General features: G+C 42.0%; 1 protein-coding gene and 1 long non-coding RNA gene across 2 annotated transcripts; both read right to left on the bottom strand.

Moving 5' to 3' along the window:
• Positions 1-557: 557 nt before the first annotated feature.
• On the bottom strand, positions 558-47,212 carry LOC126149904 (uncharacterized). Its single transcript, XR_007531166.1, has 3 exons — positions 47,135-47,212; positions 8,866-8,923; positions 558-1,423 (listed from the first exon to the last, which is right to left on the bottom strand). It is a non-coding gene; the product is annotated as an uncharacterized LOC126149904 (long non-coding RNA).
• A 334-nt stretch (positions 47,213-47,546) lies between these two features.
• On the bottom strand, positions 47,547-96,063 carry LOC126161256 (proline-rich protein 36-like). Its single transcript, XM_049916996.1, has 2 exons — positions 90,917-96,063; positions 47,547-47,649 (listed from the first exon to the last, which is right to left on the bottom strand). The coding sequence occupies exons 1-2, from the start codon at positions 96,061-96,063 to the stop codon at positions 47,547-47,549; spliced, it is 5,250 nt and encodes a 1,749-aa protein (XP_049772953.1).
• Positions 96,064-121,896: the final 25,833 nt, after the last annotated feature.

Below are 121,896 nucleotides of genomic sequence, written 5' to 3'. Positions count from 1 at the left end.
ACTACAACTAGGCAAAAGCTGCACTCACACAAAAGTCATACTTGCTCAGTTTTATGGCAAGACATGTTTTGGTAAACATATCAGATAAAGTAGGATCAGGGATGAGCAAACATATTTTTCCTCAAAGTGAATGGAATTAAAATTATAGAGGTACCTGTAATAAATTATTAAGGCAGAAAGTAAGAAAGCCACATTAATAACAACATTGAATAAGGTGAGAGCAGGTTGTGATGCCAAAGTGAGAAACTTTACTTAATATGTGGAAAACTTTTTAGAGAAATAAAAATAGAAGGTACAGTTAGATGCATTACAATTTAAGAACTGAGTGGTAAGGTACAATATTTATAAGCTTTTTCCAATCCATGATGGTGTAATGCAGCAAACACTGGTAACAGTATCTGTTTTTTCATATTTATAAGCATTGATAGTACAAAACCTTAATTGTTTAATAAATAATGACAATTAAGAGGCATCTGTTTATAATAATTATTATACAGCATAAAGAAGAGAATTAACTGGTATTACCAATGAAGATTTCTAATTTAAGACAAGTGCTATAAGAACTTCAATAAGGTACATGAGGGAGAACCTTAGTTCACTTCCTTAGATTATTGCCCAGTATCACATGATCATTCATTCAAAATTTCTCTTCTTACATGAGAGGTCTCTTAGAAATATGCACATGAAACTGATAACTAGGTCAACAGAAATGGAGCAACTGCTGAAACTGGATGAATAACGAAGAAAATGATGGGTTATTAGAGTGACAGAGAAACACAGCTAAAAATGAATTGAAGTCAACTCAACATATGTACAACATATTTTGAGTGCATCTTTCACTCACTCACTTTTATGTGTGTAAAAGTTATTCACACTTGTAATCTATGCTTTGTACATGAAATTCATAAATAACTAAGAAGGAAAGCAGTGATGACTGCATGCAAAAATAGTTACAGTCAGACTAGATACATAATTTATCAATATTGTCAGTTCGTTCTTTTCAACCACTCAGAAGCAAAACCTCATACAAGTGGATTGGAGGAGCTGTGATGAGGCTTGACAACAGAAGACTATGATGTTTCAGTCTGATTTCTGTTATTCTGTGCATTATTCCTATTACATATAGCTGCTCAATGGCAGCATATTATTTCTTTAGGGTACTATAAATTCCTGTTGTTCTTGGTATTTATTTCCTGTTGACACAATTTTTGAAAGAATAAATTCCATTGTCCATCTGAACATCAAAAAACCTGTTCATTATCTGCTGAGCTTTCAGGCAGCAGAATTACCACTGATGATTTTGCTTGTTCACTTCCTAGCACCCATGCTGGCACAGTATTGAAGTGTTTTTTTATGGGTCTGTTCCTAAGACGTAGCAGTTGTAGCACTTCCGGTCTTACATAAATCTCAGCATTTGACACACCTGTAAGATAAGTAAATTTTAATAATGCATTTGAGCATGTAATGTAGCAGATCAGTCAATTAAACAAGTAGAGAACATTTTAACTTTGTCAGAGAGCATATTAACTAGATTTTATACAAAAAAGAATTTGGAGTTCATTGCTGCTGTGGCTTGAATGTCGATACCTGTATATCAGACTACACTGACTATTTGAAACTAGATATTGAAACATAGCAAAGTTGAACTTTTAGCAAAGTATGCTGTTGAGAAAAGTGGTCATGTCTGTTGGGCCATGGGTGTGATGTCGAAGTGCACCCAGAGTTTCTGTAAACTATTGTTGATTTGAACATGTTACAGTCAGTTTGTAAAGCATGTGAAGACAATAGATGAGTATCAGACAATGAAAATATAACACCAATGCACGCTACAGGGTAAAGAATCAATACTTTACAAAGCTCCCAATCAGGAGATTAATTGGGTAAAAAGTTCATGTAAAAATCTCCTCTTAATTAATTAAAATGCAATGAATAATATTAGTTCTGATTGTGAATGTGATATATGAACCCCACAAAAGGAGACCTATCAGATAACATAGTTACTAATTAAAACTCAGAGAGACCAAATCACACTAGTTAAATAGCTCTGAGCATATTCAGTACCAAACAATGATTAAGATGATAGTATATGATAAATAATAACTATAGCCCACATATTTATGATGTACATCACTGTTATGGGATACTGTTCCTGGCAAAGTACTAATGGTTTTTGAACTGGATGAATTTTAGCATGATTCTTATTGTTGTAACTGTGACCGGGATAGTCGCGGGGTAGCAATGACAGAAAGCGCGGCGGGACCCGCGGAGAGGTCCGCGAACAACAACACAACGGGAGAGGATGCACACGACCAATGAAGGACAGAACAAATACAACAAGATCGAACAACAGAGTCACAAGGAAACAAACATGTTCACTCGTACACAGAACAAGGAAGTAAACTGTCTAATGTGAGGCGAGGTGTCAACGAACGTATGCGTGATTAGACTGGCTGGCTGAGCGAGAGGCAGGCGCTTAAGTACGCTATCGGGGGTGCCGCTATTGGCCGCTGGAACCACATGTTCTGCTGTGGAGCCCTCATATGAAAAGCAGGCCAGGAGGTGCGTGCCGCCACAGCTTATGGCATGATGGTGCAGAGACCTCTATGGGTCTTCGACGTCCATGACATCTAGCGCGGATTCAAATTCCGCAGTGTGCGGTACCAGACTTATATCATCCCGAAAAGCTGATTAGAAAATACAGTGGTCTCACATGGCACACAGTTGTTATCTGTTTGATTATTATGTTATTTGATACACTGAATTTATACATGTCATTTGAATGCACATTTTAATAATTAATCAGCACCACAGTGCACACACACATTATACGATTATAAATCATCAATTATAGTAGAATTTTTTAAATTTATACCTGTAATGTGAATAATAACATTGGAATGTTTAAGAGGAAGGTGGTCTTAGGTACACAAGAAGAGTTGCTAGAAGCCCCTTAGATGGTTCTGGCCAGGCTTTTGGATGTAAGGGAAATGTTGAAGCAATCCCAGATCACCAAATAAATTTCCAGCCAGGAGATATAAACATCCCTTCCCCCATTTCAAAATATATCTTGATAACAACTTAATGAAATTGCTACAGAGAACTTAGTAATTTAGTTCCATGTTCCGCGGATCATTTACACAATAATTCTTAATAGTATGGGATGAGTCATTTTACATTTACGCTGCAAATTAATTTGTAAATATGGAAACATGCTGAACATTTTTAAGTTCTTTTATTTTTATTTATTTATTTTTTAATTGTTTATTGCTTATACAGATGTGAGTTAGTAATTCTTACCAAACACCTTTTACACATTACGGTAACAGAATGTCTTCTATAGAATAAAAGGAGTTGTCAAGGAGAAACTTCTTCAGTTTGCTTTCAAATTTTACTTTGCTGTTTGTCAGACATTTTATATCACTTGGTAATTTCTCAAAAATTTTAGTTGTGCACTGTGCACCCCTTTTGTGCTAAAGACAACATTAATGTTGAGTATGTGATAGTAATTTTTTCTTTTATTATTGCAGTTATTTACATCATGATTCCTTTTGAACTGCAGTGGATTATTTACAACAAACTTAATGAGGGGATAAATATACTGTGAAGCAATAGTCAGGACACCCTACACCTTAAACAGATTTCTACAAATATGTCAGCTTACTGATTTGTCTTTCCCCAAAATTTGCAATGATTCTGAGTGCAAATATGGCTGAACTAAGTTGTTTTTGGAGACCCAAAAGTGCTTTTTCCAGTTTAAATTCACATCAGTGTGGGCACCTAACAATTTTGAATTTTCCACCCTGACTATTATTTTCTCACCATGAGTTACATTTATTGGTGCAGTATCCCTAGATATGCAGAACTGAATACGTTGTGTTTTTTTTTTTTTTTAAATGGAGGGTGAGACCATTTGCAGAAAACCAGCCAATGATGTGTTTAAGAAGCTTGTTTACCATTTCTTCTGTTGCTGCATGTATACTAGGATTGAGTACAATACTAGAGTCATCTGCAAATAGAACTAATTCTGCTTGTTGTACAATAGATGGAAGATAATTTAAATATATGAGGAACAGTAGTGGATGTAAGACTGAGCCTTGGGAAATTTAGTTTTCTACATCTTTCACTCCTGATCTGTCTATTTTTTGCCTTCACCCTCTCACATCTATCATAAACAATGCACTTAGCTTTTTGCTCTTATTAACTCATGTATGATGTTCTAGCAGTAATCTCTGTCTTGTATATTACCCTGTCTTCCACCTTTCAGCTCTCAGGTTTTCAGATCTCGTGCAGTATAGTACCCAACAATCAGTCTTTCCTTCTCATCCCATCCAGCAAGTCTCCACTTACCTCGGGTTCTGGTTGACTTTTCCAAACTCTACCCCTTTCCTATACCTCACAAGTCCTCTTCCTTCACTCCTTCTCCTTACCTTTCAACACTTCTTTCAGAAGAAGGGGCCAATTGCTGCAAAAGCTTGCATACTTATTTACGTGTGTTGCTGCCACTTGGTGAGTACATTTTTTTTTATCTGCCCAATTACATTATATGAGAATATTGTGATTCACACAGTCAAATGCCTTAGATAGGCCACAGAAAATACCAAATGGCACTAGTTTGTTATTTAATTCTTGTAATATTTGGTGATTGAAATTGTAAATGCCATTCTCAGAAGAGCAATTCTTCTGAAATATAAACTGTGATTTGCAGAGGATATCATAATTGCTGAGGTGAGATGCTATTCTAGAATTCATCACCTTCCCAAAAGATTTGGAAAATGATGTCAGTAGTGAAACAATTCAGTAGTTATTGACATTTGTTCTAACACCTTTCTTAAAGAGGGTTTTAACAAGGGCATATTCAGTCTCTCTGGAAAGATGCCATGAGATAGTGATGCATTACAGATTTTAGATAAGACACAGCTTATTATATGGGAACAGATCTTTAGTTCTCTACTGGGAACACCATCAAATCTAGATGAGCTTTAATTTTTAGATGATATATATTGTTTTTAATTTCAGAAGGAGAAGTTTGTGTTATATTCATATGACTGAATTTTGTGAAAGTTGCTTTTTCAACGTGGTGCTGCGATTTTTCTCTTGTACTGTTGGTCCCTATACTTTCTGCTATATTTAAGAAATGATTATTAAATATATTTGGTACCTGTGACTCATCATTATAGCCTTTCCATTCACCTCAATAGTGATGTTATCCTGTTCTGTTGCTGGTTGCCCCATTTCTCGTTTCACTATATTCTATATAGCGTTGCATCTGTTGTTGGAATCATTGGTTTCTGACGTTTTACAGATGTTCCTTGATTTGTAATAAGTTTTCTTAGTAATTTTGAGACTTTTTTGTAGTGTGCAATTACTACAGGATCTCTTCTTGTTTTCACCAATATATATACTCCTCTTTTCCTTTCACGAGATATTTTAATCCCTCTAATGATCCATGTGATCCATGGTGCTCTACATGACTGTTTAACATCCTCTCTGATTGGCTTATGCAGAAAGCTATTTTCAAATAATAATATAAATTTATCATGGAGTAGATTAAATTTTATTTTGAAATTTGATTAATTATAAATTTTATTCCAGGTTATCTCTTTAAACTATTCTTGAAAATATTTGCCCTGGAGTAATTAATTATTCTGATTTCCACTGAGGAGTACCTATACTGTAAGGCACTGTCTTATTTATCCTGACTGACTTTGCTTTGTGATCAGTGAGAACATTTGTTACTGGGTTATCAATTATTTTCTTGATTTGAGTGTCACCAAAGAAAATATAATCAGTTAGGGTTCTTCTGTCTTTATTCACGTGTACTGGAAAATTAATTACTGAGATCAAATTGTAGAATCCAAATAAGGTTTCCACATCATTTTTCCTGTGAAAATCCCTTAATAAATCTACACTGATGTCGCCACCGACTATTAGTGCTTGCTACTGCCTAACTGACAGTGTAGCAAGGAATGGAGACTCCTCATAAACAGTTCACAAATTTCTAGTGGGGAGCTATATACAATTACAGTTAAAAGTGATCTATTTTCCAGTATTAATTCACAAGCACACATCTCGGCATGCTGGTCACACAGAATCTAGTTGTGTCAATGTTTTTGAAGTTGTGTTCTGTATAAATATATTTAACTTTCAACAGAGAAATAACAGTGCCAACTGGTGGCAAATATTTGTTTAATACATTTACCTAGGTTTTGACACTTCTAAGGATGTCTGCATCAGACTGAAAATTTAAAAGCCATAAAGTTACTTTGCAAGAAGGCAATAATCAAAGTTTAGGGCAGATATGCTCAACTAAAAAATTAAAAATTGAAAACATTCCAGCCTTTGGTATGTACACCTGTGTATGCGTGTGTGTGTCATACACTTATATTTTGTTCATTAGGCGGCAGTGTGGAACTGTATTGAACACCTTCTGGAAGTCAAGGAACACAGCATCTCCCTGGCTTTCATATGAGTGTTGTTTTTGGAACCCATGTTGATGTCTACAGAGGAAATGTTTGATCTATAAAAATGTCACAATGTGTGAGCATAAAACATGTTCCAAAGTTCTACAATAGATCAATGTCAAAGATATAGGCCTATGATTTTGTTCATCTGTTCAATGACCCTTCTTGAAACTGGGAATGACTTGAGCTTTTTCCAATCATTAGCAATGCTTCACAGCTCTGGAGACCTATGGTTCACTTCTGCTAGGAGTGTACGAATGAACTGGTATCCAACCAGGTCCAGTGGCCTTTCCTCTCCTAAGTGATTTCAACTGCTTTTCTATTCCTTGGTCACTTGTTATGATAACTATCATTTGCCATCCATGCAATGATTTAAAGGAGGAACTACCTTGTGATCTTCCTCCGTGAAATAGTTTTGTAGAAAGACTTTTAGTATTTCAGCCTTTTCTGTGGCATCCCCTGTTTCAATGTCATTATGGTCACTAACATGGTTGTCCAAGCATGGTGAGTCTTTTCCAGCTCTCACAATTTTACACAACAGGTATCTGAATAAACCATGTTGTATGATGCTCTTCAAATCTGTCCACTGATGCAGAACACTGTCAGTGCTGGAAATGAAATTTTTGTGTTTGCCTGCCAGGCAATCTGGAATTTGTCTCTTGTCACCCTTGTTAAACAGAAAGATCTTCATAACTTTCTTTGTATTCCTATTTACAGCCATATTCAGTGAAACTGTAATGGCCTTATGATCACTGATTCCCTGTTCTGTGCTGATTCAAAAAGTTCATGTTTTTTGTCACCAGATTTTATCTTCATGAGTTGGTTCTCCAATTAACTTTTCATTATAATTTTTGGGTAACATACTTAGAGAAATTTCAAATGATTCTCTGTCACTACTACCAATCCTAATCACTTGAGTCTCCACATGATCAGGAAAATTACATGAAATGTTTTCCAAGTTTCCTCTCAGGTGTTCCAACATTGCTGCTGCTGCTGCTGAGGCAGGGAGCCTATAAAAGCATCCAGGGACCATGTTTGATTTGTGTTTAACACTTATTTCACTCAAAGTTTTTCACATTCTGAATCAGTATTCATCTCACTAGATATTATTATATTTTTTATTGCTATTAACACACTTTTACCACCAGCATTCAATCTATTTTTATGATATACATTCCAGTTGGAGTCAAGATTTCATTGCTGTTGACATGCAGTTTCAGCCAGCTATTTGTCACTAGTATTTTGTGGGTATTTTTCACTATTTATAAATGAGACTAGTTCTGGGACCTTTCCATAGATGCTCTTGCTATTAGTGAATACAGTATTAACATTTTGTTTCTCCAATCTTCTATGATGAAATCTCTTCTGTGTGCACTCAGAATGTGTCTTATCAGGTGTGTAGAGGGATTTCTCTATCCTAAGAAATCCACATGTGATCGCTGCACTTACTCCACTACCCTGGTAGCTGCTTCCTGCATGTAGTGCACACACCTGACCTAGTGGGCTATACATTTCTCCACCCAATAGCAGAGGTCAAGAAATCCACATCCACGATGATCAAGGAATTGTCTGAGCCTCTCTTTTAAGCCAGCCTATTACCTCCAAACCAGAGGACCATGGTCATTTGTGGGAGTGATGCTGCATTATGTTAGCACTGTTTTCACTCTGTGAGAATGACGTGCTTTCTTCACCAAATCAGCCTGCTGCCTGTAGGAACTAAGGATGGTCTGTGAATCCAGGCAGCAGACATCAGTCATGCTGACATGAGCAATGATTTGCAGCCAAGTGCACCCAGTGTGCTCAGTTGCTGCTGGCAGAGCCTCCTCCACATCTCAGACAAGACACAAGACCCCCATGGCAAACAGAGTGGACACTATCCTTTTCCAACCTTCTCTGGCAATAAAATTGCCCATGCCATGGGATCCTGCAGAGCACACAGATCAGGTCAAACTGTCTTCGCTGTGTGCGTACCATGAAGTGTGTAACATTTTAGGCCATGTATCATATATTGCTACACTGAATTAAGTAGTGTATTTAATAGTACAACACTGTTTACCTCATGTTGGGTACTACAATAGAAGTTTGCAAGATTAAATACTGGCAAATAACACCCATAAAAATCATCACTACAACTGCACACAGTGTCATCACAGTTTTTTCAAGGTAAGAAAGAAACTCACAAAGAAAACAAAGGAACAAAAATGCAGTTGCAGGAACAGATACAAATGTTAACTAGACTTAGTGAAAGACAGAGTAACAATCATGAACAGCATATATCTAAATTTATATTAATGTCTTAGGAAGACATTTAGCAACTGCTTCAGACACAAAATGTTTAAGACATTTGAACTTAATTGTTCAGGTTGTTGATCTGAAAAGGAAGAGTATGATACATATCACATACCTTCCCCTGATGAAGTGGAAGTAGTGTCCTCTGGATCCTTTTCCCTCCAGTTTAACTCCTGTAAAATACATGTGACTTAAACGAACAGTTAGCAAATGTATATTCTAAATGCATTGACACTTGTGAAACTGACAGCACTCACAATTTATGGGACTATATAAATAATATTATTGACACAGCATATAATAATATTATTTACACAGTATATGGTGTATAAGAATAATGACTATCTGTGTACAGCCAACTACCTCTCTATGTGATGTGTGCATAAAAGGAGGAAATATATTTGTTGGTTAATCCTAGAATACATACTCTCATAATTTTAAGAGTGGACTTGTGTCCTTCACCTGGGCAACATTGGCAACATTTTGAGGCTTATTACATATGTTTATTAATTAACTTTAACTTAGTTTATGATTTGTCACAAAAGAAAGATGAGAGCATTGACTTTGGACCTAGAGTTGCATCAAAAAAGCCTATAAACATGTATACATACCCATGCACCCAGGGCCTAACAAAAAATTTCCTTGATCCTCATCCTTCATATCAAACCTTGAGTCTCTATGGAAACTTCACTTCAGGCACTGGAATGATGAAAGACATACATTATTTTTGTACCTCCTCCATAATGTTGCCATTCTCTGACTTATCTGTATTATTTATTAATAATGATCATGTGATTCATCTTCCTGCCAATACCTGGAGGAATGTTTCTGTGGAACTTTATTTTATTTCTCTCTACAGTCATTTGTGATTGGTAAACATGTGCCTCCTCTTTTACTAAATCCTGGGATGGTAACCTTCATGAAATGGAAACAAGTACTTGCCCTTGGCAACCTTCATGAAATGGAAACAAGTACTTGCCCTTGGTGGCTGAACTTCCCAGAATGGGGGACTCCCGACCTACAATGCCATATGCTCATTTCCATTTCCGGTTGGCAGTATCACATATTAGCAGAAGAACAGAACTTTCACACTGTTCTTAAAATTGTGCCATTTGATTGACCCTGTGGCCTGCTGGGTAGAATCTTCTCTAAGTCTTCTCTGTTCAGAAAGAAGAGGGCAACAGATACTTGTGTTTTTTCCAACTGTAATTGGGTTAACATCTCATGCTTTATAGTGTGTGTGGGCAACTGGTCAGTCTGCCACTCTCTCCATAGAGGACTGATGCTGAGGGTTGTGACAAGTTCAGGGAAAAAAAGATTGTGAGTGGAGAGTCTGCTGAGAGGAGCTTGTGAGTATCGATGCTCTACTGAAATGTGGAGATGTAGTTCTAGGTTAACTTGGATTTTATGAGTTAGGATCTGTTTAAACCTGTGGCACCTTCAGGCATAGGGAATGACTATGTTTATATTAAAATAACTTCTTGCATGTGAAATTTGTTACATCAAGTGAAGCATGGTGTCAAAAATTCAGTTTATTAGAGGGCCTTGTATCTGTTTGTGTAGATGCTCCATGTAGTCATCATTGGACTTGTACCAATCCTCCCCATTTAAAATCACTAAATTCAATTTCATGTGTGTAGCATTAATTTATTTTATCACAATCATGATGGCGAGTGAGTATTGTATTTCTCACCATGTGCAGAGTAGCATGTGGTCTTCAACAAATGTTATTTAGTTGGTAGCCATTTTGCCACTAAACGAATCCTTGCAAAGTTTTACTGTCAGTGGTAGTTGCAGTTTCCCACTCTCATGCTTCACTGCTGATCTGACAACCCAAAGGTAGTGTATGATACAGAAACCTATCCTTAAATAGATTATAAACCTTATATTTCAATGAGGATTACCAGTGCTGATCGTCATACAAATTTGCTTAATTTCCCCACCTCATATACACGGTGAAAAGTATTTAAACTGACAAACTTTGGGAGGCTGTAGGGGACATCAAAACAAATATTTTTCTCTAATGTAATTTTTTCCTGTGAGGATTATTTAAACCAGTGGAAGCTGTATTATGCTCTTCAGTTGCTAGAGGCCATATTACGATCTTCAGTTGTTAGAAGGCGTATTATGCCCTTCAGTTGTAGGCAACTGCTGTCCACCAGTGTAGCAGTGCATTGTCTGTGTTTACTAATGGAGCGATACACCTGGTGTGAGTACACTGATATGGTTGGTGCATACTATGTAACGCACCACAACGGACGAGCTGCACAGCGGGTTTATCAACAACAATATCCTATGAACCTTTGCTGCTGTGTACCAATGTCTGCATGAGACCGGGTCATTTAGCAGATTACATGGACAGGGACGCTGTTGCATGGTAAGAATGCTGCAATTTGAGGAAGATGTCTCGCAGCATATGGAGTGGGATCCTTCAATCAGGATTCGTGGAATTGCACGTAGCATGGGGATGAATCAGATGAATGTAAGAACAGTCCTTCGAGAGCAAGTGTTATGTCCATTTCACTTGTAGCATGTCCACAACCTGGAACCAGTTGATTATCCACTCAGAGCACAATTTTTGCAGTGGTAACTGGAACAGTTTGAAATGCATCCTACATTTCTATCCTCTGTGTTGTTTACCGGTGAAGCAACGTTCGGGTGTGATGGTGTCTTCAACATGCACAATTCGCATGTTTGGAGTGAGGATAACCCACATGCCACAGTTACTAGCGCTCATCAAGTGCGGTTCTTCATTTATGCATGGGTCGGTGTTGTTGGGGACTGTTTAATTGGGCTGTACCTGCTACCTAGGCCATTAAATGGCAGGCACTATTACAATTTTCTCGCCAGAGCATTGCCAGGATTGCTGGAAGACATCACGCTCCCTACAAGACAATGCATGTGGTTCCAACATGACTGGGTGCCAGCACATTTCAGTCATCGTGTGTGTTGATTCCTGGACCAGCAGTTCCCAGAAAAGTGGACTGGCAGAGTTGGTCCCGTACCATGGCCTGCTCGATCCCCAGATATGTCCCCTCTGGACTTTTTTGTGAGGGGAGAGAAGTGCAACATTGTTTACGTATCTCCTGTTGCATCAGAAGAGGATCTGGTTGCCTGGATAGTAGCAGCTGCAGGAGCAATTCAGGATACTCCTGGGGTTTTTGCCTGTGTCAGACAGAGCATGATCCAACGGTGTAACCTTCGTTTACGTATCAGTGGCGGCATTTTTGAAAATCTACTGTAACTGAAATTGGGTTGTATTAATGTATTGTGTCTTGGTCATAAAAAAATGGAAAAGTGTTTGTTGTTTTAATTAATTTTCCGCCAGAGAAATCTTCCTCTACCGGTTTAAATACTCCTCATAGGAGAAAATGACATTAGGGAAAAATATCTGTTTTGATGTCCCCTAAAACCTCCCAGAGTTTGTTGGTTTAAATACTTTTCACCCTGTATAAGTATGGGACTATAGCTATTACAACTTGACAATGAGTAGTGCTGATAATGTCCTGTTCAGTGCTAAACAATGTCACTAAATAATTGGGTTCTTGAATGCTAAATCTCTAGACCATTAAGCTTATTCAGAATCCTATTCCTTTATACACCGAGGTGATAAAAGTCAACAGGACATTTCCTAATATCGTGTCAGACCTCATTTTGCCCAGTGTAGTGCAGCTGCTCGACATGGCATGGACTTAACAATTTGCTGGAACCAGAGGGGCCGTGGGGTTCTAGGCGCTGCAGTCTGGAACCGAGCGACCGCTACGGTTGCAGGTTCGAATCCTGGATGTGTGTGATTTCCTTAGGTTAGTTAGGTTTAATTAGTTCTAAGTTATAAGCAACTAATGACCTCAGAAGTTAAGTCGCATAGCGCTCAGAGCCTTTTTTTTTCCCCAATTAGGGATGGCTATAGAGACAACATGACTAAGTATTCCTACAGGGAACTTCCAGCAAATTGAAACTTCCTGGCAGATTAAAACTGTGTGCCCGACCGAGACTCGAACTCGGGACCTTTGCCTTTCGCGGGCAAGTGCTCTACCATCTGAGCTACCGAAGCACGACTCACGCCCGGTACTCACAGCTTTACTTCTGCCAGTATCTTGTCTCCTACCTTCCAAACTTTACAGAAGTTCTCCTGCGAACCTTGCAGCTAGCACTCCTGAAAGAAAGGATATAGCGGAGACATGGCTTAGCCACAGCCTGGGGGATGTTTCCAGAATGAGATTTTCACTCTGCAGCGGAGTGTGCACTGATATGAAACTTCCTGGTAGATTAAAACGGTGTGCCCGAACGAGACTCGAACTCAGGACCTTTGCCTTTCGCGGGCAAGTGCTCTACCATCTGAGCTACCGAAGCATGACTCACGCCTGGTACTCACAGTTTTACTTCTGCCAGTATCTCGTCTCCTACCTTCCAAACTTTACAGAAGCTCTCCTGCGAACCTTGCAGAACTAGCACTCCTGAAAGAAAGGATATAGCGGAGACATGGCTTAGCCACAGCCTGGGGGATGTTTCATATCAGCGCACACTCCACGGCAGAGTGAAAATCTCATTCTGGAAACATCCCCCAGGCTGTGGTTAAGCCATGTCTCCACTATATCCTTTCTTTGAGGAGTGCTAGTTCTGCAAGGTTCGCAGGAGAGCTTCTGTAAAGTTTGGAAGGTAGGAGACGAGATACTGGCAGAAGCAAAGCTGTGAATATCGGGTGTGAGTCATGCTTCGGTAGCTCAGATGGTAGAGCACTTGCCCGCGAAAGGCAAAGGTCCCGAGTTCGAGTCTCGGTCGGGCACACAGTTTTAATCTGCCAGGAAGTTTCAATTTGCTGGAAGTTCCCTGTAGGAATACTTAGCCATGTTGTCTCTATAGCCATCCCACAAAAAAAAAAAAAAAAAAAAAAAAAAAAAAAAAAAAAAAAAAAAAAAAAAAAAAAAAAAAAAAAGAAGGACATCACACACATCCATGCCCAAGGCAGGATTCGAACCTGCGACTGTAGCGGTCGCTCGGTTCCAGACTGCAGCGCCTAGAACCGCACAGCCCCTCTGGCCGGCTAATTGCAAAAGTGTTCCTGGTGCACTATTTGTGCATAAACTGACCTCTCCATTATGTCCCATAAATGTTAGTGGGATCCATGTCAGGCGATATGTGTGGCCTAATAATTCGCTCAAATTGTCTAGAATGTTCTCCAAAAGCTGGCTGGTGTGGCCGAGAGGTTCTAGGTGCTTCAGTCTGGAACCGCGCAACTACTACGGTCACGGGTTCGAATCCTGCCTTGGGCATGGATGTGTGTGATGTCCTTAGGTTATCTAGGTTTAAGTAGTTCTAAGTTATAGGGGACTGATGACCTCCGAGTTCAGTCCCATGGTGATCAGAGCCATTTGAACCATTTTTTGTTCTCCAAGCAAGTCGTGAACAACTTTGGCCCAGTGACATGGCGCAGTGTCATCCATAAAAATTCCGTCATTGTTTAGGAACATGACGTCCATGAATGACTGCAAATGGCCTCCAAGCATCCGAACATAACCATTTCCTGTCAATGATCGGTTCAGTTGGACCATAAGACTCAGTCCATTCCATGTAAACACAGCCCCCATCAACATGCAAGCACAATAGCTTGTATAGTGCCTTGTTGACAACATGGGTCCATGCCTTCATCAGGTATGCACCACTCTCAAACCCTACCATCAGCTCTTACCAAGTGAAATCGAGGGTTTTCTGACCAGGCTATGTTTATTCCGTCATCTAGGTTCCAACCGATGTGGTCCCGGGTGCTGCAGGAGTAGTCATGCTGTATGTGAAGACACTCGCATCTGTCGTTTGCTGGTGTAGCCCATTAATGCCATCAAAGCATACTAGTGTCGAGTTTGTATTTGTTCTTGGGCACTATGAACGACCTCATTTGGACTCTTCTGCCAAGAGAGTTAATTTGGAGCTGGAACGGCTGCTTATGTCGGGTGCAGGGTCACACATTGGTGTGGTTCCTGTTGATTCTCTCAGTAGGTGGGATTATACTAGGCATGACCTTCACCTCAACAGGAAGGGGAAGGGTAAATTGGCTGAGGAAATAGCAGGAAAGTTAAAGGGGGGAGGCACTGTCATGAGTGGTAAAATACCAGTGGTTATAGGGTTCAGAAAAGACTTTTTTTTTAGGGTAGGGAGGACAGAAAGAAAGCAAATTTTAAGAGAGGTTAGCACTGAGACAAATCTGCAGTTTGAGAAAGAAATAAAAAAATATAATTCCAGCTTATTACATCAGCATAAACAGCTATTGGTTAAGAAATTTCAACAGTCAGCAGATACTTTAACTCTGCCCAATTTTAACTTAGTCAATGTGAAATGTCAGCTATCTTTATTGCATCAAAAGATTCGAGGACTGAGAAATAAAATTAATGAATTAACTATCTGCATAGATTAATTAGAGTCTTCAAACCCAGCTGACATAATCTGCCTCTCTGAACATCATGTGACCACTGGTATAGAACTATTAAGTCTTACGGGGTTTAGGTTAGCATCTCACTTTTGGAGATCAGAAATGGAGAAAGGAGGAGTTGCCACATTCATTAGGAACTGTCATAAATTTAAGAACATAGACATTCATAAAGTTGGCCTAGAACAGCATATGGAAGCATGTGCAACAGAATTAGAATTTCACAAAAAATCCTTCATAATATTAAGTGTATATCGAGCACCTGCAGGTAACTTTAATCTGTCTGTAAACCACCTTGAAGCTGTACTGGCCCATTTAACAACCAAAAACAAAGAAATAGTGGTTGCTGGTGATTTCAATGTAGATTTTCTTAAAGACTCTCCCAATAAGAACTTATTAGAGTTAGTAACACTATCATTCAACTTAATTCCAATTGTAAAGTTCCCCACTAGGGTAGCCACTTGCTCACAAACAGCCATTGATAAAATCTTTATAGAAAAGTCCAATGAACAAAATTATATTACAAAACCAATAGTCAATGGCCTCTCAGACCATGACATGCAGTTCCTTCTGTGAAGTGTTAATAGTGAACAGGATATAAAATCTGTTAAATCTGAGCTCAAGAGGGTAATCAGTAAGCCAAAAATTGATTATTTTAGGACACTCCTCAGAGACATTCACTGGACTGATGTTTACAGTGCTCATGGCATGAATGAAAAATATAACACTTTTGCTAATAAAATGCTCACCTTATTCGAACACTGTTTTCCCCCAAAACTTACCAAGGTTAGAGCAAAGTCTACAAAGAAGCCATGGATTACTCGAGAAATAGGAGTATCTTGTAAAACAAAAAGAAAACTGTATCTGTCAATCCGAAACAGTTCCAATGTTGATGCTATAGCACATTATGTGAATAACAAAATGAAGACAATATGGGATATAGTGGAGGAGGAGACTGGTAGATGCAGACACGAAGAGGAACAAATAGCATTAAGAGTAAATGATATATTGGTGACAGATGTGTATAGTGTTGCAGAACTTTTTAATAAACATTTTGTAACTGTTACTGAAAAGATGGGGTTGTCAGGTTCGGTAGATGCTGCTATGGAATACCTCAGACCAGACATTTCAAGTAACTTCCATAATATGAATTTGACCCTCACTACCCCAACAGAAATAATGTCCATCATAAAATCTTTAAAATCAAAAACATCTAGTTGGTAAGATGAAATATCAACAAAGCTAATTAAAGAATGTGATTCTGAGCTAAGTAACATATTAACCTATCTGTGTAACCAGTCATTTATCAATGGAATATTTCCTGAATGGCTGAAATATGCTGAAGTTAAGTCACCGTTTAGGAAGGAAGATAAAGAAATAGCATCAAATTTTCGTCAAATTTCACTGTTGCCAGCATTCTCAAAAATTTTCGAAAAAGTAATGTACAGGTGGCTTTATAACCATCTTATCTCAAATAACATATTGTCAAAGTCACAGTTTGGATTTCTAAAAGGTTCTGATATAGAGAAGGCTATCTACACTTACAGTGAAAATGTGCTTATTTCATTAAACAAAAAGTTACAGGCTACTGGTATATTTTGTGATCTGTCAAAGGCATATGACTGTGTAAATCACAATATCCTTTTAAGTAAATTAGAATATTATAGTGTAACAGGAAATGCTGCAAAATGGTTCAAATCTTATATATCTGGCAGGAAACAAAGGGTGTTATTAGGAAAGAGACATGTATCAAGCTATTAGGCATCATCCAACTGGGAACTAATTACATTTGGGATCCCACAAGTTTCCATTTTAGGGCCCTTACTTTTTCTTGTGTATATCAATGACCTTTCATCAGTAACATTACCAGATGCCAAGTTCGTTTCGTTTGCCGATGATACAAACATTGCAATAAATAGCAAATCAAGCATAGTCTTAGAAAGATCAGCTAATAAAATATTTGTGGACATTAATCACTGGTTCCTAGCCAATTCTTTGTCACTAAACGTTGAAAAAACACACTACATGCAGTTCAGAACTTGTAAGGGGTGTCCCATGAGTATATGTCTAGCATACGATGACAAGAAGATAGAAGAAGTGGACAGTGTTAAATTCTTGGGATTACAGCTTAATAAATTCAACTGGGAGGAACACACCACAGAACTGCTGAAGCATCTTAACAAATCTATGTTTGCAATGCGAATTTTGTCAGACATAGGGGATATAAAAATGAAAAAGCTGGCATACTATGCTTACTTTCATTCCATAATGTCATATGGGATTATTTTTTGGGGTGATTCATCAAGCCAAGCTAAAGTTTTCCAGGCACAAAAACGTGCAGTAAGAGTTATATGTGGTGTGAGCTCAAGAACATCCTGCAGAAGCCTGTTTAGGGAACTAGGTATAGTAACTACTGCTTCCCAATATATTTATTCCATAATGAATACCAACAGCTCAATTCATGGAATCAGTACTAGAAATAAGAATAATCTTCACAAGGATTTAAAGACACTTAGTTTTGTACAAAAAGGTGTGCATTATTCAGGAACACACATGTTCAATAACTTGCCAGCAGCCATAAAAAGCTTAACAATCAATGAAATTCAGTTTAAGAGAAGCCTAAAAGATTTATTGGTGGCCAACTCCTTCTACTCCATTGATGAATTTTTCAGTAAAAACAACTGATATATATATTTGACTCCTTACCCTCTCCCTTAAAACCCACATCCTTTCGTCTTTCCCTCTCCTTCCCTCTTTCCTGATGAGGCAACAGTTTGTTGCGAAAGCTTGAATTTTGTGTGTATGTTTGTGTTCGTTTGTGTGTCTGTCGACCTGCCAGCACTTTCATTTGGTAAGTCACATCATCTTTGTTTTTAGGTATATTTTTCCTTCGTGGAATGTTTCCTTCTATTATAACTATATATATATATATATATATATATATATATATATAAAATCTAACTTCTGCACCATTTCAATGCAGTAATGTGTTCATTGTAAATAAGTATTATAGTAGTTGTATTACATGTTTATTACCTTATAAATAAATAAAAAACATTTTTATTTTAAATTCAGTGCATTAGTATATGTAAAATGACTCTTTCATATAGCGTTCATTAAAAAATGACAATTACTCCAATTGGGACCTGTGGTATGGTACATTAGCTTATTTGTTTTAGTTGTAAATATTTGTCATGTATTGTTGTTTTTCTGACGTGTTCCACACCCTGGAGGACCTCCTCACTACGGATCAATTGGAATGAAGTAAATCTAATGTAATCTAATCTAATCCACTTTCGCCGCACTCTCGTGACATACACGTTCCTCGTACGTCCACTATTGATTTGTGCATTTATTTCAAGCAGCGTTGACTGTTAGCACTGAAACTCTACGCAAACGCCACTGCATGGTGAGTGGTAATGCCCGAAATTTGGTATTCTCGGCACACTTTTGCCATTGTGGGTCTCAGAATACTGAAATCCCTAACGATTTCCGAAATGGAATGTCCCGTGCGTCTAGCTCCAACTACCATTCCGGGTTCATAGTCTGTTAATTTCCGTCTTCCGGCCATAATCACGTCGGAAACCTTTTCGCTTGATTTACCTGAGTACAAATGACATCTCCGCCAATGCACTGCCGTTTTATGCCTTCTGCACGCGATGCTACCGCCCTCTGTGTTCGTGCATATCTCTATCCCGTGACTTTAGTCACCACAATGTATACCAAACATGTTTAAAAATTGTCTTGCGAAGAATGCACGCTGAAGTAACTTCGTTACAACGTGAATTCCGGATTGTTTATTTTGTTTGGTTCAGTCGATTAAAATCATAGGGTATAATGTTTCTCAATCATTTCAGAATCCAGTACTACCCTGCATGCATAGTGAACGAGCATTCATAAAATTTTATGTGTACAGACTGAAGCTGCTGCGAAAATTTGTACCCAGGTCAGGAATTGAACCCGGGTCTCCTGCTTACTAGGTAGGTGCGTTAGGCACTAAGTCGCCTTGGCACAGCGATTCACACAGCTGCACGGTTTACCCTGACATGCCTCTCTCCTCGATCCAAATTCTCACTGCTTGTCCGCAGCTCGTTGTCGTGCGGTAGCGTTCACGCTTCCCGTTCCTGGGTTCGATTCCCGACGGGGTCAGGGATTTTCTCTGCCTCGTGATGACTGGGTGTTGTGTGATGTCCTTAGGATAGTTGGGTTTAAGTAGTTCTAAGTTCTAGGGACTCATGACCATAGATGTTAAGTCCCATAGTGCTCAGAGCCATTTGAACCATTTTTTTCTCACTGCTGCTACTTTAAACTCCCCCTTACACACGAACAGAATTGCGGAGGCCCTCCATGTTCTGGAATAGAACCTCAGCACCGAACGTAAATGGGGGATCCGGCCCGAAACCCAGAAGCAGGTACTTATACAAACGAAATGACACAGTTTGAGAGACTTAACAGGTCTCATACAGATATGATTTTACGTATACAGACTGAAGTGGTGAGTGAATATTTGTACCATCGCTGGGAATCGCATCTGGGTCTCCCACTTACTAGGTAGCCGCCTTAGTGCACTGGTGGAGGAGTAAGACATGCGAAGGTAATCCGTGCAGTTGTGTGAACCGCTGTGCCATGGTGGTTTAGTGGCTAACACAACTTCCTAGCAACCAAGAGATCCAGTTTCGACTTCCGGCCTTGGTACAAATTTTCGCTCGCCACTTCAGTCTATATACATAATATCACATCTGCATGAGACCAGTAAAGTCTGTGAAACTAGGTCATTTGATTTGTAAGTATAAAATGTCGGACCACGTTACATTTTTGGTCCCAGGAAGCCAGAGTAAATTCCTTAAAGTAGAAAGTTAAGATCCCCCAGTTCACGCGGTTGGCTCGCAGCATAGGGTAGTACCCTGTGCTTAATCTCAGAGTTAAGTATTGCTGCGCTTAATCCGAAATTTGACTTAAGCATTACAGTGCATCTGCATCTACGTATATGCAATGCAAATCGCTGCGAAGTGCCTGACAGTGGGTACTTAGAATGGTACCACATGTTAGGGTTTCATCCCGTTCCATTCACGTATGGAGCGTGGGAAGAATGATTGTTTAAATGCCTCTGTAATTAATCTAATCTTATCCTCATGATCCCTATGCGAGTGATACATATGGGGTTGTATCATATTCCTAGAGTCAACATTCAGAGCCAGTTCTTGGAACTTTTTAAGTAGGTTTTGTCGGGATGCTTAACATCTATCTTCAAGAGTGCCGTTTCAGCATATATGTGTCACTCTCACGTACAAACAGACCTGGGGCCATTCGTGTCACCTTTCTATGTTTGCGTTCATTGTCTTCTGTTAGTCCTATTTGGTATGCATGCCACACACTCGAGCAATAATCCAAAATGGGGATCAAGTGATTTGTAATGAATCTCCATTGTATGCTGACTGCATTTCCTTTGTATTCCGCCAATGCACCAAAGTCTGCCACCTACCGTACCTACGACCGAACCTATTTGATCAATCCACCTTACATCCCTACTAATTGTTACACACAGTTGTTTGTTGGAGTCAAATGTTTCCGAAGCTAACGCTTTTACGTTTATGGAGATTTAAAACAAGTTGTTAAAATTGTAATCACTTTGACTAACAAGGCTCCTAGCACACACCTCTGGGGCACGTCTGAAGTTACTTTCACTTCCGTCGATGACTTTCCATCCAAGATACCATGGTGTGCTTGCAGGTACACATCCGAGTTCTTTTTTCCATTTTATGCACATTATTTCGGCGACCAGCCGAGTGCTTACGAAAACGTGCTGTGAGTTTTTCTGTTATGTGCATCTGATGGTTGGACTCCCGTCAGAGTGGCTGGAGTCTAGGCAGCGAGTGCACATAACAGCAAAATTCGCGATACCTGAAGATGACGACTAGGTAGGTCGTCGAAATATTGTACGTAAAATGGAAACAGCAACTCGGCTATGTATCCAGAACCACACTTGTAATTAATCACTCCGAGAAAGCCAGAAATCACATAACAAGCTGCGTCCTCCCCACCAAGAAATCTTCAATCCTGTCACAAATTTTGTTTAATTCGGTACTCCACATAATAGTATTTTTTTAATAATCGTTGTTCTAATGGCGTGATCCTACTGGAAATGGCTCGCTCTTCCTCTGGTCTGAAAACCGGTACGTCCAGCCACTTATACGGGGCACAGAGTTTGGTGTTAAATCTAAACCAAAAGGATGTTTAAACATGGTGTTTTATTGTTACAGTAGCTGAAAAACAGGCATGGCCAGGATATTCATTTTCCAATTATCTTTTAGCAACGAAAACAAAAAATTAACTGTGTTTTTAGTGTAATATCAAAAAAATTCATTTCCCCGTATTTGTGAAAACACCTTTGAAATTACGAAACAGTCGTAGAAGGAAATATGCATAACGTAGAAATGTATAAGCACAGTATCCAAATTAGACAGTTTCCGCCCAAAGGGCGTAGCTGCTTCGCATCTCTGTGACTACTGTTTTCGCCTGCAGCTGTTTGCGCTTCGCACCTAGCTGCCAAATGTGCAGCCAGGTGCCAGGGATTTCCTTAAGTTGACTCGACTCTGGGAATGTCTTCGCAGTAAAGAATAAATGTATTAAAACTTTACCGATGATGCCGCAGTTTTTCACGCATCTCAGAGTTTATGATGTCATATCTCCTAAACTATGTGTGGTACCACGATATAATGTTGGAGGTGGATTTAGCGGCATATGTGGATACTGTCTGCGAAATTTATTGCGAATAGATTTTGTAGCACAGGAGCAATAAATTTAAACATCATGCGTGATGCGGCATTTTTCACGCATCTCATTGTTTATGATGTCATGTCTATTGAACTATAGTCGTCAGGGGGATCTTACCTCCACAGCGATTGTTGACCAATGATTTAGGAGAAGATGTGGAACATACATACATACATCCATTTCTATAATATGTACGAATGCTAGCCTGCATTGAATGGATAACCGGGAACAAATGAAATTGGGACTCTCAAGTGATTTCTGGGAGTGTTAGTTGCCATAAAAAAGTGCTGACTTCATATTATTTAGTGATACACTGGAAACCGCTCGTCACAATGGAACGAAGATTGACATACAGTGTGTAGTGGGTAATAGACTCTGCCTCCAGTTGTGACTGTTGATCGTTATCGCCATATGATAACACAGTTTTTGTGACCACAATTGCAAGAACTGAATGTGGAACGCATGTAGTTCCACCAGGAGAGGGAAAGCACGCCACACTACCGTTGAACATCAAGGTTGCTGAGAATAAGATTCCCTGCTCGTCTCATCTCTCGCAATGGCATTCAGAACTGGCCACCGAGTTTGACACCATGTCAGATCTCGTGTTTATATGATCAATCCACGAATCATCTCTCCACCCAAGGCAGAAATTAGACGCGTCATTGGTCAAATTCAAGCGAAACTTTGCTCTAGTATAGTCGAAAATTTTGTGGATGTCTGCAGACGAAGCGGGGTGAAACACTTTTGCCTGTTTCATGTTTAATCTCAGTCTTTGTGTTTCGTATTGACTGTTGACATAATAATACTAGTGGTTTTCAGGTAAAGTATATGTTATATTATTAAATTAAATATTGCATTTTTTATGGGACACCCTGTACATAATATGTAACACTTAATATATGTGAATAAAAAGTTATCATTAACAGGGAAATACTGCTGCAAAATCCATTATGTACATTAAAAGGCCTAACAAAATTGGTAGTGTCCAATATTTTCCGTTGATAACTATAAAATGGACACTTATTTTATTTTTAAATTTTGTGGTAAGTCGGAGAACACATTTTATGACCTTTTCCAAATAAGAGTCTTTTCATCATAAGGAATGTCAGTCTTTTGCGGATCCTGAAATTTTTATTTATTTGACCATAAATTCTACAACTGGACGACTACAGTGAATTACTTCTTGAAAGAAGTTGATAAGATTTCAAAGTGGTGCAATGACTGGCAACTTGGTTTAAATGTCCAGAAACATACAATTGTAGGCTTCACGAAAAGAAAAAAAAAACCATGGTATCATATGACTACAATATCAGTGATTTGGAATAAGAAATCTATGACAGATATCTGTGTGTAATACTCTGTAGATATGAAATGAGATAAACATACACGCTCAGTCGCAGGTAAAGCAAATGGGAGACTTCGGATCACTGCTAGGCTAGTGGGACATTGCTTCCAGTCTGCAAAAGATATTGTCTACAAAACACTCCGGCAATCCATTCTAGAATTTGCTCCAGTGTGTAGGACCCATTCAAAATAGGACTGTAGGGGATACTGAACGTACACAAAGAACAGAATCACGAACTGTTACAGGTTTGTGTGACCCAGGCGATAGCGCCACGAAACTGCTGAAAAACCTGAGGCTATTCTGTGAAAGCTTATTAAGCGTTTCAAGGAGCAGTCTAAGAAAGTACTACAGCTATCTACGCACCATTCCTGCAACCTTTGGTGACCCGCAGGCATCATTCACATACACTCTAACGCACACACGCCACACACACACACACACACACACACACACACACACACACACACACACACATACAGAGAGAGAGAGAGAGAGAACTACTAAGGAAACACCCGAATGGGACGAAAATCTGTAGGTGTGGCGTTCACGTACGAGTAGAGACAAACAGATGATTACAACTTGTAAGAGGTATGCGATGTATGCGCTGCCTGCAACAGGCAAGACTTAGGAGAGTCTCTGACCAGAGAGCACTATGTAGTCTTCAGTAGCCTGCGTGAGTCGGCAGTAGTATGCAGTAGTCTGCGTGAGTCGGCAGTAGTCGGCGGTAGTCGGCGCGTGTCGGCAGTCTGCTCTGGTCGGGACTCTGGACGATGAGTATTATTGTAGAAGGTAAAGAAGCAGCCTTGCGCATATCTAGTATTGTATGTTAACTGTCGTCAATTTCTTTTAAAAAATGCCCCAATAATAATTTTTATAATATAAAGTATTTTTTTTTTAAAAAGCATTCGTTTCGATTTAAAGATTTTATCCAATGAATAATTAATTCCTTTCACGAGTCACAAAGCATAGGCCAGCATTGCACGGAGCTGTGCCGAAATTTTTTTAGGTAAGAGCAGATATATTCGCAGTTTTTATTGAGGTAAGAATTTTTGCTTTTTTTTCATTCAGAATACAGGGCCGAGGCGCAGCGCTGCTGTCGTCATAAAATTTACCAGGTTACTGAATTTTTTTTTATTATTTTGGTGTTTAGGAATTTTTCTGTTTCGAACTTAACGTTAAATGAGAAAAAAATTTTGTGGGAACATTAAATGTGAATGCATTTCTGCACAGAGATTATAAATGGGAGCCAGTTTTGTTCAGAAGTTACAATATTAAAAAAATCATTTAATTATTATATTTTTGTCTGGAGGTTACACTTGGTTCATGGTTCATTTTTGTTCTTAAATATATTTGTGGGGAGGTTACACTTGGCGACATCCGGCCAGGATCGTATTTCTTTGTGAATCTTCTGATAAGTAGTCATATATCTGCTCTTATTTACTTAAATGAAATTTGCATCTGGCGCAACGCATTTACTAATTTGTCACTTTTTCTTTCACAGATCATCGGCAATTTGTTGCTCTTTGTTGTAATTGTGTTTGTTGCATTTTGCATTGCCCTTGTTTCATTTGTGCTTAATTTTGATTTGTGAAAAATGCCGCGAAAAACTAACAGTACATCGGGATGTGCAATGAGTGAAATAGCCGACTCGAATAATTTGACCGATAATATTTGCGACACTCAGTGTAATGATGACAATCCTCCATTTACAGACAATCAGTGCGTACCGACCACTAGTAATGATTTTGATCCTAGTGATGAACAAACAAATTCAATTGTGTCCTCTGTTAATTTAACGACAATTGATGACGCGGGACGTTCTGTTACAATGAACGCTGCCCAGCTTGACACATCCGGTTTGCAAAATTTACGTAATGAACAGACAAATTTTTCTAACGAAAATGAACAATGTACTCAAAGTACGTCAGATTTATTTGATTCCGATTTAGCGACGAATAGTGCACATCCGATGGGCAATCCTTTTTGTGAATCACAGAATAACCAAATGGTTACAGAAAACGTGACAAATGCAGATACACCATTACACAGTACAGAGAATAGAGCCGATGATTTTGGCTGGGATAAAGTTATGGCATTATTACAACAACTCAATAAAAAATAGACAATGAGTACAAACAACTTGATGAAAAACTCAAACGAATTCACGAATCGTACAAACAACGTAATGAAAATCTCGGACACTGGAATGAAAAACTAAACAATGATTTCAAACAAATTAATGAAAAACAAGACAACCTTAATGAAAATTCCAAACAGTTGAATGAAAAACACGACAACCATATTAAACAACTTAATGAATCGTGCAAACAACTCAAAGAAAAATACGATGACAATCCCTCAAATACAGACAATCAGTGCGTACCGAACACTAGTAATGATTCTAATGCTAATGAGGAACAAACAAATTCAATTGTGTCCTCTGTTAATTTAACGACAATTGATGACGCGGCACGTTCTGTTACAATGAATGCTGCCCAGTTTGACACACCCGGTTTGCAAAATTTACGTAACGAACAGATAAATGTTTTTAACGAAAATGAACAGTGTAGTCAGAATACGTCAGATTTATTTGATTCCGGTGTAGTGAATAACAGTGCACATCCAAGTGGCGAAGCTTTTCAAGAATCAGAGAATGACCAACTGGTTACACAAAACGCAACAAAAGCAGATACACCATCTAACAGCACAGAGAATAGAGTAGGTAATTTTGGCACGGATCGAGTTGTGGCATTATTGGTAAATGAAAAACAAGATAACCTTAATGAATCGAACAAACCATTTAATGAAAAACTTGACAACAATTCCAAACAGTTGAATGAAATAATAGACAACCATTTCAAACAACTTAGTGAAATGCTCAAACAGTGGTATGAAAAATCAAACAATAATTCCAAACTGTCGAATGAAAAACACGACAACCTTAACGAACAGAACAAACAACTTAGTGAACAGATTACAGCCGTTACCGTGCAACGTCATGATACTAAAGAACAATTACGTGAGGATACTAAGACTTACGCTAGGAACAATAGTGGAGAAGTTAGATCTGTTGCACAAGAATTAAATAATACACATGTAGCCACAACAGAATCACTTAGAGATGAAATTAATGCAGTCACTGAACAATGTTCAGAAAACGCAACACAGATACGCGAGGAGTTTAAATTAATGTCACCAGAAGTTTCACACACTCTGGATACGGAAGTCGATAAGAAATGTGAACAACAGAACAGCCAAATTGAGGAACGTTTTAAAGTGATAGAAATGAAAAATGTTTCAGTCACTAACACGTCACAGCATGCGGCACATTCCAAACTTTTGTCACACTCACACAGCCAGTGTAACTTAGGTAATTTACAGAGACTACGTGACTTAGAATACGAAGTGACACAGACAAACAGATTCTTATGCAATCCTGAACCTGTTCACACATTCAGAGACGATAACGTTGATTATAAGCAATTTTTATCCGTAAAAAATTTAAGGTATTTAAAAATGACAGAACGCAGGTACACGCTTTGAACTGGATACGACAATTTATTTTTGTACTTTCACCGCCATTGCCTGTAATGCAGAAACTAGAATTGGACTGGATACAACAATTTGCTTTTGAATTTTCACCGGCATTGCCTGTAACTCAGAAGCTAACGTTTATTTGCAGCGCGTAATAGACCCCCGGGGATTCATTACGCTTTAATGAATATGTGCCGTAGCGTGCACAGGGCCCCGAGCTGTAGTAGTGTTGTTTCATCTTTAGTTTTCTGCACTGCTGCCTTCTCTTCTACTATCCTTTATATCAATTAAAACAGCTCTTCAACTATCGATCTATCTAGGATTAAGAATGAGTAAAGAAAACACGATATGACGAGTCTTACCTGAAAGTGACAGTTTTTATTAGACACTCCCGAAATGACAAGAACTACCAGCGTAACTTTAACGACAAACAAAATTTTAATCATCAGTATGTACAAAATTTTCAGCAGTTTCAAACACATTTTGGTAACAATAGAGGTTTTTCTCCACAACAGCAACAAAACCAACCGGTTAGCATACCTAACCAACAATGTAATGTACAAGGTCAACCAAGCTTTAATGTTTCGCCGCCTGCACGTATAGCATCAGCTCCAACAAATAGTAATGCATAGCAACAAGGGAATCAGTACGTACAGAAAACACATCATTTCAATTCCTATCGCAATGCACCATATAGAAATGACTAACATGACAGACGTCAAAGTAATGAGCACAATTTTCAGCGTACGTTTAATAACAGTCGGTCTTACCAACAGCAAAATCATCCGCAACAACATATTATCATGAATGAACCAGACAGTAGATATCATCCCGAACGTAATACGCCAGGAAGAAATAACAGAACAGTACAAATAGTTGAAATGCCACAGCATCCTTCCGAAAATAATAGCACGTCAGATAGAATTTGACTAGATACAGTACAGGTTGCATCTTACAGTAACGGAAGCAATACTTCAGATACACAGAATCTTGTTCACGAAAATGTTATTTGAAACATGCCTTGTTGAATGCACCACTTTTATCACACCCAGATCTTACTAGAAATTTTTCCATTGCCACCGACAGTTCTAGCACCGCTTTGGGCGTACACATTTTTCAGGAAATTGAAGAGGATGGTTGTACAGTAATTGGAAACATAGCCTTTGCGAGTCGGATTCTGTCGCCTGCTGAACGCAATTATTCTGTTACAGAGCTTGAAACATTGTGTGTTGTATGGGCATTTACGAGATTTCAGCATTTCCTTTATGGAAGACATACGACCGTTTGCACAGACCATAGAGCGATACAGTTTTTACTTTCCGCTAAATTTACACACGACAGATTGAGCAGATGGAAACTTTATTTACAGGAATTTGGTTTTACAATTGTTCGCATTTCCGGTGCACAGAATGTTGTGGCGGACGCGCTGTCCTGTTCTCTCGGCAACGATCAGCAGGACATCGCAACCAACTTCTGTAAAGCAAATTTCAGCGTCATGTACATTCAGCAAGTTGCATTTGAGAATTTCATTTCGTCGTCATTACAAGACATAGCACAAGAGCAGAGTAAAGACAACGTATGGAAAGAAATTAAACACCTTTGGCAAGATAGGAATAACGTTACCATTAGAAACCATTACACTGTATGCAATGACATTCTGTTTCGACGCTCTCACCCTGGCAGCAACAATTGGTTATTATGCATTCCTGACGAGCTTGTTAACAAATTAATCTGGTATACTCATTTAAGTTACGCACATTACGGAGCCAGAAAATGTTTTCTTATACTGAGACAGAACTGTTATTTTACCAACATGGAGAAACGTATTCGACGAGTTTTAGCGTCATGTAAAATCTGCCAGAAAGCTAAGTCAGATACGACTTCACATATTCCTCCATTACATCCCATTGTACCTGTTAAATTGAGACATATGGCCGCTGTAGACATTTTTGGTCCGATTCCCAGAACTAATAGAGGTTTTTGCTACATCTTCGTCGCTGTTGAACTCACTTCAAAATTTGTTACCTTCACTCCGTTACGCAAAGCTACTGCTAAAACTGTTTCGAAAGCATTTGTAAAACACTTTCTATTTCATGTAGGGCATGTATTGAAAGTAATTTCCGACAATGGATCACAGTTTCGATCTGCTATATGGACACGTATGTTACGAGCTAGAAACATTTCTCCGATCTATATATCCACGTACCATGCTTCTTCGAACTCTTGTGAACGATTAATGAAAGAAATTGGTAAACTGTGTAGAATATACTGCCATAAAAAACATATTGATTGGGACACACACATACTGTCATTCCAAGATGTAATTAATTCCATACCAAATGAATCTACTATGCTATCTCCGACTGTTATACTGAAAAATGTTGAACCACCTAACAAAATTAAAGAATTAGTAACCTTTCCTACATCTCGTCGACTACGACACCATGAAATAATTGACATTGCGCTGAACAACATCAAACGTGCAGCAGAGCGCCGGAGAAGACAGCAAAAACAGGTTTGTACACGCCGTGACTTTCACATTGGACGGAAGATATTAGTACGCACACATTATTTATCTAATAGAGGAAAAAGTAGATGTAGTAAATTTGAGCTTCTATACACAGGTCCATATCGAATTCGCAGCATTCCTCACCCCAATGTAGTACACGTCGAAACTTTGAGAACCAGAAAAAACAAATGCAATCACCATATCTTCAACATCAAACAATTTATTGAATGAACATACTTTATGATTTATCACACTGTGATGACATTTCGTGATTTTTTTAATGACCACTTATGCAATTATATTTATGTGACTACTTACTGATGATTATCGTATATTTTTTCTTGGCAAGTGCCTGGCAAGGTAAGATTAGCAGGTCGCTTTTCTTGTCGTTACACATCAGACCGTGCACATTTTCCATTTTTCATGTATGTATGATTGTTTACTGTTTTGTTTGTATGCACTATGAAATATTTAAGATATAACAAACACCAGTTGACTTTGACATTTTGCCTTATGATATCTCAACGTCGTGACTATTTTACATTTTTTTTTTGCTGCTACATTGTGATACTCTGTGTACATTTTTGCATATGAACACTGTCTATGTTTTTGACATATTACGTTTCCTGTCATGCTATGCTGTATGCTCAATTATATTACTAGAAACCAGCTTTTATTTAATGGGTATATGATTTAAATGCAAGACATTAATCATTGCTCATCATTTTCAGAAAGAAATAACGTGTAAAATAAATTAAACAGAAATGGGAATTTCACCTTCGGAATGAACGAAAGAAGATGCAATACCTCGTCACGAAGAGTAAATGGATCAGAATTAACAAGCATTAACAAGAATATACTATACACATGGTATGATAGCAGTCTTAACTAATTTTTTCTTTCAGAATACGAGGCGATTGATGCAGGCTGTCAGACAGAACTACACATCTTAGTTTTAGTGATGAAATATGCTAGAAATAAGGAACTCTATACTATGAATAGTTGTATAATGAATAATGAAGTGACTTTTTTGCAGATGATAATGAATGATGATGAATAGTGATGCAGAATATGCTAATATGGATAATGAAGTTTTTCTTTACAGGTGATGATAATAATGGAGTTATGTTGATATGGATAATGAAGTTTTTCTTTGCAGGTGATGATAGTAATGATAATGAAGTTTTTCTTTGCAGATGAAAATAATGATGAAGTTTATATATTTACTGTTAGTTAAGAAATGCTATGTAGTTACTTAAGTATTTATTGCAGTTCGTTTTGACAGTATGTCTTATGTCGCATGGTATGATGACTGAAGGTTTTGGAAAGAACAGCTAGAGAACATATATATTTAATACACATTTCATTACCTGTTAATTCGAAGTTCACTACTTTTCAGCATAATATGTGTTTCTTCTTTCAGCTTAATAATCCATTTTGTATTTTTTGCAGGAGAAATTATTCATGAAATTAATGTGCTATAAGCAGTTGGTCATTAAACCTGTGTCTTTCATGAATGTGATCACATATACTCTATTTGTTTCATAACCTTGCTACAGCTGACTCATGACGAATGACGTTACACATCTTCATTTGCAGCAGTAAGTCAAATGCAAATATTGTTATGCCCCCAGCAATTAATTATCGATTCCAACGCAATGCATTGCTAGCACAAAGAAATGTATTACCAGTCCCAAATAATGCTACCAATTAAAAGAGTTATGAGTAATACTGAATGATGTTTTCTAATCACAGACTTTGAGTAATAGTTACAGAGTGTTACATTTTAATTATGTCTTATGTCACTTGAATGATGAGTTCTGAGTAATAGTGAATGATATTTTGTAATAATGCATACATGCTCTACACTCATTAGCTCCTGTTTTGACTGATGACTTCTGATGATTTGTAACTGGCCAATGAGTGCCAATAATTATTTTTAAATATGTCATATGTTACTTGAATGATGAAAAACGTTTTGTAATATTCAATACTTGCTGACCAATGAATGCCACTGTTTCTTATATTTTTAAATTTATATTATATCACTTTCATGCTATATATATGAATACCAGTAGCTTGATGCTACACTCATTAGCTCCTGTTTTGACTGATGACTTCTGATGATTTGTAACTGGCCAATGAGTGCCAATAATTATTTTTAAATATGTCATATGTTACTTGAATGATGAAAAATGTTTTGTAATATTCAATACTTGCTGACCAATGAATGCCACTGTTTCTTATATTTTTAAATTTATATTATATCACTTTCATGCTATATATATGAATACCAGTAGCTTGATGCTACACTCATTAGCTCCTGTTTTGACTGATGACTTCTGATGATTTGTAACTGGCCAATAAGTGCCAATAATTATTTTAAATATGTCATATGTCACTTGAATGATGAAAAATATTTTGTAATATTCAATACTTGCTGGCCAATGAATGCCACTGTTTCTTATATTTTAAATTTATATTATGTCACTCACATGCTATATATATGAATACCAGTAGCTTGATGCTACACTCATTAGCTCCTGTTTTGACTGATGACTTCTGATGATTTGTAACTGGCCACTGAGTGCCAATAATTCTTTTTAAATATGTCATATGTCACTTGAATGATGAAAACTGTTTTGTAATACTCAATACTTGCTGGCCAACGAATGCCACTGTTTCTTATATTTTAAATTTGTATTATGTCATTTTTATGCTATATATGAATACTAGTAGCTTGATGCTACACTCATTAGCTCCTGTTTTGAATGATGACTTCTGATGGTTTGTAACTGGTCAATGAGTGCCAATGTTCTCTGTAAATAGATAACTTATGAACATTCTTCTGTAATACTTTATACATGGTACTGAAATGTTCAGTAACTGGGTGATGAGTGCCTCCAATTAATCAAATCAGTTGACAGACTAGTAATTATCAATGATGACTGGCATAAGACTTAATGTCCTTCACCTTCTGATCTAATTACCAGAAATTACTCTAATATCCGTTTGTCCTGTCTATCCTCATGCTCATGGAGCACTATATTTGGTTTTTGCACTAATTCTACGTTGGTGTACCTTACAAGAACGTGGTGTTGACACGACACGCTGTCCACCACCTTGAGCGATGGAGATGTTATTATGGTCCCACTGTTTGGTCTACCTAATGTACTACCAAAATGATAACATGGAATATTACTATGACATTTCAGTGTCTTGGCTACACTGATTAATACTTCAGGGAAATGAACTTCAGATTGTCTCACTTGGTGTTGTGCTTCTGTAGAAAGATATGGACTTTCAGTGCTGCAGCGTGCAACCTAATGTGCTACAACCATGATGCAATCCTTCCCTTTCCTATCCTAGTTCTTGTAAAATAGTAAAAAAAACTACAGTGTGTGTGCACTTACGTAATTTGTTAATATGATTTGTATCCATTGAGTATACATTTTGTGATTTGCTGATATATTCTGAACTACAGTGCATGTGCACTTTATGTCATTCGTTAATATGATTTGTACTCATTGCCTATACATTTTTTGATTTCCTGATATGTTCTGTACTACAGTGCGTGTGCACTTTTGCCATTTGTTAATATGTTTTGTACTCATTGTGTATACATTTTGTCATTGCTTGATACGTTCTGTACTCAGTGCATGTGCACTATACTTTATTTCATGTTCTGCACTTATATATATGTATATATTCTGTGATTGTAAACTTAGTTACGTAAGAAAAATTTGTTGCTCATGGCAAGTCCAATTGACTCACCTTCGCTGCCAAATTTTTGCCCCCCCCCCCCCCCCCCCCCAGTGGAGGGTTATGTAAAAGGTATGCGATGTATGCGCTGCCTGCAACAGGCAAGACTTAGGAGAGTCTCTGACCAGAGAGCAGTATGTAGTCTTCAGTAGTCTGCGTGAGTCGGCAGTAGTATGCAGTAGTCTGCGTGAGTCGGCAGTAGTCAGCGGTAGCTGGCGCGTGTCGGCAGTCTGCTCTGGTCGGGACTCTGGACAATGAGTATTATTGTAGAAGGTAAAGAAGCAGCTTTGCGCATATCTAGTAATGTATGTTAACTGTCATCTATTTCTTTTAAAAATGCCCCAATAATAATTATTATGATATGAAGTGATTTTTTTTAAAAAAAGCATTCATTTCAATTTAAAGATTTTATCCAATGAATAATTAATTCCTTTCACGAGTCACAAAGCATAGGCCAGCATTGCACGGAGCTGTGCCGAAATTTTTTTAGGTAAGAGCAGATATATTCGCAGTTTTTATTGAGGTAAGAATTTTTGTTTTTTTTCATTCAGAATACAGGGCCGAGGCGCAGCGCCGCTGTCGTCATAAAATTTACCACGTTACTGAATTTTTTTTATTATTTTGGTGTTTAGGAATTTTTCTGTTTCGAACTTAACGTTAAATGAGAAAAGAATTTTGTGGGAACATTAAATGTGAATGCATTTCTGCACAGGGATTATAAATAGGAGCCAATTTTGTTCAGAGGATACAATATTAAAAAAATCAGTTAATTATTTTTGTGAGAAGGTTACACTTGGTTTATGGTTCATGTTTATTTTTAAACATTTTTGTGGGGAGGTTACAAACTTCAGAAAAACTGCATAATTTATTGATGATAAAGAACTTCACAAATTGAGCAAATCAATAACGCTTTGGTCCACTTCTTGTCCTTATGCAAGCAATTATTCGGGTTGGTATTGATTGACAGAGTTGCTGGATATCCCTCTAAGAAATATAGTGTCCAATTCTGCCCAACGCGCGCGTTAGATCGTCAAAATCCCATTCTGGTTGAAGGCCGATGCTCATAATGCTCCAAACGTTCTCAACTGGAGGGAGATCCAGCAACCTCGCTGGGCAAGTGCGGGTTGGCACTATCTTGCTGAAATGTAAACCCAGGATGGCTTGACATGGAGCGCAACAAAACAGGATGTAGGATATTGTCAACGTACCGCTGTGCTGTAAGGGTGCCAGGGATGACAACCAAAGGGGTCCTGCTACTATGAAATAAATGGCATCCCAGACCATCACGCCTGGCTATCGGGCCATATGGTGGGTGACAGTCAGGTTGGTATCCACCACTGTCCGGGGCGTCTCCAGACATGTCTTCGCTGATCACCAGATCTTATCAGTGAGGACAATTCTGCTCCAGTGATGTTCATCCCAATCTGGCGATGTGTTCCCAGGTTCTCTGACTTGTTTGTGGGCGTGCATTATCGTGTTGGGGCAAGATTTCTACTGGATTCTTGTCCGATCGAAAACGTTGGAAACATTTCTCGAGTTTATTCAGAGTCTTCACGTATGCTTCTGAACTGATGGTTGACACTCTTCGCATCACATCCACAAGAATGACGCCATCACAATCCCAGAAGATTGTCACCATGACTTTTCCGGCAGAGGAGGTTGTTTTGAATTTCTGCTTCTGTGGTGAATGAGGATGATGCCACTCCATTGACTGCCTTTTTGTTTCCGGCGAAAAGCGGTGCACCCAGCTTTCGTCTCCAGTAACGATCTGTGACAGAAAGGCCTCTCCATAAGTCTCAAAACGCTCCAACAGTTCAGATGAAAAGACCTTTCTTTGAATCTTGTGGCCCGCTGTGAGCATTTGCGGAACCCATCGTGACCACCTCTTTGAATATCCGAGAGTCTCGATCATTGCAGACGCACTTCCAATGCTGCTGACAACTGAAGAGCCAGCTGTCGAGTTGTCATGCGCCGGTCGTCACGAATAAAGGCATCCGCACGATTCAACATGTCTGGAGCAGTGGCTGTGACAAGACGTCGCGAGCGTGGCTGATCATGGAGCTTTATTCCTGCATTTCCTGAGGCTGTAACTTTATTTACCCATAGCCCAACTGTACTCCTATCAACTGCAGCATCGCCATACACTGCACACAAACGATTATGGATGCTTACCACGGTTTCTTTTTCTGCAAACATGAATTCCATAACGGCAAGCTGCTTGTAACGCGAGTCGTATGTAGACGCCATTCTGGCGCTGTTCTACGGCTCTGCCATCTGCCAGAACGGTTTGAAACTTCACCGGCGCGCAGAACAAACATCAAATGTGAAGCACCAACAAGGACGTTTGTCTACGTATATTAGTGACTTTTATTAAAAAATTGGGGCATTGCTTATTGAACGACCCTAATATTTCCCACCGCATTAGCAACATTAGGAATTGGCACTTTCCTTGCCACATCACTAATAAGAGAAATATCTTTTTCTTTTAATATGAAAACTGTTATCCTTGTCCACAGTCTCTATAGCCATAACTTCTAGGTAATTTTCCAGTACTTTTTTGTATGGCACAGACATCTGTAGCTGTATGGATTCCTCTTTCCTCCTCTTAATTTAGCCAAGATATAATATCTTCCAGCTACGTTTGCAGGATCAGTCATTACAATAGGATCTGGTGTGGATTCTGCAAATAGAGCGACCTCATCCATGTTGTAGTCACTCTCCAAACAAATGTCGGAATCAGAATCAATCTCCTCAGTTTCCTTTCTACTTAGTGTACTTGCCATAGCTTTGGTCACTGGCATGGCTTTCTGACTCTCCCGCTTCTCGGCTACTCTTTTTTGTTTGGCAGATTTACACTTTCAGCAGTGAGTTTCATGCTGGAGTGTGGTCTCCCGTGGTTGGTTTCCTGGCGTATGGTATGTGCGGCATCCCGCGCTTCACCGCTGTGTGGCTGGTGGTTGGGTCATAGGCGACAGTGCATCAGTTTATGGAATCTGTATATACAGTATTTTGGAATCGAGCGTTACGTATTTAAGGAATATACTGACTGATTAATAATCATACCCAAATAACAAATGTGTCACTAATGAATAAATTAGCAGACAGTGGACTATTTCCTATGTATCTCACACAAAAATATTTCTGGCATATAGTCAATACTTGCGTTAGTGATACAAATGTTCCAGAACTGTGTTTCAGTCTGGAAAGTGAAGTTTCTAATGGAAAAAGAAATGATGACTAACTATTTCTAAACAATGGCAGCATAACTAAGAGCAGGACCATTTGTGATAGGTGTGGTTTTCTTACGAATAGACTGGAAGTATCATCTTTTTGGCAAGTTTTGACTATCAGTTTTAGGACACCTTACCCTACATCGGCTGCAATCATGAAAGCTTCTTTTCTCTATTTCTCGGACGCTGCAGATCCCATACACGATGTTATTGAAAATTGATCAGATTTCAATTAGCCATTGTTGCCGTCAATTATGAATCGATTACGCGTATGAACTTCAGGCCGGTTTCCCATGAAACTGGGGCAGGGAGTGATGAGCCAAAATGAAGTGACGGAAAAAAATCGCAACACCAAGAAGAAGTTGTACGACATAAACAAAAATTTGACAGATTATGTCTATTCAAATTTCACGACCGAGCGAGGTGGGTCAGTGGTTGGCGCATTGGACTCGCATACGGGAGGACGACGAGTCAAACCAGCGTCCGACCATTCTCATGTACGTTTTCCGTGATTTCCCTAAATCGCTTCAGGCAAATGCCGGGATGTTTCCTTTGAAAGAGCACGGCGGTTTTCCTTACCCATCCTTCCCTATTCCGAGTATGTTCTCCGTCTCTAATAACCCCATTGTCGACGGGACGTTAGACACTAATCTCCTCCTCCTCCAAATTTCACGCCAGCTGCATAAGAGTTGCGTTAGTAGTGCTTTAAATACACACTGCAACGGTCGCGAGTGTTAGTTACCTTTGAGATTGGACGTAGTGAGTTGAAGTTAGCCGAGAACGCCTTTAAGGCGCAAAGACGCTACGAGGGCAGTTCAATAAGTAATGCAACACATTTTTTTTCTCGGCCAATTTTGGTTGAAAAACCGGAAATTTCTTGTGGAATATTTTCAAACATTCCCGCTTCGTCTCGTATAGTTTCATTGACTTCCGACAGGTGGCAGCGCTGTACGGAGCTGTTAAAATGGCGTCTGTAACGGATGTGCGTTGCAAACAACTGGCTGTGATCGAGTTTCTTTTGGCGGAAAACCAGGGCATCTCAGATATTCCCAGGCGCTTGCAGAATGTCTACGGTGATCTGGCAGTGGACAAAAGCACGGTGAGTCGTTGGGCAAAGCGTGTGTCATCATCGCCGCAAGGTCCAGCAAGACTGTCTGATCTCCCGCGTGCGGGCCGGTCGTGCACAGCTGTGACTCCTGCAATGGCGGAGCGTGCGAACACACTCGTTCGAGATGATCGACGGATCACTATCAAACAACTCAGTGCTCAACTTGACATCTCTGTTGGTAGTGCTGTCACAATTGTTCACCAGTTGGGATATTCAAAGGTTTGTTCCCGCTGGGTTCCTCGTTGTCTAACCGAACACCATAAAGAGCAAAGGAGAACCATCTGTGCGGAATTGCTTGCTCGTGATGTGGCTGAGGGTGACAATTTCTTGTCAAAGATTGTTACAGGCGATGAAACATGGGTTCATCACTTCGAACCTGAAACAAAACGGCAATCAATGGAGTGGCGCCACACCCACTCCCCTACCAAGAAAAAGTTTAAAGCCATACCCTCAGCCGGTAAAGTCACGGTTACAGTCTTCTGGGACGCTGAAGGGGTTATTCTGTTCGATGTCCTTCCCCATGGTCAAACGATCAACTCTGAAGTGTATTGTGCTACTCTTCAGAAATTGAAGAAACGACTTCAGCGTGTTCGTAGGCACAAAAATCTGAACGAACTTCTCCTTCTTCATGACAACGCAAGGCCTCACACAAGTCTTCGCAACCGAGAGAAGCTCACAAAACTTCAGTGGACTGTTCTCCTCATGCACCCTACAGCCCCGATCTCGCACCGTCGGATTTCCATATGTTTGGCCCAATGAAGGACGCAATCCGTGGGAGGCACTACGCGGATGATGAAGAAGTTATTGATGCAGTACGACGTTGGCTCCGACATCGACCAGTGGAATGGTACCGTGCAGGCATACAGGCCCTCATTTCAAGGTGGCGTAAGGCCGTAGCATTGAATGGAGATTACGTTGAAAAATAGTGTTGTGTAGCTAAAAGATTGGGGAATAACCTGGTGTATTTCAATGCTGAATAAAACAACCCCTGTTTCAGAAAAAAAAAATTGCCCTCGTATTATCAACACATCACTGATTCTGAACGAGGTCGTTTAATAGGGCTACGAGAATCTGGATGTTCCTTTTGTGATATTGCAGAAAAACTTGGGAGGAATGCAGCTATTGTACATGACTGGTAACAACGGTGGTCACGAGAATGTACGGTCGCAAGAAGACCGGGCTCCAGACGGTAACGTACCACCACTGAGCGGGAAGACCTTCGTGTTCGGCGTATGGCTCTGGCGGGTCGTACTGCATCTGCAGCAGCAATCTGAGCAGCGGTTCTCACCGCAGTGACACAACGAATTGTTACAAACTGGTTACTTCAAGAACAGCTCAAAGCCAGACGTCCTGTAGCATGCATTCCTCCGACCCTAAAGCACCGCCATTTGCGATTTCAGTGGTGTCAAGCGAGAGCCCATTGGAAGGCAGAGTGGAGGTCTGTTGTGCTTTCTGATGAAAGTTGTTTCGGCCTCAGTGACGATGATGGCGATTCGACCTGTTGTGCTGCAATTGACGAACAGCATTCCAGGGGGTGTTTTCCAGCAGGATAACGCACGCCCGCATACCGCTGTTGTAATCCAACATGCTCTAAGGAGTATCGATGTGTTGCCTCGGCCTGCTCGATTACCAGATCTGTCTCCAGTCGAGAACATATGAGACATTATCGGACGAGAGCTCCAGCATCATCCATAACCAGCGTCAACCGTTCGGGTATTGACTGACCAAGTGCAACAGGCATGGAATTCCATCGCACAAACTGACATCTGACACCCTTACTACACAATGCATGCACGTTTGCATTCTTGTGTTCAACATTCTGGCGGTTACGCCGGTTATTAATGTACCGGCATTTCACATTTGCAATGCCGTATGTCGCATTAAATTAAACTGTCAGCCTGCAATGGTAATCACTTAAATACGTTATCTAGAGAAATGTCTTCCCGAAATTTCATTACTCTACCTTAATTATTTTTCGGTGTTGTGATATTTTTCCGTCAGTGTATCTTAGAGTCTTTCATTTTAGGTGGTTGCCGTACTTGGTAGCCGCGTGGTCTCAGGCGCCTTGCCACGGTTCGCGCTGCTCCTCCCGTCGGAGGTTCGAGTCCTCCCTCGGGCATGGCTGTGTGTGTTGTCCTTAAAGTTACAAAATGGTTCAAATGGCTCTGAGCACTATGCGACTTAGCTTCTGAGGTCATCAGTCCCCTAGAACTTAGAACTAATTAAACCTAAGTAACCTAAGGACATCACACAGATCCATGCCCGAGGCAGGATTCGAACCTGCGACCGTAGCGGTCGCTCGGCTCCAGACTGTAGCGCCCAGAACCGCACGGCCACTCCGGCCGGCCCTTAAAGTTACATTAAATAGTGTGTAAGCCTAGGGACCGATGACCTCAGCAGCCTGGTCCCATAGGAAGTTACCACAAATTTACACAAACGAGCTACTAAACAAGTGCCGAAACGGCTGGCCTTGTCTGAGGCCTTCTTCTTATCATTGATTCCAGCGGTGACGGTGAGTGTTAGGTGCTTAGCACGAAGACGGCTTTTTTTTTTATCACTATTGCATGTTGCTTCCTAACATGTCATGGTAAAATTGCTTCGCCCACGGTTCTAAGTTCTAACCAATTTAGGGATGTTCACCCTTGTTTCAGTCTCCTTAGTGCCATATTGTGTGGCACGGTGTATTGTGACGTTTACCTGTATGAAAATTATCGCGTTTTATCACAAGAGATTTCGAATTTGTCGTTGAGTAACAAATTTCAAATCAGCGCGTTTCAGGACACCTAACTGCCTCAAAAATCACTTAATATCTTGTACTTAATCATTTCTAGTGTTTTTTTCATCAGTTGACTGTGTCTAGCACTGCGCGATCATAGACTTTTTAGCTACAAGTTAAGGAATGAGCTAGGCATTTTACTAGTTATCGTTTCTCAAATCTTAGTACAACTGATTTTTGACGTTTATGTAGCAGGCTACTCTCTTCAGAAGAATCCACCGTTGCTGACCGGTGACGAAAGCAACCAGTTGAGATTTTGGCAGGCGGGGGAGGGTGGGGGGGGGGAAGAATGGAGGGGGGGGGGGCAGGGGGCCGGTGCGTCATGCTAAAGATGCGTCAGAGCGTCTCGTAATTCTGATCCTAACCCAGATTTGTATGCACGTTTAACTATTTATTTATCTCAAGGAATATGCTTACGGGGGGTTGGAATACGATAATGAAATGCCTGACATGCCCCGTAAATATATGCAGCATTTCAAGAGGTGAGGGCCAATTAAACTCGGAGAAAAATATCTTATGAGAAACGGGGGACTGAATACGGGACGTTTGACTACTTTGACACATCTTATAGTTCCGTTATGGTTCTAGGTAGACTATGTCCGGCCACCGTGTTTAATTGTACAGAAAAAATCGAAGAAGTCACATCGCAACCCTGTGACAAAATTAAGTGGCTTGCAGACATGGAGCACCTCGTGCAATCGCAACGTCGCATAAACACTATTATGTTGTCGGAGGAAATGCAAAATTAAGTTGTCGATACCCATGCAAAGTACAAAGAAATGTGGCTGACCCGTATGCAGATCTACACCACCATCTGCGAGTGCAAATTTGTGCAAAATGGAACAAAAACTTGCGTATTTCTTACCTGCATGAGGGACAACACAATCTATAAATAGGCACGAACATACCGTTACGATCGCGGTACGATTCTGGAGGGTACAACGGATTTTTCTAGTGATACTGTTTAGCCTTCGTTTCTGTCGTGGAAAATTTAGATAGGATCATCATCGACTGCAGTGGGCAGAAATAGCTTCGTGTGAGTGTGGCTGGAGGGCGACGCCAACCAAATAATCGTAGGCTGACCTCTGAGATCAGAAGAAACAACCAATTTGCGAGGGCGATTCAAATGAATTCCTTAAAAGTGCCATAAAATTCCTAAAAGTTGTACCATTGGTTTGGAAGCTGGCAGAAGTTATCCTTGCATTTCGACAAACGACGAGCAGTTAGCAGCGTGTTGCTGTATCATAGAAAGGAAAACTATGTCAGTACAAAGGTGGCTAACACCCTATCGACTTGCACCGCTTTTAACAGCAATCTAAGATACTTAGTTGAGAAGTGAAGCTGTTAAACATTCGGAAATACATTGCAGGATGGAAGTACAGTACGGTGATTCATGCTTGTCCCTGCAGCAAGAGTACGAGTGGTGTAGAAATTTCTGGGGAAGATGTTCCGCGGTTGGTTCAGGGCCACAGCACAGTAACGAACTAAAACAATAGAGCTGTTGTGAAGCAGAACTGTAAACTAATTTAAACTGATCAGTCACTGTTTTCGATGTTAGTGCTGGTTAGCACATAATTTTGTCTATGAGGTGCTGGATTCAATACAACAGTGGCGCCACGTCAGTTGACAGTTGAATTGAAAGATCGTTGCATTGGTACCTGTGAGGAACTTTTGCTTCGTTTCAAAAGGTCGAAAGTAATGGGCTCCTGGACAGAATTGTTACGTGAAACCTGGGCACATTATCACCAACTTGAAAAGAAAAGAGCGAGCACAGACTGGTGCCGTACCTCTTCGGCAAATAAGAGGAATGCGCACTCAAACATTGCTGCTCATCAATTTCAGCGACTGAGGGCAACCGAGTGTTGTACGCAGCTGACGGTGCTGTCTGAAGATGGCCTAAGACTAGGCCATTTTAATAAAATAACCGTCGCGATCTAACCTGTTTTTTTTTTACTGATTTTAAATGGCTTATAAGATCGCTGTTTCCCAAAAAGTTACCAAAAATTTTGAATTCTGAAAGTAATTTCTGGAGCATCCGAAAGAAGTGTTATAACGCCACTGTATTTACATTAATGAACTAATCGACAACGTCTGAAGCTACATGGGGCTGTTTTCGATAATGTGGTTGTGTGTAAGAAGGTAACAGGATGAGAAGATCTGCAGAGGATTGATGAGTGGGGCAGGAGCTGAACGTAAATAAATGTAACATACTGCGCACACATAGTAAAAGAAATCCACTACTGTACAACTACAATATTGGCTAAAAATGAATGGAAACAGTATCTACCGTAAAATACGTAGGAGTAACCATTCGGAGCGACCTAAAGTGGATGACCATATGAAACAAACAGTACGAAAAGCGGATGCTAGGCTGTGATGAATTGGTAGAATGTTAAGGAAACGTCATTCATCCACAAAAGAAGTACCTTGGAAACCACATTTGAGACCGATCATCAATCTGGGGCACTTACCAATTAGCATTAATATGACAGTAAGAGAAGATCTAACGGTGTGCCAGGCATGAAGGAAACCGACCGGTTGAAACACATACCGGTATTTTAGTTCTGAATAACCGGTATTTGTTTCGTCTCGGCTATAAAGTGTTTATTTTTTATTTTTTACTAACAACCGAGTAAAAAACCAAAATATCGATCAGCCATATAAGCAGTGCTAATTTTTTTTTGTTTTTAAATAAACCTTTCTTAAAACAGGAGTAAGTTTTATTCTTGAAATTTATATTGGTTTGAAATATTGCGTTATTATAGAAAATGAGGACAGTAAGCAGTGCTATTTTAGTAATAATGCCGATAGAAACGAGCAAGAAACACAGGACGTAAGAACTGGTATAGCATTGGTGAGACGATAACGTCCGTGTTGTCGTGTGTGCTGGCTTAATGTACGCGCATACATGCAGTGTCCCAGACTTCCCACTACCTCATCTATTCGGCAGCTTCTCGCTGTCGGCGACGGGCATCCGTCGTGTTGCAGAATGACACCAACACTAGTCTGGAAATATTTTTACCAAGTTACGTAGCAATACTTCATTTGCTTTAAAAGATGAAAGATTTGTCTGCCATTTCTATGAAATAATAAAAGAGGAAGGAAGTTATGGTAACAATAATAAATTGTTGTTGTTGTGTTCAGTCCTGAGACTGGTTTGATGCAGCTCTCCATGCTACTCTATCCTGTGCAAGCTTCTTCATCTCCCAGTACCTACTGCAACCTACATCCTTTTGAATCTGCTTAGTGTATTCATCTCTTGGTCTCCCCCTACGATTTTTACCCTCCACGCTGCCCTCCAATATTAAATTGGTGATCCCTTGATGCCTCAGAACATGTCCTACCAACCGATCCCTTCTTCTGGTCAAGTTGTGCCACAAACTTCTCTTCTCCCCAATCCTATTCAATAATTCCTCATTAATTATGTGATCTACCCATCTAATCTTCAGCATTCTTCTGTAGCACCACGTTTCGAAAGCTTCTATTCTCTTCTTGTCCAAACTATTTACCGTCCATGTTTCACTTCCATACATGGCTACACTCCATACAAATACTTTCAGAAATGACTTCCTGACACTTAAATCTATACTCGATGTTAACAAATTTCTCTTATTCAGAAACGCTTTCCTTGCCATTGCCAGTCTACATTTTATATCCTCTCTACTTCGACCATCATCAGTTATTTTGCTCCCCAAATAGCAAAACTCCTTTACTACTGTAAGTGTCTCATTTCCTAATCTAATTCCCTCATCATCACCCGACTTAATTCGACTACATTACATTATCCTCGTTTTGCTTTTGTTGATGTTCATCTTATATCCTCTCTTCAAGACACCATCCATTCCGTTCAACTGCTCTTCCAAGTCCTTTGCTGTCTCTGACAGAATTACAATGTCATCGGCGAACCTAAAAAAAAACTTAAAAACAATTGAATAAAAATAGAAAGCAGCTGATCAGCTGCCTGTGTGTACGTAGTATGCCTTTATTTGATTTTAGCCCTTGGAAACGGACAAATTAACATCAACAACACAGGTATCATTTTTTACCCTTAAGCACTGAGTCTTCATAATGCCCAAACAGTGTTATGATCTCCGATAACAAGATGATTTTTGTGCTGAGTTTGAAAAAATTAGAATTACTTAGGAGAATACTGGTGATTTTTTGTTGTATTCAACCAGTTATCACCCTTCCAGAAGAGCAGTGAACGGTGGACGGGCTAAGTTTTCTTTTAAATTGCCTATGTAATGTAACATTCTGACTCTTTTTTCTTGAAATTAAGAGAGTCAGAATATGTCAATCTATCTTCGATTCACACTTTTATTACGGAAAATAATAAGAACAAAGAAATCTAAATTGATTATTTTAGAAGCCGGTTATTTTGAGCGGTTTTAACAGTCAGGTTAAAACGGCGCGAAATATTATCGATACAACCGAAAACGGGTTGTTTCAGCGATAACCACCATCACTACGGTGAGTGACGCGTTTCGTCACGCGACGGTTTACTCGGTGAGAGAGCGTTACGGAGATGCTCAACAAATCCCAGACGATACAAGAGAGACGTTGTGTAGAGAGTACGTTTCGAGAAGAGTCTGGCGATTTCTTATTTTCTCTCATACACTTCTCACGAAATGACGAGGACGAGCAATTTAGAGAAATTAGATAGCATTCGGAGGTTTTCTGTCACCCATTCGCTCTCTGGGCTTTGGTGATTAGAACAAGATAGAGGGGAGCAGATGATGGTACTACAAGTACCTTCTGCCACGCAACGTAAGGTGCTTTGCCGAGTACTGTTGTGGATGTAGATAAACAATCAATAGAAAAGCTCGCAGGACAGTTGCTCAGTACTGCATCTGTATCTGACTGACTGTAATGGTACTTTGACTTCCGCGCCTCCGCCAATACAAAGTTATAATTTACGATCGCGCACGCAGAAGAGCGCTGCGCCAGCGACCGATTTTTATAAATAATTTTGTTCGTCTTTTTACTTTTGCGTAGGTTTTTTGTTTTTAACAACTAATTGATGTCACTCTGTCTCTTGTCTTCATACGAAAGACGTGTGTTTTCGGCGATGTGTTGAATGTGCTGTTGGGTGGAAATTAAAATTACATTACAAAGCGAGGTTGTTTCAATAGTGATTCGAGGTGGTTATCATCAAATTTGTAAATTGATCATGACAGTGACAACTTGAAGAAGTTTTCAACAGACGGAGAAAAGTGAAAGACGGGTCGTCCTACAAGAGAAATTAGGAGGACAGCCATGAAGACTACATTGTAATTAGTAGTGCGTATCTAACAAGATTATAAGGTAAATTTCAATTAGTTTCTGATGCTATTTCCGTACAGTCGCTTTTTGTAGTGTTGCCGACCCGGTCTGCCATGCACGGTCAAATTACAGCACGATCTCAATCAATAATACGAAATCCGCCTTATCCGTAACTGAAACCACCAAAATTCTAAACCCAATCAGATTTTATATTTTATATTTTTCACGGCAGAACCCCGAGGAGAAGGGAACACTACATGACGTGTGTATGCTGTATTAATTTGCAGTAAGTAGCTATGGGACCAAACTGCTGAGGTCATCGGACTCTGGGCTTACATACTGCTTATCTAACTTCCGCTAAGGACAACACATAGACACTCATGCCCGAGGAAGGGCTCGAGCCTCCGACGGGGGAAGCGCCGAAATGTGGCAAGGCGCCTCAGATCGCGTGGCTACCCGCGCGACTCGTGTCAGTCGACCGCAAAATTCCAGAATGAAACTTTCGCTTTCCAGCGGAATCCGCGCTGATATGAAACTTCGTGCCAGCTTAAAACTGTGTGCCGGATCGAGACTAGAACTCGAGACCTCTGCCTGTCGCAGGCAAGTGCTCTATAAACTGATCTACACACATACGACTCACGAATCCTCTCTTATCGGCTTTACTTCCGCCAGTACCTCGTCTCCTACATTCCTTGGGTAGAGTACTGGCCCGCGAGAGTCAAACGTTTCGATTACGAGTCTCTGTCCGGAACACAGTTTTAATCTGCCAGGAAGTTTCGACCAAAATATTATTTCACCTCTGAGTGAGCGAGATTCGGTCCGCTCATTGTGTCAGCGCATAATCGGGGTTGAAAGTATACGCACAACTGGGAAATACGGAAGCGTCCGATCCCGCCCGTCTGCTTTGACCCATGACGTCACAAATATGGCGGAAACAAAAACAAACACACACACTTTCCACAAGAAGCCTAATGACACTAACGGGACAAGCGCGGGAAATGGGGTGTTTTGGGTGGGGGGGGGGGGCAAACTAAATATAAACAAATTTAGACGCCTTGCGTAGCTACAACGTGTAAGTGAAGATAGCCATACATGAATACCCACCCACCTCCCTAGCGGTCGTAACCCCTGCAACCCATAGAAGATAAAGATGCTTCAGTAGCTGATTAGTGTTTTTTATCTTTTTTTAAAAAAAATCTCACGGGATAGAACGAACAGATCAGAAAGATAAATATAATAAACTAAAACAGAAATTGGAAGAAACAAAGAATTAAAATAAGTAATAAGCGTTTTTAAATTATAAAAAAATCTCACGAGATAGAACGAACAGATCAGAAAAGTAAATAAAATAAGATAAAACAGAACTGGAGACAGCCACACTCAATCCAAACTCCGCGCCGTCATGACGTCACACACGACAACACCCTTACGTCACGGGTCAAAGCCGACGCGTGGGATCGGACGCTTCTGTCGACCCCACAACTGACCTGAAGGCACTGACAATGAGATGCGTTTTGCTTAGTCACTAATGTGATTGTTTACTGCCACCACGCTGCGTGTTTTCGATAGCGGCCAAGTGCAATAATATCGTGGTTAAGTAGTACAGTTACGGAACCACCTTGCCGTTGCAGCTTCCTCAATACAAATACGTAACGGAGCTTACCCAGCGCTCGGGCTGCGCCTGAACCTGTGACGTCAGCGCGGTCAGCAGCAGACAGATGAGCAGCGCGGCGATCTGCATGGCTGCGACTGGCTGCTGGACTCCGCGGTGAGGGCCGCTATATTGACGCTTCCGCGTGCTTTCCCTCCCGCCTAGCTCGCCCACGCAATCCGTCTAGCGCGCACGTCCTCTACACACACACACACACACACACACACACACACACACGCACACTCAGAGCGTCGTTCCATGGCCGTCATTTCGTAACACCCCCACCTCCCCGTGTGCGCCACGTTTGTGGAAAATAAGATATTGCGGTAGCCATCCCACACTATCGCTTGGGTTTTTTTCCCTTCTACTCAGATGTATTTCAGCGTGTCTGAGTCTTCTCTTTTCTTTTAAAATGCCATTGCACTTACCACGTAAGGTACGGTCTCTCAGGGGGTTTACCCGGCATTGGTGCACTGAGGAAATTTCGCCACTGTTGGTATTTTTCATAGCCAAATGCTAATACACTCCTGGAAATGGAAAAAAGAACACATTGACACCGGTATGTCAGACCCACCATACTTGCTCCGGACACTGCGAGAGGGCTGTACAAGCAATGATCACACGCACGGCACAGCGGACACACCAGGAACCGCGGTGTTGGCCGTCGAATGGCGCTAGCTGCGCAGCATTTGTGCACCGCCGCCGTCAGTGTCAGCCAGTTTGCCGTGGCATACGGAGCTTCATCGCAGTCTTTAACACTGGTAGCATGCCGCGACAGCGTGGACGTGAACCGTATGTGCAGTTGACGGACTTTGAGCGAGGGCGTATAGTGGGCATGCGGGAGGCCGGGTGGACGTACCGCCGAATTGCTCAACACGTGGGGCGTGAGGTCTCCACAGTACATCGATGTTGTCGCCAGTAGTCGGCGGAAGCTGCACGTGCCCGTCGACCTGGGACCGGACCGCAGCGACGCACGGATGCACGCCAAGACCGTAGGATCCTACGCAGTGCCGTAGGGGACCGCACCGCCACTTCCCAGCAAATTAGGGACACTGTTGCTCCTGGGGTATCGGCGAGGACCATTCGCAACCGTCTCCATGAAGCTGGGCTACGGTCCCGCACACCGTTAGGCCGTCTTCCGCTCACGCCCCAACATCGTGCAGCCCGCCTCCAGTGGTGTCGCGACAGGCGTGAATGGAGGGACGAATGGAGACGTGTCGTCTTCAGCGATGAGAGTCGCTTCTGCCTTGGTGCCAATGATGGTCGTATGCGTGTTTGGCGCCGTGCAGGTGAGCGCCACAATCAGGACTGCATACGACCGAGGCACACAGGGCCAACACCCGGCATCATGGTGTGGGGAGCGATCTCCTACACTGGCCGTACACCACTCGTGATCGTCGAGGGGACACTGAATAGTGCACGGTACATCCAAACCGTCATCGAACCCATCGTTCTACCATTCCTAGACCGGCAAGGGAATTTGCTGTTCCAACAGGACAATGCACGTCCGCATGTATCCCGTGCCACCCAACGTGCTCTAGAAGGTGTAAGTCAACTACCCTGGCCAGCAAGATCTCCGGATCTGTCCCCCATTGAGCATGTTTGGGACTGGATGAAGCGTCGTCTCACGCGGTCTGCACGTCCAGCACGAAAGCTGGTCCAACTGAGGCGCCAGGTGGAAATGGCATGGCAAGCCGTTCCACAGGACTACATCCAGCATCTCTACGATCGTCTCCATGGGAGAATATCAGCCTGCATTGCTGCGAAAGGTGGATATACACTGTACTAGTGCCGACATTGTGCATGCTCTGTTGCCTGTGTCTATGTGCCTGTGGTTCTGTCAGTGTGATCATGTGATGTATCTGACCCCAGGAATGTGTCAATAAAGTTTCCCCTTCCTGGGACAATGACTTCACGGTGTTCTTATTTCAATTTCCAGGAGTGTAGTTTGCTGTACGCTGTATTACCAGTGTCCATATCCCTAACGAAGGCCACGTAAATGAGAACGGTGTGCGCGGATGAAAAAGAATAGTGAATGCATTCTGTACAGAGGAGACCGAGGACAGTATGTGGTACTCAATGTTCACTGTTTTGTTTTTAACCTCTAAGTAGCTGCGATATTAGTAGTAGTAGTAGTTTTATTCATCTTTGAAATAAATTTTTAAATTGCGTCAGGCAATGCCGCTTTTTCAACCCACTGCAGGCAAATACCAAGATGGTTCTTCTGAAGCTGAAATTCTTGTATCTTTAGAAAAATCGATGCACAAAGCGTAGGACAAAAAATCGATAAGTGGGTCTAAGGCTTTTATCTGGTCACTAGTTGACCAGTCTGGTGTGGCAATAGAAGACAGCAAAAGCAAAGCCGAAGTTTTAAATTTCGGGTTTAAGAAATCATTCAAGCAGGAGAATCGTACAGACGTACCATAGTTTGACCATCGCACAGACTCCCATATGGAGGACATAGTAATAAGCTTCGCTGGTGTAGAGAAACAATTGAAAGAATTGAAAGCAAATAAGTCGCCAAGTCCTGATGAAATCCCGTTTCGGTTATACAAAGAGTACTCTACAGCATTGGCCCCTATTTAGCTTGCATTTATGGCGCATATCTCGCCAAGCGGAAAGTCGCAAGCGACTGGAAAAGAGTGCAGATGACTCCTGCATATAAGAAAAGTAAAAGAACGGACTTGCAAAATTGTAGACCCATATCTTTAACATCAAATTTGCTGCAGGCTCCTTGAACATATTCTCCGTTCGAATATAATAAATTTCCTTGAGGGGAGAAAAGCTTCTGTCCACAAATCAGCACATTTTTAGGAAGCATCGCTCGTGCGAAACTCAGCTTGCCCTTTGCTCACTTGACATCCTACGATCTATTGATGAAGGCAACAGGCAGATTCCACATTCCTAGATTTCCGTAAAACATTTGATATGGTGCCACACCGCCGACTGTTAACGAAGCTACAAGTGTACGGAATAGGTTCCCAGATATGCGAGTGGCTCGAACACTTTTTAAGTAACAGAACCCAGTATCTTGTCCTCGACGGCGAGTGTTCATCAGATAGAAGAGTATATTCAAGAATACCTCAGGGACGTGTGATAATACTGCTGTTATATTACATATACATACATACATATATATAATGAGATCTGCCAGACAGATGATGCTGCAGTATATGCGAAGGTGTCGTCGTTGAGGTGCTGTAGAAGGATTCGAAATGACTTAGACATAACTTCTAGTTGGTGTGATAAATCGTAGCTAGCTAAAAATGTAGAGAAATGTAATTTAACGCAGATAGATAGGAAAAATCAATCCACAATGCTCGAAAACAGCACTGCTTCACACAATCACGTCGATTAAATTTCTAGCGTAACGTTGCAAAGCAATATGGAATGGAATGACCATGTAAGCACTGTAGTAGGGAAGGCGAATGGTCGATTTCGGTTTATTTGAAGAATTTTTGGAAAGTGTGGCTCGTCTGTATAGGAAACAGATTATAGGACACTAGTGTGACTCATTGTTCAGTACTATTCGAGTATTTCGGATCCGAATTAGGTCGGATTGAAGGAAGATATAGAAGCAATTCAGAGGCGCGTTCCTAAATTTGTTACCAGCAGGTTCGAGCAACACGCAGGTATTACGGAGATACTTCGGGAACTCAAGTGGGAATCACCGGAGGGAAGGCTACGTTTTTTCGAGGAGCACTTTTGCGCGAATTTAGATAACCGGCATCTGAGGCTGACTACAGAGCGATTCTACTGCCGCCAACGTAAATTTTCCGTAAGCACTTCGAAGGTAAGATAAGAGGAGTTAGAGCTCATGAGGAGGCTTATAGACAGTCGTTTTCCCTCGCTCTGTTTGCGAGTGGAACAGGGCAGGGAATGACTAGTAGTGGAACAGCGTACCCTTCCTCAACACGGTGCGGTGGCTTGTAGAGTGTGTATGCAGATGTACATGTAGATGTGGATGTAGAAAAGGGCACGATTGAATTCCTTCCTCATCTTCCGTAATCGCAGGCTCTACTTCTCTATAGACCTCGCTGTCGATGAGGCATTAAACTCTCATCTTTTTTTTTTTTAATTCATTTTTACAACGATATTCGACATGTCGTGATATTAAAATTTAAAAACAATAAAAATAGCATAATTCATATATACAGGAATTGATGTACCGATGGGACTGGTTTGACAAGGATGGGACAGGTAGTCGATAGTGGCCTTGTAGTAGAATCATCCCATCATTTGCCTTAATTTATGGACACCACGGAAAGCCTAAATCAGGATGGCTGTGTGGACATAAGAGTCTTCATACTCCCGAATAAAAGGCCAGTTCTGTTTACAACAGTGCAAAATCGTTCGCTTTATTCCTGGTGCAGAAAGCTGTTTTGCAAAGAAGACATTTAATAATATAAAAAGCTAGTGTTACAGTGTTCATTCATTTTTTACTACCGATCACTACACACACTACGAAGTTATTATTACATAATGTAAAACTACACTTACTATCAGCTGAAATGAGGGCCATAGCGACGATATTTGGCTTTCATTTTGTGTACCGCTACTTCTCATTGGCTAGCCCGAAAAACTGAGTCACCTTCCCTCTGTAATAAGCGACATGTGTAACTACTATTCACTGCACAACTTTGACAGTAAGGTTTTCCAGAAAAGGAGAAAACTATGACGAGTTATGTGAACAGATAGTTTATTATTATTATTATTATTTGCGTGAGCTACTTTTTACTAAACCCATACTCAGTGTTATCTAAATAAGCATTCCCTTGTGTTACGTTGTTCATCTTCACTGTCTCTCTCCCCATACACTACTAAATGTAACAAAGAACCGCATGCTAGGAGGAAAATCGCTTCTTTGAAAAACAACATTACTTGAACGTATGTTATATTAATATTTACTGCGACCAGTTGCTGCCATAACGTAATTTTAGAAACTATTATTTTCCTATTACTCTCTTTTAGATTCAAATGGTTCAAATGGCTCTGAGCACTATGGGAGTTAACATCTTAGGTCATCAGTCCCCTAGAACTTAGAACTACTTAAACCTAACAAACCTAAGGACATCGCACACATCCATGCTGGAGTCAGGATTCGAACCTGCGGCCGTAGCAGTCCCGCGGTTCCGGACTGCAGCGCCTAGAACCGCACGGCCACCACGGCCGGCTCTCTTTTAGAGCCTCAGGATTCATTATCAGATAGTGGGAATTTATAGGAACTTCATTTTTGCAGCAAGTGCAACTAGTCCCTGGCTTCGTGACGATGTTATGTAATTCCGTAATTTATGAGCAATTTAAAAACATCCATTTCACGTAAGTGCCGAAAATACAGCACTTGGATGCATGTGATTTAAGGACTAGGATACAAACATTCAACTTAAGCACTTAGCGACATTACGAACCATCCACTAATTTAACACAGTGGCAATGATCGTCAGCCAGAACGGCTGGAAAAAGAAGAGCCAAAGAAACTGGTACACTTGCCTAATGCCGTGTAGGGCCCCCGCGAGCACGCAGGAGTTCAAAAAAATGGCTCTGAGCACTATGGGACTCAACTGCTGTGGTCATCAGTCCCCTAGAACTTAGAACTACTTAAACCTAACTAACCTAAGAACATCACACACATCCATGCCCGAAGCAGGATTCGAACCTGCGACCATAGCGGTCGCGCGGTTCCAGACTGTAGCTCCTAGAAACACTCGGCCACTTCGGCCGGCGCACGCAGAAGTGCTGCAACACGACGTTGCAAGGACTCGACTAATCTCCGAAGTACTGTTGGAGGGAAATGACACCATGAATCCTGTAGGGCTGTCCATAGATCCGTAACAGTACGAGGCTGTGAAAATCTCTTCTGAACAGCATGTTGCAAGACATTCCATATATGCTGAATAATATTAATGTCTTTGGGGTTTGTGGCCAGTGGAAGTGTTTAAACTCAGAAGAGTATTTCTGGAGCCGCTTTGCAGCAATTCTGGACGTGTGGGGTGTCGTATTGTCCTGCTTGAAGTGCCCAGTCCGATGGAACGCATAATGGACATGAACGGATGCAGGTGGTCGGACAGGATGCTTACGTATGTGTCAGCAGACAGAGTCGTATCTAGCCATATCAGGGGCCCCGCATCACTCCAACTGCACACGTCCTAGCCCATTAAAGAGCCTCCACCAGCTTGAACAGTCCCCTGTTGACATGCAGGGTCCATGGTTTCATGAGATTGTCTCCGTACCTGTAAGCGTCCATCCGCTCAATACAATTTGAAACGAGACTCATCCGACCAGGCAACATGCTTCCAGTCATCAACAGTCCAATGTCGGTGCTGACGGGCCCAGGCGAGGAACATACTTTGTGTCGTGCAGTCATCAAGGGTGCACGAATGCGCCTTCTGCTTCGAAAGCCCATTTCGATCACGTTTCGTTGAATGGTTCGCACGCTGACACTTGTTGATGGCCGAGTTTTGAAATCTGCAGCAATCTGCGGAAGGGTGGCACTTCTGCCACGTTGAACGATTCTCTTCAGTCGTCGTTGGTCTCGTTCGTGAAGGATCTTTTCGCGACCGCAGCGATGCCGAAGATTTGATATTTTACCGGATTCCTTTTATTCACGGTACACACGTGAGATGCGCGTGCGGGAAAATTCTCACTTCGTTGCCACTCGGACACGCTGTGTCCCATCGCTCGTGGCGCCGACTATAACACGACGTTCAGACTCACTTAAAACTTGATAACCTGCCTTTGTAGCAGGTGTATCCGATCTAAGAACTGCGCCAGACACTTGTGTTATACAGGCGTTGCCGACCGCATCGCCGTATTCTGCCTGTTTACATATCCATGTATTTGAACAAGCATTCCTAGACGACTTTCTTTAGCGCTTCAATGTACAGTTCTCGAAGCTTAATATTCACGTCGATACACTGATAGTTTTAAAAGAAAATAGTTAGAAACATGTGAAATAATAAAGGCTTTTGAAAATTAACAGTTAGGCTCACCATACACAGTGCAAAATCAATAGATACATACAGTGCTGATTCTTTTTTACAATCATTCTGACAGTTTAATGGCGAAAAGCGCAAAAACTAGCATTTTGCCTCGTGAGTGGCTGGGCCAGAATTTTAACTTTCATATTCAGCACAGTATATGGTCCTCCATCTTTGGAGAGAAATGAACGGGGCCTTTCCTTGTTCACTTTTAGGGATGCTAGAGAACCTGTGTGCCTAAGACGTTGTAAAAGACGGCTGAACAACTTACTTGGTGGTAGTCTTAGTCATATCCACAACATCTTTCATCCTCCTCTATAAACCACTGTTTCGGACCCATATTTATTCGACTTGCGTGTCTTGTTTCGATGAGTACTAATATCCCTCGAAATATTCGACACTTTCTTCCACACCCCGTATTTGGTACATACATGGAAACATTTGAAATGCGATTTCTAAGAAGAATTGCAGATGTAACAATGGTTGAATGATGGGAAACGAAGATATCAGAACTCTATAGACAACTATGCAAGAAGATATAATACTATTGAAATTACTGTGCGGCTGGTCCCGGCGGATGTTCGAGTCCTCCCTCGGGCATGGGTGTATGTGTTTGTCCTGAGGACAATTAAGGTTAACTAGTGTGTAAGCTTATGTACTGATGACCTTAGCAGTTAAGTCTCATAAGATTTCACACACATTTGAACATTTTTGAACTATTGAAATTACGGAAAAACAAATCCCAGTGGCAGCAAAGGGGGAAAAACACTCTACTTTGAACAGAACATGTGTAAGACTCAATCCATGAATAATAATAATCGTCACCTTCGGTATTTACAAGCATTACTTTTACACTAAATCCACAATGTTATTGCACAGTAATAGACCTCTTTGGCGTGGAATGCCCACTTTGTCTAGCTTCATCCGTTGTGTAGAATTTTTTTCTATGATAGCAGACTTTCTTTACTTTGTCTACTTTGTGGTTCCAAAATTCGATGTCAAAATTTATCGCTAATCTCTTTTCTGCCATTCCGTATTACTTCTGACATTCATTCTTCGGTTTACTGTCAAACCATATTGTGTGCTCGTTGGACTGTTCGTTCCTGCGGTTCTTCCTCGCTTTTGTTCATCAGGACAGTAATTCATCGGCGAAACTTATCATTGATATTTTGCCTTGAACTTATCTCAGTATTGACATTTCTTTAGTTTCCATCATTGCTTCTTCCATGTGTATATGAGTAGCAGGGGCGAAAGACTGCAGCCCTGTTTTACACCCTTTTTAATGCGAGCACATCATTCTAGGTCTTCCACCCCTGTTATTACCTCTTGGTTCTTGTACATATCGTATATTGTCTGTCTTTCCCTATTTTCCTGGCAATCTGGCACCATTTTATACTTTCGAATGCATTTTCCAAATCGACATATCCTCTGAATGTCCCTCGATTTTTCTAAAGTCTTGCTTCCACTATGAAGTGCAACGTCAGAACCACCTCTCTGGAGGCTTTGTTTTTCTAAGGTCAAACTAACCGTCATCTAACAGATTTTCAATTTTCTTTTCTATTCTTCGGTACACTATTCTTGCTAGCAATTCGGATGCACGAACTGTTAAGCTGACTAGTTCTCGCACTTGACTGTCGTTGCTATCTTCGTGAGAGTGTGGATGAAATTATTCCGATAGGCTGACGGTATGTCTCTCGACGAAGATTCTACAAACCAAATTGATTAGTCGTATGGTTGCCACCATCCTTCATTGAGTTTAGAATTTCTGTAGTAATGTTATCTAAACCTTGCAGCATATTTGACTGCAAGTATGCCAGATCTCTGCTAAATTCTCACGCTAATATTTCATCCCCTGCGTCTTCCATATTAACTACCATTTCTATCACGTCAACAGACAATTCCTTCCCCTTGCAGAGCCCTTCATTGCACACCTTCCACGTAAGCGCTCTTTCCTATTCCGTTTAACAGTAGGTTTACTTTTGCATTCTGATGTTCACACCTTTACTTTTAATTTCACCAATGTTGTTTACGATTTTCTGTATACTGAATCAAGTCCTTACGATGACCATTTCTTATTCGATTTTTTCTCATTTTTCCGTAGTCATTTCGCCTAGGCTTTGCTGCACTTCCTGTTTATTTCATTAACAAGCAACTTACACTGTCGTATTCCCAACTTTACCGGAACATATTTTTAGTCCCTTCTCTCGTCAATCAATCGAGGCGCTGAGCACAGTGAAGATGTAACGCTCGACGTCCAAGATTTTGAGATTTTAGCATGTATGCGTGCTCCTGACATCTGTCGACCTTATGGTGAAACAGCTTTAGCTATGCAGTAGGCCCACATTGTATACATGAACAATCAAGACAAACTGTCTTACCGATTCCTCTGGTACTGGTTTTCACATGGTCCCAAAGCGCAAAGCATAATTTTGTTTGTCTGTTCTGCCCAATTGTTATCTGGGATTGCCAACATAATTTAGTGTCTACATCATTTATGTAGTGGTAGTTGTACTACTAGTAGTAGTAGTAGTACTTCGTAATCGGAGGTATATCGGTAGTTTTAGTTGAACCTCAAACCACAGAACGTGCTTAATGAAAATGATGGTAACGAGGACCATGAAGCGTCGGAGTAAGTCACAACTCTATGCGTGGTGCAATTAGTATGTGTTCCTTATATTCTGATTCTAATTTCACATTAATGACAAACTTTACAACTGAAAAAAGACGGTGTTGTCACCAGGAGACATATGGAAATTTTGTGAATTAACATTAAAAATAAATGTAGGCACTGAGAAGCAGAAGGGCCTAAAGCACTCCATCGTCGGGCCAATATGGAACGGAATGTCAGAGAAATCGGTTAGACAGATTTTAGTGAATGTTCACGTGTACACTGTGGGTCTACAACAATGATAAACCGAACTCACCATAAGATCAAAATATGTCAGGAGTATGCGTACAAGCCACAATCTCAAAATCAACAATGGTGTGCATTAGGCCCTTATGTGTCTCAGCGCTTCATATAATCCTAAATATTAATTAATATTTTATATCAAAGTGCGTATATTATTTTTTCATATGAAATATAGGAAATTAAGGCCATGTTACAAAAAGTCAAACCTACGAGATTGGCGCTTTTTCTACAAATTTGATTTTCACAAACATCTATTTTTCTCGAAACTCTGTGTTGTTGTTTTGGACCCTTATGGTTCTCAGTGCCTCAACTGAATTATTTCTTCTGTTAGCCAAGGATTCTTCGCAGCTACCTTCCTTGTACCCTTCTTTGTCTCAATTTTCTGTGACACCACTTTTTAGAGAAGTCTGTTCCTCGTCGATTGAATTGTTTTAACTACAGCCAACTTCGTTCCGTATTTCAGTATCCCACTTCCCTCCACCTCGATTCTTTTGGACGATTCTCTTAAATTTCGGTTTGTTGTTCAGCGTTATTAAACAGTAATCTGTAGCTATAGCTGCTCGTGAGTACTCCTTTTAATCCATTTTCCGAATTCGGAATATATATTAGCTCATTATGGCAAATCATTATCATCATACAGTCATATCTTCATCATCATCTTTTTCATCATTATCTTCTTCATCATCTTCTTTTTCTTTTCTTCTTCTTCGTCATCACCACCACCATCCCTTTGACATCTAAGGCCGGATAAAGGTCTCCTCATGTGTTACGGTTCTCTACTATACGCATTCCTGTTGCCCTTTCATCTTTTCTGATAGTATTTATGTACATTCTACCTTCTTAGTCTTTTATTATGTAAAGGACTCCAGTAAAGAACTTGTAGACTAAATGTCTAGCCAAGTTCATTCCGTTTTCATTACTGTCGTAAATACGCTACCCATCAGAAGTATCTGGACACCCCTATGTAACACAAAATTCACCACTAGCTGTCACGAGAGGCGGACCTCTCACTACAAAAGGAGGTGGGGAGTATTGTGTTGTTAATAGAGAAGCGGCAACAGCAAAATGGGTGGCTCTGAAGAGCTAAGTGACTTCGAAGATGCGCTAGTCAGGGGATGTCACTCGAGTAACAAGTCAACCAGGGATATTTCACCCCAACTATAGCTGACCAACGCAACTGACGGTGATGTGATTGTCAAGTGGAAGCGCCAAGAAAGAAACCTTAGCTAAACCAAGACCAGGCAGACCCCATGTATTGACAGACAGGGGCTGCCCAGCATTGCGGAGGGCTCTTGTTAAAAGCCGCATGAAATCAGTAGAAGGAATCACTCATGAATTCCAAAGTCTGGCCAGCACACTGACTGTGCGTATGATTTTAAAAGAATGGCCTACAGTGGTCAAACAACTCCTCATAAGGCACACATTTCTGTAGTCGATGATAAGCGACACTTGAGTTGGTGTACAGAGCGACCCCACTAGATAATGGATGACTGGAAACGAGTGATTTGGAGTGATGAATCACAATATACCATGTGACAACCCGATGGAAGGGTTTGGGTTTGGCGAATACCTGGAGAACACTATCTGGCATCATGTGTAGAGCGAACAGTGAAGTATGGAGGAGATAGTGTTACGGCATGGAGTGTGGGTGCTGTTATTCATGGTTAGGGCGTGATACGCTTGTTGCTCTGAAAAAAACGCAAAATGTGGAAGGATATCATCATGTTTTATGTACAAAAGAGGAAACGTTCTGAGACGATGATAGTATCAGGATGACAATGCACTCTGTTACAAAGCAGCATCTGTGTGGCAATGGTTTATGGACACTAACATTCCAGAAATGGTAGACCTGGCCAGAGTTCCGACCTGAACGGAACGGAAGAACTTTGAATGAGCTGGAACGTCAAATTCGCTCTAGACTCCGGCTTTCCAACATCACTAGCTTCTCTGGTTTCGGTTATTGAGGATTTTACAAGTAATAACAGTTCACACAAAGGAACAAATATAGTACTTCTCTTCCGTTTCCTTTACTTCCTCTTCGTTGCCCTCAGAAAAATACAAGAACGTGTTTGAAATTCCAATATCCTTTTGAAATCTATTTACTTCTAATGAACTAGCTCTCCCTTATCGCATCTTTTCCATCCAACCTCTGATGTCATGTAATCAGAATAAGTATCAATGTCCGTGTTGTAGCTGTCACTGGCAAATGTACATGTTGGCATGTGGAGGAGGAAAGTTGGACGTGGACGGAAACTGTCAGGATGCGCCATATTAATACTCGGTCATGATCTTCAAGTGTTTCATTATTCCCAGTTACAGTGCCGCGTTCCTCTCCGTCTGTGTCGCAGGGTTCCGTGATGCCGAGGACGCCACTTCGCTGCCTGGAAAACAGCTTGGTGCGGAAGGGCTACCTCAGCGACCCGTGCAAAGTACTGCGGTGTCCCAGCCATGTACAGCCGCGGAGTTTTGATGACATCAGGATGCGCCGGTAGCTGACTCAGCGGCCTTTGTCTCGATTGCCTCATCACTACTCGTTGGGAGCCACAGCGCAGCCTGCTGCGTGCTTCTTCGCCGTTGTGGTTAAGATCGCAGGCGACAACAGGCGCCTGCAATTCGACAGCCAAATCTGCGGCTCTCGCCTCGGGATGTCTCCGGCGTGTGTTGGGAGCCAACAAGACTGTCCGTGGTAGCGAGCTGTCGAGTGGCCCGCCGCTGGCTGGCTACAGACCCCACGTTGGCCTTGGATGGTCGAACCAGCTACTCACTGTGGACTGGATTGCTGGCGCACCATCTGCTGCTGCGTGTAGCTGGTGGTGTGACACGCCCCACCATCCAGGAGAGCTGCCACAATTGAATGCCCCTCGTTACTGCTGCTCTCCTTTTGTGACTTCCTCACTGTGAGGATGTTCTATTGGAAGTTTGTGGCCGTTTGACCTTTACTCCCCTGGGAATCTTGTCGAATCTTCTTTCTGTACTGGTAGGTATTTCTGGACTGGCAAGGAGTGCTGATGACCTATTTCCTGTACTTGTCGGTGTGACGATTTTTCTTCTTCTTCTTGGCTGTTGCTGAGGGCTCTCCCTCGGTTGGGATAGTGGATATAGTGTATCCTGCTTTCTCATACTCTCCGTTGACCAGAGCGAAGATGATGTAGCGCATTTGCCACTCTGTGAAAATAGGGAAGGAATTAATCAAATCGTAATCCTCCCTAGAAAGACCAACAAGGCCTTCTGGAAACGCAATTGGTTGATGTGGGGGTGGAGGTTTAGAGTGGTTAGGTGGAACGAAAGGATAGGGGTTGTCGTGGTGGGGGTAGGTACCATCGCGAAGCGAGTCGGCGATCTTCTTCGTTACAGCGCTTGCGCTGTACATGTCTGGAAGCGGGAGGAACGGGACTTCTTCCCACCCCTCTTCCTGCGCAGCTGCTTCGGTGTCCTCCTTGTGCTGTGTGGCCACCCTTCGGCAGGCTCGTCTGTCTGCGTGGCCACCGTCGCGAACTCCACGCGTGGAGGAGTCGCCTGGGTGGCGGTGTCGACTGTTGTGGCGGAAGCTGCTTTGGCTGAGCGAAGCTCCTGCGTCAGCTCAGCAATCTGACGCCGAGCCTCGCCCAGTTCCGCCAGCATGGCCGCCCTCTCTTCCGCCATGGCGGATTTGAAGGCGGACATGGCGTCTTGTACGGCGTCGTTAAGGCGCCTGGTGACGACGTCTTCTGTGCAAGTGACCACCTCTTCGTGTGTGGTGGTCACTCGCTTCTGCGTCTTCTTCTCCGGTCCGCGCCAGTTTCTTCTGTAGGCGCAGGAACGGGCGTTGGCCGCGTGTGCGCCGCCGCAGTTGGCGCAGGTACAGGGGGCGTCCTTCTGCTTCTTGCAGTCACGTGTGTTGTGTGCTTGCGCACACTTCAAGCACGCGACTGCTCCGCTGCAGTGCTTGGCGACGTGGCCAAGCTTTTGGCAGCGAAAGCACTGCGTTGCAGTCTTCCTCTTCTTCTTCCCGGACGTTCCTGCTAGCGTGAGCAGCAACTCCGCCAAGGCAGCAGCTTTGCGTCCCCTTCCGCGTCCCGACATCTCGAGTAGCAAGAGCAACAGCGACAATCAGCTATGCGTAACTCTCCGCGGCGTGAGCGGGAATGGCCCCTCGTAGAAAACCGGCACCTATTTATACACAGCTGTGCACCTCTGTTTTGCTAACGCGCCGCTTCGCGTCACGTACTCATAACACCTAGATTGGGCAAGTGGGCCCTTTCTGCCTGTAGCTTGCGCCATGCAAACTGCTGCGTTTACTCTTTTCAGCGGTTCGACGGCCCTGTGGCCTCCATTCTACTTCGCAACTGCTGGTCAGCGTAACTTACTGTCAACAGGCCTGCGCTTGGCTGTAACTTGTGCACTCAGAAGTGTCGCACCGAATCTAACTTTGGTATCTTAAACGGTGGTGCCGCTACAATGTGATCAAACTGACTACGCCGGTGCACATATGACACCGCTTTTCTGCCCCTTTATTCTGTCTCCTAGAAATCTCAGAGATCCCTCCAGATCCATTTCCACCTGTTGATCTTCTGATGTAAGCAATGGCTCCTCAAAATCTATCCAATACCCAACCAGTATTTCTAGTACGAAACAAATACATCTTCAGTCCCCATAACTTTTATTTTACTATGTACAATCCCAGCTGCGAGCGAACATGAAACCCCCACCTAATATCTGAATTATATGTACGCCTTTTAAACGTACAAACTTTTAACTTTTTTTTACTGTCATGATTTCTGCCTGAAGCCATTATCAAGTACGACAATGTTGGTTACAATTAGAGTTTGTAAAGTAATGTCACCGTCAAGATCTATTGAACTGGGTGTCCCAGCGTGTAGATAAATATAAAGTCACTGAAATGAATGGCAGACAGGCAACAAACGTGTTTTCAAACCATAAAACAAGTGAGCCACAGAATGGACATTAACACGGCAGTTAGATGTGTGAATTCCACGAATATAATAATCTCAAATAAGAGGAAGAGCGAAATTTATAAAATGGTTCAAATGGCTCTTAGCACTATGGGACTCAACTGCTGTGGTCATAAGTCCCCTAGAACTTAGAACTACTTAAACCTAACTAACCTAAGGACATCACACACATCCATGCCCGAGGCAGGATTCGAACCTGCGACCATAGTTGTCGCGCGGTTCCAGACTGTAGCGCCTTTAACCGCGCGGCCACTCCGGCCGGCGCGAAATTTATATACAGGCCAAAGTAAGTCAAGATACAACACTACTTCCATACTACAAAAAGTACTGCAACATTTTAAGGAACGTCATGAGAAGGTCCAGAAGTATGCAGATGCTAATAAATATAAATAATGCAGATGATAAGATTAAAACTATACGGGATATTGCCAAACGAGAGAAAGGCAACCAGTCAGTGTACAATATACCGTAACAGTTATACTAAATGACCATGCTGTGACTGATAATTCACAAATTGCAAGTACTTTCAACAATGAGATTCTAAATATAGCAGCTACAAGTAGCACCATCATCCTTCACTGAAATTAACAGAATTCTTAAAATTCTAAAAGACGAAAGATCATGTGATGCTCATGGGATTCTGAAAAGTTGTTCCAGCTTCATAAGTAATGTGCTAACCGATATATGCAGTCCATCACTGTCACAGGTAATTTTTAAAAAGCAAGCATACTATATTCAGTCCTGTACAGCAAACAGAATCATACTAACAAGTGATATAGCACATTAACAGCAGTCAGTAAGCAGGGTAGAATGCTCCTAACTTTTGAGCGTACATATTGATGAAAATTTGAACTGGAAGAAGCATATTACTGAGCCTCTCAAACATTTACGTTCGGCTACTTTTGCCCGTCGTATAATTGCGAATCTTGTAAACAAATCAATCAACGTCCTTACATATTTTGCATATTTCCACTGCTGCTTTCAACGAAACGTGGTTCAAGCCTTGAACATCAGTTCATTCCTAAGGATACAATTTGGTAACGTTGGGTAAGCTAGAGGGTAATGGAGGAGCTACACTATTAATAAAGAACACCATCAGTTACAAATAAAAACGAAACTTTAATGTTCAAATGACTCAACTGAGGTAGCTGCATAAACAGAAACCCCAAAGAGAAACTACAGTATTATGTCCATATTCAGATACTCTACGGAAGAAGGAAGGGTCATTAGGTATAACGTGTTGTCGACATCGCTGTCATTAGAGACGGAGCACAAGTTCGAAGTGGGTAAAGGATGGGGAAGGAAATCTGCCGTGTCCTTTTCAAAGGAACCGTACCGGAATTCGCCTGGAGAGATTTAGGGAAATCACGGCAAATATAATCTGGATTGCCGGGCGCGGATTTGAAGCTTCGTTCTCCTGAATGTGAGTCCAGTGTACTAACAATTGCGCTCGATGAACCCCCTAAGATCATGACCAGTAGCAATATCTGGCATCAACTGTTCATTAAACTCCATCGACCGTTCACTATTTATGGAGACTTTTAGTTCTCATTACAGCGCTTGGGGTATTGCTATTAACGACCCAGAAACATGTTGCTTTTGTAATGCAACTGAAGATCTAGATTTGCTTATTCTGAATGTTGGATCTCTAACAATTATACTCGCTTTAAAATGACCGCCTACTGGGGACTTGAGTCTGGCGTCGCTCGACATTAACAAAATTTGTAAGTTGAAGGTCTTATGATGTTCCATGGGATCATACCATATCCCCACTAAAATAGTATTGAGCATCGAGCCAATTATGGGGAATAGATATTATTCGAACTGTCCATGGAAAATACTGAATATCTGGTGAAAGAAATACCTAAAAGTAATACACTCCTGGAAATTGAAATAAGAACACCGTGAATTCATTGTCCCAGGAAGGGGAAACTTTATTGACACATTCCTGGGGTCAGATACATCACATGATCACACTGACAGAACCACAGGCACATAGACACAGGCAACAGAGCATGCACAATGTCGGCACTAGTACAGTGTATATCCACCTTTCGCAGCAATGCAGGCTGCTATTCTCCCATGGAGACGATCGTAGAGATGCTGGATGTAGTCCTGTGGAACGGCTTGCCATGCCATTTCCACCTGGCGCCTCAGTTGGACCAGCGTTCGTGCTGGACGTGCAGACCGCGTGAGACAACGCTTCATCCAGTCCCAAACATGCTCAATGGGGGACAGATCCGGAGATCTTGCTGGCCAGGGTAGTTGACTTACACCTTCTAGAGCACGTTGGGTGGCACGGGATACATGCGGACGTGCATTGTCCTGTTGGAACAGCAAGTTCCCTTGCCGGTCTAGGAATGGTAGAACGATGGGTTCGATGACGGTTTGGATGTACCGTGCACTATTCAGTGTCCCCTCGACGATCACCAGTGGTGTACGGCCAGTGTAGGAGATCGCTCCCCACACCATGATGCTGGGTGTTGGCCCTGTGTGCCTCGGTCGTATGCAGTCCTGATTGTGGCGCTCACCTGCACGGCGCCAAACACGCATACGACCATCATTGGCACCAAGGCAGAAGCGACTCTCATCGCTGAAGACGACACGTCTCCATTCGTCCCTCCATTCACGCCTGTCGCGACACCACTGGAGGCGGGCTGCACGATGTTGGGGCGTGAGCGGAAGACGGCCTAACGGTGTGCGGGACCGTAGCCCAGCTTCATGGAGACGGTTGCGAATGGTCCTCGCCGATACCCCAGGAGCAACAGTGTCCCTAATTTGCTGGGAAGTGGCGGTGCGGTCCCCTACGGCACTGTGTAGGATCCTATGGTCTTGGCGTGCATCCGTGCGTCGCTGCGGTCCGGTTCCAGGCCGACGGGCACGTGCACCTCCCGCCAACCACTGGCGACAACATCGATGTACTGTGGAGACCTCACGCCCCACGTGTCGAGCAATTCGGCGGTACGTCCACCCGGCCTCCCGCATGCCCACTATACGCCCTCGCTCAAAGTCCGTCAACTGTACATATGGTTCACGTCCACGCTGTCGCGGCATGCTACCAGTGTTAAAGACTGCGATGGAGCTCCGTATGCCACGGCAAACTGGCTGACACTGACGGCGGCGGTGCACAAATGCTGCGCAGCTAGCGCCATTCGACGGCCAACACCGCGGTTCCTGGTGTGTCCGCTGTGCCGTGCGTGTGATCATTGCTCGTACAGCCCTCTCGCAGTGTCCGGAGCAAGTATGGTGGGTCTGACACACCGGTGTCAATGTGTTCTTTTTTCCATTTCCAGGAGTGTACATGAAGTACTCTGGAAACAAACTCTTGTATGGACACCAAGGGAAGCTTACGACTTTCTTATGTCTGGCATACGTCTAGTGAGAAGAAATTAATATTCTAGCGGAAAACAGTTGTATTCTTTGAAACCGCATGTTTTCCGTTGGGACTGACTGTTTCAAATCTCTGGCTAAACGAATGTTAGCCTAGCACTATATCTTAGGGAACAAATGCTAGAGCGATAATAGAGAACACTAGACACAGGCACTAGGAGACTTATCAAGGGAACATAAAAGGCGCGGTTCACCTACTGTAATAGCTTGAATAAGGACTGCAACATTACAGAGACCTAGAGGACAGATCGATATCAGAAATATATTAATGTGTTTGGTTCTCCAGTATTGGATCCAGTATGATTAGAAGAATTCGTGACAAAAGTCGCTCCTCCATCTTATCCTGACGTCGCATAGCTTTTCCACATTAAACAGATTAGAATAATCCTCTATTAGCTGCATTCACTTGACATTTCACTGGCCTAGAATAACTTCCAAGACCACGAGTTCCTATTCCAAAGATGCTGTATTCCGACTCTTCTATCTGCTCCTTCAGTTTGTGCGCAGCCTTTAAAAGCAATCTGTATACGAAAGATTACCTTAAAATCCAGTTTATTAATTACCAAAGAAAAATTCATAGCGGATGTTCTTGACAAATTCTCTATACTACTGAGAAATGAATATAAGATATGTCGTCCAAACGTTTCCAAAACATCTACATTTATTTACTCGACAAAACTTACAACACATTAAACAATTTTCACAAGGCAGACAATAACGCATTTTTATTTTATTCTTTGTTATTTTCTTTGTAATCGTAACTTTCAAATAACGGAGAAATTTATTTTTCTCGGTAAATAGATCTCGCATTTTCACTGTTGAAAGGATTTTCTTGAAAAACGTGTATCCATGCACGTCTTATTTGTCTACAGTGTAGGCCTTTTCTTTATTCAGATGTTGTAAAACAAAATAATCTCCCGCTTTCCGGTATTTCGTCTCACTTGTGGAAGAACACTTCTACGTTTAGCCTACATATATAATCTGAAAGCCACTTTACGGTGTGTGGCAGAGGGTAGCTTGTATACCAGTGTCACTTCCTCCTTTTCCTGTTCCAGCCGCGTGTGGTTCGCGGGAACAACGATTGCTGGTAACCCTCTGTATGGGCTTGAATCTCTCTAATTTCATCTCAGTGATTTTTTTATGAGATAAATGTCGCAGCAGTCAATATATTGTCTGACAGTTCTAGGAAAGTAGGCTCCCGTAATTTGAACGGTAGACCATACCGTGATGCAGAACGCCTCTGCCATTGGAATTGACTGACCACATCCGTGACGCTTTAGTGCTTAGTAAATGAATCTGAAACGAAACGTGCTACGCTTCTTTGGATTTCCTCTATTTACTCTATTAATCATAACTGGTACGGATTCCAAACTGACAACCAGCATGTAAGTACTGGCTGAGCGAGTGTTTTGTAAGTCACTTTCTTTGTTGATGGGCCGCATTTACTGAGGAGTCTTCCAATGTGTCTCAGTGTGGCATCTGCCTTACGCGCGATTAATTTCATGTAGTCGTTCCCCTTCAGATAGCTCCGTACTTTAAGGAACCATTTGCACTCGAGCACAGACAATATTTAATTTAGTTAACTTAGATTATATGTATCGATTTTTTAAGACAAGAGAATGTAAAATAAAGGAATTAACACCGCTCTCTTGTCACAGCCAGTAGGCATTACACTCTTATGTCATTCGTTGTCCTAGAAGGACTTAATATTTGTGTGTGGCTCCACAGTAAGCCATTTGATACTTATTTGCAGAAAAGAGGCGCAGAATTAATAAGTCGCTCTCATTTGTGAATTATCTGCAATTATTTACTTAGAATTTTACCTAAGTGTCATTTATATCGTAATGTATATGTTAAAATGAATATATGTTTTATTTAATCGTATGCTTTTCTTTGTTTTAGTAGTTTTAGTCACTCCATTCTCATGATTGAAGCTGAGGTCAGATAGCAGACTTTGTCTACAAAAAATATATATATAATGAGTCCTGGCTACGTTCCGTACATCTTCGGACGTGCGAAGGTCGATAAATTCACGGCGTAAATTTTTATCTCTCAATTACTTATCCAAACAAACAAACAATCATTATTATTATAATAAATTATTATTTTAATTTTATTTGTTAAAGTACGTAAGCGTCTAGATATTTAATACAACCGCTTCCAATGATTCTTCTTCAATAGTGTAACATACAATAAGTGGTCTTTATATGTGTATTGAACAGGGGACCTAGAAACGACGGAGAGGCTTCCTCACCGCCGTAGAGCCCAGTGGTTCACAACCCCACAACAGGCTACAGCAGTCCACCCACCCCACCACCGGTTGGGCCCAATGTGCCCCCCCCCCCCCCCCCAGCAGACGAGTCTAGCCCCAATCTTTGCGGGGTTGAGTTTTTATGGTGTACACGTACGTGGAGACAGTGTTTGCGCAGCAATCGCCCACATAGTTTTATTGAGGCGGAATAAAGGGAACCAGCCCGCATTCGCCGAGGCAGATGGAAAACCGCCTTAAAAACCATCCACAGGCTGGCCGGCACACCAGACGTCAACAATACTAAGGGTATAAAAATATCTTGTAACCGGAAAAGGGAAATGTATCTGACAGCAAGAAAGAGTAGTGACCCAGAAACTATCAAACATTATAAAAACTACTGTGTTATATTAAGAAAAGTTATTAAAAAATCTACATTCATGAAGAGGCAAAGTTAGTTCTCTTTGCTGATGATACAAGTATAGTAATCACACCTGACAAACAAGAATTAACTGATGAAATTGTCAATACTGTCTTTCAGAAAATTACTAAGTGGTTCCTTGTAAACGGACTCTCACTGAATTTTGATAAGACACAGTACATACAGTTCCGTACAGTGAATGGTATGACGCCATTAATAAATATAGACCTTAATCAGAAGCATATAGCTAAGGTAGAATATTCCAAATTTTTAGGTGTGTCCATTGATGAGAGATTAAATTGGAAGAAACACATTGATGATCTGCTGAAACGTTTGAGTTCAGCTACTTATGCAATAAGGGTCATTGCAAATTTTGGTGATAAACATCTTAGTAAATTAGCTTACTACGCCTATTTTCACTCGTTGCTTTCATATGGCATTATATTTTGGGGTAATTCATCACTGAGGAATAAAGTATTTATTGCACAAAAGCGTGTAAGCAGATTAATAGCTGGAGTCCACCCAAGATCATCCTGCAGACATTTATTTAAGGATCTAGGGATGTTCACAGTAGCTTCTCAGTATATATACTCTCTTATGAAATTTGTTATTAACAACCAAACCCAATTCAAAAGTAATAGCAGTGTGCATAACTACAATACTAGGAGAAAGGATGATCTTCACTATTCAAGATTAAATATAACTTTGCCACAGAAAGGGGTGAATTATACTGGCACTTAAGTCTTTGGTCACTTACCAAATAGTATCAAAAGTCTGACAGATAACCAACAAGTATTTAAGAAGATATTAAAAGAATTTCTGAATGACAACTCCTTCTACTCCATAGAGGAATTTTTAGATATAAATTTAAAAAAAATAAAATAAAAAAATAAAAAAAACACCAAAAATGAAAAAGTTGTTATATTAACTTAAGTATGTTGTTAAATTAACTTAATTATGTCATGTATTGGAAAATTTGACTCGTTCCACATCATTACGAAATATCATATTCATGATCCATGGAACTAGTATTAATCTAATCTAATCTAATCTAAACTAAACTAATCCGCCGGGCGGATTCGTGCCAGGGACCGGACGCCCTCCCACTCGGGAAGCAGCGCGTTAGACCGCGTGGCTAGCCGAGTGGTCTCTTCCTATGTTCTCACAATAAGTTACATTTATCTATGTCGAAAGGCAGTTCCCATTCCCTTCACCAAGCGTCACCCTTCTGGAATTGTTCCTGAATTTCCGTACAGTTTTCTAGTGTTGCGACATCTGTGAAAAGTCTTCCATTATCTAATGGGTCATTTATATACAGGATGATTCAAAAAGAAAGAACAGATTTCAGCTGTTTATTTAAGACAAACTATAAAAGATAAAACACGTTCACATGGCGTCTAGACGACAAGACAAATAATTCTGTGTGGTGTGTTGGAATGTGCGCCAAGTCAATCCACTGTTCAAGTGCAACGTGCATTCCGCCGTCGATTCAGCAAGAAGCCGCCTCTGCACAAGCTGATTTACTACTGGCGTACGAAATTCTTAGAAGTAGGTTGCAAATGTAGTGGGAAGAGCACAAGTCGGCCAAGCAAATATGTTGAAAATGTGGAGCGTATCCAAGATGAGTTTACAAGGAACCCTCCTAAGTCCACAAGACGGGCAGGCCAGGAAATTCAACGTCTTCAAACAAGAGTGTGGTGTGTTTTGAGAGGGCACCTGCTTATGAAAACTTATAAGGTGCAGTTACTGCTGCAATTTCGTCCCGGAAACCATAACAGAAGGCACGAATTTTGCGTGTCAGTTCTCCAGCATATGACAGAGAACACTTTTTCCGAACAACTCATTTTTTTGACGAATCGACGTTTCATCTATCGGGTGAAGTACGCCACCATAATGTAAGAAATGGGGGGTGACACAAAATCGTGGCGTCGTCATCGAAAATGTAAGAGACTCGCCGAAACTGAACGTGTTTTGTGCCGTTTCTGTTCAAAGAGTTTACGGAACTTTCTTTTTCGCAGGAAACTGTGGCACGAATGTCATGTCTAGACATGCTGCAAAATTGGTTGTTTCCTCAACCACAAGAAGATTTCAATTTTTTGTTTTTATGCATACGGCGCCCTTTTTCATTTTCACCTTGAGATGCGGCATGATCTTAACACCATCCCACCACGTTGGATTGGAAGATGTGGACGATAAGATCTTGTTCAGTGCTTTTGTCCTCCCAGGTCACCAGAACTCACACTTTGCTATTTTTTTCCGAAGGGGTGCATAAAAGACTGCTCTTCAAAAGCTGGGAAGTCAAACTGTTCAAGCTGTCGAGTCAGTAAACAGGAGCCTGTCAAGTCATGTGTGAAATGAGCAAAACATGTTGCTCACATTAAGTGTCTGGATAAGCCTGCGCGAACATAAAACTTTGAAACTTCCTCTCTGGGGTGACATAATCTTTTCGAATCGTCCTCTATGTCGTCTGCAACGTACTCAAGATTTTAGAATTCTACGCTCGGCACATTCTACTGATCATTGACGTCACTGATCCATTGGCGAAGTGACTGGCGGCTAATTTACACGCAAGCACGTAACGCGCACTCATAACGAGTACTCGATTTTGACCAGAAAGTCGCTCTTGTGAGACGGACTTAAACCGACGGTCTGTGTGACACACTGGCGCTCCGCTAGACGATGAGAAGGAAATGAATCGCTTCAGAAATGCTGCGAAACCGCTTCGAAATGACACAGCATGAAAATCGATAAAAATTTTATTGCATTCAAATCTCAGCTGGTGAAACAAGTTCAGCACTCAGTCTCAATAGTTTTTATTGTAGCAGATGCATATTTCGGTCACTGAGCGACCACATTCAGTGTTACAGGCAATACAATAACCAATTAAAGTGGAATCGTGTACATGTTAACACCAAAGTACAATTATATAATTTTCGCATATAAAAAATGGTACATATCAGCAGACAAAATTAACACAGTTGATCCGTTATTTGGCATTGTCCATCTTGGACTACACACATCAAGAGTTCAAACTACAATTAGGCTGCTGTCTACTGCTATCTCACAGCTGGCGTCAGTGACGTCATACATGACTATGACACCCTCTATACATTCGTCATGTTACAGTAATGCATTGTGTTTATATATACACAATGCATATATATCGCACAATTAGCCTTTTCGGCGAAATGCATTTTTATCGGGGGAAACTGAAGCTCTGAGACGGTGAATGATTTTAAATTAGTAAAAATTCGTTAGAATGGAACTGGTAGTTATGTGACCTCCTTCCTGTAAGTGCCTACAGGTAAGTACGTAATTGCTATCACACAAATATACATTGAGGTGACAAACGTCATCCAGTATCGTGTCGGACCACCTTTTTCCCGGCGTAGCGTCGCAAAACGACGCGGCATGGACTCAACATTTCGTTGGAAGTCCCCTGCAGATACACTGAGCCGTGTTGCCTCTATAGCCGTCCATAACTGCGAATGTGGTGCGGTGCAGGACCTTATGGATGAAGTGAACTCTCGCTTTTGTCCCACACACGTTCGATGGGGTTTATGTCCGGCAATCCGGGTTACCAGATCATTCAGTCGAACTGTCGAGAATGTTCTTCAAACCAGTCGCGAGAAATTGTGGCCCGGTGGCATGGCGCATTGTCATCCATAAAAATTCCATCGTTGTTTGGGAACCTGAAGTCCATGAATGGCTGCAAATGGTCTGCAAGTAGCCAAACATAACCATTCCCAGTCAATGATCGGTTCAGTTTTACCAGAGGAACCAGTTCTTTCCATGTAAACACGACACACACTGTTATGGAGCCACCGTCAGCCCTCACAGTGCCTTGTTGACAACTTGGGTCTGTGGCTTCGTGGGGTCTGCGCCACACTCGAACCCAAACCTCCAACTCTTACCAACTGAAATCGGGACTCATCTGGCCAGGCCGTAAAGGCACTCACATCGGTCGTCTGCTGCCATACATCTACATCTACATCCATACTCCGCAAGCCACCTGACGGTGTGTGGCGGAGGGTACCTTGAGTACCTCTATCGGTTCTCCATTCTATTCCAGTCTCGTATTGTTCGTGGAAAGAAGGATTGTCGGTATGCCTCTGTGTGGGCTCTAATCTCTCTGATTTTATCCTCATGGTCTCTTCGGGAGATATACGTAGGAGGGAGCAATATACTGCTTGACTCTTCGGTGAAGGTATGTTCTCGAAACTTTAACAAAAGCCCGTACCGAGCTACTGAGCGTCTCTCCTGCAGAGTCCTCCACTGGAGTTTATCTATCATCTCCGTAACGCTTTCGCGATTACTAAATGATCCTGTAACGAAGCACGCTGCTCTCCGTTGGATCTTCTCTATATCTTCTATCAACCCTATCTGGTACGGATCCCACACTGCTGAGCAGTATTCAAGCAGTGGGCGAACAAGCGTACTGTAACCTACTTCCTTTGTTTTCGGATTGCATTTCCCTAGGATTCTTCCAATGAATCTCAGTCTGGCATCTGCTTTACCAACGATCAACTTTATATGCTTATTCCATTTTAAATCACTGCTAATGCGTACTCCCAGATAATTTATGGTATTAACTGCTTCCAGTTGCTGACCTGCTATTTTGTAGCTAAATGATAAAGGATCTATCTTTCTGTGTATTCGCAGCACATTAGACTTGTCTACATTGAGATTCAATTGCCATTCCCTGCACCATGCGTCAATTCGCTGCAGATCCTCCTGCATTTCAGTACAATTTTCCATTGTTACAACCTCTCGATACACCACAGCATCATCTGCAAAAAGCCTCAGTGAACTTCTGATGTCATCCACCAGGTCATTTATGTATATTGTGAATAGCAACGGTCCTATGACACTCCCCTGCGGCACACCTGAAATCACTCTTACTTCGGAAGACTTCTCTCCATTGAGAATGACATGCTGCGTCCTGTTATCTAGGAACTCCTCAATCCAATCACACAATTGGTCTTGTTCATTAAACGACTGTGGGGAACTGTATCGAACGCCTTGCGGAAGTCAAGAAACACGGCATCTACCTGTGAACCCGTGTCTATGGCCCTCTGAGTCTCGTGGACGAATAGCGCGAGCTGAGTTTCACATGACCGTCTTTTTCGAAACCCATGCTGATTCCTACAGAGTAGATTTCTAGTCTCCAGAAAAGTCATTATACTCGAACACAATACGTGTTCCAAAATTCTACAACTGATCGACGTTAGAGATATAGGTCTATAGTTCTGCACATCTGTTCGACGTCCCTTCTTGAAAACGGGGATGACCTGTGCCCTTTTCCAATCCTTTGGAACGCTACGCTCTTCTAGAGACCTACGGTACACCGCTGCAAGAAGGGGGGCAAGTTCCTTGGCGTACTCTGTGTAAAATCGAACTGGTATCCCATCAGGTCCAGAGGCCTTTCCTCTTTTGAGCGATTTTAATTGTTTCTCTATCCCTCTGTCGTCTATTTCGATATCTACCATTTTGTCATCTGTGCGACAATCTAGAGAAGGAACTACAGTGCAGTCTTCCTCCGTGAAACAACTTTGGCAAAAAGACATTTAGTATTTCGGCCTTTAGTCTGTCATCCTCTGTTTCAGTACCATTTTGGTCACAGAATGTCTGGACATTTTGTTTTGATCCACCTACCGCTTTGACATAAGACCAAAATTTCTTAGGATTTTCTGCCAAGTCAGTACATAGAACCCCATTCTCCACACTGTCCTGACGGATACGTTCGAGATACGCTCAACGCTATTTTCTGCAGTTATTTCTCGCAATGTTGCTCGTCTGTTAGCACTGACAACTCCACGCAAACGCCGCTACCCTCGATCGTTAAGTGAAGGCCATCTGTCACTGTATTGTCCGTGGTGGGAGGTAATGTCTGAAATTTGGTATTCTGGGCACACTCTTGACACAGTGAATCACAGAATACTGAATGCCCTAACCATTTCCGAAATGGAATGTCCTATGCGTCTAGCCATAACTACCATTCTGCGTTCAGAGTCTGTTAATTCCTGTCGTGCGGCCATAACCACATCTCCACCAGTAATAAAACATAAGATCCCAATAGATCTTGATTTATAGTAACATTTCTAGTTTAATAAAAAAAATGTTTCGGAATAAAATTCAACTAAAGCTGATTAGTGTGAGCATAATGAACGCTAGTTGCTGAGCAATTCAGGAGCGTATGTGGGATAAGGTATCCTCACATCTGAAGCAATATCTGTTTTGATCCTATGTCTGTTTTAGTACCGGTAGCGATGCAACAATATGGAAACCATAATAACTGAGAATTGAGGAGGTGACTAGCTCACATAAGCACCACCACGTGCTGATAATGACATATCTAAAATTGTGGTTTGAATATTGTTAAATTTTATAGAAACAATGGATGTGTAATGTTTCTAGATACATTTATACATGATGTACTTCTTTGATACAATATGAATGGCAATTAAGTACATATCAATGGTCAACTACACGATATTCTTCACATTACTATCACTTTGCCTGTAAATAATTTTTGCTGCTTTGAAGTCACTCACCGTTGTAGTCGCTTCTGTTGTACATTGATAAAAATGTATTTCCTTAAACTGGCTACTTTTGCGAAGCACAAATAACCAACTACGTATACACAATGCATTATTGTGTTCCGACGTATGGATCAAGGGCGCCATAGTCATGTATGGCGTACGCTAAGTCCAGTTATGAGGCAAATGTTATCAGCGGCCTCAGTGCAATTTGAACTCTTGACGTGTGTAGTCCAAGAGGCATTATGCCAAATAACGGCTGAAATGTGTTGACTTTATCTGCTAGTATATACCACCCACCCACTTGCATGTGAAATTTATACAATTGTACTTCGGAGTTAATACGTATGCAGCAAACTGGTTCCTGTACTAACTCTAGCAATGAAGATGGTGATCGAAATTTAGAAATGATACAATAAACGCAAGTTACGACTGATTGCAGTACCTACTTCCACCATTTGAAACAACTACGGTCGCTGAACATTTCCAAGTTCCACATAGAGTCAGATTTAAAAAAGCATCTGCATCTTATAAAAAGCCGAAATGATCACGAGGAATGAACTCAGACCTCATGTTGAGTTCCCAGCGAACGTAATGATGGCGAGCTGTTTGGTGTGGTCTAGGCGACAGCATATCCGCCGTGTCGCGACAAGGGAGAGCCGCAATAAGAACAACTTATCTGCTTGACCCTGGCAGCCGCCAAGTGTCTGTAGCTCCAGCGAGAGCAAGAGGCGGCATGCGCTGTGCCGTTGTCGCCTTTATTTCTTGCTCACTCTGTTCGTCTATGAGATACAGAGTCCTGTAAGAGTCCTGTAGACGTAGGCGTCCAATTTGATGCCGTGCTCCTTGACTTCAAGAAGGCGTTTATACAGTTCTGCACTGTCGTTTAGTCAGCTTACCGAGTATCGGTTCAGGTTTGTGAATAGATTCATGACTTCCTTGCAGACAAAAGTCAACACTTCGCTCTTATCGGCAAAAAGTCGGAAGTTGCGAGGGCAATTTCAGGAAAAACCCGAGTGAATGTAGTAGGACCGTACTATTTACACTATGTACAAGTGATATAGTGGGTAACGTCGGAGTCTCTACGAGACTGTTGGTAGATGATGCACTTGTCTGTAAGAAGGCAGCATCGATAGATGACTAACAAATTGCAAGAAGACCTGCAGACGATCGATGATTGATGTAGAAACTGGCAGTTGACTCTGAAGGAAAAGAAATATAACATAATGCGCACAAAAGGCGAAGTAATCTGCTTCTGTACAATTGCACTTTTGGTAACAAATCACTGGGAGTAGTAACTACAGTAAAATACCTAGAAGTAAACGTCCGGAAAGATCTAAAATAGAATGACCACATAAAAGAAATACGAGGTGCATTCAAGTTCTAAGGCCTCCGATTTTTTTTCTCCGGACTGGAAAGAGATAGAAACATGCGCATTGTTTTAAAACGAGGCCGCGTTCATTGTCAATACGTCCCAGAGATGGCAGCACCGTACGGCAGATGGAATTTTACCACCAGCTGCGAGAATGAGAACTGTTTTAAACACTTAAAATGGCGACGTTTTCCTTACTTGAACAGCGTGCAATCATTCGTTTTCTGAATTTGCATGGTGTGAAACCAATTGAAATTCATCGACAGTTGAAGGAGACATGTGATGATGGAGTTATGGATGTGTCGAAAGTGCGTTCGTGGGTGCGACAGTTTAATGAAGGCAGAACATCGTGTGACAACAAACCGAAACAACCTCGGGCTCGCACAAGCCGGTCTGACGACATGATCGAGAAAGTGGAGAGAATTGTTTTGGCAGATCGCCGAATGACTGTTGAACAGATCGCCTCCAGAGTTGGCATTTCTGTGGGTTCTGTGCACACAATCCTGCACGACGACCTGAAAATGCGAAAAGTGTCATCCAGGTGGGTGCCACGAATGCTGACGGATGACCACACGGCTGCCCACGTGGCATGTTGCCAAGCAATGTTGACGCGCAACGACAGCATGAATGGGACTTTCTTTTCGTCGGTTGTGACAATGGATGAGACGTGGATGCCATTTTTCAATCCAGAAACAAAGCGCCAGTCAGCTCAATGGAAGCACACAGATTCACCGCCACCAAAAAAATTTCGGGTAACCGCCAATGCTGAAAAAATGATGGTGTCCATGTTCTGGGACAGCGGGGGCGTAATCCTTACCCATTGCGTTCCAAAGGGCACTACGGTAACAGGTGCATCCTGCGAAAATGTTTTGAAGAACAAATTCCTTCCTGCACTGCAACAAAAACGTCCGGGAAGGGCTGCGGGTGTGCTGTTTCACCAAGATAACGCACCCGCACATCGAGCTAACGTTACGCAACAGTTTCTTCGTGATAACAACTTTGAAGTGATTCCCCATGCTCCCTACTCACCTGACCTGGCTCCTAGTGACTTTTGGCTTTTTCCAACAATGAAAGACACTCTCCGTGGCCGCACATTCACCAGCCGTGCTGCTATTGCCTCAGCGATTTTCCAGTGGTCAAAACAGACTCCTAAAGAAGCCTTCGCCGCTGCCATGGAATCATGGCGTCAGCGTTGTGAAAAATGTGTACGTCTGCAGGGCGATTACGTCGAGAAGTAACGCCAGTTTCATCGATTTCGGGTGAGTAGTTAATTAGAAAAAAATCGGAGGCCTTAGAACTTGAATGCACCTCGTACTAGGAAAAGCAGATGCCAGACATTCAATTACCACTAAACCATAGTTATTGATAAAAGCCTACCACCTACACATTGGGATGTACATATTGTAAGCAATCCCAACAAATATTTTAAGTGAAAAAGAAAATAATTTAATGGACAAATGATAATTAATTGTAACCCTCAGCAGCCGACAGGTTTTGTTAATGTACCTCGATGAGGACAGCTGAAAATGTGTACCCCGACCGGGACTCGAACCCGGGATCTCCTGATTACATGGCACACGCTCTATCCAGCCAAGCCACCGAGGACACAGTTGAATAGCGCGACTACAGTCAGTTGGGAATGTAGGTCTCACGGGAAGCGTGCATGGGGTGAGTCCCTGCTATCGCGCTATTCACCTGTGTCCTCGGGGTCTGTAACGCCGGCACGGTAGCTCAGCGTGTTCGGTCAGAGGGCTGCGTGCTCTCTGTAATGAAAAAACTGAGTCAAGGAAACAACGATCAACTTGAACGGATGTCTTGTGACGTCCGCCCAGACCAAACGCAGCGAACTATATCGAACAGAATGAAAAAAAAGGAAAAAAAAGATGGATAGAGCGTCTTTCATGTAAGGAGGAGATCCCGAGTTCGAGCCCCGGTCGGGTCACACATTTTCAGCTGTCCCCATCGAGGTATATCAACAACACCTGTCGGCAGCTGAGGGTTTCAATTAACTATCACTTATTCTAGAGAAGCTGCAGGGTCATCAATGGTATCTGTTCTTTCGAGAACAGTTACTATCTTCATATAATATATTGGAATTACAAGCATTTTTCTGAAGGTATAGATAGCGACCAAATTTTCCTGCCTAAGTGGATACTGTGGACAGGATCATCGCAGTAGGATCCCATGTTGCTTTTTAGATTTTTAGGCACATTTTGTAGGAATCTTGATTCTCTAGTATCGGAAAGAATGCCAAGCGTTTGCAGGAGACCGTTTCAATCGGACTTTTGTATTGGGCCAAATGTAACACAACAGGGCTGTTTTTGTACCTTAATTAATTGAAAATTAACACAGATGGATAGAATGGCGAATGATAGCTTTGTATATGAAATGGTTTGGAAGTCAGTTTTATCTGTTGTATTAGGCGTGTTTTTTACAAGCAACTAATTATTGTTGCAGTGAACGCCTTGGCCAATTTTCTCGCGAGTAGTGCGAACACGTCACCCGATCGGACGCAATGTCGACATGAGTGATTCACAGAAAGAACTATGAAAGTGAAATAAATAACAAGAAACTGCATTTGTCGGATGAAAGACGTTGTATGAACATTGATATAGAAAGAAATTATTACTCTACATTTAAGTAAGGTAACAAGAATAACATAAATGATTTATTTTCTTCTCGAGCATGAGGAACATCTAGGTGAGAGTTCCGTAGCTTTTCTAATGGTTCTGAAGAAAATGAACGCACCATCTTACATCTGGCCACTCAAAAACAAGAAAGAATTTACTAAAAAATAGTTGAACAAGCTTCCTCTGTCAACCTCTCTGTCAACAATAGTGATGTATATTAGAAATGTCTGACCACTTCTCGGCAGGCACAGCGCTAGTCAAGGAAAAAGTATCCAACGCCCACTATTCCCAACCTGGCCGACCTTAATATTAATCAGTAAACTACATAAAATTAGTACTTTGTATTAGCTACTAACACTAACTGCATTACGAAACACGATCAAAAATGTGTCCTAAATGTTTTGAATGTCATTTTACTTTTACTCATTACTTTTTCGTACAACAACCTTAATATGATTTAATATACCTGCTGCAAATATGTAAAACATTTGAAGATAACCGTCTCTACAATACGCATTCACTAATCCATGTTACTTCCGTTTGATATTTATACTGAAGGGTTAAGGAAATTGGTATAGGCATGCGTATTCAAATACAGAGATATGTAAACAAGCAGAATACGGCGCTGTGGAAGGCAACGCCTATATAAGACAACAAACGTCTTGTGCAGTTGTTAGATCATTTACTGCTGCTACAATGGTAGGTTATAAAGATTAAAGTGAGTCTGAACGTGGTTTTATAGTCGGCGCACAAGCGATGGGACACAGCATCTCCGATGTAGCTATCAAGCGGGGATTTTCCCGTACGACCATTTCACGAGTATACCGTGAATATAAGAAATCCGGTAAAACAGCAACTCTCCGACATCGCTGCGGCCGGAAAAAGATCCTGCAAAAATGGTACCAACAACGATTGAACATCGCAGGTTCGAATCCTGCCTCGGGCATGGATGTGTGTGATGTCCTTAGGTTAGGTAGGTTTAACTAGTTCTAAGTTCTAGGGGACTAATGACCTCAGCAGTTGAGTCCCATAGTGCTCAGAGCCAACGATTGAACAGAAACGTTCAACGTGACAGAACTGCAACACTTCTGCAAATTGCTGCAGATTTCAGTACTGGGCGATCAAGAAGTGTCGCCAGCCAGAGTGGCCGAGCGGTTAAAGGCGCTACAGTCTGGAACCGCACGATCGCTACGGTCGCAGGTTCGAATCCTGCCTCGGGCATGGATGTGTGTGATGTCCATAGGTTAGTTAGGTTTAAGTAGTTCTAAGTTCTAAGGGACTTATGACCACAGCAGTTGAGTCCCATAGTGCTCAGAGCCATTTGAACCATTTGATCAAGAAGTGTCAGCGTGCAAACCATTCAAAATAACATCACCGATATGGGCTTTTGGAGCCAAAGTCCCACTCGTGTACCCTTACACTGTAACGTCCCCTTAGAACAATTTATACAAGACTGTGCTTAAACTGACACACAATATTTTTAGCGCAACGCAATCTATCAAAGATCCCTGCAAAAAATGGCCCTGAGTAACATTAAACTATATCTTTCAGATATCACTTACCTCACAAAAATCTTCGTTACTCGAACTACTGCAATAAAGCGAGCGCCACTACTGCCAGCTAAATAAAAGATTCAAACTACGGAAGGCACTATCTACTGATAGGGATAGTTAGCAAATGAAAGATATTAATAGAGAACAAACAATGTATTTACCTTAATAGTCATAATATATATAGCAGGTCGTGACAAATTTCAAAACTCCGCCATCTCTCTCCCCACATCCACCACTGCTGGCGGCTCACCTCCAACTGCGCAACGCTACGCGCTGCTGACATCCAGCTGCCGCTGCCCAACACTACAATGGCAGACAACAATGCAAACTCGCCACAGACTGCACACAGCACAGTCAGTGATTTTCATATAGAGCGCTACGTAACGTTGCCAATAAGAAAACATAAACAGCCTACTTACATAAAGAAAACATAAACAGCCTACTTACAACACTATGTGATCAAAAGTATCCGGACTCTCCCAAAAACATACGTTTTTCATATTAGGTGCATTGTGCTGCCACCTATCGCCAAGTGCTCCATGTCAGCGACCTCAGTATCATTGGATTTCTTTAGATAGCAGAATGGGGCGCTCCGCGGAACTCACGGACTTCGAATGTGGTCAGGTGATTGAGTGTACCTTGTGTTATACGTCTGTACGCGAGATTTCCTCACTCATAAACATCCCTGGATCCACTGTTTCCGATGTGACAGTGAAGTGAAAACGTGAAGGGACACGTACAGCACAAAAGCGTACAGGTCGACTTCGTCTGTTGCTTGACAGAGACCGCCGACAGTTGAAAGGGTCGTAATGTGTAATAGGCTAACATCTATCCAGATCATCACACGTGAGTTCCAAATTGCATCAGTATCCACTGCAAGTACTATGACAATTAGGCGGGAGGTGAGGAAACTTGGATTTCACGGTCGAGCGGCTGTTCATTAGCCACACATCACGCCGGTAAAGGTCAAACGACGCCTTGCTTGGTGAAAACGCGTAAACATTGGACGATTAAACAGTGGAATAACGCTGTGTGGAGTGACGAATCACGGTACACAATGTGGCGATACGATGGCAGGATGTGGGTATGGCGAATGCCCAGTGAACGTCATCTGCAAGCGTGTGTAGTGCTAACAGTAAAATTCGGTGGCGGTGGTGTTATGGTGTGGCCGTGTTTTCCAAGGAGGGGTCTCGCACCCCTTGTTATTTTGAGTGGCGCCATCACAGGCCTGAATTGATGTTTTAAGCACCTTCTTGCTTTCCACTGTTGAGGAGCAATTCAGGGATGGCGATTGCATCTTTCAACACGATCGAGCACCTGTTCATAATGCACGGCCTGTGGCGGAGTGATTACACGACAGTAACATCCCTGTAACGGACTGGCCTGCACAGAGTCCTGACCTGAATCCCATAGAACAGATATGGGATGTTTTGGAACGCCAGGCCTTACCGACCGGCATCGATACCTCTCCTCAGTGCAACACTCCGTGAAGAATGGGCTGCCATTCCCCAAGAAACCTTCCAGCACCTGACTGAACGTATTCCAGCGAGAGTGGAATCTGTCAACGATAAGGGTGGGCCAGCACGATATTGAATTCCAGCATTATCGACGGAGGGCGCGATGAACTTGTAAATCATTTTCAGCCAAGTGTCCGGATACTTTTGATCACATAGTCATGACTGTACGACACAAAGCTTTACGCCTCGCCTGGGCCCGTCAATACCGACATTGGACTGTTGATGACTGGAAACTTGTTGCCTGGGTGGAGAGTCTCGTTTAAAATTGTATCGAGCGGAAGGACGTGGACGGGTATGGAGCCGACTAAGAGTCCTGCATGATCGAGTAAGCGAGCACAAAATACGAGATGGGGCGAGCACACCCTAACTGGATAGGCTGCCCGCACTAGTTCTAGTGACCGAGCATAGAACCCGTGACCGAATACGTAGCACGTAACTTCAAACACATTACACGTGTCATTATCCGTATGCCAGTACGGGCTTCTCATTTGTGGTGTGTCTCTCTCTCTGTAATCATGCAGTGCGAGGAAGCCAGTGCAGTAAGACGTAAGATTGAAACCAATGTTTACACATTGAAGAAACGGGAAGGTCTAAAAAGCCAAGCAGGGAGCAGACGAAAACAGTGCGTCTGCTGGGTACGTATCGTGCATAAACTGCTCCACATTATTGTGTTTCAAATCGGGAACCACTCATTTAAAGAAACACAGTTGCAAGAAACCTCACAAAGATACAGCTCCTTCAGGAATACAGGCAGTAATAAAAAGTAGTATTACAGCAAAGTGTGTTGCAATGTGTGCTAAAGATATGAGACCTTTTAATGCTGTTTGCGGTGAGGGTTTGAGAGAACTAGGCCAAGAATTAATACATCTAGGTGCGCATTATGGAGAAGTTAACGCGGCAGATGTCATGCCACATCCCTCTACTACAAGCAGACATGTGAAAGAACAAGCTGATGCCATACGAAACAGCATAATGCCTTCTGTTATTGCGGAAGTTATTAATAAAACATGTGCTGCGACTGTCGATGTGTGGACTGATTCGCATAATCAGCTGCACTATTTGACGCTTACAACACATTACATTAACACAGATTGGTCTCTTGTGATCAATGTTTTATTTACAACAAAATTCCCGAACGTTAGGAAGACGGGAGTAAATATTATAAAAGAAAGTGTTCTATGAATTTAGCTGTGTTACGAACAACGTTACTTTTGTATTAAAAGAGAGAGAGACAGGGATAAATACATTGTGTGTGTGTGTGTGTGTGTGTGTGTGTAAGAGAGAGAGAGAGAGAGAGAGAGGCGTTGGATTTGTACAGTAAAGTACAGAGCAGCGAGCCGGGGCGAGGCGAGGTGAGACGTCAGCGGTGACCGGTCATGCTCGGTTATCCGCGTGTCCGGAATGCGGACATCAGACATGGGGCGAGTACGTGACCGAGCCGAGTCGTATGGGGCCGGACACGAGCGGCTCGGTCCCCCCGTCAACAGGCGGGCCGTGACCGGTCAAACATGGAGCGTTGCAGCACTCTAGAGCCGACCTCATGAATCCATGGACCTGCATATCATCAGGGGACTATTGAAGTTGGTGGAGGCTCCATAATGGTATGGGGCGTGTGCAGTTGGAATGATATGGGAGCACTGATACGTCTAGATACATCTCTGACAGGTGACACGTACGTAAGCATCCTGTATGGGCACCTGCATCCATTCATGTCCATCATGCATTCCTACAGACTTGGGCAATTCCATCAGGATAAAGCGACACCCCACACGTGCAGAAATGCTACAGAGTGGTACGAGTAACACTCTTCTGAATTTAAAGACTTCCGCTGGCCACCAGACTCCCCAGACATGAACATTATTGAGCATATCTGGGATGTCTTGCAAAGTGCTGTTCAGAAGAGATCTCCACTACCACGTACTCTTAAGGATTTATGGACAGCCCTGCAGGATTCATGGTGTCCATAGCCTCCAGCACCACCTCAAATATTAGTCGAGTCCATGTCACTTCGTGTTGCGGCACTTCTTCGTGTTCGCGGGGGTCCTACACGATGTTAGGCAGGTGTACCAGTGTCTTCGACCCTCCAGTGTATACCACAGCAGCTGATCGTTGCTACTTGTGCACGTTCGTGAGTTGTCAGCTTTGGAAGAATAACAATAAAATCTTTCCCCTCTCACTTCTTTTAACTCTGCAGTGGCCTCGTTAAATAACACTTTGCTCCAGACGTAAGTGGCAGACTTTACTTAGCTCACGGCCGAATTCACGAACGTCAATTAAATTAAGCACATCTTAAAATTTTATTGTTTCTGCATGTTTTTTGTTTGTTACTGAGCGAGAAAAATACAGTCTTAAGAAGACCTTAACATTAGTTGACGTTTCTGGATGGTGCTGTTAGTTACTAGAAGCATATTGCCATAAAATACAGCTGAGAACAGCGGGCTGCACGAATACTTGATTAGAGGTGCTTTCGACGACCACGTGACTAGACCTTTACTAGGCTGGGGTCATAGAAGAGACAGACAAGGTCTAAAGAAGAGCTGCGAATTCGTCACGGGGTCGTTTAGTCGACCCTAGAATTTTACGGCGTTGCTTAACAAACTTCAGTTGCAGACGGTACAAGAGAGGCATTGTTCGTCATTGAGAGGCTGACTATTAAAATTCGGGAGAGTACGTTCCCGGAAGAGTCTGGCTACGTATTGCTTCCTTCCACATACGCCTCGGGAAATAAGCGTAGCGAAAAAATCGAAGAGACACGCGGAGATTTACCGACACTCATCCTTCCTGGTTCAAATGTCTCTAAGCACAATGGGACTTAACATCTGAGGTCATCAGTCCCATAGAACTTAGAACTACTTAAACTTAACTAACGTAAGGACACCACACACATCCATTCCCGAGGCAGGATTCGAACCTGCGACCGTAGCAGTCGCGCAGTTCCAGACTGTAGCGCCTAGAACCGCTCGGCCACACCGGCCGGCCATCCTTCCTGTGTGCTGTTCACGAATAGAACACGAAAAGCTGATCAGACAGGGATAACCCAAGTACCCTCCGCCTCACACCGTAAACTGGCTCGCGGGAGATAGATGAAATGTTTTCAAAACATCTACACCCACACTTACTCAAATTAACCACAAGCACCGAGCGAGGTGGCGCAGTGGTTAGCACACTGGACTCGCATTCGGGAGGACGACGGTTCAATCCCGTCTCCGGCCATCCTGATTTAGGTTCTCCGTGATTTCCCTAAATCGTTTCAGGCAAATGCCGGGATGGTTCCTCTGAAAGGGCACGGCCGATTTCCTTCCCAATCCTTCCCGGACCCGAGCTTGCGCTCCGTCTCTAATGACCTCGTTGTCGACGGGACGTTAAACACTAACCACCACCACCACCACCATAACCACAACCCATTGTGTAAAAAAAGTAACGAAGGGAGACCGGGATTGAATGTCCCGTCAGCGACGTGGTCATTACAGACGGAACAAAAACCTGTTTCGGGGGAAGAAAATGGGCCATGTCTTTCTTGGACGAATGAGCCTGGCGTTTATTTCAAGCGACCTAAGGAAAAACAAGGAAAATGTTAATCTTGATGACCAGAGGTAGCCGTCTCCCAAACGCAATACCACTGTCTTAATGACTGTATCAACGAACTGGTGAAATAAGTAGCAGAAAGGGAAAACGGCAGACTTGCATTTGTCGCAGGAGTGCTGTTCACATGGTCAGAAAGACACACAAAAGCGTTTAAGGGACATGCTCGAGAAAATAACAAAAACTTCTTGGTCTGTAGAAAAGAATATTTCATGCTGATTTCAAAAATGTATAGTTTATGGACATTATCATTTTCGTTCTAAAATTGAGATTGAACGTAATGTTGCACAGGGCTACGCCCATCTGTCAGTTTAAAGTGCGTCAGAATACGTAATGCATTATTTTGTTCTTCCGATTTTTCCGTCGTTAGTTACGGATCGTTAACACACGTGTATACTAGAAGGCACTGGACTCCCGGAACCAAAGCACAGCCATGTCTAGAAGACTGAGAATATATGATTTCGGAAATTCACAACCGTGTGTTTTTGTAGTTATTGTGTGTTGTTTTGTTTCTGTGTGTGTGTTTCCTGTGCTACAAACGCCGAGAGTAAAGAAATTTAGCCCCAAATGAAAGCTTCGCGGCACCCAGTTCCAATCACAACCGAATAATACACAACAGTTGCTTCAAAAGTCGCCTGTGGAAACTGCGTCTACAGGCAGTGCTTCTAGAGGTAAACTTCCACTTTCTGAACGTAATGAGAACAAGCCTAGTAGTATTGTGATCAGCAATAACGACGGAAATGTTATTGTGAACCTAAATATGGTGTCAACACTTCTGAAGAGTGCTGTGAAATGTAAGTACTGCAATTGTGAAGATAGTATTGACGTTTCTGAGTACATTTCAGCAAGGAAGGATCTTTAAAGTCGGTTAGTGAGTGCCTGTAACTTGCGTGAAGATGCACAGTGATACTATGACACCGCCAGTAACTGATAGTCGACATTACAGTGTAAATGTTCAGCTTGCTTATGCAATGCGATGTATTGGAAGGGGAAGGAGAGCTGCCCAGACTTTTTGTGCAGTGATGGATTTGTCTCTACCTCCACTGTGATTAGACAGATACAATAAATTAATACATAATGCTTTGTGTGGTGTAACTGAACATTCAATGAAAAGAGCAGCAGAAGAAGCAGGAATCTTGTCTGAGAATACAGACATCGTGGCAGCATTTGATGGATCTTGGCAGAAGAGAAGTCATACTTCTCCGAATGGGGTTGTAACTGCTACTTTTATTGAAACTGGTAAGATACTATATTATGAATGTCTAACAAACCACTGTCAGGGTTGTTCAAGTAAATTTATTGGCACCTATATCTGTGTAAAAGAATTTAACGGCCCAAGTGGAAACATGGAAATGAAAGGAGTTCTAAACAATTTTAGAAGATCAGAGGTCAGTCGTGGTGTGAGGTATGTAGGCTACCTTGGAGATGGACACATTACTGTTGTTAATGACAGACCATATGGGGACACACTGATAGAAAAGCTTGAATGTGTTGGGCATGTACAAAAACAATGGGAGCTCGGCTAGGAAAATTATGGAAAGACTTCAATGGAAAAAAACTGTCAGACGAAAAACACATAGGTGGTCCAGGTCGTCTTACAAAAGTGAAACTGATTCTTTGACTCAATATTATTTACTAGCAATAAGGAGAAATGTAGGAGATTTGGAGAACATGAGACGAGTTGTCTGGGCAACATAGTTTGTTCAAATGGCTCTGAGCACTAAGGGACTCAACATCTGTGGTCATCAGTCCCCTAGAACTTAGAACTACTTAAACCTAACTAACCTAACGACATCACACACATCCATGCCCGAGGCAGGATTCGAACCTGCGACCGTAGCAGTCGCGCGGTTCCGGACTGAGCGCCTAGAACCGCTAGGCCACCGCGGCCGGCGCAACATGGTTTCACAGAGTGTCAACAGATGAAACCCCACAGTATAGTATGTGTCCAAAAGGGGAAGATTCGTGGTGTAATTACTGGTTGAGCAATGCTACCCACAAGCAGCCCTTACCACTTGCTGTAATGGAGGCAATTAGGTCTAATATAGGGATCTGGCAAATAAAAATCTACTTACGAAATGTATGCATGGTCTCTCTCAGAATGCAGATGAAAGCTTCAACAGCTATATATGGGAGAGAATATCCAAAACTGTATTAGTTGGGCTGACAGTGCTGAAGATTGGTGTCGTGGATGCAATAACAACATTCAATGATGGTTCAATTTCAAGGATCAATGTTACGAAGAAATTGAACATCCAGACGGAAAGGAATATGACATCAGCTCTAATTGCTATTGGTAAGCGGCCGGTAATCGAAGTAGAGACAGCTGCAGAAGCTGCTACCAAGGAGTCAAGGATAAAGAAAAGAATGAAGAGAAAGAGTATGGAGGATAAGGAAACAGGAGGACAACTGGAGTATACAGATGGAATGTTCTAAACGAGCATAGTGGTAAGTTAAGAAATCTGTAAATCTTCTTTTGCGATTTACCGAAAACTTGAATTTTCAGCATTCAGGTACACTTTTCTCCTAAATGACTTAAGTTAAACTCACAAAAATTGGTACAGATATTTAGAATGACCAACTCTACCTCCCTTGCCTGCTATTTCCTGAAAAATTTATAACATGATGATGATGTTGGTGATATTTGAGGTACATTTTTAAATATCTTTGTTGTAGTAAAATAAATTACTTGTCTTTTTCACAGATCAGCATCAGGGAAGGAAATTGGAGGCATAAAACATTTATGTGAATGTTGTCTTTACTCCGACTCTTTTTCCAAGCTGTGCAGTCAGTGGTTCCAAAGAAAATGGTACCGCAGTGAAATAGTGTTCTGTGTTTTATACTATTGTAAATATTGTTGTCAGTACCAAGATATAATAAATATCTCAATGATTTTTTGGGAAATGCTTTGACTAATGACCTAATTGTGCTTCAGAATTTTCAGCTATCTCTCATTTATAGATCAGTTGCATTATGAGGGTGAAGATAACGCTAAAAATTCAGCCAGTTCAGGGGCGTGTCCCCTTAATGCAAGTTATTCTACAGTCGTACATCAGTGCGTGAAGCCCTCATAAAGCTTGTCTAACTGAGAAAATCGAAGAAATTAAAAGCTCTATCGTAACTGGGCGTTGTAGGTCACACGGAGATGGGACCTATTTTCTGAAACTGAATCGTGATTGTTGGCGCCGAGGAGACATTGTTGTTTTGAAACTCCACTGAATATGTCTAGAGAACCAGTTTTCGAGAATTCTTAGGAAGAAACTCTACTGTCTTCTGCTGCATATGCATCGCTCAGGGATCATGAGAAAAAAGTGGAAGAACAGAGTACATTTGGAGGTTTACAGTAATTTTTCTCCCGCTCTATCTGCGGGCGAAAATATGTTTAAGGTGATCTCCACCATGTACTATACCATTGCTTGCAGAGTATCACTGTCACTGAATCTCTCTATGTGGAAAATAATATTGTAATACATGCGATACTGATTCGCATAGTTCAGTGGAACGGCTTAATCACTACAATATTGCCGGCCGTGGTGGCCAAGCGGTTAAAGGCGCTACAGTCTGGAACCGCGCGGCCGCTACGGTCGCAGGTTCGAATCCTGCCTCGGGCATGGATGTGTGTGATGTCCTTAGGTTAGTTAGGTTTAAGTAGTTCTAGGGGACTGTTGACCTTGGAAGTTAAGTCCCATAGTGCTCAGAGCCATTTTTTGAACTACAATATTAAAGGTTGATGCCGCAATGATGATCCTTTGTCAACTATGAAGCTGTGACACGAAATGTTAATTCGATAATAAAATAAAGTATTCCAAATACAGTTGACGGATTTCATAAGTTAACTCCTGAACATAGCTTCACGTTATTTTTACGAATACAAAATATTTGAGATTCCTGACCCAATGAACATGATGCAACAAATCAAAAGCTCAATTAACAAATGCGGATGTTCCAAGGTCCTTGCAAATTAAGCTATATTTGATGATAACGACAAAATATTTGCACTCATTCGTTTACGCATTATCAGAATCTTAAAAATACTTCCTCTAGATTACGAATCTGTAACGTGCAGTGGGTTCGCCTCAAATTCTTTGGTACTTACAGTATTGAAAAATCTTGTCAGCAGGCACGAAAGTTTTGACAGCCAGGACTGTCATGGACTAGCTCATATGCTTAAGTACATAAAACAGTAGACACTCGATAATTTGCTTTCGCAAATCCTAAAGATAAGCAAGCGATCTGTACAAAATTCAACGTAATGTATTGACTTTTTTAATGAAAATATCCGTCACTATGTTACACCAGTCTTATCATAGCATCGGCTTGTGCGTTTGAGAACAATTCCAGTGTTTCATATCAATTTCTGTTACATGTGTTCTGTCCATAACCATCCCTTAAATTTAGGTAATTTTCTCTTTCAGAGTTGTACTGCGATTCAACTTAATATCAGACCTACTATAGTGGGAAAGCTTACTAACTATGCGAATATAAGCACAATTTCGTTAATGAGGGCTGAATGAAAAACTATGTTATACCCTATTACTGCGAGACAACTTTCCGAATGCTTCATAATAGCAGACTGAAATGTTGATAACTTATTTAATCGAAACATGGACTACTACAATAACAGTTTACAACTACAGTACAACATACGTTTGCCATCTTCACAGTACATATAATATATGCTCAGTAAATATCCTTCTTCGCACTGTACACAGTATCTGCTCAATAAACATCCTTCACATCTTCCTGTACCTCATTATATCTCGTGATCTTCAGCAAAGTTAAAGAAAAGCTAAAACGACCAACATTTAACAATATTTTTGGACTCCGCTTACTGCTACCGTTAAAAAATAAGCTACATTTGAATATAAGCTGCACAGACTTTCATCAACAGCATATTGACATGGATCGAACGTAGTTTACCAGATCACTATGATTAATCAGTTAACCGCGATGTTATATCTTGGTGGTATTTTCTACTTACCGTTCCAGCATAGATTGTTGTGCTTAGCCGATAAGTTTTTAAGCCTTTTGGTAAATAAAAAGAACCACAGTGGACGCTAAAAGCAACGCATATATCTTTTAGGTGCAATAAATCGTGAACGCTATTAGCCAGCCTGCCACAGATTCCTTAATCCAGAGATGTTACTTGCGACTAACGAATGCTGAACAGCTGAATAACTGAAAATGTGTACAGTGATGTGTCCACCTAATAACTGACGTGTACGTGGAATACTTCGGAGTGAAACGATAGAGAAACAACTAGCGTTGTATATTTTACGTAGTAACACTGAAAGTTTGCATGCATCTAAGTTAAACATCATTTCTCTTTCATTTACATGTAAAAGAAAACACATAGGACTACATTTTTCTGTGCTCTGTGAGCAAATGTTTGTTCTCTCTTCGTTTCTGTGTTATATTTCTATCTTTTCCCCTACCCCATTGAAAAGCATTAGGTTCATAGATTTCACTAGTCACATACCAATGTGAACAGTTTAAACTTTCTGCTTCAGAGCAACAGTCAGCTATACACTGTCATTTATTATTCAGTTCCTTTACATAAAAATTCATTAAAGACAAGGCAAAGTCCGCTTATAGCATTTATTTCTCAATTTATTATTTACATGAATTACATCTCTGTATCGATGGGAGGAGGTAAACAGTTCCGGCATTCGCCTTACAACCAAGGGAAACCTCCCGAAAACCTTGATCGGAACTGAGGACCCTGTAGCTCGGTGCACTGCAGGGGAGTTGATGCGACGAGACGGAGAAGCGACGAGACGGGGAAGCGACGATTCGTGGAGGCGGCTATAGGTGGAGGCGGCGATACGTGGAGGCGGCGAGACGGGGAGGCGGCGATACGTGGAGGCGACGATACGTGGAGGCGGCGATACGTGGAGGCGTCGATACGTGGAGGCGGCGAGACGGGGAGGCGGCGATACGGGGAGGCGGCGATACGTGGAGGCGGCGATACGGGGAGGCGGCGATACGTGGAGGCGACGATACGTGGAGGCGTCGAGACGGGGAGGCGGCGATACGGGGAGGCGGCGATACGGGGAGGCGGCGATACGTGGAGGCGGCGATACGTGGAGGCGACGATACGTGGAGGCGTCGAGACGGGGAGGCGTCGAGACGGGGAGGCGGCGATACGGGGAGGCGGCGATACGTGGAGGCGGCGATACGGGGAGGCGTCGATACGTGGAGGCGGCGAGACGGGGAGGCGGCGATACGGGGAGGCGGCGATACGTGGAGGCGGCGATACGTGGAGGCGGCGAGACGGGGAGGCGGCGATACGGGGAGGCGGCGATACGGGGAGGCGGCGATACGTGGAGGCGGCGATACGTGGAGGCGACGATACGTGGAGGCGTCGAGACGGGGAGGCGTCGAGACGGGGAGGCGGCGATACGGGGAGGCGGCGATACGTGGAGGCGACGATACGTGGAGGCGTCGAGACGTGGAGGCGGCGAGACGGGGAGGCGGCGATACGGGGAGGCGGCGATACGTGGAGGCGGCGATACGTGGAGGCGGCGAGACGTGGAGGCGTCGAGACGGGGAGGCGGCGATACGTGGAGGCGGCGATACGTGGAGGCGGCGAGACGGGGAGGCGGCGATACGGGGAGGCGGCGATACGTGGAGGCGGCGATACGTGGAGGCGGCGATACGTGGAGGCGACGATACGTGGAGGCGTCGAGACGGGGAGGCGGCGATACGGGGAGGCGGCGATATGTGGAGGCGGCGATACGGGGAGGCGGCGATACGTGGAGGCGACGATACGTGGAGGCGTCGAGACGGGGAGGCGGCGATACGGGGAGGCGGCGATACGTGGAGGCGGCGATACGTGGAGGCGGCGATACGTGGAGGCGACGATACGTGGAGGCGTCGAGACGGGGAGGCGGCGATACGGGGAGGCGGCGATACGTGGAGGCGGCGATACGTGGAGGCGGCGATACGTGGAGGCGACGATACGTGGAGGCGTCGAGACGGGGAGGCGGCGATACGGGGAGGCGGCGATACGTGGAGGCGGCGATACGTGGAGGCGGCGATACGTGGAGGCGGCGATACGTGGAGGCGACGATACGTGGAGGCGTCGAGACGGGGAGGCGGCGATACGGGGAGGCGGCGATACGTGGAGGCGACGATACGTGGAGGCGTCGATACGTGGAGGCGGCGAGACGGGGAGGCGGCGATACGGGGAGGCGGCGATACGTGGAGGCGGCGATACGTGGAGGCGGCGAGACGTGGAGGCGGCGAGACGTGGAGGCGTCGAGACGGGGAGGCGGCGATACGTGGAGGCGGCGAGACGGGGAGGCGGCGATACGGGGAGGCGGCGATACGGGGAGGCGGCGATACGTGGAGGCGGCGATACGTGGAGGCGGCGATACGTGGAGTCGACGATACGTGGAGGCGTCGAGACGGGGAGGCGGCGATACGGGGAGGCGGCGATATGTGGAGGCGGCGATACGGGGAGGCGGCGATACGTGGAGGCGATGATACGTGGAGGCGTCGAGACGGGGAGGCGGCGATACGGGGAGGCGGCGATACGTGGAGGCGGCGATACGTGGAGGCGGCGATACGTGGAGGCGACGATACGTGGAGGCGTCGAGACGGGGAGGCGGCGATACGGGGAGGCGGCGATACGTGGAGGCGGCGATACGTGGAGGCGGCGATACGTGGAGGCGGCGATACGTGGAGGCGACGATACGTGGAGGCGTCGAGACGGGGAGGCGGCGATACGGGGAGGCGGCGATACGTGGAGGCGGCGATACGTGGAGGCGGCGATACGTGGAGGCGACGATACGTGGAGGCGTCGAGACGGGGAGGCGGCGATACGGGGAGGCGGCGATACGTGGAGGCGGCGATACGTGGAGGCGGCGATACGTGGAGGCGACGATACGTGGAGGCGTCGAGACGGGGAGGCGGCGATACGGGGAGGCGGCGATACGTGGAGGCGGCGATACGTGGAGGCGGCGATACGTGGAGGCGGCGTTACGTGGAGGCGACGATACGTGGAGGCGTCGAGACGGGGAGGCGGCGATACGGGGAGGCGGCGATACGTGGAGGCGGCGATACGTGGAGGCGACGATACGTGGAGGCGGCGAGACGGGGAGGCGGCGATACGGGGAGGCGGCGATATGTGGAGGCGGCGATACGGCGAGGCGGCGATACGTGGAGGCGACGATACGTGGAGGCGTCGAGACGGGGAGGCGGCGATACGGGGAGGCGGCGATACGTGGAGGCGGCGAGACGGGGAGGCGGCGAGACGGGGAGGCGGTGATACGTGGAGGCGGCGATACGTGGAGGCGGCGATACGTGGAGGCGGCGATACGTGGAGGCGGCGATGCGTGGAGGCGGCGATACGTGGAGGCGACGATACGTGGAGGCGGCGAGACGGGGAGGCGGTGATACATGGAGGCGGCGATACGTGGAGGCGGCGATACGTGGAGGCGACGATACGTGGAGGCGACGATACGTGGAGGCGGCGAGACGGGGAGGCGGCGAGACGGGGAGGCGGCGATACATGGAGGCGGCGATACGTGGAGGCGGCGATACGTGGAGGCGACGATACGTGGAGGCGGCGAGACGGGGAGGCGGCGAGACGGGGAGGCGGTGATACATGGAGGCGGCGATACGTGGAGGCGGCGATACGTGGAGGCGACGATACGTGGAGGCGACGATACGTGGAGGCGGCGAGACGGGGAGGCGGCGAGACGGGGAGGCGGTGATACGTGGAGGCGGCGATACGTGGAGGCGGCGATACGTGGAGGCGGCGATACGTGGAGGCGGCGATGCGTGGAGGCGGCGATACGTGGAGGCGACGATACGTGGAGGCGGCGAGACGGGGAGGCGGTGATACATGGAGGCGGCGATACGTGGAGGCGGCGATACGTGGAGGCGACGATACGTGGAGGCGACGATACGTGGAGGCGGCGAGACGGGGAGGCGGCGATACGGGGAGGCGGCGATACGTGGAGGCGGCGATACGTGGAGGCGGCGATACGTGGAGGCGGCTATACGTGGAGGCGACGATACGTGGAGGCGTCGAGACGGGGAGGCGGCGATACGGGGAGGCGGCGATACGTGGAGGCGACGATACGTGGAGGCGTCGATACGTGGAGGCGGCGAGACGGGGAGGCGGCGATACGGGGAGGCGGCGATACGTGGAGGCGGCGATACGTGGAGGCGGCGAGACGTGGAGGCGGCGAGACGTGGAGGCGTCGAGACGGGGAGGCGGCGATACGTGGAGGCGGCGAGACGGGGAGGCGGCGATACGGGGAGGCGGCGATACGGGGAGGCGGCGATACGTGGAGGCGGCGATACGTGGAGGCGGCGATACGTGGAGTCGACGATACGTGGAGGCGTCGAGACGGGGAGGCGGCGATACGGGGAGGCGGCGATATGTGGAGGCGGCGATACGGGGAGGCGGCGATACGTGGAGGCGACGATACGTGGAGGCGTCGAGACGGGGAGGTGGCGATACGGGGAGGCGGCGATACGTGGAGGCGGCGATACGTGGAGGCGGCGATACGTGGAGGCGACGATACGTGGAGGCGTCGAGACGGGGAGGCGGCGATACGGGGAGGCGGCGATACGTGGAGGCGGCGATACGTGGAGGCGGCGATACGTGGAGGCGGCGATACGTGGAGGCGACGATACGTGGAGGCGTCGAGACGGGGAGGCGGCGATACGGGGAGGCGGCGATACGTGGAGGCGGCGATACGTGGAGGCGGCGATACGTGGAGGCGACGATACGTGGAGGCGTCGAGACGGGGAGGCGGCGATACGGGGAGGCGGCGATACGTGGAGGCGGCGATACGTGGAGGCGGCGATACGTGGAGGCGACGATACGTGGAGGCGTCGAGACGGGGAGGCGGCGATACGGGGAGGCGGCGATACGTGGAGGCGGCGATACGTGGAGGCGGCGATACGTGGAGGCGACGATACGTGGAGGCGTCGAGACGGGGAGGCGGCGATACGGGGAGGCGGCGATACGTGGAGGCGGCGATACGTGGAGGCGGCGATACGTGGAGGCGGCGTTACGTGGAGGCGACGATACGTGGAGGCGTCGAGACGGGGAGGCGGCGATACGGGGAGGCGGCGATACGTGGAGGCGGCGATACGTGGAGGCGACGATACGTGGAGGCGGCGAGACGGGGAGGCGGCGATACGGGGAGGCGGCGATATGTGGAGGCGGCGATACGGGGAGGCGGCGATACGTGGAGGCGACGATACGTGGAGGCGTCGAGACGGGGAGGCGGCGATACGGGGAGGCGGCGATACGTGGAGGCGGCGAGACGGGGAGGCGGCGAGACGGGGAGGCGGTGATACGTGGAGGCGGCGATACGTGGAGGCGGCGATACGTGGAGGCGGCGAGACGGGGAGGCGGCGATACGGGGAGGCGGCGATATGTGGAGGCGGCGATACGGGGAGGCGGCGATACGTGGAGGCGACGATACGTGGAGGCGTCGAGACGGGGAGGCGGCGATACGGGGAGGCGGCGATACGTGGAGGCGGCGAGACGGGGAGGCGGCGAGACGGGGAGGCGGTGATACGTGGAGGCGGCGATACGTGGAGGCGGCGATACGTGGAGGCGGCGATACGTGGAGGCGGCGATGCGTGGAGGCGGCGATACGTGGAGGCGACGATACGTGGAGGCGGCGAGACGGGGAGGCGGTGATACATGGAGTCGGCGATACGTGGAGGCGGCGATACGTGGAGGCGACGATACGTGGAGGCGACGATACGTGGAGGCGGCGAGACGGGGAGGCGGCGAGACGGGGAGGCGGCGATACATGGAGGCGGCGATACGTGGAGGCGGCGATACGTGGAGGCGGCGAGACGGGGAAGCGACCATGCTGACCTCCCCTCTGCTGAACTGTACTGAATGTGGTCGCAGCGTATTTCTTTATATACCCTCTGCAGCTTTGTTGAGCTGTCGTTTCCTAGGAAAGCGACTATGTCATGGTTGTTTCGTCATATGGCTTCTGTCCATTATTATAAGATTAGCAATACGTTTCCGCGTAAGTGCATGCTCAAGGTCTGTAGCAATATCTATATCTACACATACATTACGCAAACCGCTGTAAGGTGCATGGTGGAGGGTACTTGGTGCCAGTATTAGCCATTTTTTTTGTCCTATTTCACTCGCGTATTGGGAGAGGGAGAAATACCTACAGCCTCTCAAGGCGCCATAAACTCTTTCACCTTATTTTTATTATCTCGACGTGACATATGATGACGGCGACAGAACTGTCGCACAGCCTTCTTCGAACACATGTTCTCAAAATTTATCCAACGTGGTTTCACGAGATAACGTCTCCTTTCTTCTAAAGCAAAGAAGGAGTATTGCAGTTTAACGTTCAATTTACTGGAAGAGGCTGCAGTTGGAAATCGGCCGTACTATTTCGAAGACACCATCGTAGCATTCGCCTAAAGCTGTTTGATAAAATCATGGCAAACCTAAACCTAATTGGCTGTAGGGGGATTTGATCGCCGTCCTGCAGAATAGGAGGCTTCTTTCTTACCACGAAACAGCAATATTCGGTTTTCTTCCAAAGATCCACATGTTATTTCCCCAAGGTGCCTGCGACGTTTTCGAAAGCGTTATACCGATATGTTACGATCTTAGGAGGACGTCCCGGAATTCGTTCGACGTCTACAGTCATATCTACCTGATAATGACTCCCATCAGTGGATCACTGCTATAAAATTTGTCACAGTAGCGCGTTGTATGCACTTTCCACAAACCCTTCCAAGAACACTTCCATCCGACTAATACTGGTTTTATGTATATATCCCGTTTCCTATCGCTTCTTAACACTATTACAAATTAAAATATGTTCTGTGTTCCACAGGCTGGGCACTAATCCTGTAATCGGATATTAGGAGCTTTTTGTTCTTTGTACTGTGTTAATGTTCCATTTAGCCTCTTTTAACGCTATATACCGTCTTCTGTGTTAATATAATATGATGTTTCCAAGCAGTGAATGTTCATTCCTGAACAATGGCGTTTGTCCTTTATCGAAACTTAAGGCATGTAAGTGGAGAAGCGTTATCTTTCTCGGTACTGACAGCTATCCTTACACAATAGTCACACACATCTGAGGTGACAAAGACGATCACGTGAATCGATTATAATCATTCTGAAAATGTTTGTAGTTTAGTTAAGTCAACTAAGAATGCTTCCATCCCCGAAACATCTTATTACTTTTTAAACTGAATAATATATTTCTAGAGATATGGGATTCGAGTTAATAATTCGTTAAAAATATTACAAAGACACTAGAGTAAAAAATTTAAGCTTCTGTGTCAATGCAATCGAAAGATACGTATTTTGATATTCGCAAATTGACTCATAAAAACCTGTAGCAGAACTAATGTGGATCATGTTGAGCCCACTGCTGACATTAATGTTAATGATTAATGGAAATCACCTCAGCTATCTATATACGCAATTAAGTTTGTAAGGGACCCTCAGAGCGCGAGTTCTACTACTCGTATTTGTCCGCAATTTTTTATTTTTATTTTTTTATTTATTATTATTTTTTTAGATCCCGCGCTCTGCTGTCGGAATGCCATCTTTTGTCACGTACAGGGCATGTGATAAGGTAGAATTGAAAATAGAGTGGGACGGCAGGTAATCATCGGATCGCACAGTAAGCAGACAACGGAGTCTGCAGAATTATCGCAAAAAGCTGAAACTTGTAGAATGACGATTGCTTTCGCCTTAAAGAATCGCGTGGTGTGGATGACAGACCAGTAAACGAAAGGCCCTTGAATGATGGCTTGTCATTAAAATGCAGGAACGTCTCAGCGCTGGATGCTTTGTAGATCAGTACATACAGCAACGCGCGGTGCAGCTCATAGAAAATTATAGTCATTGGGGCGGCATAATGGGTTGCCTACCCTCCTAGCCAGAAGAATTACGCGTTAGGTTCGATGAGGTCAATGGTGGTATCAGCAAAGGACGACTTCCAATATACCATTTGTCCTACTCACGCACCGTGGGAGTGACAGAGTGTAGAGCTGCGGTGTAGTTCTGTATCAGATACTGAGGTACTGAACTGTGTAATCCTGAGCACCGCATTTTTTTAACAAGGTAGCACGGAAAATGCATCGATTATCAATACTAATGGTAATCATTTCAACTCCTGTATGACGTTTTGTCAACGGATTGCCGCATGTTTAACAATTACGGCTAATTTAATCGCCTCCCTAGTTAGACTTCAGCTCTACTGAACACATACGTATTTTCATAGATTCTCAATCAGCGTTATGAATGTACACACTATGCTATCTGCTTAGCTACTTACGCACTTCACACACACATGTATTGACGACTTACTGCTATCTTGCACGATTGACACGGTCCACCACAATTTTATGGCACTAATCATAACATTGTGCCAGAACAATACGTGCAATTGTTGTATTTATAGCGGGGTACGTTTATAAGAGTGAGCAACTTGTAGTATGTAGCAGACTAGTGCAGGTAAAGAGGGAATTCGACGCTAAAAGAAGTCTGCTAGTAACAAATATATACCTTAACTTGAGGAAGAAGTTACTGGGAATGTACGTTTGGAGTACAGCATTGCATAGAAGCCGTCCACTGACTGTGGGAAAACCAGAAAAGAAGAGAACCGAATCGTCACAGATGTGGTGCTACAGGCGGATATTGAAAATTAGGTGTGCATAGATAAAAATTGAGGATTGCTCTACAGAATAGACGAGGATAGAAATATGTTATAAACACAGTACAAGAAGGAACACTGTGACGGGATATGTGTTACAATATCGTAGAATAGCGTCCATGGCACTAGAGGGACACGCAGAGGACACACAGTGTAGAGGGAGACAGAGATTGGAATATATCCAACAAATAACTGAGTCCATGCGTTGTAAATGCTACTCTATCCCTTTGGTGTTCTGGGATCAGTCTGTGGTTACAACAGACTTGCAAGAGCTGAATTCGATGGGAACTAGGACATGATGGCAAACGTTGCATTGACCGAAAGAACTAAGCCTGGATTTCTGTGATTTTTAGCCAAGCAAGGTATATTTCCTCTCGACGTATCCTGCGGTCCTTGGTGTATCTGAGCGAGTGTTGGGTTAATGAGAATGTGTATGATTTTGTCACAGCTGTCTCGTGCTGTTAAATTTTTCTCCAATAACAACGAAGTTATGAAAACTGGCAGGGGACAGTTCTGTTTTAGAAGGTCTTGCAACAGAGTATTCGTGGAATCAAATTGATTAATACAACTGAGGAAGATATGATTCATGTCTTTCTCACGAAGCACGTGCTCACATCGTGTGTGGTGTAAAATTGATGTGGAACAGATGGTTTTCGAAGCAGCCGTGACTGACCATGAAGTATGCGATGGTGGTTCTGATCCTGCAACATCAGTGTATTGGAGGCTATACTTTAAGCATAAGATACTGCCCTGCTTCTGGAAGACTGCTCTCATTCTACGCTCCTCACTTTTTTGACTGAAGCTGCGACCTTCGAAGGAAATCGGTAGCTGGGCTTTCTTCAGTACCTCCCTGACGCAAAACATCTATCGTTTTCAGAATGAGATTTTCACTCTGTAGCGGAGTGTACGCTGATATGAAACTTCCTGGCAGATTAAAACTGTGTGCCGTATCGAGACTCGAACTCGGGGACCTTTGCCTTTCGCGGGCAAGTGTTCTACCATCTTTTTTTTGATGATCTCATTTTGTTCTACATTGTTCGTTGAATTTGTTTGTGGCGGACGTCCGATGACACCAATTCAGGTTGTTCGTTGATCCGTTCACTCAGTTTTTTTATTACAGTGGGTCGCTAAACCCTCTGACCAAACACGCTCAGCTACCGTTCCGGCCCATCTGGGCTAGCCAAGCACGACTGCGGCCCCTTCCTCACAGCTTTACTTCTGCCAGTATCTCGTCTCCTACCTTCCAAACCTCACGGAAGCGCTTCTGCGATCCTTGCATAACTAGCACTCCTGGAACGAAGGATAGTGGGGACACATGGCTTAGCCACAGCCTGTGGGATGTTTCCAGATTGTTGTAGCTCAGCTGGCTTTTCACCTGCCCCGCCATGACTGGGTGTTCTTGTGTCGTCTTCATCATCGTCCTTCATCGCCGGCGCAGTAGCTCAGCGTGTTCGGTCAGAGAGTTCAGCTACCCTTGTAACAACACTAACTTTATCCTACTGTATATGTAATAAATTTTTTTCTTCTGAATTTCGATAAATTAGAATAATCGATATTCTGGTTTCCTTTCTTTTTTGTTTCATGACATTATGTTGAAGAAGCTATAAACAATTTTCGATGTAAATTTTAATATTTATGTTCAATTTCAAATAAAGTTGTAATCGAAGGGAAATGAAACTAATGTTGAAACTACTGTAAGATGTGAAAGTTGTAATTGTATGTCTGGTCCATACGTAGGCAATGTATTAGGATAAGTAGAATGTAAAACCTTTGGTGAATACCCTGTCTGTAGGGGAGCGGAAAAAGGTGGAGGCAGGCGAGCGCGCGAAAATGCACACGGGCGCGGTACGGCATAACGGGCTCAGCAGTAGTAGTCGGAGTTGGGCATCGATCTGAGAAACACGTGCTGGATCGAGGAGGCTCTCCTGGAAAAAGTGGTTTCGTTGAGCCTCGGATGCGCTGTTTCCGACGTCTATACAGCATGACAATATTCCATAGGCACTAAATGGAAAAGCATTGCGACGCCATGAAGAAGTAAAGTGCCGATATTTCGTGAGCCATTGCTGTAATTGCACGTGTGCTTTGTGCCTCGCCATCTCGCCGCCTGCCGACCGCCTCATCAATACGAACAGGTTGAAACTTTCAGTACTGTATTCGTGTGGACCAGTGTCACTTTTGCTACATACTGTTCAATAACAACTTAAATTTTACCAGAACTGTCCTATCAATTAATTATCCTCACAACTAACCTAGACAGGGTCCTTTCCACATGTGCAATCCGAGTATCCCAAGATGAAGATTTAAAGTTTATGTTAATAATAATTACCCGCAGACCTATCAATGTTAAAATGATGTTTAAAGAACTTTGTTGTTAATGAATACTGGACGAATAATATAGGTATGACAAAGTTGGAAGATAATTTTGGAATTGGTTTAGTAATGAAGTTTATTTAAATTGAGACAAAAATAACGGTAGTTAAATGAGCAGGAAATAAGACAAAAAGAGCGGTAAATCGTATTTTGGAAATCTTGAATGCTTAATGCTCTCAATAACCAAACTTTCACTACAGTGATCATAATAGTTTCAGGGTCCCCCCCTTTTTTCTTTTCTATTCATTTGAATTCTGAAGTGTACTGAACTGATTTGACCAGCAAAGTTAAAGTCAATATAAAACCTAAATTTATCAGTGTTTTACCTTTCTTAAAATTGACATTGTATGTGTGTTTCAAAAGTGCTATTTCTAGGGTAACCTATGCCCGATTTCAGTCGGATCAATAGACAAAACGCAGTTTGTAGTAATCATTGTATTGTAATGTTGTGTATTTATAGCTTGTCCAAATAAGTACAGAAAGTGAAACTATTAGTTCAGTAGATTTTTCTGTTTCTAAAATTTACCATATAATGCAGTATTACTACGTGTTGTTATGCTTGAACGTACTTCCTCTTGTACAGGGAAGAAACTCAGTTTATGCCTAACTAGGCTGGCGACCGTATTATTAACAATTGGTAGCATCTGCTGTGTATGTTTCTTGTCCGTCCTAACGTGCAGTTACACTTTGGACTTGCGTGACGTATCCTTGTTGTTACTGAGTGGGTGTAAGTCTGATTTTGCCTCCATTCAGGTACACGCGGACAACATATTTACTAAAATCCTTTCTTATAAGGTGAAGCCCGTCAACTTATCATAGTACAGGCTTTAAAGAGTTAACGTACGCCCGAGCGTGGACGTTACGCCCTCTGTAATAAAAAACTGAATGAAGGGATCAACGAACAACCTGAACGGGTGTCATCGGACGTCCGCAATGAACAAATTCAACGAACTATATAGAAGAAAATGAGATATTAAAAAAAAGGATAGTAGAGCACTTGCCCGCATAAGGCAAAGGTCCCGAGTTCGAGTCTCGGTCCGGCACACAGTTTAAACTTGCAGGAAGTTCCAACTATCGTTTTGTTCCGTTAACGCCATAAAATGCTTTTTTACACCAGAGGCTGGCAAAGTTAGCAGTTGCTGTATGTCATACAGAATTACTTATTCCGCTGTATAAATATTCTAGTAAAGCAGTTGGTGTTTTTGGATCCGATAATGTGTTTGTGTATTTGGAGCTTACGGGCGCTAAACGCCGAGCATATCAGCGCCCAATAATGTGATGATTGGTTCGGTGAAAGTATGTCAGGGATCCAGTTGGATCAACTACGATATTGCAGCAATCATTACCATAGTTTCCGCTGTTGAGCGTGGCATGGTTACCATGGCAACGAGAGGACGCTACTGCTACCTCCAAAATAAAACAAAAATGTTTGCACTCAAAGTAAAATCGTCTATGTTGTTACGGCAAGGCATGGTCCTCTAGTTTCTTTCTACACAGCAGACATTTCAACCCGTCTGCTGGGACTGAACTTTACGACTGTAGTCGTACGAAGGAAAATGCACTTATACATTGTGCTCTTCCTTGGAAATCTCGGTAGCAGAATTTGAATGTGCTGTCACGTCTGACATAACGTTCAGCACTACTGATGCCTTTTTCGCCCAAGAAAATGACTCACAATATATTTAGCGTTCTCCGTCATGCTCTCAAGTCACAACTCAGTATTTCCAATACCTAATCGCATCCTGCACAAATTTGCGTAATGAGTTTTGTGATGTTAATTGCAACAAATTAAGAAAAGATCATTGGTCTGAGTGATCTTCATTTTTACTCATAGCTCCTTGTTCGAATTGTATATCAAACACATTAAAATTCCAGCATAGGTGGAAATTGCAGAACACGTCGTTCTCACAACACACTTGACATGCGACTGCGTTCTCTGTTTTTCCGTGCCAAGTCTTTTGTCATGTGACGATACGTACATTCAGTGAAATTTTAAATGACTGTATCACGTTGAAAGTTCTAACTATATTTGTTTGTATGCGTGAAGCTTTTAGTGAGTTAAGCACATCTGAGGATGACAAATTTTTTCCGAAACCGGTAATGTGAATATATATAAGCGATCGTTGACGTAATAAATTATTGTACAAACATTACAAAGGTCGCAAACTTCCGTTTGGCAGCATGTCAATTTTTAAAAGTGTAAGTAGGCTGTTTATATTTTCTTATTGGCAACGTTACGTAGCGTTCTGTATGAAAATCACTGGCTGTAGCGTTCTGTATGAAAATCACTGGGGTCTACACCTTTGCTGACTCACCAGTACCATTATTTCTACAAGGACTGCAGTGGGTCTGCACCTCTGGTGGCCCACCAATACCGTAATCTCTACCAGGACTACAGTGGGTCTGCTCTGTGATGACCTACCTACCAATATTCTTCAAAACTTCGACTGACTCTGCTGTGGGTTTGCTCTGTTGTGGCCCATTACCTGTCTGCATGTCAAGAGTCAGCACTGTCTTTCCGTTGGAAGGACAACACTGCTTCTTCAAGACTGCATGGAAATCCACTACTTCTGTGTGCAATTACTTTTACTAATGAGACTTTGTGAAAAAAACTGTAATTACTATTATGATGAATGATCAGGACTATCTTTATGGACTGTGAGAAAATTTTAGCTTTTGACCAACATTGCATCAATAAGTGTGTGCATTTGATTTCTTTGTTACTGTAATTACGATTATGAAAATTTTTAACAAATATGTATTGCCCAGTGCCCAAAACAATTTGTAAAAATTTTTTTGTGGGGAGCATGGGGGCTATGTAAGTAGGCTGTTTATATTTTCTTATTGGCAACGTTACGTAGCGTTCTGTATGAAAATCACTGGCTGTAGCGTTCTGTATGAAAATCACTGGCTGTGCTGTGTGCAGTCTGTGGCTAGTTTGCATTGTTGTCTGCCATTGTAGTGTTGGGCAGCGGCAGCTGGATGTGAACAGCGCGTAGCGTTGTGCAGTTGGAGGTGAGCCGCCAGCAGTGGCGGATGTGGGGAGAGAGATGGCGGAGTTTTGAAATTTGTCATGAACTGCTATATATATATTATGACTATTAAGGTAAATACACTGTTTGTCCTCTATTAAAATCTTTCATTTGCTAACTATGCCTATCAGTAGTTAGTGCTTTCCGTAGTTTGAATCTTTTATTTAGCTGGCAGTAGTGGCGCTCGCTGTATTGCAGTAGTTCCAGTAACGAAGATTTTTGTGAGGTAAGTGATTTGTGAAAGGTATAGGTTAATGTTAGTCAGGACCATTCTTTTGTAGGGATTATTGGAAGTGAGATTGCGTTGCGCTAAAAATATTGTGTGTCAGGTTAAGCACAGTCGTGTATAAATTGTTCTAAGGGGACGTTTCAAAAGCACTGCTTACCTTGGAGGCATGTCGTTTTCCTTGCCTTCGAGTAAAATATCATTTGGTTGGTGAGGAGGTATAGCTACCTTGGAGGTAATTTCACTTCTATTGAGTCCTCGACTAGTTTCTGAAGAACTTTTTGTTGCCACTGGTGCTCGCCTATTGCTTCTATCTTACTTAGCAGTGTTGCCATTTTTGCGTCACCTGTAGAAACGTTTTGTTTCCTGTGGTTTCCACGGGCCGCTCCTTCAGAAAGGTCCGAGCAGCCACATGGGGGGAGTGGTTTATTAGTGATTGGAAGCTACAGTGTTAGGTGGGTGATGGAGCCCCTTAGGGAAACAGCTGAAAGGTCGGGAAAGAAGGCCAGTGTTCACTCTGTCTGCTTGCCGGTGGGTATCATCCGAGATGTGGAGGAATCCCTGCGGCGGCGTAGAGGGCACTGGGTGCACCCGACTGCAAATTGTTGCTCATGTCGGCACCAATGACTACTGGCGTCTGGGTTCAGAGGTCATCCTCAGTTCATACAGGCGGTTCGCTGAGTTGTTGAAGGCGGAAAGCCTCGCTCGCGGGGTGGAGTCTGAGCTAACTATTTGTAGCGTCGTTCCCAGAACCGATCGCCGTCCTCTGGTTTGGAGCGCAGTAGAAGAATTAAACCAGAGGCTCAGACGATTCTGCGGAGATCTGCGGTGCAAATTTCGCGACCTCCGCTATCGGCTGGAGAAATGTAGGTTCCCCCTGAACAGGTCAGGCGTGCCCTATACGCAGGAAAGCTACAGGCTACAAGGGTAGCGGAGTACGTGTGGAGTGCACATGTGGGCTTTTTAGATTAGAGAATTCCCTTCCTAGGCCCGACAAGACGCCTCCTGAGACGCGACAAGGTAGCAGAAGGAAAAACGCAACAGGGAATGACAATATTAATGTGGTAATAGTAAACTGCAGGAGCATCTATAGAAAGGTCGCAGAACTGCTCTCATTAATAAATGGTCACAATGCTCACACAGTACTATGGACGGAAAGGTGACTGAAACAAACAGCAATGAAATTCTAAACTCAGATAGGAATGTATACCGCAGAGACAGGATGGACAGTGAAGGGGGAGGCGTGTTTATAGCGATAAAAAGTGCAATAGTATCGAAGGGAATTGACGGAGACCCGAAATGTGAAATAATTTGGGTGAAGGTCAGGGTTAAAGCAGGCTCAAAGATGGTAATTGGAAGTCTCTATAGGCCCCCTGGCTCAGCAGCTGTTGTGGCAGAACACCTGAAGGAAAATTTGGAAAATATATCGAGTAGATTTCCCGACGATGTTATAGTTTTGGGTGGAGATTCTAATTTAACAGATATAGACTGGGAGATTCAAACGTTTATAACGGGTGGCAGGGACAAAGAATCCAGTGAACTTGTTTTTAAGTGATTTATCTGAAAACTACATTGAGCAGTTAGACAGAGAACCGACTCGTGGCGATAACATATTAGACTTTCTGGTGACAAACAGAACCGAACTATTTGAAACAGTTAACGCAGAACAGGGAATCAGCGATCATAAAGCGGTTAAAGCATCGGTGATTTCAGCCGTAAATAGAAATATTAAAAAAGGTAGGAAGATTTTTCTATTTAGCAAAAGTGACAAAATGCTGATTTCAGAGTACTTGACGGCTCAACACAAAAGTTTTGTCTCAAGTACTGATGGTGTTGAGGATCAGTGGACAAAGTTCAAAACCTTCGAACAATATGCATTAGATGAGTATGTGCCCAAGAAAGATCGTAAGAAATGGAAAAGAGTCACCGTGGTACAACAACCGAGTTAGAAAACGGCTACGTAAGTAAAGGGAACTTCACAGCAAACTTAATCATAGCCAAAGCGTTGCAGACAAACAAAAATTAAACAAAGCGAAATGTAATGTGAGGAGGGCTATGCGAGAGGCGTTCAAAGAATTCTAAAGTGAAGTTCTATGTACTAACGTGGCAGAAAATCCTAAGAAATTTTGATGTCAAAGCGGTAGGTGGATCAATACAAAATGTCCAGACACTCTGTGACCAAAATGGTACTGAAACAAAGGATGACAGACTGAAGGCCGAAATACTAAATGTATTTTTCCAAAGCTGTTTCACAGAGGAAGACTGCACTGTAGTTCCTTCTCTAGATTTTTGCACAGATGACAAAATGGTAGACATCGAAATAGATGACAGAGGGATAGAAAAACAATTAAAATCGCTCAAAAGAGGAAAGGCCGCTGGACCTGATGGGATACAAGTTCGGTTTGACACAGAGTACGCGAAGGAAATTGCCCCCCTCCTTGCAGCGGTGTACCGTAGGTGTCTAGAAGAGCGTAGCGTTCCAAAGGATTGGAAAAGGGCACAGGTCATGCACGTTTTCAAGAAGGGACGTCGATGAGTTGTAGAATTTTGGAACACGTATTATGTTCGAGTATAATGACTTTTCTGGAGGCTAGAAATCTACTCTGCAGGAATCAGCTTGGGTTTCGAAAAAGACGATCGTGTGAAACCCAGCTCGCGCTATTCGTCCACGAGACTCAGAGGGCCATAGACACGGGTTCCCAGGTTGATGCCGTGTTTCTTGACTTCCTTAAGGCGTTTGATACAGTCGTTTAATGAACTATGTAAGAGCATATGGACTATCAGACCAATTGTGTGACTGGATTGAAGAGTTCCTACATAACAGAACGCAACATGTCATTCTCAATGGAGAGAAGTCTTCTGAAGTAAGAGTGATTTCAGGTGTGCCGCAGGGGAATGTCGTAGGACCGTCGCTATTCACAAGATATATAAATGACCTTGTGGATAACATCAGAAGTTCACTAACCTCGTTTTTCGGATGATGCTGTAGTATATCGAGAGGTTGTAACAATGGAAAATTGTACTGAAATGGAGAGGTATCTGCAACGAATTGAAGCATGGTGCAGGGAATGGCAAGTGAATCTTAATGTAGACAAGTGCAATGTGCTGCGAATACATAGAAAGAAAGATCCTTTATCATTTAGCTACAATATAGCAGGTCAGCAATTGGAAGCAGTTAATTCCATAAATTATCTGGGAGTAGGCATTAGGAGTGATTTAAAATGGAATGACCATATGAAATTAATCTTCGGTAAAGTAGATGCCAGACTGAGATTCATTGGAAGAATCCTGAGGAAATGATGTCCGAAAACAGACTAAGTAGGTTACAGTACACTTGTTCGCCCACTGCTTGAATACTGCTCACCGGTGTGGGATCAGTACCAGATAGGGTTGATAGAAGAGATAGAGAAGATCTAACGGAGAGTAGCGCGCTTCGTTGCGGGATCATTTAGTAACCACGAAAGCGTTACGGAGATGATAGATAAACTCCAGTGGAAGACTCTGCAGGAGAGACGCTCAGTAGCTCGGTACGGGCTTTTTTTGAAGTTTCGAGAACATACCTTCACCGAGGAGTCAATCGGTATATCGCTCCCTCTGGCCATAAGGATAAAATCAGAGAGATTAGAGCTCACACGGAGGCATACCGACAATCTTTCTTTCCACGAACAATACGAGACTGTGTAACGGAACTGAAATGATGGTGGGCTGACAGTAATTTGGAGCCCGCGCGTCGGAAACGGGCGCGCTTGTGTGAGACTGCCAGGGAGTGCACCCTGATGCCATCTATTGGCGAAACTGGGAATTAGCGCTGTCAGACAATGCACTAAGCTCTCAGAGTCAAATGTATTCTTTTTCTTGGTAATTATAAGTTATTACTGTATAATTTAATGTTGTAAAGCGCTAGTAGTAAATTATTATGACTGGTATGAACTCCAGGGTAGTAGATATAAATATTCTTAAATACTAAATGATTTCGGTAAAAAGGTGGTAGGGGAACGCCCCCACTCTTGGTGATACGAGCGTAGCTAGGGTTAGCTGGAGACACAGGGACTGAACAATGGAATGGCCTGGGGAGTGTTGACGTGATTGGACGTGCGTAACTGTGCTCACGCAAAAGTGATTGTGCAACAGCGAAGAGGCGAATATCGTCGCCGTTTGTGGAGTAGAACGCGACGAATGGTTGTCGAAGCCGCCTCTATGCCACTGGGGCTGATTGTAAGAGTTCCTGCGCCCAGATTTTATGGCGGACGTGCAGTAGCTTATACGAGTGCTACAGCTCGTAGTTCCAGCCGCTATTAAGGGCATGAGGCGTGAAGAGCTGCGTTAGCCACCGGCATCTCACCACCAGCACCGACACGTCTAGCCAAGGCAAGACTGCTTGCAATTGTTAAGTCGAACTTTGTATACATGTAAAAGGAGAATACCAGTTTTCTTTTATGCAAGTGCAGAGGACAGAATATAGTAATGAGTAAAATTACGACGCATGTTGTTCATTGTAAAGTGTAGTAATCTCAAACATAGTATAGTGAAATCAGATTGAGGCCACCATCGCCTCTTTCATTTACAATTCTTTTGGTTGTAGAATACTTTAGCGTATAAGAATGTTGAAAAGAGCAATGGTCACACCAGAATGAGTCGCCTATTTACAGTTACTTAAATTTTTCTGAGCAACCTTTCAAGTAAAGTCACTTAACTAAATCTGTATCAATGGTCCAAAGAGTAATATCCAAAATCATTAAATAAGTTGAAGGATAGAATTTTGTTAACCCAAGTTGCATAACCTGTCTTGGTAGTAATTACCAAGCCACCTCACAGAAATTGAGAGAGTATTTGCTTTGTAGACTCATCTAGAATGATCAGAAATAGTAATATTCAGAATTAAGTTTAAATTCAACTCAAGCCATTTCACTTTGAAACGAGCCCCAAAAATTGATTTATTCTTTTGCTCCTTCAGAGCTGGCGTCCGTAGTTATAAGTATTTTCAGGAGGATTCGACGGTAAGTCTGCTGCTCTCGTCGTGCTGATAGGATTATCCACTGCTGCTAGCAGTGGTGATTGGATACATAAGCTCACTACCAAGTTAAGTGGGTCAGGTAGGCAGTGTTACCGTGTGAACTGTAGGGCACTGTAGGCCGTGGATCGAACCCGTTCAATCATCACAGCTCTTAGGGAAATAGTCCGGTTAGGAGTGTACTATTCATTAGGTAAATACTGGCGAGTAATGGTCAAAAATGTATACGCAAGTGAATTTAGCAAGGTCCACGTAGCACCTAGTTAATGTGGTGCAATGGCGAGGGTAGGAGTGGAGTAAAAGTGAGCTGAGCTTGTGGCAGCTGTGCTGGATTCAAATATTAACTACGTGAATTCACTACTGCCTCTTACCATTGGGACTGAGCTATTTACAGTCAAAATACGTAGCAGTAAGCGCAAAGGCGTGACAGCTACAAGTCCGTATTGGTTTTATACATACGGTATTGGGAAGTGGGTCATTCCGTCAGTGGAGGGGGTTAAAACAACCGAGTCAGTGGAGAACATACCCCATTTACTGATGGAAAGATTCAGCGGTTCGGTCGCAACTGGAATAGAAGGGAGAACCGGTAGAGGTATTCAAGGTACCCTCCACCACACACCGTCAGGTTGCTTGCGGAGTATGGATGTAAATGCAGATGCAGATATCACGACCCCAAGAAGAACTGCATGTGTAAGCTATACAATGCATCGTCTGCCAACAGTTCGTTATAAATTATTGTTAGTTCATGGCCAATAATGTTCAAAAATCTTGAATGACACTCAACTGATCTGTTACGTGGAGATTCTGTAACTATTGTCTCTCTTTCTTCTTCCGAGATGTTTTCGAGAAACCCTTCATTATCCTTCGCATTAACTTTGGGTTGTATATTAAAGAGGAAAGTTTCGTCCATAGTTGGGTTTCTGATTCAGGATAAAGATTCATGAAGTACCGTTCAGTATGTAGCTTATTTGCACTTTGGTGATCGTAGCTATTTCCTTGTTCGTGGGGAATGTACTGAATGATTTTCTGTCCCCTTATAATTTGGTATACCGGAATATTTTCTTGACTGATATCAGTTGTGAGACGTGCTCGCATTTTTTTGCCTTCCAATGACCGCAGTAATTTTTGGTTTGGTGTCTGTCATTAGGAAACTATTTGCTACCAAATTCGTTCGTTCATTGTACAGATCGGGTAGGCATAAGAAACAGTATTTCAGCATTGCATCCAACAGTTTAGGCAATACACTATCTTTTTTGCGGTTTTGCAGTTTGAGCCCACCAGATAATATGCTTTGACTGCCTTGACTGGTTCTGGAGGTATCGTGTCCATGTTTCAGTGATTGCTCGGTACACTACCTCGTCATCTAGAAGTGACATGTGTAGTTGCTAGACCTTTAGCCCCAGGAGGCGCTGTTGTTTGTTGTGGTGAGCCATGATGTGGTAGTCACGATAGTCCTGAAAATTAATAGGTCATACCTTCTTCACAGGAATTAAAATTAGGGCACAGATCTTACCGACGCAAAACACAATTAAAATTTCCTGTTAAAATTACACTATCTCGCATTTCAGTTAATAGATTCACTATTTCGTCGCGAAACAAAACGCTTCTGCCATGTTTGTCTGTGGAGCTAGTCGCAGCGTTTACGAGCACACATACCAATTATAATTAAACTTTTGCTGTTTGAGAGGGCCCGCATGAAAAACGAGGGATCGAAGGAGAAGGAAACTTTGTGGAAACATTTATAAAGACGTGCGGAAGAGAAATAACGGGTAACATTGAAAGAAACACATTTTGACTTCATCGCGAGACGTAACATTTGCTAGCTGCATATCATGTTTACGGCCAGGCTAACAAACGTTGCTTAATATGACGACCACTTGCATCCGCGACAGATTGGGACTGCACTAAAGACGGCTTTACTGCTGTCCGAAGTATATCATGTGGGATTTTGGCTACCTTCCTCGCCATGCTGAGCTTCAACCTTCGATGTGCGATAGTGTTCCGATGATAAACCAGGTCCTTGTGGTAATCCCACAGCCAGAAGTCACAGTGACCAAGTGACCTCACGAGGAATGGGTCAATAACCGCGAAGAGCAGCAGAACTATTGCTGTTATTTTGATAAAACTACGAGTAAGTCCTGCTCGCCATGTCCAGACCCATGTTGACTGTCTGCAACTGTAATGAACCCTGATCCTTATGTTTGACCCTACGTCGCCGTACCAGTACCAGCACCTACCAGCAAGTTATGACACTAACACCATTAGCAACGTAAATGTTGCAGCGCACAGTGTGAACATAATTCCTATCAAACTGGGTATCCACACGGTAAACTGTTTTCCGTCTTCACTGGCTCAGGTATCAATATAACCCTATATTTACCAAGAAGAGGTCGTGTATTTTTGCCGCACTCCATCCGCCACTTTCGAGTGCTAATTGTGTTTGGCATGATATGCCCACCTTATAAATTATTTCTGTCCCAAAAATGTCGGCGATTTTATTTGTGATCACCTCTTGAAGTATAGCTACGTTCGCATCTGCTGCGCATAAGTAATACCGTAGACATTCCACCTTGATGTCGGATTCAGTTCTGCTGATAGTAACTATATTATATACTTACATGCTGTTGCTTGGCGCATACTCATCTAACGCATATTGTAAGATAGTTTTGAACTTTGTCCACTGATCCTCAACACTATCTGTACTTGAGACAAAACTTTTGTGTTGAGCCGTCAGGTACTCTGTAATCTGCTTTTTGTCACTTTTGCTAAACAGAAAAAATCTCTCGACCTTTTTTAATATTTCTATTTACGGCTGAAATCATCGATGCAGTAACCGCTTTATGATTGCTGATTCCCTGTTCTGCGTTAACTGTTTCAAATAGTTCGGGTCTCTTTATCACCAGAAGAATTAAAGAATATGATCCAGATTCAGTGATGAAAATAGTTTGTTTATCAATTCTTAATGTGGACTGGCAAAATGTGATGCTGAAAATATTTACAAAATTTGCTTTATCTTCTTCGTCAACATGTTTAATTATTGCATTATTTGTATTTTTGTGTTCTAAAATCTCAGCAACAACATCAGCTTTAAACCATGGATAATTTTCTTCATCAATAATCATAAAAACGTTTTTATTGTTGTATGTATGCCTGTTGTTGAACATATCTACAATCGATTCCATTTAAGAGAAATTTTTTTATTAGTTTTGTCAAAATATATAATATGTGAAATTTTTAGTTTCAATTTATGATTAAATTTAATTAGATAATTTAACTTTTATTATAAATCTAATAAAAATTATTTCCTATAAATGGAGAACCAAAGCGAAATGCAAACTTAACTAAAAGAAACTTATGTACTAATTGAGGTATGTGAAAAAGATATTGATTGTCCTATATGTTTAAGTGATGAAAATAATAATTTTTTGTAATAAATATAAGAGCAATCTAAAAGATAGTTGAAGTAAATAGTTAACTAATATTTTAAAAAGTAATCGATTGTAAAAGCTAATTATCTTTTTAATTAATTATTTATTGAATAATAATCATTGTCCATCTACTAAATAATTATCATTTTATTCAAAAGATATTTTTTTAAATATCATAATTTTCTTTGTAATAAATAAAAGAGCAAAATGGAAAGATACACTGCATTTCAACTAGAATGGTTGCTTATCAACTACAACAATGTACTGTTGTAAGACTTCATGAATTTTGTAGAATAAATAATTTACAAGGATATTCAGGTTTACATAAAGCTTATTTAATTAGATTTATTATTAGTAATCGTTGAATTATTATTAGTAATCATCCAAATAATATTAGAAATAATACACCTGTAGTAAGTGAAAATAATACAAATATTGTTAAAAATTATACATCTGAAGAAAGTGAAAAATCATAAAAAGTAAAAAATATAAAAATATTGTTAATATTTATATACCTGAAGAACTACATGATAATCAAAAAAAGATTGTTAAATATAATAATGCTGAATTTAGTGGAAATCTTTGGAAAAAGTTAGCATGTTATGATATTTATTATGTGTTTCTAACTAAAGTAGATATACCATTAATAGGAATATCTCCATTTTCTAGAAATATTTTTCAGAAACCAAGAGATGAAAAACGATAAAAGATTACTTAGTTGAAAAAGCATTTGCAGACAGATTACAAACTATTAATTTAGACAATAATAAGGATATACTTGATCCTAATCATTTCTTAAATGCTGTAAAAACAAAAAAATTTAAGATTGTTACAGACTATTTGAAAGTACATCATGGTGTTAAGATAAATTTTAATTTATATTGTGAATATAAACTACACACAGATAAAACAAATGAAAAAGTTCAAGAATATGGACATCAGACACCAAACTATACTATTTTAACAGAAAAAGATTTTAATGAAAAATTCAAATATGATAAAAGTCATATTTTAGAAAACATATATAATTATCAAGCACAAGGATCAGCATAGTAATTAAATAAAATTATTGGTTTACAGCTAGCACTTAAAAAATGTGTTCCATGAAGAGGATCATCTCATATTGATTTACCAGATAATATTAAAAATTAAAAAACATGTGTCACTGTGAAAAACAATGATCAAAAATGTTTTCTGTGGTCTATAAAATTAGCTTTGTTTCCTGTAGATGATCATTCTGAAAGAATAACTAAATATAAAATTCTCAGTCTTGATCTTGATAAAATTAACTTGAAAATATTGAATTTCTTGTATTAGTTGATCATATCCCAAAAATAGAAAATATAATTAATGTACCTATTAACGTTTATTCATTTGATGATGAAGATGAAAACTGTCAAGTGTATCCATTAAAAATAACAAAACGGTATTTGTGATTTATGTTTAGTACATTTTAATACTAAAGAAAAACTAGATAAACACACAAAGAATTCTTTAACTTATAAACCATTAGAAGATGAAATTCTAGGTGATGGAGAATTTTTATATTTTCAAAATTATCAACTTCCACAAAAGTTCCATTTGTTATTGATGCTGATTTTGAAAGTTTACTTTTAAAAAAGGGTAACTGTGAACCATATCCCGAAACACCATATAAAATTAAATATCAATAACATGAACCAAGTGGATTTTGTTATTATATTAAATATATATGTATATGGAAATTATAAAGATCCTGTTGTTTATAGAGGACCTAATTGTTATAAAAATTTTATAGAATGTATAAAACAAGAAGTTGAAGAAATTGGAAGAAAATATTCTGAAATTGAAGAAATGAAACCACTTTATCATGATGAATATAAAATGTAACTTAAATCTACACTTTCTACACTATGTAAATGTCCTTATACAATAAAAAATACAAAAGTAATCATCATGATCATTTAGCTGGAAAATATATTGCTCCATTATGTAATATATGTAATTTAAAACTACAATAATCTGACTTTGTACCTATTTATTTACATAATTTAACTGGTTATAATACACATCTTTTTTTAAAAGAACTTGGTAATGATAAGAAAAAATAGAATTAATACTGACATGTTGTTGTTGTTGTGGTCTTCAGTCCTGAGACTGGTTTGATTCAGATCTCCATGCTACTCTATACTGTGCAACCTTCTTCATTTCCCAGTACCTACTGCAGCCTACATCCTTCTGAATCTGCTTAGTGTACTCATCTCTTGGCCTCTCTCTACGACTTTTACCCTCCACGCTGCCCTCCAGTACTAACTGGTGATCCCTTGATGCCTCAGAACATGTTCTGCCAACCGATCCTTTCTTCTAGTCAAGTTGTGCCACAAACTCCTCTTCTCCCCAATTCTGTTCAAAACTTCCTCATTAGTAATGTGATCTACCCATCTAATCTTCAGCATTCTTCTGTAGCATCACATTTCGAAAGCTTCTATTCTGCTCTTGTCTAAACTATTTATCGTCCATTTTTCACTTCCATACATGGCTACACTCAATACAAAAACTTTCAGAAACGACTTCCTGACACTTAAATCAATACTCGATATTAACAAATTTCTCTTCTTCAGAAACACTTTCCTTGCCATTGCCAGTCTACATTTTATATCCTGTCTACTTCGACCATCATCAGTTATTTAGCTCCCCAAATAGCAAAACTCCTTTACTACTTTAAGTGTCTCGTTTCCTAATCTAATTCCCTCAGCATCACCTGATTTAATTCGACTACATCCCATTATCCTCGTTTTGCTTTTGTTGATGTTCATCTCATACCCTTCTTTCAAGACAGTGTCCCTCCTGTTCAACTGCTCTTCCAAATTCTTTGGTGTCTGTGGCAAAGTCATCAGCGAACCTCAAAGTTCTTATTTATTCTCCATGGATTTTAATAACTACTCAGTGTTTACTTTTGTTTCTTTTACAGCTTGCTCAATATACAGATTCAATAGCGTCGGGGAGAAGCTACAATGCTGTCTCACTCCCTTCCCAACCACTACTTCCCTTTCATGTCCCTCAACTCTTATAACTGCCATCTCCTTTCTGTACAAATTGTAAATAGCCTTTCGCTCCCTGTATTTTACCCCTGCCACCTTCAGAATTTGACAGAGAGTATTCCAGTCAACATTGTGAAAAGCTTTCTCTAAGTCTACAAATGCTAGAAACGTAGGTTTGCCTTTCCTCAATCTTTCTTCTTCAATAAGTCGTAGGGTCAGTATTGCCTCACGTGTTCCAACATTCCTATGGAATCAAAACTGATCTTTCCCAACTTCGCCTTCTACCAGTTTTTCCATTCGTTTGTAAAGAATTCATGTTAGTATTTTGCAGCTGTGACTTATTAAACAGATAGTTCGGTAATTTTCACATCTGTCAACACCTGCTTTCTTTGGTATTGGAATTATTATATTCGTCTTGAAGTCTGAGGCAATTTCTCCTGTCTCATACCTCTTTCTCACCAAATGGTAGAGTTTTGTCATGACTTTCTCTCCCAAGGCTGTCAGTAGTTCTAATGGTATGTTGTCTACTCCCGGGGCCTTGTTTCGACTTAGGTGGTTCAGTGCTCTGTCAAACTCTTAATGCAGTATCATATCTCCCATTTCATCTTCATTGACCTCCTCACCCATCTCCATAATATTGTCCTCAAGAACATCGCCCCTGTATAGACCCTCTATATACTTCTTCCACCATTCTGCTTTCCCTTCTTTGCTTAGAACTGGGTTTCCATCTGATCTCTTGATGTTCATACAAGTGGTTCTCTTATCTCCAAAGGTCTCTTTAATTTTCCTGTAGGCTGTATCTATCTTACCCCTAGTGAGATAAGCCTTTACATCCTTACATTTGTCCTCTAGCCATCCTTGCTTAGCCATTTTGCACATCTTATCGATCTCATTTTTTAGATGTTTGTATTCCTTTTTGCCTGCTTCACTTACTGAATTTTTGTATATTCTCCTTTCATCAATTAATTTCAGGATCTCTTCTGTTACCCAAGTATTTCTACTAGCCCTCATCTTTTTACCTACTTGATCCTCTGCTGCCTTCACTATTTCATTCCTCAAAGCTACCCATTTTTCTTCTACTGCATTTATTTCTCCCATTCCTGTCAATTGTTGCCTTATGCTCTCTTTGAAACTCTCTACAACTTCTGGTTCTCTCTGCTTAATCAGGTCCCATCTCCTTAAAATCCCACCTTTTTGCAGTTGTTTCAATTTTAATCCACAGTTCATAACCAACAGATTGTGGTCAGAGTCCACATATGCCACTGGAAACGTCTTACAATTTAAAATCTGGTTCCTAAATCTCTGTCTTACCATTATGTAATCTATCTGAAACCTTCCAGTATCTCCTGGGTTCTTCCATGTATACAAACCTCTTTCATGATTCTTGAACCACGTGTTAGCTATGATTAAGTTATGCTCTGTGCAAAATTCTACCAGACAGCTTCCTCTTTCATTTCTTAGCCCCAGTCCATATTCACCTACTATGTTTGCTTCTCTTCCTTTTCCTAGTATCGAACTCCAGTCACCCATGACTACTAAATTTTCGTCTCATTTCACTACCTGAATAATTTCTTTTATCTCATCATACATTTCATCAATTTCTTCATCATCTGCAGAGGTAGTTGGCATATAAACTTGTACTACTGTAGTAGGCGTGGGGTTCGTGTCTATCTTGGCCACAATAAATCGTTCTCTACGCCGTTTGTAGTATCTTACCCACACTCCTATTTTCTTATTCATTATTAAACCTCCTCCACTACCCCTATTTGATTTTGTATTTATAATCCTGTTTCACCTGTCCCAAAAGTCTTGTTCCTCCTGCCACCAAACTTTACCAATTCCCACTATATCTAACTTTAACCTATCTATTACCCTTTTTAAATTTTCTAACCTATCTGCCCGATTAAGGGATCTGACCTTCCACGCTCCAATCCTTAGATTGCCAGTTTTCTTTCTCCTGATTACGACGTCCTCCTGAGTAGTCCCCACCTGGAGATCCAAATAGGGGACTATTTTACCTCCAGAATATTTTACCCAAGGGGATGTCATCATCATTTAATCATACAGTAAAGCTGCATGTACTTGGGAAAAATTACAGCTGTAGTTTCCCCTTGCTCTCAGCCGTTAAGGGCCAGGTCAGTCAATCATCCAGACTGTTGCCCCTACAACTACTCAAATGGCTGCTGCCCTCTTCAGGAACCACATGTTTGTTTGGCCTCTCAACAGATACCCCTCCATTGTGGTTGCACCTATGGTACAGCTATCTGTGTCGTTGAGGCAAACAAGCCTCCCCACCAATGGCAAGGTCCATGGTTCATGGGGGGGGGGGAATACTGGACAATGAACAATTAAAATAGATCTATCGCAAATCTCATTTTTAAGGTTTTTGTATGCCTACTAAAAGTAATATATTTATTTTCATTAATACCAAACAATGAAAATAAATATATTACCTTTAGTAAACATACAGTAACCTTAAAAATTAGATTTGTTGATACATTGATATTTAGGGTTTCTTCACTTGATAAACTTTCATCAAATTTAAAGAAAAACCATTAAAAATATTAAAAAGTATTTTTCTCCAGAATTATTTGACTTAGTAATTAGAAGAGGTGTTTATCCATATGATTACATGGATTCTTGAAAAAATTTGAAGATACACAATTACCAACATAAGATAAAATTATAATGAATTAAATACTTATGACATAAGTGATGAAGATTATGAACATCCAAAATTAGTTTGGGAAAAATTCAATATTAAAAATCTTGGTGAATATCATGATTTATATCTTAAAACTGATGTATTATTGTTAAGTTATGTTTTTGAAAATTTTAGAAAAACATGTATAAATACATATAATTTAGATCCTTCTTGGTATTTTAAAGGGCCAGGTTTATCTTGGGATGCAATGTCAAAAATTACTAATCAGAAACTTGAATTATTATATGATAATGATATACTTCTAATAGTTGAAAAAGGAATAAGAGGTGGAATTTCACAATGTCATAAAAGATATGTAAAAGCAAATAATAAACATTTAAAAGATTATAATAATAGAGAAATATCAAATTATATTATGTATCTAGATGAAAATAATTTATATGGTTATGCTATGAACCAATATTTACCATATGGCATATTTAAATGAGAAGAACCACATAATTTTAATTGTACAAAAATAAGTAAAATGTCAAAGAATAGTCAAGGTGGATATATATTTGAAGTAGATCTAGAATATCCAAAAGAATTACACGACTTACATAAACATTTACCATTAGCTTCTGAATCAAAACTTGTTCCTGGTACAAATGAAAGTAAATTAATAACTAGTCTAGATAAAATGTGTAATTATGTAGTACATTATAGAAATCTTAAACAATATTTATCTTTAGGAATGAAACTTACAAAAATACATAAAGTTTTTAAAATTTAAACAATCTGATTGGTTGAGGAAGTATATAGATCTAAACACACAATTAAGAACTAAAGCCACAAATGATTTTGAAAAGATTTTATAAATTAATGAATAATTCTCTATTTTTAAACAATGGAGAATATAAGAAATAGACAAGATATAAAATAAGTTTCAAACAGTAAAATATGTGTTAAACTTGTAGCTAAACCAAACTTTAAACATAGAACTATATTTAATGAAAATCTTGCTGCTATTCACATGAATAAAACTAAAATAATATTTAATATACCTATTTATGTCGGATTAAGTATACTTGACTTATCGAAAGAATTAATGAATGATTTTCACTACAGAGTTATGAAACCTAAATATGGAGAAAGTATTGAATTATGTTATCAAGATACAGATAGTTATATTTACAATATTAAAACATAAGATTTCTAAGAAGATATGTAATCAATGATTGATTATTTTGATACAAGTGATTGTCCAACAGATAATATATATAATATTCCACAAGTAAACAAAAAACTTGTTGTTAAAATGAAAGATGAATGTAATGAAAAAATAATGGAAGAATTTAGTGGTTTAAGAGCAAAAATGTATGCTTATAAAGTTGGTGACAAAACAGAAAAGAAACCCTAAAGGAATTAAAAAATGTGTTGTTAAAAACGAAATAAGTTTAGAAGATTATAAAGATTGTTTGTTTACAATATAGAACAACATAGAAAATTTAATTTAATTAAAAGTGAAAAAATACAATTCGAGTAAATAAAAAAGCACTAGGTCCTCATGATAATAAAAGATATGTTTTAGAAAATAGAATAGGTACATTACCATATGGTCATTACTCATTATTGAAAATCTAAAAATTAATTATTATATATAAATCTAATAAAAATTTTTCTATATAAATGGAGACTATAATCTATAAACTCAGTGATGTTAGTGTCCCAAAAGGGATTACAAAAATAACTGAACTATGTTAATGTTTTATATGATGTTACTGACTGTGAATATTTAAATACTAGATATGGAGAAAAAAATTTGTATGGGACTTAATAATGATTTTAAAGTTATTTTACCAAATAGATATTACAAATTAATTGATCCTTGGGTACTTGAAGTAATTAAAAAAGGACAAATGGTACTGAAATATAAAGGAATGAAGAAACTTAAAAATAGAAATAATGAATTTCATGATATAGAGTTCTCAATGTAAAAAAATTACTTCTGTTAACTAATACCTTTACTTACGTTCACTATGTAAAATTATTTTTCTGATTTATTTTATTTAATTTAAATGGATAACACAAAGCCACAATTAAGATAGTATTCTAAATGTATGATTAAAAAAAGTATTGATGAATTTCCTAAAGATAAATATCGAACAGGTGGATATTTTTATGTATGCAAAGAATGTAAGAAAATTAAAGTGACTTGTGAATGTGGTAAAACTAAATAAGAGCTATCTCAAAAAACATTTACAAACAACAACTCATTACTATCTTATGGCTGCTAAAGCAGAAAGTAAATTATTTTATATACTTATTCTCTAATATAGTTTTAAAAAACACGTTTTTCACAGAAGTAAAAAACAGGACATTTTTTGGGGTAAGAAAAAGTTATAAAAAATGCTTTTTTAAAAATTTGTTTCAAAAATAACTTTAAAAAACACATTTTCCAGAAAAGTCCAAAATAGGATAATTTTTAGGGCTAAGAAAATGATGTAAAAATATCTTTTTTAAAATAATAAATAAATCTGTTATTTAATTACATTATATTCACCTATGGGAAATGTATGTAAAATAAATGGGTTTTTATTATAGCTATTATTATATCATACTATTATTAGGTAAAAGGGATAGTAGATTGTTTTTGTATGTTCTGGATCATTAGATCAATCTTATGAAAAATAAAAAATTTGCGAAAGTTAGGGAGTAATTTTTTATTTTTTATAAGATTGGTCCAGTGGTCCAGAACATACAAAAACAATCTACTTAAAGCTTCCATGCGAAATACTTCATTGTCTTATAAAATGATTTAAGAGTAGGTAATAAGGTAAAGCTATTGTTCAGTACTTGTGAGCTAAAAAAGTCGACTGTCTTTTGAAAGATAATATTTTGTTATCTGCTAAGGTAGTTGTTATGCCTCTTCGCTAAACATCCATATTCAAAACGTGAAACCTGTCAAAGAAATCAGCAAAATAGACTGACATAGGTAACCAGTTATCAGCAAAAACATTTTCCATGCAGTATACTACTTCGGACCTCTGTTGTATTCTGCCTACTCGTCGAATATGGGGTGCCTAGGAAACCTGTTTTCTTGGTTCGCTAGTCAACAATTCAAGTAAATCGTATTAATGAGTTTATATTACTGTAAGATAAACGACAATACTTAACATAGTGAAATAGAGAAGTGTCGCAAGCAATGAGCGACAGGAAGATAAGAAGTTTCTTCAGTATATACAGTTCGAAATACAAGTAAAGCA

This window comes from Schistocerca cancellata, chromosome 2, assembly GCF_023864275.1.
Source record: "Schistocerca cancellata isolate TAMUIC-IGC-003103 chromosome 2, iqSchCanc2.1, whole genome shotgun sequence".
Lineage (NCBI taxonomy): Eukaryota > Metazoa > Arthropoda > Insecta > Orthoptera > Acrididae > Schistocerca > Schistocerca cancellata.
Note: the sequence above shows the minus strand (reverse complement) of the source record. Positions and strands in the feature narration are given on the sequence as shown.

Bases quoted from the DNA above. Each gene is read 5' to 3' on its own strand.
- LOC126161256 (XM_049916996.1), bottom strand. From the start codon at position 96,063: ATGGTCGCTTCCCCGTCTCGCCGCCTCCACGTATCGCCGCCTCCACGT. The intron at 47,650-90,916 runs GTTTTCGGGAGG...TTCCATTTCCAG, and splicing joins GGTCCTCAGTTCCGATCAAG to GAGTGTATTAGCATTTGGCT.